Here is a 113,046-nt window from a genome sequence, read left to right on the forward strand (position 1 = left end):
TCACGCCACCCTCAATGTGCTGCTACTGCTCCCACACATCCCACTTCCCAGGTCCTACCTTCCTCCCACCATAAGCAGAGGCAACAGTCTCCTCCCTCCCACCTCACTGGCTTTAGTAGTAGCTGTCCACCCTTCCCTCCCCTCCCCCGCCCTTCTTCAGTCTTCCTGGGGCTGGTAAAAGTGGTCACTCCCCTCAAAGCCAGTGCCAAAGGCTGCCAGGATCTTCTGGAGCATTCAAACGTCCCTCCCACCAACCGCTCCCCTCAGGGCCAGCTCCTCTGGATCCCAGCCTGGGTAACATCTCAGCACACAAGTAGATCATGGGTCCCCTCATTACATGGTCAGTAGGGTACGAGCCAACTGAGCTGGGGATGGAGGGTAGAGTAAGTCCATTTCCCTGTTGCACTGGGAGACGAGGTCCCTCTTGACTGAGGATGGGGAGCAAGGGAAGCAGATAATCAGTTCCTAGAGTCAGTGCTGACAGGAGCCCATTTCTGCTTCCCCCCCAAGAAGACTCCTGTGGTAAGGAGAACTTGGAGGCTTCTTATGCTTGTGGTCCCTAACTTCTGTCACTAAGCCCCCAGCTTCTCCTTACCATAGGATGGCAGAATATGGGAATATTAATAATAACCTAATACAAATCCCTCCTAACACCCTCTTTTCAGTTTAGTTACAGAAAGAAAAAACACATTCTCAAATAATAACCTGTTTTGCTGGCTTACCTATGGCTGTAGCCCCAAGTAGTAGTACCACCTCAGCAATACCTGCCACTGCAAACAGGAAACGGCTTTAAAAGCAAGAGGTTCGAAAAGCCAAACTATCTGCATAAATGGAGGCGGGTTTTCTTGGTCATGTTGTGAAACTAAAGACATTACTCTAATAACTGTGTTGATGCAAGTAGAACAACAAACTTGATTTTAAAATTTTGCAGGATTTTAGAATCACTGAAAATAGTTTTGGGTACAGCATGGTCAAAGTCCAGTCACACAAGCCTAATCAATGAAAACTGCCACTGCTTTCAGTGTTTAAACTTAATGGTGAACCCCAATTCTCGAATCAATCACATCATATACAGAAAGCAAGGAATTATTGCTGGTTGCTGTATCACTGTGGCTAAATCCATGTCTAATATCCCAAGTTCTTCCTTCAAACCACCAGTATAAGTTACATCTGAATATGCTCTGCACTAGTCTGACAAGACAGGTACGTTTCACCAAAGCCACGGTGCCACTTACAGGCCGTCTATGGCTAATGCAGTTTTGATAGCTCCACTCCTCAGATAGCATTCCAGATCTTATTAATTCACAGTTGTTACAACTGGCTTAAATGCCACAAGGTTTGTTTAAGGTATTTTTATTTCCAAAACTCTGGAAAAGACTAAAACAATGTTAGGAACCCTAAAAGCCATATCGCATTCATAAATATAAATGGATGAGAATATAGTGTAAAGTATTAGGTCCTCGCTGCAGAAAAAACAAACAATGGGAGTTGCACCATCATATTAATTAATTAGCTCATAATAGCACCTATAATGTGGAAATTGATGTCAAAACAACATCTCTGGGAAGTCTGCATGAAATTCTGGTGGACTTTAGGGTGTGTCCCATAATCAAAACTCTGTGCAGCACTTGGGAAAGGACAGGAGGAAGAAGAGAGTTTAGGGTTTTCAACTTTCGATATAATCAGGAGAACCTTGTGAGGGAGAGGTGCTGAAAGTCACGCAAGTCATTGCAGGGAAAAATGGGTGGTGGTGGGGAGCACCAAGAACGTTATACAGGTCTTTATTATATCCTGTGAAGTTGGGAGGAGGCAGAGGAAAGTTGTGCAAGTAGACCTATGAAAAGTTGGTGGGAGAGGCAAGGGCAAACCAAGTCCTGGGTAGCCCAACTGCCCCCCTTGTCCCACAGCAAGGCTCCCTCTAAACTGTATGGCTACACAGCTGCATAATAAGCCCTGCACAGGGGCTCAGTGCTGTTGGGCACAGAACTATTGTGGCCGGGAACAGACCTCTTTCAACCCCACTCTTCTATGAACTTTTGGGACTTTGCTATTTAGCCACACCGGTTTCCTTCTAAACCAGGGGTGTCTGGCCCAGGGAGACTTTTTATCCAGCAGCGATGCCTTTTTGAAAAGGCAGCTGGGTAGCACGGAGCCACATGTGGCTCTTTAAGGAACCATTTGCAGCTCCCACCTCTGCCACCCAACTGTACAGCGCGGCAGGTGCAGAGAGAAGTGGAAATGGGTATGCAAACGGGACCCACAGGGGGCTCTTTGAGCAATACAATGCTCAGAGCTGCAGGAGCGCTGTGCGCTGCTCTGTGCACGTGTCTCTCCCCCAGCACTTGGAGGGAGAAGCACGTGGCAGTGTCAACAGTGGTGGTGGCAGCTCTGGTGACTAGCCAACATAGGGGGAGAAGGGGATTGGGTTAAAGTGGGAGCTGGGGTGCCTGGAGGACAGGGGAGATTGGGAATTGTGTGTCTGAAAATTGTGGGTACTAGGGGGTATTTACATGTTTTCGAAAAAAGGGTACTTTTTTATAAAGTTTGAGAAACACTGAAATAGAACTCAGTTTAATCGGTTTGACAGCCAGCAGGAGGGATCCAGCTGTTAAACCAATTAAATTGAGTCCTATTTTTTTCAGCACGGCAGGATGCTGGGAGCTGCCCCTGCTGCAATGTTCGGGGGCGGCGGGGGGGGAAGAAGGGAGGAAAGCTGTGCCCTGCAATAAGATGGCCCCATAAAGGAGCAGCTCAAGGCGGCAGCATGTGGAGCTCCTTGGTAAATTAATCCTGGCTTTGGTGAGGTCGGTTTGGGGCTGCAAGGGGGGTTAAGCCTGGGGGCAGGTAGGGGGTCGGTTTGGGGCTGCAAGGTATTTAAGCCTGGGGGTGAAGGGGTTGTTTGGGGCTATTTTGTGTTCAGCCACCAGAACATGTAAAAATTTGCTGTGTGGCCCCCGATGAAAAACGGTTGGGCATCCCTGGTCTAGACCGTTTGCTTCCCTTTTAGGGCAGGGGCATTCATGCCTTCAGAAACTATTTTTGTTTTGCAAAGAGACCTCAATGTGTCAGTAACAAAACTGAGACCATCTCCTAGGTTTCCTGACTCCCAGCCCCTGATATAAGCCTGAGCTACGCTAGTCATTCTTGATCTTTCCATATTACGGCCCTATATTACAACAGAAAAAGTTTCAGAACCTGCCTCCCATCCAGCTACAAACAAAAGAAAGGTCACTGTGACTGCCTGACACTTGCTGGAAAACCTCCAAGGGTCACAATCCCACGCGCAGATCTTACCTAGGGGTTCAAAAATAAAAATTTCTACATCCACCTTCAGAAAGCCATGTCTCAGGTGTGCACCACTGGATCACTAATCCCTCCCCCGTCCTCTCCAGGCTGGCCCTGCGTCCAAGTACCCTTCTTAGCTCTTCTCCCAGGTCCCACGCAGTCCTCTTGCTCTCACATTTCCTGCTTGCTGCCCCTCCTGCAGACCCAGCTAGAACATTTTCCCTACCTCTAGAAAGCCCAGAGGAGGTGGCTGAAGCCAGTAAGTGGAGCTCTCTCTATTGCTCAGACACCACTCCGATGCTGTTTGGGTTGCAGATTCACAGGTTGGTCTTGACGTTGTAGCTTTTTGATGATTTGTCATTATTTAAGCTGGTGATGGCACTTTGTGCTGGTGTTTTCTTTTGTCTGTCCCCATTGGCTTGCACATTAATGCTAAGGCATGCACACTGACTCTTCCTGTATTCTTTTGCTTTCTGAGTTAGCGTTACCGTATTTGAACTTTCAAAGAAGAGGACACCCCTGAGAGGGAATGTATCTCCACCAGCATCTACCAACTCATGTTGTATTAGTATGTTACATATTCTGATATTATGTGTAAATTATCAGTTCTTGGGGCATTCTTTGGGTTTCTTATTTACCCTGTCTTCCTTTTTTTCTTTTTCTTTTTTTTTTTGCAATGTTGGGCAGTCTTTTAGTCTTTGCTTGCATGTCAGTCCAGCTGTCACTTAAGAGATCTCATGCATCTGACAAAATGGGTCTTTGCCCGTGAAAGCTTATGCTTCAAAATATCTTAGTTTGTACAGTGCCACAGGACTTGTTGTTTTTAAAAGATCAATGTTGTTAACAACAACAACAAATACCCCAATATATGCTCATCTATTGTTGTCAAGCCACGCAGTACCTGTGTTACGTCCATCAGCATGGTCTAATTCTGCTCCTCTGAAGTCAGTGGAGTTTTATCATTTACTCCAGTGGAGCAGGATTGGATCCCAGGTCCTCAAATCCATCTCGAAACATCATGAGCCAAGTCCTCAGTTGGTGAGCATGAATCCTTGCCAGTTCATATCAGTGAAGATCTGGCCCTGAGAAAGAAAGACAAATATGTTGATAGACAAACAGTTAATATTTCCATCCAGTTGCAGAGACTCATTGGTGCTTCCTTGGTACATGCGCTCAAAGAGGCAAAGTTTTCAGTAATAGTGTATCAAAATTGCTATATAGCATCTGTAATACATAATGATCAATGGGAGTTTGTGCATTGTGAGCTAGGAAGACCAGGGTACCAAAGAAGTCAGGAAACCCCAGCGATGGGGATTCCAAAGTTACTGAGGCTCCTCCTCTCTCAGGCATTAGGGCACCTGCAGCGATATCACGAAGGGGTGGGGGTTTAGAGGCACAAGACTGAAGCCCTGGTGAGGAACAGGCATTGAATTTCTCTTGCAGCAGCAGCAGCAGCAGCTGGGATCCTTTGAATGAAACACCACATAGGGCTTCTGTTGATTCCCACACATCACATGACATCTCCTAGAGGTGGGGTTTGTTTCCTAGGCTACAGAGTCAGCCAAAGGCTGGGGTTGAAGTGGGGGCGGGGGTAGGTGGCTTTCAACGGTTCCTGGAGTCTGAGTGCCGGACCAGTTTTTAATAGTTATTGGTGCCGTGTGCAAACAAAACAGCGGAGTGAGAACTAACCTCACAAGCAGCAAAAAAAAGTCACAACACGCGCTCAGGGCATGGAGGTTCCCAGGGACAGCAGCCTCACTGCAGGAGACAAAGACGTCGCTCAGGTCAATAGTTCTTTATAGCATGTTGAGCTAAAGAGTAGGAGACAGGGCTCACAGGCGCCTGTCAGAGGTAGGTACAACCTGTCCATGAAGAGACTTCATGCTGTGCCAGGATGGGTACCACCTAGGCCATTAGCATCCAGGCCTGATGCAGCAACAAACTGTAAAAAGAGGTTGATGTTTCTCTCCTTTGTCCCAGGGTTACACAAAATTTTTCCTCATTGCTTTGTGATGAAGAGCCTTTATTATTCCTGATATTATGAAGTAATACCTTCACACTCCCTCATGTCTCAGCCTTTGGAGTAGTACGTGTCTAGACGGATAAACATGTGTGTTTGTTTTCTTCCTTTGGGGGGGTTCTGACCTCTACCACCACAACGTGGCGCATTAAGCAACGTGGCGCTGGTGTTGTGGAGGTCTGTTTTCAGCCAGAGATTTCCCTTACTTTCTCCCTTCATTGATGGCATCTTACATTTTAATTTCATTCCGGTTATAGGGATGTGTGCTTAGCTGAGGACTCCACAGAAGTCATCTGCGCAATGCGGATGTTACCAGCTGCTGGATTGTAGAATGCCTTTACAAACATTTTCCCCATTTTTGTGACAGCAGTTCTCTAATATTTCAGGTCTTCTCAATACACGTATTTCTTGGGTACTCTGCAGAGGTGCTGTGTTGCTGTTCTGTGGTTGGTTTCATTTGCTTTGGTATGAGCTGATATTGTGGTTTGGCTATCAGTATTTTGTGGCAGAATAATTGATCACCGTATTTCCCACTGCTGAAACAAAAGGACATTGCAACTGCCTTCCAAAGAAGACTACATAATTCCAGACATTTTATTAATGCTGCAAACTTCAGGCATTTAAAAAATATAACTGACACTTCTAAAAGCATGGGATTGGCACGACAATCATGAGCTGTATTTTGGAAAAAAAAATCACTAGTTCAGTAGTTTCAGGATGCTTTTTGATGCTGAAGGGGAAGCCACTGACCCCCAATTTGTGTGCAATCTTAAATACAGACAAAAGCACAACCTTTCTCCCTGGCCACTCCCTGGGACATCCCAGTGCCCTCTCCTGAACTCTGGGTGGGGGGACAGCTGCAATATTTGCCTTTTCTATCTCCCTCCCCCATCACTGTCCTGCCTCTTTCCCTGTTCTCCTAGCCAACCATTTCTCCCCTGCATCCCTCCCCCATTCACACCTGTTCTCAAAGCAGCAAGTAACAACCACCAAGGTGTTAGGAGAGTTGGGGGTTGCGAGAGAGAGGTTTCCAGAGGCTGTGGAGCTGGGGACCAGGAAGCGGGCCTAACAGTACAGGTGTCATGGCCCCTGCAGTGACAGTGGCAAGGGGGTTGTATTTATTATCAGTGCCAGACTCACTTTTAGCTTTGGGCCAGAAGTTCCCTGTGCTTGTCCCCCTGCCCTCCGGCCTCCTCCCAGGGTCGGCCGTGTTCCTGGCCGTCAGGCAGGCAGGGGTGCAGGTGCTGCAGGATTTCCCAGCCTTGCCTCTGTGCCGTGGTTGAGGGAGGGGGCTGAGAACCGGGCGGGGCTGAGGCAGCGCTGGGGTCCCCGGGAGCGAGGGGAGGCCAGAGCCTGAGCCAGGCAGCTTGGAGATGGGGGCAGCAGCGAGCAGGGGGCTGACAACACTGGGGGAAGCATGAACAGTCAGCTCAGGCCTCCCCTCCCCTCCAGGCCTCCCCACCGCACAGCAGGGAATGCTGCAGTACCTCCTCCCTGCCACCAGGGGCGCTGCCCCAGGGCTGCCGCGCTGCCTCCCCTGGGGGTCCCTGCCAGATAGACAGCGCAGGGAGCCACAGCAGTGGGACCAGCTGCTGGGTGAGATGGGAGAGCGCCCCCACCCCCACCCCCAGCCCGGCACCCCCTAGCCCAGCCCACCTCCCCCTGGCCCAGCACCCCTCCCCCCAGCCCAGCCCGGCACCCCCTGGCCCAGCCCCCCAAACCCCCCAACCAGGCATACTGCAGCCCAGCTCCCCTCCCCTCACTGCCCCCAAGCAGGCAGCCCCTGGCCTGGCCCCTCCACCAGGCACCCCCAGCCCAGCCCCGCCCCACTCCTCCCCACGATCCCTAACCAGGCACCCCACAGCCCAGCCACCCCGCTACTCACTTCCAGCTGCCCCCCTGCCATCCCCAACCAGGCACCGCCTGGCCTAGCCACTCTCCCCCACTGCTGTCCCCGGCCAGGCACCCCCCCAACCCCTTCCACCCAGTCCTCCCTGTCCCTAGGCAGGCACCCCCCCCCCAGCCATCTTCCACCCAGTCAGGCACCCTGTGCCCCCAGCCACCTCCTCCCAGCCCCACAGCCAGGCACCCTCCCCTGACCCATCAGCCTTTTCACACCAGCCCAGCCAGGCACCCTCCCCCTACCTGGCCCCTCCACGTAGTACCAGGACAACCTGTCACCCACCTGGTTTCCCACTCCCCACCTGGTATCTCCACACACACGCCAACCCCCTACCCCCAGTAGCAGTCACCAGGCCAGTGCCCAGCATCAGGCACTGAGCCATCCACCCCCAACCAGAACCCCATCCCACAGCACCAGACACCCACCTGCTCTCCCATAGTATCAGGTACCAAGCCAGACATTTGCCCAGCCCCTAGCACTGCGTCAGGCACCAGTTGACACTGACACCCCCAATCAGCATCCACCTGGCCTGATTCCCCCTCTGGCGCCCATTCACTCGGACAGCCATGCAGCTGCCCACACAATACTAGGCAACCACCTGCACCCTCCCAACAGGCACCCACTTAGCCTGACGTGCATCTAGCAGCCCCAGCTCACTGTCAGGCCCCACCTGCCCTCCCCCACACCACCAAGCACCTATCCAACCCTGACAACCACACCCAGCCACATACCCAGGCAATGACCCATCTCGCCCCCTGCCAGATACCAGCCCTTTGTCCAACACCTACCAGCTCTCACGAGGCACCTAGCCAGTAAGCTGCACACTGCCAGGCGCACACACACAGCATGACACTAGCCAACTGCCTCAGCTCTCCACCACGCTCTGACCCAACACCTCACTCGGCCACCCACAGCCACTACCAAATGGATGAGGGGTGCATTAAGAGCTCCTTCCAGCTCTGGTCCTAGAGGGACAGGTCCTGCCTCCCACCCAGGTCTGCTCTGACAGCCCCTGCATCAGTGACTTGGCATGCAATGGGGAATTGCCACCCACATACACACCTAAAGAGAAAGGCAACAGGGAGGGAGATACACAGAGACAGGGAAGATGAGAGACTGCCCTCCCATGAATGGGAATTGCTTTCTCTAAAGTTGCCAGCACAGGGGGGAAAGGGCAGAAAAAAAAATCAGCCCCTGCTGAGGAGAAAATTAAAGAGACTGTTTTCTAACAGGCGATGACCATGTATGCAAGTCAGTGTACTTACATACAAGTCTGAACTCAGGTTTTTCGAGGGCCTAGTGTAAGCAGGTTAGATTCCTTTTTACTTCCTGTAGAGCCAGCAGGCTCCAAGTGCCTCTGGACTCTTCCATTGACTGGACACTAAGCTTTTTCTAGAAATTCAGCTATCTGTATCTGGGTAGTCTTGCGCCCCATGTGCCTTCTGGGTGTACATGCCCGGCTCTGCACTTCTGTATTTGGAAAACCCAAAGGAGGAGCAATTCTCTCCTGCACAGTTAAGCAACTGTGGGGTAAAGGTGTGAGTCAGCCCTGTATACGCTGGCTCAGTTTGCAGGGAAGAAAATTCCAAGGGAGGTGCAGGTAATCATCTCTAAAAATAAGACCCCTTGTAATTTTGTATTTAGGCACCAAAATCAAAGCTTTTTGACCCACTTGCACAAACATCTGGCATAGTGAGCTAGGATCTATTGTGACACAATTTTGAAAATGTCAGCCTTCTCTTGTTAGGGCAGGGTTCTGGGAGCTAGGACTCCTAGATTCTATTTCTGACCTTCCTGTTGCTTTGCTATGCACCTTGGACAAGTGACTTAAGTTTTCTGTCTCAGTGAAATTGGGACAGGACTACTTACCCACTTGTCTAGAAAGCACTTGGATAGTTTGGTTGAAAATATTATATAATTTCAAATTCTTCCTTATATTCTTTGGAACAAGCTCTGAACTAAATGCAGCTCTGGTGCAGCTGAATTATTCAAGAGCTGATCTGGATCTCTTGTCTTTCTGATATTAATCCAGCTTTGCAGGAGAGAGTCTTGAAAATTTACCAGACCAGGTACATAAATTACTCACCCTCCATACTGAGGGCACATTACACACCTGTCAAAAAGAATTAATTTACACAGGTGAGCAGATTAGTAGAATTTTGTGAAGTTGAATAAAGCTCAGATTTATTAGGGACCCTGTTTTCAAAACTGGCTGTATAATTTATGCAGAAGAAAAATCTGTGCATAAACCCCTCAATCTGAGCTATCCACAGAGGCCTTTTGGGTACAAAATAGGCCCATGTGTGCATACATACCTCTCTGTGCAGTTTATATGTGCAAGCATTCCCAGGACTTTTGTGTGCTCAAAATCAGTGTTAGTTTTGCAGTTGTAATCTAGGCAGAGTTTTGACAATTTGACCTTTTGGGTTAATGCAGAGCACAATATTTAATATCTGGAATAATTTGTGTGAAAGGTATGCAAAAAACTTACCATGTTTTTGATTGGAAGAAGCATTTCAGAGGAGATGCCAGGGCTATATAAAATGGTGTCATTCCAGATGAGGCCTGCCAGTAGCACAGTGTAGTTCTGAGAAACCCTGCTTTCACCCTATAGTGATTCAGGTAAACAAATGTCTTCCATCGGGTATCTTTAAATAATAAATAATCGTCTTCTCTGGGGGGAATAATTTATTTAGTTTAATCAGCTTCCCCACAGCAGAGCTCCTTCTCAGTCCCTTCTCTCTCCTTCTCAGTCCCTTCTCTCTCCTTAGCAATAGAGACCCACAGTCCTGCTTCTTGGACTGTGTTTGTTGTTTCAGACCAGCTTCTCCCCAGCTGGCTGCCCTTTCTTGACTGCATTTCTCCCTTGGTTGAGAGAGCTCAGCAAGCAGCAGTATTCCACAGCTGGTGTCTCTATAACCAGCTCTCCCTAATCCAGAAGGCCTTTCTCAAGCTACCTCATTGCTCTTTATTCTGTGGCTTTCTGGAGACTTCACTTTTAACACCACACCAACTACCAATCATGGGGCTACACTAATTTTTGCACAGAGGGGTGAGAGGTTGAATGAATCACAAGGTGGGCAGGACCAATTACCTCTTAAAGGGGCCATACAGAGGTGTTTATGCAACAAAGCCCACCTCACAGTTTAAGTGACAAACAAAGCAAAACTTTTCAAAGCAAGTATACATAATTAATTATATAATATGTGTGAACTTATTTCTACACTATTACGCTGCACCAGTTAAAAATTCATTTGATTCAGAGAGACTGTTAATATTTAAAATGTGAAAAAAATAAAGGTCGCTATCATTCTTTGCAGACACTGTTACAATGAGCAAGAATATCCAGGAATTAAGGTACTGTCTGTCTCTTTTGTTTGGTTATTAATTAAATTGTGTTTAAAATACCCTACTGTTTTCCCTTACAGTGTTCACCTTGATTATTGAACTATGACGTGGCCCAAATAGTAAAAGATAATCTTCTTATCAATAAGATGACAGCAAAGATAAGGAAGAAATGTGTTGCAAAGTGCACTGCTGTCCTATGGAAAGGGATGAATTACATTGTTTAGGTCGAGGTAATAGTTAGGGCAAGGTACTTCCTCAATCTACACTGAGATTCTCACTGATGGCTCTTGGGACTTTTGCATTAAGATTAAGGGTAAATGTGGCCTGGGGCTAATAATTAAACTGTTAGGGCCTGTTTCTCATTGACTTACATACTCAGACTGTTGCACCATGCATCAATCCAGGGGGTAAAATTGATGTGAGGCCCTTTTAGGAATCTTTCTGCCTTTTGTTTATTTTCCCTTTGTTGTTTGTGGTTATCTAATTTCCACACAAAATTAGGGCAATCAGATGTGTAGTTGGGCTTGTAGTTACACATCAAATCATTGAAAACCTTGCCTGAAAAGTGTCATCACTGGGCTTCAGCTTTAACAACTGATTGAGACTCATGGGAAATGTTTTAACACTCTTCAGGTTGCATTTACCTGCTCTGTGCCTATTTGGTGATGCAAAGCATATTGTATATCAGTGACTGTAGCCCTAAGTTTACAAACTCCTTCTACTTCAAGTAGTGAGCTTCATCTGGGCACTCCATGTATCAGACTATCAAAGTGTGAGGTGAAGCTGAGGTGTAGTGTAGCAATATGCGTACAATGAACGAAGCAACCTTTAATTACAATAGAGGTTCCGTATCAAAGAGGTAGCTGTGTTAGTCTGTAGCTTCGAGAACAACAAGAAGTCTTGTCAAGTATCGGAGGGGTAGCCGTGTTAGTCTGGATCTGTAACAGCAACAAAGGGTCCTGTGGCACCTTATAGACTAACAGAAAAGTTTTGAGCATGAGCTTTCGTGAGCACAGATTCACTTCATCAGATGCATCTGATGAAGTGAGTCTGTGCTCACGAAAGCTCATGCTCAAGAAGTCTTGTGGCACCTTATAGACTAACAGATATTTTGGAGCATAAGCTTTCGTGGGCAAAGACCTGCTTCATCACATGCATGAGTGGGGGGTGGTTTCAGAGGGGTATTTAAAGAGTGGGGTCCCAGTACAAGGGAGGGCCAGAGCTGACAAGGTCTATTCAGCAAGGTGGAAATGGCCCAGTATCAACAGTACTTATCAAAGGAGGAAAAAAAAGGAAAAAAAACAAGTCAGATCAGGCAGGGGGATGTGAGCTTCTGTCTGATCTGACTTGTTTTTTCCTGTTTTGATAAGTACTGTTGATACTGGGCCATTTCCACCTCGCTGAATAGACCTTGTCAGCTCTGGCCCTCCCTTTCACTGGTACCCCACTCTTTAAATACCCCTCTGAAACTACCCCCCCACCACCACTCATGCATCTGACAAAGCAGGTCTTTGCCCACAAAAGCTTATGCTCCAAAATATCTGTTAGTCTATAAGGTCCCACAAGACTTCTTGTTGTTCTCAATAGAGATTCAATCAGCTCAGATCCAGTTAAAATTGTCCTGTGCAGCAGCCATCCAGTTCCACAAGGTTATGCAGAAGGGTTAGGGATACAGCCTTGCCTCCCCTTATCCTAACTTCTCCCTTTGGGGCAACATGTGCCCTTGAGGCCTCTTGAACTCAGAGACTTGACTGAAACAGAGCCTTGCTTGAAACTCTCATAGGAAGAGGCTTCTTAGTTATTCCATCCTGTGCACACCCGCACCAGTGCCAGTAACAATCTAGCCATTGCTGCATGGGGCTTTGGTCACACCCAGCACACTTAACTGCATATGCACCCACCAGAAAGCAAAGCTTGATGTCAGGTTTTCCCTCTTGATGCCTTTAAAGCATTTTAAAAATCTAGTGTATTGTCCATTTTCATGAGTTGTGTTAACTTCAGAAATAGGATAGAGAGCCACATTTAGAAATGTGGCTGTTCTTTTCTCATTTTCTCCATACTGCCCTCCTCTTTCTTGCTTCTAAATACTAGGTATGTGCTTCAAAAAATGCTGGGCTGCATAAATGCATAACCTTCACACACAGAAGGTTTTGAAACTCTTCATTATAAGGGTCATGTTGTGCTGTGAGCTAGGAGAGTCTTTGTTTCTGTGCAGGAGACCAGTTTATTTAATTGACCAGATGTTTTCTGTTATTGTAGAGCAGCATTTCTCAACATGTGGTATATGCACCACTGGTGGTACGCAAAAGGATTTCAAGGGGTACACGGCAGAATATAAATTACTAAAAATCAGGAGATAAGTACTGGGATGGTACTGGGAAAGAGGGTACACTGCTAAGGCCGAAGTCCCGAAAGGGGTACATAAATGTTTTAAGTTTGAGACATGTTATTGTAGAGGGTTCCCTCTCTTTACAACCCTGAAGGGTCTCCATGTATCACCTGAAAAATACAGTCTCCCATAGCACTTGTCAGAATTGTGTATTAAATTTCTCCTCAACCCATTGATCGATTGATAAAAGCACTGACAACTCAATCAGCTAAGCAAACTTTACGCAGTGAAACAATGTCTACGGTGCTGTCTCAGTAGATGGTATTTTTACAGTCAATGGGGAGAAAAAGTAAGTGAGGGGAAAAAAGAAGCCTTGTTTTAATATGATGCACACTGTTGTTTTGATTTGTTTGATGGAGTGTTTTGATTTCTTTTGTTGTATTTTGCATTCAGCTCCTTCAGGACAAATCTTGGCTGGTTTACATCAACGCAGCTCACTTGATTTCAGTGGAGCTATATAAATATACATGAGTTGAAGATCTGGCACGTTCTTGTTAAATATGAACACAGACTCTGTGCATGTATAATGTCACCAAATGGAGCCTGTGAAATTATATATTTTCTTTATTCATTTTAGATGCTATTTGTGGTGACACAATGCAGTTGGATGTCCTTTGCTATCCACGCATTGTGCTCTCAACAAATATTCACACAAATGATTTTGCAGGGAAGCACTGGAAAGACAAACAAAAGAGACTCTGAAACTTCAAGAGGAAGCAACCAAATTTACGATGGAATCAATCACACATTCTCTGAGTCATGAAGAAGCTTTATCAAGTGGAAACATGCCCAGTGGGGGTAAGTACTAAATATTGAGGAGTCATTTAACATCATGTTATTTCAGTCGTGCAAACCATCCCACTCAGGCATTATTGTTAAAAAGGGTGCATAAGGATTGACATTTTATACTTAATGTTGAAACATCTTTTAGGCTAAGTCTATACAAGGCATAGAAGTCAACTGCCAATATGCAATTTTAGCCAACTGCATAGCTAAAATTGAATTATCTGCAGTTGACTTCCATGTCTGTCCACACGGAGGAAGGTCAATGGGAGTGTTTTTCCCATCAACCTTCCTTATTCCTTGCCTCTCGCGCAGAGTACAGGGGGTCAACATTGACCCCTGAGACTGTTATTTCTTGCATGTGCAAAATGAAGCCCTGAAAGATCGAGCCTCAGAGGATCAATCTTCTGCTGTAGTGTGGCTCTAACCTTAGCAAATATTCTCCTGCTGTTTCAAAACTGATGTCTTGAATTCTGAACAGTGTACAAAAATAACTACAAAAGAATGGCTATTTTGGGTCAGGCCAATGGTCCATTTAGGCCAGTATCTTGTCTTCCAACAGTGGCCAGAGCCAGATGTTTAAGAGGGAAAGAACAGAACTGGTCAATTATTGAGTAGTTCATCACCTGTCATCCAGTTATGGCCTCTATTCAGTCAGAGGTCAGGGATCTCCAGAGCAAGGGTTGCATCCCTGCTCATCTCAGCTAATAGCCAGAGATAGACCTATCTTCCGTCAACTTATGTAATTCTTTTTTGAACCCAGTTTTAATTTTGGTCTTCTCAAGATCCCTTACAATGAATTCCATAGGTTGACTGTGCATTATTGCTTTCTAAGTCCTTATGTTTGTTTTAAGCCTACTTATTAATTTAACTGGGTGACCCCTGGTTCCTGTGTTACATGAAGAGGTAAATAAAACTTCCTTGTTCACTTTCTCCACATCATTCATGATTTTGCAGACCTCTCTTTACACTCCCCTCCTCCCCCGCCTCAGCCCTGCCCTGCCCTTAGTTGTCTCTTGTCTAAGATGAACAATTCCCAGTCGTTTTAATCTCTCCTCATATGGAAGCTGTTCCATACCACTAATCATTTTGTCACCCATCCATGTACTTTCTCCTATTCTAATCGATCGTTTTGGAGATGGGGTGACCAGAACCATCTGTGGTATTCGTGGTATGGGCATATTAGGGAGTTATATAATGGCATTATAACATTTTCTGTTTCTTCTCTCTCCCTTTTCTAATCTTATTTTAATGTATTTCCTGTGAATTAACAAAGGGGTTCAGATGTGTTATGGTAATGGATGGGGGTTGGACATCTGTGCAAAGCTGGTTTTAATCTGGTTTTGTACTCTCCTCATCCCTAGACTGCTGAACACTGGGGCCCCACAGTGTAAATCAGTGCACCTACCAGACTACTGATGGTCCCAACATGCTGATAAACTACCCAAGGGTCGCTGGGATGTGAGGATGCCCTGGCCATTTCCATTCTCTGACTAAAAGGGTGGATGCATAGGTGCTACCATGAGCTGTATTCCATAAATGTATTCCTCTCCGTGGGGGTGATCATCCTGTCATCCAAGGACAGAGACCACAGGGCCTGAATTCCCCTGTATATTGTGGCTTCATTTTCATCAGAGCAAAGTGAGAGCGTAGTGGGTTTGAAATGCTACCATTCTGATCTTGCAGTGTCTCACACTCACTCTGCACTCACTCTGCACTGGTGTACATGACAAGAAACACTGCAGGAATGGAGGGGGCCTGTATAATTCTTAGGAAAATCTGGCTTCTAAATGGCATGGGCTTGTCTCTTCACTGTTTTGAAGTGAGTGGGCAGAAAGCTCATTTGGCTCTCAGTTTGCACATAAGCAAATCATTATTTTTACATAAGGATTCCATTTTAAATATATGTTTGCTACTCTCAGGTTCCGTTAGCCCAACTTTCGGCAATCAGAATGTATTAGCATCTTCCATTCGCAGCACAGTGATGGAAACCTCTACCTCTGCTAGTGCTGGCAATAGTCCGCCCAAAACTGTCTTGTATTCTAAATATGAAGTGGACGTTGAAACCCAGAGGAGAAGTACTGGTTATCCTGGAAAGGAGCACATTGAAAGCATCTTGGAAGAGTACTCACAGCAAGTCAGAGATCTGCAGAAGAGGCTAAATGATGTGAGTTGAAGACTTTGAGACAGATTCATGGGTGTATCTGGCATTGCTTTCATACATACTGGATTCCTGGATAAGCCAGATGACAGTTGGCACCAGCATGTGTAGAGCAGCCTCTTGTCTATTCTCAGCTGCGAAAGTTCCTAGGGTACCTGACAACGGCCGTTCTCTTGCCATGTGTCCTCAAGTAATGCCCCCAAACACCTATATCACAGCATGAAGCAACTAGCTGGGTACCCAAAAACACTTTAAAAATGTATCTTCTTATGAATCTCCACATTGATCTTAACCACAGTTATTTTTGGTCAAGTACTCAAAAATTTGATTATTTTGCTTTTCCAGAACACTGAACTGCATGAACAACAGAAATTCAATTTAAGGCAGACAATCATTGATTTGCAGACTAAACTCCAGGAGGTGCAAATGGAGAGAGATGCTCTTGTGGATATCAGGTATGCATGCTTACGTCAAAGATTAGTCCAATGTCGTGTACATGCATACATAGCTACTACATGGGCTTGTGAAGCAGAAAAGGACCCTAGGTGCATGTTGGGTTATCCTGGAAGGATCCTTGGGCAGCAGTGATCATAGCAGAGTGCAAGGTCTGGCCTGTAGTTTCAGAAAATATACCCAATTCCGTTATTGGCAGAAACAGTGATTACAGAAAATCCCACATCAGACAGAATAACATTGTACTTATGTCACTTTCAATATTTCTTGGATGTCTTCCTTTCTGAAATATAGACGAAGAGAATCCCAGAGCCAGGAGGACACCAAAATACAGTTACAGGCTACAGTTCATGAATTGGAAACAGCCAATCACCTTCAGGAGGAGATGCTGAGGGAGGCCAATAGCCAAACTGAGCATCTGAAGAAGATGGTACATGGCCATGAAGAAGTGCTCCATGAGCTTCGGGGCATCCTAATGGACTACGAAGACAGCACAGGAAAGAGGGTGTATGAGCATGAGAACGTCAGTGGTCTCCATATTTGCAACCTAGGCACAGCTTTTCGCAAAGTCCTGCGAGATCTCGACTCAGAGGTGTCATACCTCAAAGGGAGGATTTTCCCGGTGAGTGGGGAGAACACTACTTTTCCCACCAGTTGTGGTGTAAGCTTCCACGTGACTGAGCTGTGCACTGTGCAGATGAGCAGGGTAGGCTGAAGAATCCTTGCCCCTGCATCAAAACAGCTATGGACCCAATTCACAAAAGCTGCTTCAGAGTGCAGCATGATCCCCAAGCACACCGCTCCCGCCTCCTGCAGCCAAGAACTCCAGAGAATCCATGTAGTGGTGGCCCAGTTCTCTCCACCCGCTTGGGAGCTCTCAGGAAGCTATTTTAGCTCAATATATCGGTTTGTCTTCATACAAAGGTACAAGGGCTTGTGATTTCAGCAGTTCCTGGCTCCTAAGATGAATCGATTTTTAGTATCTTCTAAACAGGTTTGAAAGCTAAAATTTACAACCATTACATTGGTGTATGGTAGCTTCAGCATTAGAAGTTTATGATGATAAGATTTTTATCCTGGAAGACAGTGTTTATATTTACCATTTGTCCCAGATCTAGGCCAAGGCGTTGGGTGCATTAAGCACTCTTTATTCAGATTAAACGAAGGAGCAGCCGAAGCTCTTTGTGTAGCAGTAGCTAAAATAATAGCTGCCACTACCCAAAGCTCTAGCCAGTATGGCAAGGCCTGAGCAGAAACAAAGCCATGTGGGCAGAAGAAATCCCATGGGCACTGACTGCAAATCCAGGTGCTGACTGGGTGGTGGGGTGGGCGTCTGTGGCCCTCAGAGGGAGAAAGGCATAAAAAGCCAGTAAAAAGCCACTGAGAAAAGGAGTCATGAGGATGGCCCTGAAAGGGAGCAGAGACAGCTCCTTGGGGCAAAGGGCTTGCTCGAAACTAGGCTTGGAAACTGTGAACAAGGAAAGTGGCTGCTGTTGTTTGCTCCTCCTATGTTCAGGGAAACAGGTATTTGTATACATTCTTTGTTAATGGTATCAAAAAACACCTGGTTCCATCATCAATTTCCCCTCCTAATGGAAACAGCGCAGTGACACCTCAAATATTGGCCAAACAGCAACAATATTAATTAATAGAAATCAATATAATGGCCAGATTCTGTCCAGTGCTGAGCTCCTGTGGTCTGTCCAGGGCCCTCATCTTCCATAGGTAGTGGGTGAACGGCTGGTTTGGAGAAGCAAGCCCCCGCCTTGCTCCTTCCATGCCCACCAGAGCCCAGCCTCCCTTGTGGCCACTGCTCCCTGCCCTGCATCACAGCTGCCCATTGCCACCCCTATTATGGCTGCTGACTCCTACCAAAGGGTTGCACCTCTCCCCAGCTGTGCTGGGCAGCTGTGCAGCCGTAGCTTCTCCAGAACATGTAGTTGGCTTAGGGTCAGACTGTGCCTTGGTTGGTGGACAAGCAAGTCCTGGCTCTGGCTCTGGCTCTGGCTCTGGCTCTGGCTCTGGCTCTGGCTCTGGCTCTGGCTCTGGCTCCATTAGGACAAAAGAGGTGTGTTCTAAAATGATCAGCTAAGTCAAGGTGAAGCCCTAGTGAAGATGATGAGAAATTGTGTACATTTCACACAAGTAAGCAGGGACCATCTTTAGTCTATCTGTAGAGCACCCAGCACAGTGGCCATGGTCCCTGACTGGGACTGCTAGACACCAGTGTGTATTCCATTGCTCACAAAAGAGGAGAGGATGATAACTATGGTAGACACTTTGGTAATACAAATAATAATGTTAGCACTCAAGGTGAACCCCAAGGTTCCTCATAATTTTAACTCCACACGTTAGCTTGGGTAAACAGTACAAATGCTTTTATTTCAGGTAAAATTCTAGTCAGGACAGTTCACTAAGAAAAATGGGCGTTCTTACCTTGTGTTACAACACAGACAGCAACGATAAAAAGAGCTTCATGCCCCCAGTATGTCCATTCAGTGGCCACGTACAACGGGAGTTTTGAGCTCAGGCAGTGCAAAGACTTCAGAACTAACACTGCTGTGTACGCTAGCCCCTGAAAAAGGGGAAGGCAGGAATCCAACTGTGACCATAATGCCCACTGGCACTGGGCCAGGCACAAAGGAAGAAAGGCAATAACATCATGAAGGAGGAAAACGTTGGCTGAGCTGACACGGGGGTCGTGTGTCTCTGTACTGTTCTCAACTCAGCTCTATAGCTTACTGCCAGATTTAACCTTGCTTGTGTAAATTTTCACTGTGCAATCTGTTCTAGAAGTTAGACTTGGTTTCTCAAACTACTAATAATTGATTAGGCTGTGTTTTTCACTTACTAGTGGGTAAGAGTGATTACTCACTATAAACAACACTGTAATTTACTTACAACAGCTGGAGGAACAACTTGAATCGCTGAAAAAAGAATCACAGGTCAAAACAGAACTTCTGCTTCAACAACATCAAGATAGGTAACTTTTCTTTAGTTAGTCACTAATATAGTTCAGGCAGCGACACATAATCACATGGCCAGGATGAATTAATTTTTTTACCAGACGCTGATACTGTAATAGATGTAACCATCACTATTATTGGGGGTTTATGTTTTAATTCTAGCCTTGTGTTTTTAATGCCCATAACTTCCTGACATTTAACAATTTCCAGACATGATCTCTGCTGAGAGGTCAATGTTTTGAAAGCATCTGAGCAAAACCATTTCCATTGGATTATAGTTGTAGGATTTTCTGACTTCTGAGTTCTTTCCCATGTCATGTTAATATTTTCCTAATATAGCCATGTTTGTTAATGAGTAGAACTAAAACTATATAAATCATTGTTATGTGGAGAGTAGCACGATTGTTAAAGTTGGTTAGGATAAAATCAGTAGCTTTTGAAAGTACAATGGAAAATAGAAATGACCAGAGATATTTTTAAGTAACCCTGGAAAAAAAATCCTTACAGTGCTTTTTGCTTTTTTTCTCTAATCAAGGCTGTTCCTCGCTCTCTTAATAAAACAAGCAAATGAACTTGCTGTTTATGTCGCCAGTGCAGATTGTATTACAGCTTGTCTGGTACATGGGTGACTTGACTTTTATTTGTCATCTTTTGTTTTCCTGGTTTTCCCCCACATCTCTTCCTTAGATTTTTTGTTCAGAGTTTGGCCTTCTTTGCTTCAATAAACTGTAATGTCTCACGCCTTCTAATTGAATTACTAGTTATAGCAGTTCAGCATCATCAAAATAAACTGCGGATTAGTTTTATACAATTAATTACATTAGTGATGTGTTCCTGAAATCTTTAAACTTGTGACTACTGAGAAATATTCTTCTCTGTATTGTTCATGCAGTGAGAAAATTACTTACCTTGTCTAGAATTGTAACCAGTATTCATTCTTTTTTTGAAAGGATTGAGCAACTAATAAATGATCATGAACAGGAGGTGGCAGCACTGACTGATAAAACAAACAGCGCACGCAGCCATGCAAGTAGTATCCAAAGCCAAATGGAGATCATTCAGTATGTTTCTCAGTTATAGTGTAGAACACATTAAAATTAACCTTGATTCTAGAGAGATCTCTCTCCGCTAGCATGCTAAGATTTCTCAGGGTATGTCTACATTACCAGGAAGATCTTCCGGAGCTCAATTTTGCGCACCTGGTAGAGACGTGCAAAATCAAACTATCTGGGATTGGGAGTCGACCTCTGTGCTCCTAAATATCACAAGGAGTAAGGGAGGTTGATGGGAGAAACTCCCTCTGTGTAGACAGCCAGGCAAGTTGATTGCAGACAGGTTGATTCCAGCTACGCAATTGGTACAAATTGTGTATCTGAAATTGACTTCACTCCCTAGTATAGACCAAGCCTTAGTAACTTTACTTCAGAGTTCATCAACGACTTCAGAAATAATGGGAGGAGAAATCTAGAAACAGGACTAAGTGGCTGGAAGGGAACATAGCCTTGTGCTTAAGGCAAAACTCTGAGAGTTAAGACAGAGGAAGACATGGGAACTGACTCTCAGGCAGAAGCAAAGTTGGATGAAGTCATTGGCGGTACTCTGGTGGAGGTGAGAGGAGAGTCAGCCCTGGGCTCTTTTCACACTTGAAATACATTTCTTTTTTGTGACTTTGAGCAAATCTCTGAGTCCTAAGTTAAGAGGAACCCTTGCGACAGTGCACAGTATTGCACTGAAGGAGTGAACAATTCTGGGGGCAAGAAGCCTGAGGGATGCTCACAATAGCATTCCCTGCACTCTCTTGGTACCACAGAGACTGCTTCTTTCCCGCTCATCTTGGGAAGCAGGACTCCAAAAAGTGGTTAGGAAGATGTGGGCCCATGGCCCTGCTCCCCCTCTGTACCACTCACAGAGCAGGAAAACACTTTGCACCAGCCGTATTTAAATTAAACAGAAATGGGTCTGTTCAGAATTGAAAAGCTATGTCTGGATTCCTTACCCATCAAGAGTTGGGATGACTCTGTTCCAAAATTCATTCCCAATGATACACATGTTGTCACCTGGTTCATAAACAAAAATTGGTGAATTCTGGTGATGTTTCCTGGCAGAAATAAATGAATCTTACAAAAGATCATGTGGAAAAGTCACGTATGTGGCCAATTTTGGCATTGCTGATAACTGAGTGACAGAAAAATAGTATGATGGCTCCCTGTTCATGGTCTCACGATGATTTGCAGGTCAGATGTGCTCAGTTTATACCTCAGAATATGTATCAGAGGGGTAGCTGTGTTAGTCTGTATCCGCAAAAACAATGTGAAGTCCCGTGGCACCTTATAGACTAACAGATATTTTGGAGCATAAGCTTTCATGGGCAAAGACCAGCTTCATCAGGTGCCATCTGAAAGCTTATGCTCCAAAATATCCATTAGCCTATAAGGTGCCCCAGGACTTTGCATTGTTTTTGCCATTACCTTAACATATGAGTTTTCTATCTGCCAGTCCTGCAAACTCAAGCTGGGGGCTGGAAGCCAAACTGTGTTGTGTGTGACTTGAAAATAATCACTCATGATGGAAGTTCTGTGAGCTGAATTCTGCCCAGAGTTCCACTCGTGTAGGTGCAACTAAAGAAAAAATCTGGCTCCCCAATTAAAACTTAGTTAACGTGTTGATGATACTTTAGCCAAAACTGTAAACAGAAATAAAAATGGCAGCACCTTATTTTTGCCCATAAATGAATCAACTTTGAATACACAGGGAGCAGATCTGTGGAGTATGAAGGTACCAGTTTTATATTGTCGCATTTCAGACTATAACTAAACTTAATACCGTGAAGTCTAGGGATTGTATCTTTAGCACAGCTGTTTATGTACCATTGCTTTGGCAGCACTCACAATTTTTTTTTCCTTTCAAAATTTTCCTCAGAGAACAAACACGAAACCAGAATTCAATGTACATGCGTCAGGTCAGTCAACTGGAATCCACTGTTTCTCAGCTGCGTTCGGAATTGCGGGAAGCTAGAAGGATGTATGAAGACAAGGTGTGTGTGGCCTTCAGTGTTACTAGCTCTAGCTGAAACACACTGTATAGTTCAGAAAAAATATAATCACACTCATTTGAATCATAGAATCATAGAATACTAGGACTGGAAGGGACCTCGAGAGGCCATCGAATCCAGCCCCCTGCTCCAATGGCAGGACCAAGTACTATCTAAACCTTCCCTGATAGATATCTATCTAACCTATTCTTAAATATCTCCAGTGAAAAAGTGTCGTTTTAGAGAAACGGCTGATGAGATAGAGCATTAGTCTTGTATCCAGGTACTGTTTTTCTTACTAAACTACTGCATTGTCTACACCATATTTAAGCATACGTGCCACCAAACCCCTCTGCTTGAACTGGTTTCCATTATTTATATACAGGGTTTGCAGTTTGGTTCAATGGCACAGAGTTCCCCCAGGAGTAAAAAGTGGTGAACAGATTTCAAGAACCATCCAAGGTGAAAACAACGAGAAGTCCTGTGACACCTTACAGACTAACAAATCTGTTACTCTATAAGGTGCCACTGGACTTCTAGTAGATTTTGCAGATACGGACTAACACGGCTACCTCTCTGATTCAAGATGAAGTGGCCAGTTTTCAGTGATGGGGCAGGGAGGTGACAGGTGACAGAGGGGAAATGGAATGGAAAAGAGCTTGGGATGGAGATTGTTATACTAAACCATAAATCCAGAGTCGCTATTCAGTCCTTCATTTTTAGCATTTAGCAAAGTTATGAATTTAAACTCCAAGGCTCATCTTTTGAAGGTGTTGTGCAGGTTTCCTTTGAGGACAAGAAATGACAGGTCAGGTGTAGAGCGTTTGCTTTATGAAAAGTGTTCACCCGTAAGTGACGTAGACAGTATTTTTGTTGGTTATGATTTTATGCATGAGTTCATTTGAGAGCAAAATGATTGCCTTGCTTCTCCCACAAAATCATTATTGGGGCATTTATTGTACTGGTTCAGGTACACCCACAAATGTAGGACCCCCGAGTCTTGACAAGTGTGCCACTTTGAGTCTGTGAGTCCTGGTCTGTGGGGAGCTTGCTTCTGATGACGAGCTTGGTACCCCTCTGGAATCTCCACTACATTGTGTCTGACAAAGCAGGTCTTTGCCCACGAAAGCTTGTGCTCCAAAATATCTGTTAATCTATAAATTGCCGCAGGACTCCTCGTTGTTTTTGCGGATACAGACTAACATGGCTACCCCTCTGATACTTGTGGGGAGAGGTTGTTTGAAAGCCAGAAATGGGTAGATTTCTTTCAGGGTTGTAATTTTTTTGATGATGCTCCATCAGGTGACAAGTAGGGTAGTATAGTCATATTTCCTATCCACCCCCCAGGACTGGAGAGAGATATTAATGAGCTATTTCCCCTGGAATCACCCCTTGAAATATCTGTTAACAACTTATGTTAAACAATCTGTTCCACCCTGTGACACTCTGTACATTTCCCAGACCTGAAAAGAGCACTGTGTAAGCTCGAAACTTGTCTCCCTCACCAGTAGAATTTGGTCCAATAAGAGATATTACCTCTTCCACTTTGTCTTGCTAATCGCCTGGCACCAACACTAGATCATCCCTGACAGATGTTTGTCTAGAAGATGCCACTCATATGTCTATGACCACAGGGAACAGTTTTGGACACTTTTCCCTTTCAGAGTTATTAACAAAAGATTCAGAAATAGACACCCAACATTTTATGTGCAATATTCTGAAAGTTACTAACTCCAGGAAACCTCACTTTTGGATACCTCCAGAATGAACTGTTCTTTGGTCTACAAACATACAGGATGACTTCCAAACTGGAAGTACAATATACTGTATAAACAATAGTCTTCAATGAGAGACAAGTTAAAAATTGGAGAGCATCTGATCTCACTGGGGTCTCGGCTGTAGAGTTAGTGCCATGCATGAGTAGGGGTTTATAATGTCTGGTATCTAAATAAGGCTTCTATAACTTCATGGCTATGTCTACACTCGCAGTCCTCTCTCAAAAGAGGAATACAAATGAGGGAAATCAAAAATGCAAATGATGCACTGATTTACATATCTCATGCTTCATTTGCATAATCTCTTTTCAGAAGGGATTCTTTCTAAAGAAAAAAAGCAGTGTAGATGGGCTTTTTCAAAAGAAAATAGGAAGAAGGGTTCTTTCGAAGACGGGGTTTATTTCAGAAAGAGCCACGTCTACACTGCTTTTTTTCTTTTGAAAGAATCTCTTCCGAAAAGAGATTATGCAAATGAAGCATGAGATATGTAAATCAGTGCATCATTTGCATTTTTGACTTCCCTCATTTGCATTCCTCTTTCGCAAGAGGAATGCAAGTGTAGACACAGCCCGTGTGTTCAGGCAGTGCTCTCAAGCCTCTCCACTAGGAAAAAACCTTAGTAAACTGAAAAGTACCTGAAATTTTCAAATTTGAGGGTCTGATAAGCGTCTGGTTCCCCCCACCCCAAGTGAAGTTACTGTGAGTTATAACTTTAGAGTACCTTCAGCCCTTCTGAAAAATCAGGCCACTTCTTTAAATTCTTTAATATTAATTTAAGTATGTAAGGATATGCACCCACCTATATTTTAAATGTCTGTTTATCAGCATGTGTGAGCTGATCCCCAACATTGTTTAAATTTTTTTTCTATAGGTCTCCTACACTGTCACCAGCTGTATCACATTAGAGAACAGTGATCACCTCCAGATAGAGCTAGACCCTTCATTTGCACATAGATTTGACAATATATTCCTGGTGAAGGAATACAGCTCCCTGCTGTTTGTAGGTATTAGTGACTTCATCAGCTGTTGCTACAGACACGCAGAGCCTTTCTCTCAGGCCAGGGCTTGTCTGAGGGATCCCTCTTTACCTTGAAGAATAAAGTGAATATGACCAAGGTAGACAGGCACTTTTAGAGGACTCTGGGTAGTAGAGCCATTTCTCCCACCCTGTGTTTGGGAAGGAACTCTCCAGACTCTGCCAAATCCTGGCTCAGATTGTCCTACGGAGATCTGTTCGTGAAGGGCTTTCTCCATTAACAGATCTGCCCCACAAGGACATAAGGGGGCTAGGGACCAGCCATTTTAATTCTACCTTCCCTCATCTCTGAGGCTTACACAGGCCTCTTCAATGGCTTGGATTCTCACAGAGGAGAGAGAGAGGTCAGATCAGGGACTGGGTGACGTCCTCCTTACGTATTGATTAGCACCTGGTGCTCCTCCACATGGGAAGGAAACAGCAAACAAAAGGCCTAGGAGTGGTTCTATAATGTTGCACTTTTAGAAAGCAGAGGTGTTATCAGGGGCCCCACCCTAGCTCTAACCTTCTTCCTAATCAGAGAGCACTGGAGGTCTTAAAATCAGAATTGCAGCTCAGTAACAAGGAGAGCAAATCTTGCCTCTCCCACACTCTGGAATAAGAGTGGTCAAGGAGATCACTGCAGTGTGCTCTCCAGTTGGATAGTGGTAGCATCATTGGTATGATGGTCCCAGTTTCCACTGGTCTGAAGAACAGGGAACCTGAATAACCCAGCTGTGCAGATATAGTACTACTCTATATTACTAACTAGAGCATGTGCTATTATTATCACACAGTGGCTGCGTCTACACGTGCACGCTACTTCGAAGTAGCGGCACCAACTTCGAAATAGCGCCCGTCGCGTCTACATGCGTCGGGCGCTATTTCGAAGTTAACTTCGACGTTAGGCGGCGAGACGTCGAAGTCGCTAACCTCATGAGGAGATAGGAATAGCGCCCTACTTCGACGTTCAACGTCGAAGTAGGGACCGTGTAGACGATCCGCGTCCCGCAACGTCGAAATTGCCGGGTCCTCCATGGCGGCCATCAGCTGGGGGGTTGAGAGATGCTCTCTCTCCAGCCCCTGCGGGGCTCTATGGTCATCGTGGGCAGCAGCCCTTAGCCCAGGGCTTCTGGCTGCTTCTGCGGCAGCTGGGGATCTATGCTGCAGGCACAGGGTCTGCAACCAGTTGTCAGCTCTGTGTATCTTGTGTTGTTTAGTGCAACTGTGTCTGGGAGGGGCCCTTTAAGGGAGCGGCTTGCTGTTGAGTCCGCCCTGTGACCCTGTCTGCAGCTGTGCCTGGCATCCCTATTTCGATGTGTGCTACTTTGACGTGTAGACGTTCCCTCGCTGCACCTATTTCGATGTTGGGCTGAGCAACGTCGAAGTTGAACATCGACGTTGCCGGCCCTGGAGGACGTGTAGACGTTATTCATCGAAATAGACTATTTCGATGTTGGCTGCACGTGTAGACGTAGCCAGTGACTCTTTATCAAATGTGCTCAGTTTTCAAGTAAAATGCTTAGTTAACCTAACTGCCAACCCTGCATTCTCAACGGGAATCTTCAAGTGAAGGTAATTGTGTTCTCTAGCTCATACATCACCAGCATTTAGACTATAGCTAACAATTCCCTTGATTAGATTTGAGTGGGAATACTAGAATCCAATATAATCCACAGCTCCTCTAGCTGTTTTGGCACTCCAGGACTAATAAGAAAAAAAATAGTGAAGCTTCATTTTAATTAAGAAAGCAACCAGCTATATCTCTGCATACCTGAGATCTGCTGAGTAAGAGAGCACCTTTTATACATAGTCACTTCTCAGAGTAAAGCTGTCCCATAAGATAATGCGCAGCAGATATAATGTGTTTTTGATTTGTGTGCATACTTTAGATAGAAGATCTGGAAAAGCAGTTGCACCTGGCTCAGTCTGAGATAGCAGAGGCTCAAACTGAACGGGATCAGTACAGTCAAGAATCTGGAAACCTGGATGATCAGCTTCAGCAACTGATGGTAGGAATTTAAGATACTGATAAACCACTGAAGAACAATTTATAGGGGGTTCTATTTCAGTAATCAGTTTGTTTAGCAATTGCATGCGTGGAATAAACCATCTTTAAAGAGCTTTTGTTACTGTTGTTTGCACCTTGTTTATTGTAGAAATCTGGCCACCTCTTTATAACTGAGATTGAGTCTTATTATAAGGTGAATGATATTGCCTCAGAAATCCTCAGAAAGGTCTGGCAAAGATCACACTCAATGCAGGCATACCCGTTGCAGCTGGACGTGACAGAGCAGATTCCTCTTCTCTCCTGGCAGCACCAGCTCCTGTCAGGAAGTGGTCTGCCTCTTCTGACAACTCAGCCCACCCGTCAGGGCGCATTTAGTGCTACTCCTTCTAGGATAACAAGAAGTCTCACAAGTAATAGGCCCAGTCCTTACTTTGGGCCCCAGCTCTGGTCCCCGTGATCCCTACAAGCCTTCATCCAGGGCTTTCAGTCAGCCATAACTCCGTGCCACGGGTTTCACGCTATCTTCCCCAGTGAGAGGCAGGGGAACCCAGAACTTACCATTACACTGGGCCCTTACAGCCAGTAACCAACACTTGCCCCTTCAGACACCATGCTGTTGCTTTCCTGGACATCCGCCTTCCATGGCCTTTTTCAGGCCTTCAGCTTCTCTAGTATCACCCTTTTTTCAGGGGCCAGGACTCACAAAGCTCTTCCCTGGATTTCCCCACAAACCCCAAACTAGAAGAGCAAACTTAAACTTCTGCCCTCCTCAAGGTCTTATTTCACATCTCAGGTTTCCCCTGCTGTAGACCTCATTTGCGCATCTCTCCAGGATCTCTCTCCAGAAGTTCCAATTCTTCCCTTTTATCAGCTTACTCCACCTCAGTAGCTGCTTCTTGCCGCTCATTGACCTCCGCTCAGGAGACGATCCCAGGGATAGCTCTGTATGTTGGCTTTCTCCATGACCCTGCCAGTCTTTTCTTTTACTGGGATTCATCTTTGATTGGGTCAGGCATACCATCCAGGTGCAATCAGGTGCCCTAATTGAACTCTCCACGACAGTTAATTCTTTCACTGGTTACCTGGGGTACATTCCTCATCACCAGTTCTTTTCCAACCGAAACTGAGGAAATTCAGAGCTAAGGTTAACATTAAAATAAACACAAACATTTGAAATTATGAAGATTGCAGTCAAGGGTCCCAAACGTAAGAATGACCACACTAGGTCAGATCAAAGGTCCATCTAGCCCATCCACTCTTCCAACAGTGACCAGTGCCTGGAACCCCAGAGGGAGTAAACAGAACAGGTTGTCATCAGATGATCCTTCGCCTGTTGCCTATTCCCATGCTTAACTCAAACCCTAGAGCTAAGCAAGGCTAGCATCCCACCTTCCCCTCTTTTCAACCTTCACACCTACTTCGCAAGAATTTTTGTTTAAACCCAGGACTTTCCTTAACTGCTCTAAATAGTCCCTAGCCCTAGAGTGAAGAAATCTTAAACTGAAAACAAACAGTGCTCCTAGTGTCAGAGGGGTAACCGGGTTAGGCTGTAGCTTCACAAATAACAAGCAGTCCTGCAGCACCTTACAGACTAGCCCATTTATTAGGTCATGAGCTTTCGTGGGTAAAACCCGCTTCCTCAGATGAATGGCGCCTTGCACAGATAATAGTAAAATGAGTGTACATCACAGATCATTGGTTTCGTACGTACACCCTTTTCCTAATGTGGAGCATAATACTTCATTATCTTGCTGCTCTTTAGCGCTGTGTATGAGTTACATAATTTCATGATTGGGATTTGGGAGGCTAGTATGCCAACTCTCCCTCTAGTGTCACTTGTATAATCAGTCACATAAGGAACCTGAAGAACTGTTGTACATGATTGTATTCTGTATGATGTTTATCTAATCAGGAGTGTGTAAATTATATTCTTTCCTGTGAATTCTTTATAGAGTAGAGACAGTTAAAGTCAGGACAGTCACTATACAAGTAGGAGGAAACTATTCTAGTTTTATGATCACTGATAAATGAAGCTGTAGTAGGACAATAAGCCTGTCTGAGTTTCTAATGTTCTTCAAGCCATTGGGAGAACAGTTAAGTTTGTTTCAATGAATTGCTGTGCATGTTCACTCTGTCACTCTCCGAGCCTCCCATTGCATTCTCCTTTTCTTTGGCTTTCTGCCGTATTCTGCTTCCAATTCCAGAATTTTGGCCTCTGGATTTTCTGCTAACCCCCTTTTTAAAATTAAAGTTTTCTAAATTGTAGGGTGACCATCCATCCCGTAGTGAGCGGGACAGCCCTGTATTTCAGGCACCAGCAAGGTTTCCTGACTTATTTCAACAAAGGGGCTAATTGCCCCATATTTGGGCCCCTAGTGGCACGCAAGTGCAGCTGCTGGCTGGAGAGCACATACTCACGTGCTCTGCGGCCACATCAGAGGAAGCCAGCAGGGCTGGAAAGGAAGAGTTATGTGGGAGTGTAGGTGGGGGGTGGGGTGGCTGCCTCCTCCTTTTTGGCTCCCAGAGGTGCGGGGAAGCCGGAAGTCCAGCTGTGCAGCTCTGGCAAGAGAGGCAGAGGGTTCCGGGCACTGCACAGCACCAGCCCGCGGGGCCAGGGAGCCGTGGTTGCTTTCTGTGGCTCTGAGCTGCCTGGCAGCCCTGCGAGCTGCTTGGGGACACCAGTGCCCAGCCTGCCTTGGAGCCAGGGCCACACGCTTACCTGGGGTCCCAGGGTAGCCTTCAGGATGTGCAGCTGGGCCCAGGTCTCCCGGGGCCCTGCACGTGCACCCTGCCAGGCCGGGGCCTTTGCCACAGGGGCAGCTGCTGGGTGTGACATGCCCAGCCCAGCCCGCATAGGCAGCCCCCAGCCCCACCCTGGGAGCAGCGCCTTGCCAATCTGCCAGGCTCCCAGGGGACAGGGGGGCACCCGGACCCCAAAGCCCACGGGCTGGGCGGTGAGACAGCACAGGCAGAAGTAGTGGAGCTCTGGACTGGGCTGTTGGGGCAGGACCCGGGGGTGCTCTGTGCCTGTGCACTGCACTCAGTGGCATCCAGGTTCTGCGAAGGTTCCAGTGCCCACCCCAACCTCTGCCGCAGGACTGCTCCTCCTGGGCACGGCAGCACTGCCGTCAGCTTCCTGGGAGCAATGGTGTTCCCCCACCCCGCCCGTGTGGTCCAAGCACCCCGCAGGGTCCAGCCCCTGGAGCGTGCAGCGAGCGACCCTCACCTGGCTGGGGTCCCTTGGCTTCTCCCAGCCCCCAGGGAGCAGCTGCCCACAGCCCGCTCCCTGCTGCGCTCTGGCCATGCTGCGTGGCAGCCCCCTGCCCACATCCCCCACATCTGTGGCTCAGGCTGGTCAGACGGAGGGGACCGTGGGGTGGGGGAGCAACCAGGGCAGCCCAGCTCGGGGCAGATTGGCAGGGGTGGTGCTGAGTGCCACTGAACCAGCCTGTAACCCTGGGCAGGATGGGGCCTGCCTCAAGCCCCCAGCACCCCTAGGTTCAGCACCCTGTGGGGGCGGGGGCACTCAGCTGCTCAAGCCCTAACCTGACCCAGGAGGCAGCAGTTGGTAATTCCCAGTTTGGTTCCTGGCCCCTCACTCTGCAGGTTTGCTCCTCTGCAGGTCAGGCCCAATCTGGGACCCAAGCCTGAGTTCCCAGCCCCCACCAGTGCCCTGGGGAGCCGGGACCCTCACCGCACTGTCCTGCAGCTGGGGTGGGACACCGGTACCGCTGCCACTTCCTTCCTGGCCCCCTGAGGCATGGGGCAGCTGGGGAGGTCCACTGGGGCGGCAGTCTTTGGCGGCCGTAGTTGGGGAGCCACCCCCACAACCCCCATATCTTCCTGTCCCGTATTTGGGACAGGGAGATATGGTCACCCTACTAAATTGCCTCATATTTTTGGATTGTGGCATCAGTTTTTGAACCTTTATACTCATTTCTCAGCGAAAATGACTGAAAAAAAGTAAAACAAACTCTTGTCTGCAAATAGAGTAAATAAAACCAATTAATTACAGTTACTACTGTTAAAGGTAGATGATTTCCTTCCTGGGTATAGACTGTACTATTTGTATTCTGTTAACTTTTAATGTTGATACAGTGCTGCTTTCTTCATTTTCCTGGCTATTAGGAGTTTTTGGAATAAGGTATGTTGGGGTAGAAATAGCAGGAAAGGTTTCAAGCCTTGAAATGTTAAATGCTGTAAGACAGAGAAAGTAGTAGTACTGAGAAGAGTGTTTGTTTAAAGTTATTGCTGTGTTGAAGGAAACAAACTCAAAAGCATCAGCCTAGCTGCTCACCAGAAATCCTGGCTTTTACTAGGAGTAAAGTTATGGTAATGAAGTTTTAACTATGTAACTGATTGTTGCTAATATTAAAGAAAATAAATGACAGAATGGCTTAATGATTTAAAGAAGGACATGGCTGCTGTAATTTCTTGCAGGCTGATATACATAAAAAAGAAATGGAACTGAGTCTGGAGAAGGAGCAGAACAAGCGACTTTGGGATCGGGACACTGGCAACAGCATCACCATTGACCACTTACGGAGAGAACTGGACAACAAGAACATGGAGTTGCAGCGCATGGAGAACATAGTGAAGACAATGAAGACTGAGTGCCAGGGACAAATGGAACGTCAGGTGAGGAAGCAACTGCTGAGTGGTAGAACTACCATTGAGGGGTTTCCCATTCTCATACACTAGAGGTATACTATAAATAGTACAATTTTTGTTATCTTAGCCAGAAGATGGGCAGCAGCTATACTTAAAGTACCAGAGTCTCTATTCTACAGCCCTCATTTTAATCATGAATAGCTTCCTGGAACTTTCCCAATCTGAAATTTGGCATGTTAGTATATTTCATGGAGAAGTGATTTGGAATGTTCTAGTGAAACTTGGTTTGGCTGTGGCCAAGTAATAAGCCTTCAGCAATCACATTTTGTTCATGTGCAGTAAATGTAATGTGCACAGCACTAATGGAAGCAGCCTGTGAGCCTCTCGTGGACTGTTCTCTATTCATGTCTCTTTCAAAACAGTATTTATGTTGGCAGTCACTTCTGCAGAAAGAGTTTGTGAACAAAAGACCCTCACAATAGATCCATTCTATACAGTATTTCGTCAGGACATGGCAGTGTTTATGTCCAAGACTTAATTGTTGGGCTGAGTGTAGCCCTCTGTTTGAAAAAACTGTTCTATTTATTGCTTTCAACAGAGTAGACTCCTGGGCATCCACTAATGAGTCAGCTCCTTCCTCCAAACTGCTGCATCCTCTCAAAAATGTTCCATCTCCAAAAAAGTAACACAGTCCCAATCCTGCCAGCTGCTGTTCTCTACTTTAGATCAAATTAATCTATACATTGTCTATATATTGATTCTTTTATTTGCCACCAACCAGCCTGGCTTATGCTACAGCACCCACCTTCCTGCAACCGCACACCCCTTGAAATTCTACCATCCATTCCTAGTATTCCTAGGTCCATTCTTGTCTTCTGCATCCGTATTGTACTATTAGTGGTTCTAGAGCCATGACACTTTCTGGTGGAGGTTATCCCATGAAAGCCTACTAACATTGCTGTCTACAGAAATAACATTAGTTACATATTATTGCTGCAGCCATACTTCTTCCACCTGGCTTTAATATAACAGGCAGCACTGTGGCACCTTAGAGACTAACACATTTATTAGGTCATGAACCTTTGTGGGTAAAACCCATCTGATGACCTAATACGTCTGTAGTTTCTGAAGTTACTGGGTTTAATATGTTGAATGATTTAGATAGACCCTGTCTCCTCTAAATAGTGCAGAGACATTTCATTTGCTTATTCTACTTTTCACATCTGTCAGACATTTTTGTCTATATTTCACACTATGGCTACGTCTACACGTGCACGCTACATCGAAATAGCTTATTTCGATGTAGCGACATCGAAATAGTCTATTTCGATGAATAACGTCTACACGTCCTCCAGGGCTGGCAACGTCGACGTTCAACTTCGACGTTGGACAGCACCACATCGAAATAGGCACTGCGAGGGAACGTCTACACGCCAAAGTAGCACACATCGAAATAAGGGTGCCAGGAACAGCTGCAGACAGGGTCACAGGGTGGACTCAACAGCAAGCCGCTCCCTTAAAGGGCCCCTCCCAGACACAGTTGCACTAAACAACACAAGATCCACAGAGCCGACAACTGGTTGCAGACCTTGTGCATGCAGCATGGATCCCCAGCTGCCGCAGCAGCAGCCAGAAGCCCTGGGCTAAGGGCTGCTGCACACGGTGAGCATAGAGCCCCACAGGGGCTGGAGAGAGAGTGTCTCTCAACCCCTCAGCTGATGGCCGCCATGGAGGACCCCACTATTTCGATGCTGCGGGACGCGGATCGTCTACACGTGCCCTACTTCGACATTCAACTTTGAAGTAGGGCGCTATTCCCATCCCCTCATGGGGTTAGCGACTTCGACGTCTTGCCACCTAACATCGATTTCAACTTAGAAATAGCGCCCAACACGTGTAGCCGTGACGGGCGCTATTTCGAAGTCGGAGCCACTACTTCGAAGTAGCGTGCACGTGTAGACGCAGCCTGTATTTCCTTGACTGTTACCAAGGAAGGAAGAAAAGCAGACGAATCATGAAATCCACTAGAGTCCTTGTCATGCCAAACTAATTTGCTGATGAAGCTCTTAGATAATATAATGATGCATGCAAAAGAAACCCCATTGATTGGTAGCTAGAAAACCCCTAAGTAAAAAGTTATATAAAATAAGTTTGTCAAAGCTGACCAGTTTATTGTTACCATTCAGATGGCTGCAATTAAGGAAAAGAATGAAAGCATTGAAAGAGTCTCCTCCTTGACTGCCCAGCTAGAATCAACCAAAGAGATGCTCCGTAAAGCAGTTGAAGATCTAACTGCAAAGAATATAAATCTGGAGGCTTCTGAGCGAATAGTGTCTGACTTGACAGCCTGCCTGCAAGAGAAGGAGAGAGCCATTGAAATTACCAATGAGGAAATCAAGAAGCTCCGATCACGGGTAGATAGTAAGTTGCAGGAGCTCCAGCACTTGAAAAATGAAGGGAACTACTTACAAAATGTGCAATCAGAGTGTGAGACACTGAAATTGCAAGTGTTGGAAAAACAGAGAGTTATTGAGATCTTCCAAAAGCAAATTGATAACATGACCCAGATTGTGGGCCAACATGGTCGAACTGCTGGTGCAATGGAGGTGGAGAAATCTCAGCTTCTGAAAGAAATCAGTGACAGGAAACTGGAAGTACAGGAACTTAAGGTCTGTACATTTTACCATGTTTACGTCTCTGGAAGACAGTGTGTTCCTTCTATTTTAACCATGTAAAACATCAATATGGTATACTATCTGTGTTTTCAAGCAGGTCAGAAAACAGGCCTAGATCTCTATAAGCATTTGGAAGACATAGCATGGTTGAGAACATTATCATTGTGTTATCAGCATAATTTTGGTTGGTTTGTATGAAAAATATTTCTAAATCTGAAGTTAAAATGTTATGCTTATAGGAAGCATACAGGATCTTTCTCGGGGAAAAGGCAATATGCCACTTTTTTTTGAAGAATACAATAGAAAAACGGAGAGCATATGCTTAGAAAGACACACACAGACACGTCCTGCCAGTTGATGTTTATAGTTACCAGTCTGGTGCTTGCATTAGCTTGGCAGACAAGCAGGTTAAGTTCAAGGGGGGCAGGATTCAATCTTGGTGCTGACTGAGGATCCATTCTTCTGGGGCAGGACGCTACCCAACCCTTATGGGAAAGCAGTCCTCCTTTTTAATGGTTTCTTTTCATCGGGGTCAGTGCATGCTGTTTTCCTTGCAGATGTTTGTTATTTCAGGTTGTCCTTGTTCCTTATCTTTTCATTTTGCCACAGTAAACTGGTTCCCATCTTGTCTTCCCTCAGTGTCCTGGATTGTCAGTCTGCCCTCTTTTGACATGCAGCAATCCCTGGAGCCTTCTCTTCAACTGTTGGGCCCTCCCTCTAGCATCTGGCCCAGTGATGGTCTTCATACTTATCACTCACACATTCCTCATGCTCACGCACATAACAAGGGTAGATAAATCATTCCATTTATTCCTATCCTATATTACAATATCTGCTTCAGGACTAAGAACAGAATATTGATCATAAGGATTTAAGTCTATTTCTACCACAAAATGGTTTGGCAGAATACACATCATAATACTTAGAATGTTACATATGTGTGTGTGTATCTCATTTGCAATAGGAAATAGGAGCCTTTCTAATACAGACAGATTATGAGGTAAATCCTAGCCCCACTTAAGTCAATGGGAGATTTGCATTCTATGGCCATGAGTCACAGTAGCAAATAAACTGGAAGAAGGGTTGCACATGTAAAATTACATATACCAAAAGTATAATTACATGCACAAATGCAAATTTAGCAACGTGTGCAGTTAGCCAATTATGCACAACCAAATGGTTCTACGTGTGGGTAACTTAGCTTCTTATTTTTATAACATACAGGCCAATTGATTTGCTGCATTCTCTTATGAAAGAACAAACAAGGAGGAGAAAAAGAATGTTCTTCATCACAAAATTACCACTATAGTTCTCCACAGTTAAGAGTTGTAATTTCACCTTTTGCGTCTCCCACTCGGAGGCACTTGACCAACAGGTGGTAGTGTGAACTCACTGATCTGCAGCTCTGAACACTTTGAATTGTGTTGTAAAAGGCCAGCCTGCCTACAACCATCTTCAGCTTCTTTTCTGCTGGTGACTGAGAACAATGAAACCATGGGTCCATGACTTCCATTATACAGTGAATTCATTTTAGAATAACAAAAGTTTAGGAAGCAATGTTGTCCATTTGGCACTTGGTCTGTAAGGCCTACCAGACATCAGATCCGAATGTGTCAGCCCACACCTTCAACAAAACAGAGAAAGGCCTATTGTTACCAAGCAGTGGTAATTATGAATGTTTAATTAGAGAAGTAACGAAGGGTCCTGTGGCACCTTATAGACAAACAGAAAAGTTTTGAGCATGAGCTTTCGTGAGCACAGACTCACTTCATCAGATGCTGGTCTTGGAAATCTGCAGGGCCAGGTATAAATAAGCCAGAGCAAGGATGGGGATAACAAGGTTAGCTCAGTCAGCAAAGGTGAGGCTTACTACCAGCAGTTGATCTGGAGGTGTGAACACCAAGGGAGGGGAAGCTGCTTTTGTATTTAGCCAGCCATTCACAGTCTTTGTTTAAGCCTGAGCTGAGGGTGTCGAATTTGCAGATGAATTGCCACAGGACCCTTCGTTGCTGTTACAGATCCAGACTAACACTGCTACCCCTCTGATACTTAATTAGAGTAGTAGTAGGCATCCTTCAGTCTGCATAGACTATGGATCGCGCCCTTTAGAGTTTCAATTGAGGACTTCATTTACATCGTCTACTGTGACTACGAAGACCCACACGAGAGTGACAGTCCTTGCTGCATCTCTTGCAGATGTGGTGGGTGTCTGGCAAGTCCTTACTGTGCTTTCTGTGCGCTCGCTTCTCCTCTGCTAGCTGTCTGATCTTCAACTCGCCCTTCTGAAGGCCCTTGTGTAACCCCTGCCTCCATCTGCTGTGGTCGTCTGCTAGTTCTTCCCAGTTGTCCGGCTCAATGTCTACCAAAATTCTCAAACTTTGTGGCACTCTTCAAAGAGCCTGATTAAACGTTCCTCATCTAGCACACAGCCTAGGGACCTAACACCTTTAAAGTAACTTTCTAAGCTAGCCATGCCCAGCTGCTAGCAAGGGTCCTTAGACAAGGAAGGGTTGATTCTTGGTGCTTTCTCAGCTCCAAGGGCTGAAATCTGTTGGTTGACATAGAAATCATTTGAGTAGCTCAACACTGAAGGAGCATTTGAGCCATTCGTGAGCAACCTGCCCTATGTGTGGCCCATGAGACATTTTAGTTACTGTTACCCACATGCTGGATTACCAGACTCTGCTGGTTTCTATCCAAGTAGTTTTCCTCCTATTGGTATTACGAAAGTGACACACTTGCAAAGCAAGGGCACGTGAAGTGCGGTGTGTGCTGATTGCACAACATTGACGGTGAGAGCTGTGTGCTCCCCCTGCATCCAATCCCAGCCCTGCTGTGGTTCAGTCGACACACCCTGCAAATTCTAAATACCCAGGTGCAGTTAGAAGAATTACTCCATCCCAGAAGACGGTCTCACCTATGGCCAGTAGTGTGGCCCATGGAGATGAGGTATAATTCTAAGTCTCTTTGACTGGACCCAGGTCAGAGATTTTGCAAATGCTGCATCTACACTTGGCTTGAAGTTCTCCCTCCAGCCATCAAAGTCAAAGGCAGGGGTGACATGTGAGGGTACACAGGGGGTCACATATACCATCCCCAGCGTTGGGCCCCGCCCTGCACTCACCATCAATGCTGTGCCACTTCCGGTGAGTGCGGGGGCAGTCCCACCTCTCCCCCAGAGCAGTACAGCCCAAGAGCAATGTGAGCTTGCAAACACTCACCAGAAGTGGCAGGCAGTGGCAAAGCAAAGGGAGGAGCAGAGCATGGGTGGGGAGAGGGCAGGGAATGGGCAGAGCAGGGGCAGGAAGTGGGGGAGCATGGGCAGAGCATGGGTGGAGAAAGGGGGAGCATGGGCGGGGGCAGGGGCAAGGCAGGGGCAGGTGGCCACTGTGCCCCTCCCTCCCAGCCCAAATCCCCCTCCAGTTGCCTGTGGTCTAAGGACCTTATTACTGAGATATTCTGACCCACCTCTTCATTGGCTCTGTCAGCTGTCAATTCTGGAACTCCTGTGTTTAATATGAACCTACCCTTCTCTCCCTGTACTTTTGCTGTTTTATGGTGTGTATGGGATGTCAGAGCTGGACTATGGCCCCTACAGCCTTTGGAGCACCTCACTTTTCTGGTTTCCAGTGCCACTTTACCCTGCATCTCCTCATGGTCACCTCATATAGATGTGTAGTGAACACTACCCCAAAGGCTCAAACTCAGTTTCAAATCCCAACTCACTCACAGGTTAAATGGTGTAAATTGGTCTTTTTAAAAATCTCATGAGTGACTATAGGAGCCAAACACAAAACATCCCTGAGTCAGGGATCTTACAAGCTGATTTAGCCACTAGCTGAACTCTGATAGTGATTAAAACCAAACCACATCTTGTTTAAGACAGTAAAAAATTGCACTGGCAGAGGTAGTGATATAGCCTGTGTTGAAATGAGCTGTTGATATATTTATCCCCTGCCCATTTTTAAGTATATGCGTCTTTTCCACTCTAGTTCTCATCTTTGCACCAGTTTACACCGCAATAAAAAAAAGGAGATTTCAAATCATTCTGGTGTGTGTATCCCAATTGTTAATGAATATTTATTATAATTTATTTCCACAAGTAGATTGCGATGGACAAGAAAGAGGACAGAATCCGTGACTTGGAGGCCAGACTGAGTGAGGTGGAGCTGGAAAAAGTTAAACTGGTAAACACCTGCACTGAGAGGCACCGTGCAGTAAAGGACATGAAACTGGAAAGAGACCAACTAATGAATGATCTGAAAGCCAGTCGTACTGAGCTAGCTGGGCTCGCAGGTAGGGAGCCTCGGATCACATATCTGCTGAATCAAGCTGAAGTTAAAAATAGAAGCATGGCCTTTCTCATTCCAAATACAGCTGCTAGTAAAGTCAAGTAAAAAGGTTCCCGGACAGATTGCACTCAGACTGCTTGTGAGAGCTAATTCGTTATTTGGATTTCTGGTATGGAATGACGATGGTGTAATCTAGATACAGAACTCCCAGTGCCTTGTGCAAAACTACTTAGCACAGCCTGCCTGTCTGTAGTTCCCAGAATAATAATCACACTAGGTCACAGAATATATGCTATATACATGAAAGGAGATCAACATGCCAGACGAATGTTGTATGTGGTATTGGCAGAAGGTGTCACTGCTGATAATAGCCTGCTCAAAAACTCATAAGGAGGAGGTCTGATTCCAAATGTGTATTCCCTTTCACCACTGTCACCAGAACTTAAGGGAATCACCCATTCAAACAGCATTAACGACCAGTAACAGAGAGGCAGCCGTGTTAATCTGTAGTCTAACAAAATAGACCAGCAGTCATGTAGCACTTTGAAGATTAACCAAATAATCTATTAGGTGAAGAAATGGGTCTGCCCCACAAAAGCTCATCACCTAATAAATTATTTTGTTAGTCTTTAAAGTGCTACAGGACTGCTGGTTTGTTTCATTAATGACCAGACCAACCACAATTCACACACTGTCCTATCTAGACATTATAACAGCCCCATGCATTCACAGAGTCCTCCATGTTCAGCAAAGACACCCCCACAGCACACATGCCCAGCTCTCCACAGTCATGATTTCATGCATAACTTTAACACTGACCTCAGCAAGATGGTTACCATCTACCCCCTTTGACTTGGAAAAATCTGGCTTGAGATTTTGTGAATGGTAATAACAGAGTTAAAGTCGCCTGAGAGTGTGGGGAGGGGGGGATCAAATGGGGTGTTAAAAGCAGTGTTCCCTGTAAGCTGAGTACTTGGGCAGCTTCCCAGGAGACATTCAGGTGCTGCCCAACTGATTAGTAGAACATCTGCATCTATCCATAGCCAGCAGCCCGTGTTTCTATTGTGGTGCACATCTGCACATGTCTTAATGCACATAAAATTTATTCTGCCCATGGACGGAAGAAATTAGAGGGAGTACTGGTCTAGACCTGGGGAGGGCACACTGTGTGGGAGCCAGGCCTGTTCCAGTTGTGGGAGGGAGTCGTATGGGGGACGTAGCGTTATGGAGGACGATGTGGGAGTGGAAATTGAGGCAACCAGAGCTGTTCAAGGGATGCATTTGATTCGGAGCTGTGCCAAAGCAATTTTGAAGGGCTGGAGTGTAATAGGAGATGTTTTATAGCTATGACAGAACATGGAGCAGGCTGGAATTGTGAAAAAGAGCCTTGAGAGAATGGGCATGGGTCAGATAATTCGTCTCACTCATAGCTTTGCCGACACCAGCTAGCACCGGGCAGCCTGATCCATGAGCAGCACGCTGTCAAAAAGTGTAGTTTTGCCATCCTATTGTAGAATAGTAACTTTAGAGAACAGCTAAGAAATGCATCTGATTTTGTTCCTGTGAAACACAGCCTCCTGACAACATCGTAGCAATGCAATGGAATATAACCTGTGTCAATTCGTTAGCATTTTTTTCTAGGTTAGTTACATAAATATTCCTTGTAAGGGATTAAACAGAACATCCGTGTAACCTTTGAGTAACAGGCAGTTGATTTGGGGGTTACTTTACACTATCATTTAACTCAGTGCACTTACACTGAACAGAGGAATATGAAAATTTAAAGAAGAATTATCGGGAGAAAAGCGAAGAGATGGAAGGTATCACAAGCAAACTCAGAATGCAGTTGAAATCTGCCCAAGCTGAACTGGAACAAACCAGAGCCACTTTAAAGACTATGGAAGGATCTGATGGCCATGGTAACTTTGGAAGTGTTTTTAAATTTATATTTATTTGTCATTTTAACAAGAGGAATTTGGACATATATTTATTCTTTCAATAGATGTTATTAATGGTATTTCAAATATTTTTCATAAAAGCAATGTATGCAGATACCTGGTTGTTTTATGGTTTACTAGGGATCAAATTAAGCCAGGAAATTTGGATCTGAATTTCATCAGAGTATGTGGTGGCCTATATTAAATTTTCCAGTTTCGGTTCTTCTGTTTAAATTGGTAGCAGAGTCATCATCTAGTCAAATCTCCTGTTGACCCTACTGAGAAGTTTGCTCACATAAGGGCTGCAGGATCCCAACCCACAGTCTGTTTTTAGTGTGTTAATGACAATCAATTTCTAAATAAGAATACAGAAAATATTGTGCCTGATCTATTTTATTCAGAAAGGACTAATCAGCTGGGAACCTTGTCTTTTACAGCTATGAAGGTTGCAATGGGAATGCAGAAGCAAATCACAGCCAAGAGAGGACAGATAGATGCATTGCAGAGCAAGATAAAATTCTTGGAGGAGGCAATGACAAATGCAACTAAGGTCACAAGAGCTCCAAGTAAAAGTATTTAACTATATTTAGATAAATAGTTCCAAGCAGATTCAGGGCCAAATTCAGGGCTAGTCCATGAGAGAGCAAAGGGAGTATTAGTTAGTGAAACTTACACCTTCATCTGGTATCCTCCAGTTCTATGTTACCTCAATTAATCTGTCTCCAGACTTAGATTCCTTCAGGGCCTAATTCTGGGATGCACTAAGTCCTCTAGTGATGTAAAGAAGCCCTAAGCTGGGTAGAAAGAGAATTTGCTGCCAGAGCAGACAAAAATAGCCTTAGTGTAAATGAGAATCAGGCCCTTAACTACTTATAAACTCAGTAAGACTCAAGCCCTATTACCAAGAGACTCCATTTCTCACACGTCCCTCTGAATCTGGCCTTCCGTGCTAAGTTTCTGGTTTACCTCTTCATTTTGTTTGCTGACGGATTTGAGGTACTTGTTACTAGCTGAAAATTCCATCCAGAACTATTTTTGGTTCATTCCATTCAATAGCAGGTAATTATTAATTTTTTTAGCTAGCTCATCTTGATTGACAAAAAACTGCCAAGCAGCTATACTAACTTTTCATAGTTTCTGTAAACATTATTGTTCATACGATAATGCCACACTGGGGGCTTGCTTTGGATAACAGTTTAGCAGAATTTGTCCTAAATCAGATTCTCAGTGTTTCAAATGTTGGTGGGTATTACTTGTCAGTTTTTTAACAGTGAAGGTCTGGTTAGCAGATTCCAAGACAGATAAGAGGTTTAGTTACCAGTAGAGTTGTCTAGATGATCATCTAGATGTGTTCACAGCAATTTATCCTTCTCTGCTAGCTTTAGATCTAGTCACTTATGTGGAATTTGATGTGTCTTTCTTTGGTATTGGGCATTGGAAGAGCTTATAAAAGTAAACTGTGGAGCCTGAGTATGCTCATGTGCTCTCAGAGCTTCAAGTTTCTGATTTGAAATGGTTCAGGGCCATGTGAGGGGACAGACTAATAAAGGGATGTCCTACCTTTTTTCATCAGGAGCCACTCAACAATTTTTTATGTGTTCTGGGGGCTGAACACAAAATAGCCCCAAAGCACCACCCCTTTTCCCCCAGGCATAAAAACCCTTACAGCTCCAAACCGCCCCACCTCCACCCCCAGACTTAAAACCCTTGCAGCCCCAGACTGCCCCCCCTCAAACCCAGGATTAACTTACCCAGGAGCTCGGCGTGCTGCTGCCCCCCGCTGCTCCTTCACCAGGCCGTCTTCTCTTCACCATGGCTGTGCGGCTGTCCCCAGCCCTCCTACTCCCCCCATGAACATCGCAACAGGGGCAGCTGCCAGCGCCCTGCTGTGCTGAAAGAATAGGATTCAATTTAATTGGTTTAATGGCTGGATACCTCCTTCTGGCTGCCAAACCAATTCGACTGAGTTCTCCTCCAGTGCTTCTCAACCTTTTTCATAAAGAACCCCTTTAAAAAAAAAGGAAGTACCACCAGTACGCACAATTTTCAGACATGCAAAATCCTCCTTTCCTCCACAGCCAGGCACCCCCAGCTCTCCGCTTTAACCCAATGCCCCCGCCAGAGCCAGGTGCCCCCAGTCCCTCTGCTCTAATCCAATCCCCGCTCCCCTCTTCCATACCTAGACCCTGCCCCCACTATAATCCAATCCAATGCTGGCAACTCATCAGAGCCACCGCTGGCGCCGCCACCATCACCACTGCCACACTCTTCTCTCTCCAGGCGCTGAGGAGGGACATGTGCACAGAGTGGTGCAAGTCTTCTTGCAGCTCTGAGCATTTTATTGCTCAAAAACCCACAGGTAGCTCCCATGCATTTACCCCCTGCCACTTCTCTCTGCCCCACTGCACTATATGGGAGCTGGAGGAGGAGTCAGGTGTCAGAAGGTGGAGCCATAAATGGCTCCTCAAAGAGCCACATGCAGCTTAGAACTGCCCAGCTGCCTTTTAAAAATGGTGCTGCTGCTGGCTTCACGAGCTGGATAAAAAGGCTCTGCAGGCTGGATTCTGGCCTGCAGGCTGTGTGTTGGACACCACGGGCCTAACTCTAGGAGAGGTCATCTTTCTGTTGTGGAAAGTCCCGTTTCTGTTAAGTACAATATTTGAGCTTCTGGAATTTATTGGAAAAATTTTAAAAGACCAAAAACTACTTCAAACAATAAATCTCATAGAAAGCAGATGTCCAGAATGCTAGCAATCTCATAGTCACGTTGGCCTGTATCTCTACAAATTCAGGAGAAACATTATTTGAAAGAAGAGAAAAATAAACTAAGCCAAGAACTGAGTTGCATTGCAACAGAAAACAACAAGATGGCTGGAGAGCTGGAGATCCTCCGGGCACAAGATCGACGTTTGAAGGAGAAGATTGCCAACATGGAGGCAGCTCTTGATAAGGTAGCTTTTGGTTCCATCGGACCTTTCTGTACTATTTCCTGTGAAACCAGGGGCTTGGTGTTGTTCTCCACGCCGCGGTAACAGATCTCCTACTGACATGTAATGTGTTTGCCTTAGAGATGACATCTGTTAAAACCCTGATCTGAAATTCACATTAATATGCTTCTGGTTTCTTTAACAGAAGCCTTATGTTAGCTCCCACTGGGCATGGTCACCCTGGCTAGTATTGTCCATTTATAGAAGCTACAGGCATCCTAGTGCAGGAAGGATTGTAAGCACCTTGGACTGTTGCAGTTCCTAGCTGGCTGAACTTATCACTGCAGACCCTGATCCTCTAGGTTTAGGTAGCATTCCAAGTGGGGACCCAAACAGCCACATAAAACTAACCATTACTGGAACTGGAGCTGGCAGTGACACTTATAGTTAAAATTGCCTACCACTTCCCATTATACCACTATTTTCTGTTGCTTGTAACTTAGCCATGCTTTAACCATGTGGGGTTCTGCCTTAGACCGAAAACTTTGGGAGAGTTTTAGTGAGAACAGTTAATTCCTTTCTGAAAAAGATATTACAGAAAAAAAGAAACACGCTTTGCTCATTTGTTAAAAAAAAGTCTCAAATCCTCATGTTATGCAGAAGCTCAAGCACCTCCATGCTGTGTGAAAAAACACAAATTTCATCCCGCTATAAACCTTGGAAAACAAATCTCCAGCCAGGTTTACACTAGTTGGTAAAATTGATTTTAGATATGCAAATCCAGCTACGAGAATGGCATAGCTGGAGCTGACTTATCTAAAATCAATTTTTGCCACCGTCCGTACAGCAGCCAGTTGACAGGAGAAACACTCATGCCAACTTCCCTTATTCCCCATGACTGTCAGGAGTACTGGGGTCAATGGTGGTGCCATGAGCACCCCATGAGGCTTGCTAAATCAAACTCCAGAAGACTGACCACCAGCGCGGTCGTACCCTCAGTTTGCATATCTTCAGAATAGACTTGTTGGAGTTTGGCGGCTAAATTCCATTTGCACTGGCGAGTACGTCAACACGCCACACTTCCTATGTGCCAACCGGACTGTGCATGTGCCATTCCCACAGATCAAACTCCATGTCAGGACCTATGGGCCACCAGGGACCTATTATGGCACTGGGAACAGGAACTGGGAGCAAGAGGATTCTTGATTGTGTGCCATATTCCCCGGTGTCCAGGCATACAGCCATCCTATGAAAGAAACAAGCTTAACTCACAGACAGAAGGAGAAAGAGATAGTCCTGCTGGGGTGTGGAGAAGGAGTAGACTGAAATAAGGAGCCTGGGGGTGACTGAGACTGGTTGGGCAAGGAGACAGAGACAAGGAGGCTATCAGGGTGACTCAGGTGAGGAGCCTAGGGAAGGAGGGAGAGCAAGGCTGTGTCTGCACCATACAGCTTTAGCGATCAGGCTGTGTTGGCACAGCCCTGTTGTTAAAAGTTGGCACACGTGAATGTTGTTTGTCAGCACTTATGCTGACAAAATACTTCTAGCTCTCCCAAATGGCTTTTGCTTTGTCATCAGGAGAGCACTTCTAAACACTTGCAAAACTTCCATTGTTCAGGGCAAGGGAGGGCTTACACATTTGTGAACAAAAGAAGTTTGGTTGCTAATTGCAAGTGTAGATAAAGCCAAACAGAGCCAGGGAGACGTATCAGATTCAGAGCTCACACTACAGGTGTTGTTAATATTTTAGCACAGCTTTGTTGCATAGAACAGACCATACATTAATAATACAGCCAACTAACAAAGGCACAGGCACAGGGCAGGCTGGTACTGCCAGAAAGTGAGTGGGGAAAAACAAACTTTAAACATAGAGTTGGAGCCCATTTAAAGCAATGGGTAAAGACCACACAAATGGTTGGACAAGATAAATAAGCACTATCTTACCTGCCCTGGAACACCTCCACTGTGTAGACATCATTAAGTGTAACTGATCAGTCTGCTGCTTGTAAATTATTTCTGAGCTGAAGGTTGAAATAGAAACTCCCATGCAACGAGAGGCAGCTATTTATGGGTATGAACACTGCATTCACTATACTTCAATGAACATAGAGAATCAACTGCCTTTTTGTCACGTGCCAATGGTAAAGAACAACAGACAGAAACTCAGTTTCTTCTAACACTGAACAAAGAACTTTATTAGAATAAAGAAAACACCATCCCTAAAGTGCTGCCGAATGTTTTTGCTTCACTGCAGAGCCTGGGCTCAGAAACTTCACCAGCCTCTGTTGCTTATTTTCCTGCTACAGATTTTTAAGAACAGGATATGTATTATCATATATACCCACGTTTCCACCATAAACAATTTATTTAACAAGGTGTATTATTTAAGACTATAGATTGGGACCAGCTTCATCCCCTCATACATCTTTAAGCCTGGGAGATGGCTTTGCCTAGTTAATATATTTAGATTGCCAAATCCCAGAGGTGTTCAGGATTCTTTCCAATAGGAATATCTCCTTTCATTAAGGTTGTTGTGTGGGTATCATTGCTACTAGGGTGTTGTGGCAATTCATTTGCCTTTGGGAGCTCTGCAGGGCTAGCATTTGGTCTTTGATTTCTAAAAGCACCTAACCTACTGGTGGAACTATACAAATAAAAGGTCTCTTGGTATGGCCCCTTAGTCTTAATTGGAAAGAAAAAATTAAAACATTTAATAGAAAACAAAGAAAAGATAAATTAAATCTCATTTTCTCTTGCAGGCATCTATGCAATTTGCAGAATGTCAGTGTATAATCCAACGTCAGGAGCAAGAAGCTGCACGCTTCAGGTTACAACACACTTTGGATGTAAAAGTAAGTTCTTTATAGCTAATATGTGGACTGAAAAGTGCAGGCATTTATAGTTTTAATACTTTCCTTTTACGTCATAATATGCCCAAGAGTTCTAATTTGATGCCTTAAGATTTAGTATCATTCCTTCACAAGGGGGCCTTAGGTATCACTTGTGAAAAGCTATTTCACATGAGTAAGGCTATCAGGATCCACCCTGAAATGCATTAGAGTTGCAATGGGAATGACTGGATGCCATGCTTCTGTAACAAGTATTAAAATTCTGGGATACTCCTGAAATAGTTTGGCAGCTTCATTTACATTAGGATTGGAGAGTTTTATTGAATGACAAATGAAAATTACACCCAGAATAGTAATGTTATTTAACACAACATTAAATCTGGGGGCTTTTTTTATTTGTGGGTCCTGTAGCAAGATGCCCTTGTACTGATTACCCTGTCTTGGCCATGGGTCACTTCACAGGCACACTTCTCCCATTAGTCTCCATTTCCAGGGCTTGTGAGAACTGCACACAACTTTCACACAGATGTAACCTCCATCTGTTTGAGGCTGGCTTAACAACAGGATGATTCCTTTCTAGGTTCACATCACCCCCACCCCTAAGGCCGACTTAGTAGCAGAAACAATTCTTTTCTGCGTTATCCCTGCCTATCACCACTTTGATAATAGAAGTAATTTGTAACTATCCCACGGTCCCAAAGTAAAGCCCTGCACTACATAAGAGTTTGTACTATGGTTTGGTGTCTTCTCTCATAGTCAGAGCTCTTGTTCTGTCCCAGTTTGTTCTCACAGCCCCTCGTCCCAGCTCTTCCTAGCTGGAGTTGAGCCTTCCAGCACTGGCCTGTGGCTGTAGGCCCAAACTGCATCCAGGTTTCTCTGCAGAAGCTGCCTAGTCCCTGGGCTTCTGTCACAGCTCCCTTTATCTCAGGGTCTTCCCTACAGGAGACCTTTACATACTCTGCTGTGCTCCCCATACTGCAGCCTGCTGCTGCTCTTTACAGGGCAATCACCCTCTTCTGTCTCAGGTGTGTCTCTTTCTATAATCAGGCCTGACTCATCCCCAGCCTTTAGAGGATGAGCCGGCCTGTGGCAGCTTCAAAGAATTATTACCCCCAAGTGGTTCCCAAATAGAGGGCAGCAGAACCACCACAACAATACATGTAATTGTGAGCACAAAGCAAACTGCTGGAATTGTGTACAGTTTGACTAATGGGGTTAAAGTAGATACTAGGACTACACTGAGGACCCTGTTCTACAGCCTCAAACTACTTGGTGTCATTCAGAGCTCCTGGGAGTCAATACAATCCTGTTATTTTGCATAGGAAACCCCATCATGGACCCACCAAAATGTTCAAAAGTGACTTGATTTTGGGCGCCTCCGTTTTTGTGTTTCCAGCCTAAGGTACCTCAAAGGGTCCGATTTTTCAGAAGGGGCATCCAAAAATTGAGGCATTGAGAGTCACTAGTCACCTCCGAGAATCTTGTACAAGAGCCCCATAGTGGTACACAATGTAAAAGACTTATAACAAAGACAATCCCTGTCCCAAAGCCTTTTGTCTGTCACAATATTTTCTGCTTACACACAACTGCTGTTCTTCTGCAGGAGCTGCAAGGCCCAGGCTATACATCAGGTTCTACTTCTGGAAGGCCACGCCATATATCATTGCCACTTACTCATCCCCACTCTTCCGTGACATCTTCCCAAGGCTTTGCGGGCTTCATTCCTCATGTGAGTGTTTGCTACAGAGTGAAGTCAGCATGATGGAGAGCTGTTCTGACGGTCAAAAACACGTGTCATTTCCACTTGGGGTTTTTCAAAAGGGGGCTCTTCCTTACCAGAATCAACTAATTTACTGTAACTTCTCTTATATAATGGACTTACTCATTTTCTATTTATTTAGCAAAGACCATCTTAAAAGCAGTTGGACAATAACAACCTTTTAAAACAAATTTCCTTACTTCTTTCACTAACACCACTTTAAAATATTGAAAGAAAGAATGAATTGAAATACATGTAATTTTCACCATTTATGGTGTGTGTTTTTTGTAACTCACTCAGCACAGATAGTGAAAAAAAACTAGTCAGATTTTCAGTTTCTGGCTAATTTCTTTTTCTGGTTCTCATACACCAGAACAATCCTGAAATGTCTTGGATTGCAAATTCTGCAGGAGAATGTTTAAAAAGTTCCTCTCGATACTGACTTTCTATGATTTTTTTTCCTTTTTTCTGTGAGAGCTCTTGTATTAATATTAGATTTTGTAACCTTCCTCCCTCCTTTTTAAGTACATTGATTGGGGCTGATCTTGCTTGAGGCCAGGGGCTGGACTCAATGGCCTCTTGAAGTCCCTTCCAGCTCTGTGATTCTATGATTCTATGAACCTGATTCTTGCGCAGAAAATAATTTTCCGTTATTTTATGTGTAATTTTTATACGCTCCTCCATTTAGGACGTGACCCATCTCCAAAATAAATGGGATTCTCCATTACCTTTGATAGTAATTGGATCAAGCCCATGCATATTAACCCACAGCAGAGTGTGGGTTAATCAGTTGCTATGCACACACCTTATTTTCTATCAGTAAATACGTGCTGTAGGACCAATTCTGCCCTCACACAGTTCCATTGACCTCAGTAGGAATTACACCTAAGTAAGGCCCCGATCAGCCTGCTGCATGTTCTCATGAAATGTTCCTCTCCATGCCCTACTTCTTTCACAGCTAGGGAGGGCCAAAAGTCACAGACTGTCCCCAGAAATAGAAAGCTCACAGCAATTTTTTTCTGTTTTGCTCTTGTTTTGGAAATGCCCATTTCCTATGGGGACAGCTGTGGCTCAGGGGAATCCCAAATAGTACAGCTCCTGCAGGAGATATACTGGCTGTAGATTTATGGGAGTGGGTAGCAGGCAGCCAGGATGAGGAAAGGGCCATGTGCACAGCCTTTCCCTTCCCTTACGTGAGAGTAACCTCCTCAGAGGGTGGGGCCTGGTGAGGACAGAATTGGACCCAGTACATTCACAGTTTGTTCTGCTTTATCTTCGCTGACATTTATCTTGAGAACACCCATGCACCACGTTAGTAACTCAAGTGCAAAAGGTTCAACAAGGAGAAGTGTGGAATCCTGCACTTGGGGTGGAAGAATACCAAGCATTGTTATAGGCTGGGGACTGACTGGCTAAGCAGCAGTACTACGGAAAGGGACGTAGGGGTTATGGTGGATGAAGGGCTGGATATGAGTAAACAGTGCGCCCTTGTAGCCAAGAAGGCTAACGGCATATTAGGGTGCATTTGGAGGAGCATTATGAGCAGATCTAGAGAAGTGGTTATTCCCCTCTATTTGGCACTCGTGAGGCCACAACTGGAGTATTGTGTTCAGTTTTTGCCCCCCACCCCAGTACAAAAAGGATGTGAATGTGCTGGAGCAGGTTCAGCAGAAGGCAACAAAAATCATTAAGGGGCCTGGAACACAAGACCTATGAGGAGAGGCTGAGGGATTTGGGCTTATTTAGTTTACAGAAGAGAAGACTGAGGGGTGATTTAATAGCAGCCTTCAACTTCCTGAAGGGGAGCTCTAAAGAGGATGGACAGAAACTGTTCTTCGTGGTGTCAGATAGCAGAAAAAGGAGCAATGGCCTGAAGTTACAGAGGGAGAGGAGTAGGTTGGATATGAGGAGAAACTACTTCACCAGGAGGGTGGTGTAGCACAGGAATGTGTTACCTAGAGAGGTGGTGGATTCTCCATCCCAGGAGGTTTTTAAGTCCCAGCATGACAAAGTCCAGGCTGGGATGACTTAGTTGGGGGTTGATCCTGCTTGAAGCAGGGGGCTGGACTAGATGACCTCCTGAGTTCTCTTCCAACCATAGGGTTCTATGATTTTGACTTCTTTTCTAAGAAAATAAATGGCTTGGTCTTTGCTCGGCTCTCTTTCACACAGCTGAGAAAAAATGTCACTAAAGGATTATAATTTTGTGGCTACAGCGTGTTTGTGTACTTTAGCCTACAAATTTTCTGCTTGCTTTGGCCATTGAATGTTTGCACAAACTGTTACCTACCTCCCAGTGTTCTGAGAACAGATAGCAGATGGGAATTTGCAAACTCTGACCTACTGTCACTTGGAGACATTCACTAAGAGTTTCAGTTACCGATTAACTTCTCTTTCTAACATACCCCTTCTTCTGCATATGCAGCATGTCAACAAAGTTTATCAGTTGGCTCCAGTGAAATCAATAGAGTCACAGAAAGGATGCATTTGGCCTTTCTGAATATGTCTGCACTGCAGGCTAATGCCAGTTGATTCTGGCTAAGGAGCTGTTTAACTGAAGCACAGATATCCGGACTTAAGGTGGAGCCCAAAATCTGGTGTTTTGCCTCACCCCCATGGGCAGCAGGGTAAGTCCCAGCTGGGGAAGACAAGCCCCAGCCTCATCCCTTCTGCCTGAGGCTCTGCCCAGGGAGCTAAGCGCCTGGCCACCTGGAGGGCTGGTGCTGCTGGGTCATGGGCCAACCCCTCCCGGGCAGCTGGGAAACCAGGCTGCCTCACCACAGCCTTGCTGGTGGGCAGGCGGGCAGAATGTAGACAATTTTGGGAAGGCAAGACCTTCCTTTGCCTACATTACCTGCCACCCAATCCTGCCCTCCTCCAGCTCCCTGCAGGATCCCAGAACTCAGGCTCCAGCCCAAGCCCAAATGTCTGCACTGCAATTAAACAGACTCATGTGCCCTAGCCAGCTGACACAGGCCAGTTGTGGAAGTCTATCTGAAAGGTACTCATACCCATTGTGAAGCAGGGCTGGTAGCACCACCTATTAAGATCCAATTATTAGATGCTTATGACTTTACCAAACTTTAACCATTTGGACTGAAATTTTTTTATACTGAGTGTCTGTTTCAAGATGACTTTAGGGAAAACAAATCCTTTTTTAGCCAGAACCGTTCAGCCAGTAGGGTTAAAGAAAAATGAACAGTTCTGCCATATGAAAACAAATTCTGGCAACCTTTTCTTTGGGAAGCTCAAGCCCATCAATAGCATGTTCCTCATTTTCTTGGTGTCTGTCTCAGCCCAGAGGGACTTTGTTTGAAGAATTGCTCAGTGTTCACAGCTGCAGCTGAAGTCAAGGGGGGTTGCATTTCCAATATATAAAGTACTATAAAATGCTAAATAATCTGAAAAATCATATCCTAAGGATCACAGACCGGGCACTCAGAATTAGTGTTCTGACTGTAAAAATTTGTTTGGCCTTAAAATCCCTTTACCTCTGTTCCCTATGTGTAAAACTAAAGTGATACCAACCCCTTGTCTCCCAGGAGTGTTGTGATAGTAAATTCATTCATGCAGGTGAACACTCAGACACTGTAGGGAGGAACACCTTAGAAAAGCTGATGAGGAAATCAATAATCCTGTCTTCTGAGAAGGGCTTGAATGGTGTTTGCTCAATGAGCATTAGGGCCGCCCATTAAATAACCAGGAGAAAACAAAATATTGAATTTAATAAAATTTACTAGATATTGAATTTAACTTTCTTTTCGTTCAGTGAGGACAATGCATCATTTGCCTGGAATGATAGGTCCTAAGGAAAGCATACTATGTGATTACATACTTAAAGACTACTTTAAAATGCATATGCACGAGGCGGCTGGATTCAAATTATGTTAACTTACGTTAACTCTAACTTTGGAGTGCATGACTTGCAACTTTTTATGTTTTTTGTAACATAGTATTTTTGCATATATACAAAAATTGACATCTATATACTGTGTATATAATCATTCTGTTTTTCTTTACTTACAATATTTTAAAAAAGGCACATGTTAGTTCAGGTTCAACCTCTCTCATCTGGCACCCTCAGGATATGACTGGTGCTGGATGAGAGAATTCGCCAGACAACGGGAGCTCAATATTCCTAGCAGCATTTCCAACACTTTCACTGCTTACTGGGCTCTTAGAAGACATTTGTGGGTAAGTTACAGCTAAATAACATCACAGAACACTGAGGGCAGGACTGGTGGCTGTAAACAAACTTTATGGGACCACAGGAAACTTGGCCACACCCATCATATGTGGTCGTCCAGCTAACTAAAATCATGCTGGATTACAGGGTTTGCCGGCGGAGAGAGTTCCAGATGAGAGAGGTTCAGCCTGGATACATTATAGTCATATGTATAAAGTATTTTGATAATTTATCAATTCATCATGGTAAAACCTCCATATGCCTCCCATTTAAAAAAAATAGTTCAAAAAAACTAACTGCTGTAGTAACTAAGGGAAAAAGAGAAATGTCTGGCATTAACATTTAGGCTCTGAAAGTAAAATGCTATTTTAAAAGTGTATTTTATAAATGAATATTTAATTCAGATGCCACCCAAGCGAGGCACTGCAAAGGAGGACCCGCTGCGAGATTTAAAACGTCTTCTCCAAGAACTGAGAAGTACAATAGATGAGATCCCCTCCATGGTTCTCAGTAAGGATGACAGCGATGGCAGGAGAGAGTTACCTTTAGCCACCTTGAGGAACACAATGTAAGAAGAATGTAAATTACTCTGGATGTTTGTAGCCTTCTGAAATTAAAATCTGGCCACTTAAATGCATGGGAAGCCTGGGTTTAGGAGTAAATGGAAGGGATCTAGAGAGATTGGCCATATTGCTTATGCAACCGTTCTAACTCATAAACTGCCTTCTGGGAGAAGAGCAAGAATGTTCATAGGAGTGCAGAAGGAGAATGGTGGCCCACATTAAAGAGATAAGCAAGGTATTGGCTCCATTGGTTAATGCCACAGTGTCCATTACATTTGCCACTCGCCACACGTGGCAAACAGGACACCATGTTGTGGCGAATACCACTCTCGAGCTTCATGCAGCTCTTGGAGCCTTTAAATGCGGTTCCTCCTGACAGCCACATGCAGGGAGTGCCAGCTGCCTGCTCTGTCACATGCCTCACCACTTGATGGGAGAAGTGTATAGTAGCAGCCCCCGTGGCAGCCACTCTGGAGAGTCACCAGCATTAAATTAGAACAGTGGGGCTGGGAGAGCCTGGCTCAGTGGAAGGGCATTCAGTTAGAGCAGGGGAGGACTCGGGGAGCCTGGCTCTGGGGAAGGCATTTATTTACAGGGGGACTGGGAGTGCCTGGTTCAGGGGGAGGTGCAAGGCATTTATTTAGCAGGGGGAGGTGAGTGTGGCAAATATGGAAAGATAATAACCACAAGTGTAGCAATCTTTGAATTCCTAATGGACACCATTGGGCTAACGAATCCCTATCACAAGCTGCTGGTGAGGACATACGGCTGTGATGGTAATAAAACTAGAAAATTACCTCAAAGGTGCCTCATTTATTCACTCTTCATATAAGCTTTTCAGGTCGTGTTATAATTTCTGAACCCCGTCTCCTGCATTATGGATGTATCCTCTCATTTGGGAGACTGGTGAATAATTAACAAAACAACAACAACAAGAAGTCCTATGGTACCTTATAGACTACTAGATTTTTTGGAGCATAAGCTTTCGTGGGCAAAGACCCACTTCATCAGATGCATTGGAATGGCAGTTCCAGAGCAGGTCTAATTATCCTTATCATTCTGGTTCAATAAAAAATAAGTACGCTGCCAATTATCATTAGACCTGCCCTGGGACTTCCATTCCAATGTTTCTGATGAAGCGGGTCTTTACCCACAAAAGCTTATGCTCCAAAAAATCTGTTAGTCTACAAGGTGCCACAAGACTTCTCGTTGTTTTTGTGGATACAGACTAACATGGCTACCTCTCTGATACATGTCAACGTTTTTTAACACACTCGTACATCATATTAAAAACATAAATAAATAAACACCACAGCATCTCTAGTGAAAGCCTCATGCTCTGGCCAGAAATAGAGCCAGTGTGTAAAGGAGAACATCGTTCACAACTTTGCATGAGAATATATTCTTTAGTTCAAAAATTATTTTTCTCCCATATGTAAAATTGGGGCTTTGTTAGACCAGGCTTATATCCCACATGTGCCATTCTCATGCTTTCTTGGCCAAGTACCTATTTTTTATTGAACTAGAACTCAATGTTGTCACCAATTCAGCATCAAAACCTTTTGAGAGTCTTAACAATCATGACAAGAAGAATGTTTCAGAACACAGGGGACTCATCAATGTTGATTTTCTAGTGCCCAGATTATAAGGATTGTCTGTGTTTTATCTTCATAGTGTAAGTTAGATAAACCACTGTTTATTTGTTGCTAATTGAGCCATGACTTAAAGAAGTGGTTTTCAAAATCTCTGGCATTTTGTAAGGAACGATTTAATGGGAAGGATTTGTCCATTCTTCAGTCTCCTATGTGTTACTTTGTTCCCCCATAAAAGCTGATGTGAGGACTAGAGATTCCTTTCTAAAACCAATTAAGCCTCAGAAAATTAAGATAGTTGCCAACCCTAACAGTAGTGCTTTTCTTGATATTGTTAATTGTGCATTGTTACTATACAGAGATGCTGCAAGTAGAGAATCTGCTGGTACATGTAGCCTGCGACAGGATATTTACAGCAGGTAAAAAACAGTGTCATTTGCCTAAGAATGTCCCAGACTTTTACAAATAATCCAGGAATTGGTCTATTATCGTCTCTGGAGGATATTCAATAGAGGCAACTTAAGCTAAACATTTTTAATCAGCAGGTCCAGGTAACTTGCTTCCAAGAGGTATAAAAGAGCTGCCTTAGGAGAGCAATGAACCATTTTCAATGTCTTGGAACAATGGGGATGCTCCAGCATACTAAAGAAAAACTAACATTGTGTCAATTTTTAAAAAGTATAAAGGGGATGGTTCAAGTAATTATAGACCTGTTAGTCTGACATCAATTCCAGGCAAGATAAAAGAGTGGCTGACATTGGGTTCAATTAACCAAGGGTAACGTAATTAATGCTAATCTAACAAAAAGTTGTATAGGTAATAGATCCTGATGCTATTAATCTCATAGACTTCCTTAAGATGTTTGACTTACTACGATATGATATTATGAGTAAAAAACTAGAAACATGTAAGATTAACATGGCGTATATTAAATGGATCAAACTAGATAACTCATAGGTCTCAAAATGTAATTGTAATTGGGGAATTATCATCAAGCAGGTTTGCTTCCAGTGGGGTCTCAGAGGGATTAGTGCTTGACCCTGCAACAGTTAACCTTTTTATCAGTGACCCAAAAAATAAAACATAAAATCATCACTGGAGCTTGAACAAAGAGAAAGTTAAGGAGTGGTTTGATTCAGAAATAAATACGGGGAACAAATATTTAATAACGAGCTTCTCGATCTAAAAGAAAAAGCTAGAATGTGATTCAAAGGCTGGAAGCTGAAACTAGACAAATTCAGAGTGGAATGAAAGTGTATGTTTTAATTGTGAATGTAATTAATCCTTGTTAAATTGTTAAATAAACAATTTACCCAGGGTTATAGTGTATTTTAGTGGGTTGGAACAATTTACCAAGGGTTGTAGTGGACAATTTTAACATCAATATTGGATATTTTTCTAAAAGATACATTCTAGAAGTTATTTTGGGAAAGTCTATAACCGGTGTTATCCCTAGCAAAAACAGTGTGCCATCCTGGCCTTAGAATCAATGACTGCAGTTAACCTAGAGAGGCTATCTTTTGGGAAACAAGGGGTAGTAGGGTTGATTAGCATGAAAAGTGTTCAGCTGGTAAAGAAAATTCCTAGTATTCCTACATTTTGTGGAATTCTGGGAAATTTCTCAGTCCTGATGGTAATGCTTCATGGGATTCTAACTGATGTATGTCTTTCCATACAGAGATACTGCCGTGAGAGACTCTGCTCCTGAAGGCAGCCGGGGGCAGGATACTTTCAGCAGGTGAGAAGTGAACCCTTAACTGAGTTCCCTACGCATAACCTTGAAAGTGTCAGGGAGAGACTGGATGATCAGCACATGCGGGGTGATCCCACTATTTTATTTTCTAGGATGCAAAGGGTTTGTTAAATTTGAGTTATTCCTGTGCTTCTCTGTGTTGTTTTACATATGAAGCACTTTCAAGATGCTCCTTAGGCTATGTCTACACTAGACATAGCAGGTCGATCGCAGATATGCGATTTTAGCCGTGCCAATTACGTAGCTAAAATCAGTGTATCTGCGCCCGGCTAACTTGTCTGTCTTTACAGGGGAAGGTCGATGGGAGAGTTTCTCCCTTCGACTTCTCTTACTCTTCATGTCTTGCAAATATTACAGAGGTTGACCATGACCCCTGAGAGCTCAATTTCACAGTCCAAACTTCACATACAACCGTGGAAGATAGACCCTGAGCAGGTGGATAAGCCCGTAGAAACAGCACACTAAACGTGATCCGGCCAACTCAGTGCTGATTTACAGCTGATTTTTAACCCCTTTTAAAGTCAGTGGCACTATATTCAGAATAATATAGCTCCATTAAAGCCTGTGTGGAATTATGAAGCTGCTGCAGTGGTTATTAAATGATTGTTGTTCGTGTGGATGAAAGGCTCCTCATGGTGATTCTGCTTCAGAAATAGGCCCCCACAGTGCTTTTTATAGACTTAAAATGGCAGACCATAATGAAGGAATTTCGGAGGGGCTACAAATCCTATTTAAGTTACCAGGTTCTCTGCCTCTCTGAAAATCTGACCATTGGTACACTGGCACCAAGACACAGAAATCCACACCTGAGGGAATCCAGAAAACAATTTCTGATTTCCTGATATCTATTTAGGGCCAGATTCCAATACCCTTTCTCACATTAAATGACACTTGACTCAAAAAGTTGTCTTAAAATGGGACAGTCTGGGTGGCGAGGTACTATTCAGCATGATTTTGGATATTGGAACCTAGCCCTAAATCATAGCTGAGAGAGAAAACAAACTTTCTTTTCAAATTAAACACTTGGATAATAACATTCACCACACAATGCCATGAATTAAAAATCTCAGGGGTGGTTCATAGGCTATACTTTTATCTTGGTAAATCCTTCTGGAGCAAGCAATCAGCCTATTTTTTGTAACAAAGCAGTAACTTTTTCCTCAAAATTTCCTTATTTTCCTGTCATAAAATAACTTGTATTTGTCAACAGATGAAGGAGAAAATAACTGACAGTAGTTTATTATTTGATAAAATTATCAGTAGATATAAATATGTGAGTACAGAAACCAGACACATTCTTGTCTTTTTAATGTGTGCTGCAACTGAATTGCTACGTATCTATACTTCACGTAGCCCCAACAAGAGAATGGGTATTGATCTCACAGAATACTACCTGCCTCATTACAAGTGAGATAATGCTCCTCAAGCAAGGAAGCATCAAAAGCAGGAAAGCATAGCTAGATGTAAACCTGAGCAATTCTACATGAAATATACTTTGTCACAGACAGCTTGGAGTAAATCCAGGGCTGTTACAACAGGAATGCATGTATCCCACTACATGGAGTAATTTATCTTAAACAGAGCGCTGGTCACTACTGCTTACGAGAACATTTTGACAGAAGTATAACACCACTGGTGGTTGCTCCAGAGTGCCTTTCTGAAATATATGCCCGAATTAAAACTCAGCTATTGCATATGCTGTTTATACACTAGCACTGCTAAATGGAAACAATTATCATTCAAATGCTGCCAGGGTTCAAAGCACTGAAGGAGCTGGTGCATAAATGTTGAAATAAGCTTTTCATGTGACTATTTTGTTGTGCTAACATCATCACTTATTTATGTCACTCTGCTGGCTTTGTATACCTTGACTACAGCTACACCAGAGCATTTTGTCAACAAAACCTGTGGAGCGTCTACACTAAAAATGCATTCTGGTGACATGCTTTTGCCTACACTCTTCCATCTCTCCCCCATTAGGCAGAAAACTCTTCTTGACAGAATCTGTTGACAAAAAAGCTGTGTGGATGCTCCCTGGGGTCCTCTGTCGACAGACAGGGCTGCTTTGCTTTGGGTTGGCCATTCTGCTGAGAGCACAGGTGGGCGGTCTAGCCGCTCTCTGCTCACAGAGCGATCCGCTTTCATGTGTGGCTGCAATCTGTCAACAGAAGTTTTGTCAGAAGAGCTCTTCCAACGGTAACTTCTGTCAACAGATCGCTGTAGCGTCTATGTACCCCTTTAGTCTTCACGCAATCCACCCCACTTACAGTATGAACTTTACAGCAAGATCACTGCACAGCTCTGGCAATTGTATTTCTGGCTGGGTTTAACCTTAAAGTCTGTACAAAGACTTTGCTACTGCAATTTGTTCTGTGTGGGAAGACTAAGAAAAGCCGCATCCTTTCCAAGGAAGCTCCATTGGAAACTGATGCCGGTCATTGCCAGGCACAACACTAACTTCACAGAAGTCAACCCACATGGAACACATTGCAGGATCAGCACCTTAGTCTCTACTCCATCCCTACGTACACAAAACTCTCCCTGGGAACTAAGAATGGAGTAAAACCTAAACAAGGAATCTGTGCCCATTACTTACTCTCCAGGTAGTGCTTGTGGGGTGTGTTTTCCTTACTAGTCTGTCTGATTTGTTTCAGCTCTGGGGCCTGACTGCAATTATATGTGTTACCCCATTTATATAACATACTACACCCAGTACTCTAAATATGGGCCTATATGATAGTCAGAAATTCCCAAATTGTCCAAGAGCCTGATCCAACAACCACAGAGATCAGCAGAAAACCTTGAATTGAGCTCAGCTGGCATTGGCTGAGAGGCCCAGTACTCAAACTGTGGCACTAACATAGATGGAGGCATGCAGCTTTAAGCTGCAGTGAAATCTTCAGTAGGGACTCTCGGACACTATGTTTATGGTGGACATGTAAGTACTTAAGGGCAGCTCTCTGAACATGGTAAATTTTCACATCTTCCAGCAGCACATGCATCCCTTTCTCTCCAGCCAGCATCACCTGCTCCTTACCTCCATTTTCTCAATCCCCCAATGTCCTCTGTGGTGAGATAGGTGGCCATTGTACCTATGCAGCTTTTCCCAAGCAATGGACTGACTTAGCCTCATGGCTGGGGGTAAACCACTAGCTTTTATGTAATGCTAAAAATTGCATGAGTATTAAATGCCTGAGCATACTAAGGCTACACTGATTCTTTCACCCCAAGTAAGCCCATTTGAACCCCATAAAAACAATGTATCTTTCCTGTATGTGTCAGACTTAAATGCACGTTAACCCTTTGCTTCTCGTCAAGGGACAAAACCTCAGCATGGCACTTTCTGAATGCTAATCTTGCCCTTATTTTGCTTGCAGGGAGCCTTTAAGTTTACATGTTTCAGATCTTGAGGATCAAGCTGCTACCCTCTCTTTCACACCCACTGGTAAGTTTTTGCTAGCTACTCATAAGAATACATGTTTTGCATGGGTATGGCTTGGGAGAAAGTGGAATTAGAGAGACAGGAAACAAGAGTTTTTCCATAGGTAAATTTTACAGTTGTCTTTTAGCAGGAGACATTTATAAAATCTAAAGGACTTAGAGTGCTTTACCCCATGCATTTTATTGTTAGTAGTTCAGTGCTGAGCATGATATCAGAACCTGTACTAAGAACAGATAAGAGAGCAGTAGCCTTAGCTGTTTTCTCAGGTCTACAGAGATTTCGGCAAGTTACTTTGTTTATTCTGGTTTTCCCACAAATATCTTCCACCTGACAGAATAAATTGTTGTAAAAGGTATTTGTTAGCAGCAGTGATCTTGGGGAGTAACAAGGCCCATGTTTTCAAGGATGAGGTGTCTATGTTTAGGCATCTAATTCCATATTTTATTTAGGCAACTAAATAAAGGACCTGATTTTCTGAATAATGACAGCTCCCCTTGACTTCATGGGGAGTAAGGGTTGCTCGGCCCCTCTTAAAATCAGCTCACTCCTACCTGGGCCAAAATTTTCTGGGCCGAGCATCTAAGCTCTCTTGTAAGGAGCTAGATAGAAGGTAAAGCAACATCTGGGTTGGTGAGCACTTTTGAAATCTTGTCTGAGTTGCTGAAAATCTGATGCTTCTGTAAGGATGATGGACACACGTAGCCAACAGATATCCAGTTGGCAATTCAAGCAGCAATAGCATATGAAACTTGCAAAGAAGCTGTACCCTCTTTTCTCTTGGAGTCAGGGTAAGGTAGGTACTGCACTGTTGGCTGCTGATGGAACATGGCAATATAAAGTGCCCGACAAGAACACAATTATGAAACAATTGCATCACAGATCTGAGGTTAAGAGTGCAAGATAAGCATTTATTCAAATTGCATTGTCTGTTTTCTAGCAAGTCCATCTGTCTTCACTGCTACTCCTCATTATACCTCTTCCCCAAAGAAGTTCTCCCAGGAGGAGAGATACAAAGCAAGGTCTCCGGTTCACATGCTGTTAACTGCTCCACTAGATGACCTGAAAGCTGGCCCTAGTACCTCAGTAGACCACAGACCATCATTGCAGAAGGGTAGTACATCAGAAGGTACAACTGCAGCTGCCCCAAAAAGTAAGTACAGTATGTCCTCTTCTTCCCGTCAAAAGGACTGATGGGATGAATTTAGTCTAATATTTGTAATTCACTACTGTAGTGATTAGGGGAGGGGAAAACCCAACTATAATTCTCACAACTAGAGGAATTACAGCACAGCCCTTGTCTGTGGTGCTGTGTAGTCCATGAGATGACTTTTTTTTTGAAATTCAAACATTTTCATTTTAGCCTTTTTAATATTTGACCATTTAAATCCTCCCTTTTTGCTCACTAAAAGCAGTGGTAATTCTCAAAATAACACTTTTTTCTTTAAACAGGTGTCTCTTTCACTCCCCATTCTTGTAAGTATAAATTCCATTATGCACATTTTTTCCAAAGTAGTAACAGAGAGAAAGCTGTGCTAGTCTATATACTATCAACACACAAAAGCAGTCAAGTAGCACTTTAAAGACTGACAAAGTAATTTATTAGGTGATGAGCTTTCATGGGACAGACCCATTTCAGACCATAGCCGTACCAGAACAGACTCAATATTTAAGGCACAGAGAACCAAAAATAGTAATCAGGTTGACAAATCAGAAAAACATCATCAAAGTGAGCAAATCAGAGAGTAGAGGGGCAGAAAGGGTGGTAGGGTCAAGAATTAGATTAAGCCAAGTATGCAAGAGCCCCTACAATGACCTAAAAAATTCCCATCCTGGTTCAAACCACATGTTAATGTGTCGAATTTGAATACAAAAGAGTTCACCAGCCTCTTTCCAAAGTGTTGTGAAAAGTCCTCTTCAGTAAGACGCAAACTTTCAGGTCATTAACAGAATGGCCCAATCTATTAAAGTGGTGACTGACCTGTTTGTGGATCAGGAGCATTTTTATGTCTGTTTTATGCCCATTAATTCTTTGTCTAATATACAGAGCATCTGGGCATTGTTGGCACAGGATGGCATATATGAGGTTAGTTGAGGAACATGAGAATGTGCTCGTGATTCTGTGAATAGCTCGGTTAGGTCCAGTGATGGTATCTCCAGAATGGATACGTGGACAAAGTCGGCATCAACAATCAGGCATCCATGCAAGATGCCACAGAACGAGGCTTTACTTGTACTAGACAAGAAATTTATAAACACTTCCTCTTCCTACAAGAAACAAAAAGAATAAATTTTCTAAATTACTTCGTAACTCAGGATACTACAACAACAGCTCAACTAACAATATTGTTAACCTTTCCAGCTACCAACTCAGCTCAGCAGAAGAGTCTTATCCTGGGGTCTTTCCTTCTGCCCCACTTCCTCTACAAACTCTGTGGTGACCTTGAAGCCTTTTCGCCGCCTCCATCTAAAGGAATTCTTCCAACACACCTATGAACAACAGTCTGACCCTCTCAACCCCTCTGCCCCCCACCACCAAAAGAACTACTCTAAGTGGACTCCCCCTGACAGTCGTAGTGAGAGTCTGGATTTCTACGCACAATGCTTCCGCAACCGCACTCAGACTGACAATCTCAACTGTGCTGAACTCTGTGCTGTCCAGAGTCTCAAAAATAACCCAGCCATTATAATCAAACCAACTGAAAAAGGGGGTGCTGTTGTCATCGTGAGTAAGTCAGACTGAACAGGAGGCAGCCAGACACCACCACATTTTACAGACCTCTCTCCGCTGATCCCACTTTGGAATTGCAAAAGAAATAACTACTTAAGGAACTCCCTGCTGCTACTCGGGACCTTATTCACTCAGACACACCATCTGAGCCACAACCTGGATTATTCTATTTACTTCCCAAAATCCAGAAACCTGGAAACCCTAGACACCCTATCATTTCAGGTATTGGCACCCTTACCACCAGACTATCCAGTTACGTGGACTCCCTCCTCAAACCCTATGCCACCAACACTCCCAGCTATCTCTGAGATACCACCGACTTCCTGAGGATGTTATAAAACATCGGAAAAGTTCCTGACAACACCATCCTTGCCACAGTGGATGTAGAGGCTCTGTACACTAATATTCCACATGAAGACTGATTACAAGCGATCAGGAATACCATCCCAGATGTCACCACAGCCAGACTTTGTTCTCACCCACAATTATTTCCAATTTGGGGACAAATTTATACCTCCAGATTAGCGGAACTGCTATGGGCACCCACATGGCCCCACAATATATTTATGGCTGACTTGGCACAATGATTCCTCAGCTCTTGTCCCCTATTACCCCACCTCTACTTATTACGACATCATTATGATTTGGACCCATGGTAGAGAGACTCTAGAACAATTCCACAGAGTCTTCAACAATCTGCACCCCACCATCAACTTGTATCTCTCATGGGGAGTAGTTGAGACATATTTCCTGGACACTACAGTACAAATCCAGGATGGCCTAATCAGTACCACACTATCGGAAACCCACTTACTTACCTACGCACTTCTAGCTTCCATCCTGCACACACAACTAGATCCACTGTTTACAATCACATTTGCTCTGATCCTACTGACAGAAACCAAAAACTACAAGATCTTTAGCAAATATTCACAAACCTGAATTACCCAACAGGAGAAAAAAAATTGACAGGGCCAGACGAATACCCAGAGACCAGCTACTCCAAGATAGGCCCAAAAAAGCCAACAGAACAGAACACCACTGGTCATTACCAACAGCCCCTAACTCAAACCACTGCAATGCATTAAAGACCTACAACCTATCCTTAATCAGGATGCCACACTCCAGAAGGCCCTAGGTGACAGGCCTGTTCTCTCCTACAGACAACCTCCCAATCTTATGAGGATTCTTACCTACAACCACAGTCTATACTGCAGGAACACCAGTCCTGGAACTTTTCCTTGCAACGAAGCCCATTGCCAACTTTATCCACATACCTATTCTGGAGATACCATCACTGGACCTAACCAGGTTATTCACAAGATCCTGGGCACATTCTCGTGTTCCTCAACTAACCTCATATATGCCATCATGTACCAACAATGTCTAGATGCTTTGTATATTGGACAGACTTCAAACTCCCAGACAATGAACTAACGGGCACAAAACAGACATAAAAACACTCCTGATCCACAAACTGGTCAGTTGCCACTTTAATGGAGTGGGCCATTCTGTTAATGACCTGAAAATTTGTGTCTTACTGAAGAGGAATTTTCACAACACTTTGGAAAAAGAGGCTGCTGAACTCTTTTATATTCAAATTCAACACAACACATGGTTTGAACTGGGATGGGAATTTTTTAGGTCCTTACTGGAGGCTCTTTTGCATACTTGGCTTAATCTAATTCTTGACTCCCACCCCCCCACTGCCCCCTACTCTGATTTGCTCACCTCGATAGTGTTTTTCCAATTTATCAACCTTGATTACTATTTTTGGTTCTCTGTGCCTTAAATATTGAGTCTGTTCTGGTACAGCTATGGTCTGAAGAAGCAGGTCTGTCCCACAAAAGCTCATCACCTAATAAATTATTTTGTTAGTCTTTAAAGTGCTACTGGACTGCTTTTTCCAAAGCAGTTGATGCTCCTTTTTAAAGCTGTAGTCTAGAGTATGCAAACCTACTTGCCTTACTAAAGTCCATCTCCAGTTATTAGTGATTTTCTCACTTCACCCTGCATTCATTTAATAGACAAGATTATTCCATGTATAGGAAGTACCATATTGTTGCAGCTTATATTGAAAGACATTTCTGCTCATATTATGTATAAACAATGCAGTGTATCACAGCAGCTGTTTAACAGTCAATATGTTAACTGTATATGGGGGCTTAAGGTAGAAAGTAAAGAAAAGTAGTATATCCCAGTAAAGCTGTATGGAAAATAAACAGAACATTAGGAAAACAGTTAGGGTGACATTTTTCGAGAGTGTTAACTGTTGGCCTGACCTTGGTCCCATTAATGTCAGCTCATATTGAATTCAGTGGCAGTAGTTAGGTCAGCATTGAGTGCTCGTAAAAATGCCACTGACTGTACGTAAAGAACATTAAACAGTAAAGTGCTCCAAAACCAAATTAGTACTTGACAATGCAGAATATACAGAATTGAAGAGAAAGGGAGATTGATGTAATGAACTCCAGCATTACAAGCTCTGGAAGGCTCAAGCTTGCCTTATTAAATCAGAATATACAATTTACCAAGAGCTGAGATCTGAAGCCATTATCCCATTAAAACTCTATACAAGAGGTTTGCTGCCTCATTCCTGAGAAGAAAAAAGAGTTAATCACTTGAAGAGGAAAAAATTGCCAAATAGGTCATTCAAACAGGATCCTTCTTTCCATCTAGCAGGAAAGAGTTTTCGCAAATTCTTGTGGCAAGTACAGATAGTCCTGTTCCTTCCTCAGTAGGAGCTGAGAAAACAGCTCTTCCTTTCAGGGAGATGCAACAGAAGGGGTCTCCTTTGTAAGTGTGTTGTCATCAGGAATTTGAGGTTCGGGGGGCAGCATGCATTATTTTTGAAAGCAGCCTTCATTCTTCTGTTCAGCAACAAAATAAAAGTAAATGATTCTTTCACAAGGAGAATCACACCCACCCACACCCTCTGCAAGACAACCAGTTCCAAGTCATGATTAGATTTTTAAGGCCACAAGACACCATGAGTTCATCTAATCTGACCTCAGGTCACCAACACCATCCTGCCACCCTCACCTTTCGCTTTGCTGCAAGTCCTTTCTAATCTATGGAGAAAATGCAGCATCGTCTAATAAGCCCAAAACATCTCCAAATTTTTTTTATCATCAAGGCAAACCCTTCAGGGACAGTCTCCTTACAGATCAAGCATCTCCATGTCTGATGTATAGCTAGGTCCTTGAAACACATTTTTATGGCCATGTTTTAATGGCCAGAACTGGAGGACCCTTTCTGCTACACTATAGTTGTGTCTACACTTGCATTCCTCTTTTGAAAGAGGGATGCAAATGAGGGAAATCAAAATTGCAAGTGAGGCACCAATTTACATATCACATGCAGTGAAGGGACTTAGTTCCTCTGCTGTCCAGCAATCTGGGTACATATATCCCTTCACAATTCCATTGATGGACATGGGAATTTTGCCTAACTAGAAACTGAGCAAAAAAGGCTTTCAGGATTTGGCCAAGCAAACAGCCTGTAGAACAGAGCTACAGCTCTTACCCAGGAATGACCCAAATAGAGCGAGTTCAAACATGGAGCCCCCTACTACAGTTAAACCAAAAACTTGACACTGGCCTTATCTAATTAAATAAAAAAAATGCAGTTACCAAATCTCTGTATTTGCAAGTCAGGGTATTTCCTATGGTACCTACAGAGACATAACAAGGACTAGTAAAAAGAGTGACATATCTAAGATATATAAAGGAAATTGAGTTAAGAGAAACTTTCCCATCCCACCACTAAACTGGTGGGAATTTTAAACCCAGTATACAGTGGCTCAGTTTGCTTGGACAACTTTATTAATCTAGTATCCAAAAGTTCCTACATAAATAGGGCCATCCATGAAAAACAGATTGAGCCTACCCTTTGGCATCATTACATTTTCTTCTTAGCTTGTAATTACCTCTAGGAGCCTGACAATATCATTGCCCTCTTGGTTATTTTTATCTTTTACATTTGGCGAACCTCAGCGTCTTCCCCTCTGTTTTCTAAGGAGCCTTAGCAAAAATTGCTGGGCTGGGCTCATATCCTTGTGCCAAACCTTCACATTGCTGTGCACCTACTGGCAAACTAGCTGGCAGCATGGCAACACCACAGGCAGTAGTGGGCAAACCCTGCAAGACTTTGCATGCTTGAGTTACTTGACTTGACTTAAACCCTTGTTCTCCGAGTGGCACATAGGCCATCTACAAATCTCCTCCACTTCACTCTGAGACAGACTTCTAGCTGACTCCAGGATCTCCCTAGTTGTCCTTCAGTCTTGGTAGAGGTTCTCCATGTTGTCTGAGATCTTCCTCTTCTGCGTTTTCTTTGTGGGTTCCAGGTGAGAGTTTGACAGGCTATGCTGGATGATGGTTTTCTTAGAATGTGGCCTATCCATCCCCACTTTCTTCTCTTGATTTGAATGTCAAGTGGCTCTTGTCCTGCTCTGTTCCAAAGCTCCTCATTTGTGACAAAGTCTTGCCATTTGATGTGAAGGATGTACCTCAGACATCTGTTTATGAATAGCTGTAGCTTGGGATTTGAAGACTTTAGTGCGCTAGGTCTCGCTTCCATACAAGACTGTTTAAAAACCAGGAGAAGATTGCACATGAGCAGAGAGCTATTCACTGAATGAGATTCACATGACACTTCCAAATCTACAGCCAGAGGACAGTCAGGCAACTGCAATTCCATTTATCCACAGAACGCCACAAGTCTCTGCCACCCATGCCTTAATCCTGAAAGGCATTAGCTCAGGAAGTAGTTAGTTGCAAGCATAATGAAAACTTTTGTGAGGGTGGACATTTTGCCTTTGCAATTATACATAACCCACTCATTGATTTCACACGGATCACTCAAAAGCCAGATGACACTGATGACTTTCAGACCCTGCCAACCCTGGCTCATTTCAAACCCGTAACCTACCAATGAAAAGTTCCACTTTCCATACTCTCTCTATGCCTATATTCTCCCCCTCCACCCCCCAGCTTTTTTTTTTTTTTTTTTTTTTTTTTATGATCAGCGGCAGATAAGAATGGTGCAGACCAGAAGTGGTTTACCACTGGTGCCACCTGCAGAGTGAAACGCACTAGGATTGTGCCACTGTAAAATCATTGATTTGCAGGAGTAAAATCACTCCCTCCATGGGCCATTACACCTGCTGAACTGAACTAGTCTAAAGTCCACCTCCCGCTGAAACAGTCCCAGAATAGCCAGCTACTAATTTGTTTACAGCTCTTGCATCTTAACATTTCAAACCTATTTCTGAACATGGGCATTCAGGCAGAGGCACTGGAGAATGGAGCACTAAACTGGAATTGAGAAGACCTGGCTTCTGTCCCCATGTCTGCTACTGGCCTGTTAAGGATCTCCAGCAAGTGACTTCACTTCTGCACAGTAGTTTCCCCACCCAGAAAATAAGGATAAAGAGCTGATATCTCCCTAGCTCACTCATTTTCTTTTGATATTGAAAGTTGTTGTATTTGTTGGAAATTGTTTTAACACCAAATTTTAAGCTGGTAATATGGAGATTTGTAAATACGATAACCAGTTATACAAGAGAACAACAAGAAGTCCTGTGACACCTGATAGACTAACGGATATTTTGGAGCATAAGCTTTCGTGGGAAAAGACCTGCTTCATGAGAAGCATGAGTCAGATGAAGCAGGTCTTTGCCCACAACACTTTATGCTCCAAAATATCTGTTAGTCTATCAGGTGCCACAGGACTTCTTGCTGTTCTCAAAGATACAGACTAATACAGCTACCTCTCTGACAGTTATACAAGGTATTTTTTGTACCTCAAAGGACAGGGATTAATCACTTTCTCAATAGCATCTGAGCCTGTTGAAGCCAGTGGGAGCACATGCAGGAAACTACAGAACAAGATGGAAAACCTGCAAAACTTGGTGGAAACATTACAGATAAAAAACCAAGGTGCTGGAATTTATTTTTTTAAAATGTACTGACCCCTCGCAGTCTGTGGTAGAGAACGTAGTTCTGGCTATGCTTATCCATTCCATTTAGAGGTGTCTGATTTACTAATAGACAATTCCACCTTATCCAGCTCCTAGGAGAATAAACAGATTAACACCACAATGTATACATAGGCCCTTCACTCTAATGAGCTCTGAAATCCTGACTTTCAAGTACGGCAGTTGTTCAGGGATACAGGCACATGCTGCTGTGACCAAAAAAAATGGTCTATTTAAAAGGAGCTGTTGACATTTTGTGGAACTGGAAAGATTGTTTACAGTAGTTTCCATTTAAAAAAATCAGTTTACCAACAGCGACCACATGGCCATAGATTGCTGATTTTAGAAAACAGGGAAACACTGTAGACTCAGCCAGCCCACAGATTGCAACTGACCTATAAGGGCCTGCTTCTGCTCCCACTCACATAGAAACCACCAGCTAAATTCCTACCAACTTCAGGGACCGCAGAGTGCTGCAGTGTGGAATTCTTTGTCATCAGCATTTTCTCTTACTCCATATTTGAATTCTCTTCCCTTTCCCTTTCATTTCTGTGCTGATGGACCCAGAAAATGCCTGCTTCCACACATCTAATTCTTACCAAAGTTGTGAATGATGGGAACGTATTCAATAAAACTAATTAAATTAGTGTAAAATAAGCCAAACAGGACAAAGTTGGGCCGACTGGTGAATATTGTCTCTATTGCCTTCAATAACCCTTCGCTATTTGCTCTCATTTATCTCCCACTTTATACAGCAGCATTTTCTGTGCTGATACCACTTCAGTAATGTATTGCACTGCAGCTGTATAAAAGATGCAAAACAAAAATATAATCCCTTGCATGCACATTAGAACTCCACTTTCCAAACACTGGCACAGAATCACTTACAATACAACCCCTAGAAGTAACTTTGAAATTAATGGAGTTGTGCCCATTACGTTCTTCCAGTTGGGAATTTGGGCTATTGGATCCATATGAAACCTCTATATACACCTCAGGTGAGAGATAGCCACTTACTATGAGGCCTCCTCTGTATTAAGTCAGCCTACTGAAGTGAAAGCTTTGTTTCCTTCCTTAAGGGTTTAGTGTGCCCAATGCGCTGCCTGTGTAACATGCTGGTTGAGGGCATAAAACTGCAGGTGTCAAAACCTGAGGCTTCAGTTGTTTTCTACTCAGTGTGATCTAGCAGTACACAGCAGTCAAGTAAACTTTTCTCCATGCTATTTCCAGCAATGTCTTCAATGATCAGATATCAGGAAAAGAAGATTGAGAAAGTGAAGGAAAAGGAGAAAAAGCTAACAAAATGAAGAAACGCTGTATGGTTGTGACCATTTTAATTTTGCCCCAGTAAATGTGATGTTTAAAATATAGGACACTGTTAAACATTCCTAATAAAGGTTCTCATAGTTTTGTAATCTTTGTCTTGGACTAGAATACTGCCACAATCTGCGATTCTAAAAGAGCACAACATACAGGCTACAGCTACACTGTAACAGTAACTTGAAATAACTTACACAATTTGTGCAACACAAATTGCGTAAATTTCAAGTTAACTTATTTCAAACTTGGTGCCATCCAAACAGCACTGAGGTTTGAAATAAGCAGCTGTTTCAAAAGTTTCCACTACCCCCTCTCATGATGATGAGCACTGCCACTTTGAGTGTGGTGTTTAGCAACCATAGTGTAGCTATAGCCATGGAGAAGTAACTCCAAGATGTGGAAATAGAGGTATTGTATCTTTGATTGGCATACTTTGGGAACAGCCACATACATCAAGGGACAGAGACAGTTTGCTGGTCATCCCAAATAAGATTCACCAGAGCCCTTCCATCCCCTGGATCTGCCACATTTGAAGTCACTTTAAAAATTGTTAGGCTTCAAAAATTTCAAATGAGATTCTCTGAAAACAACCCGGAGAAACTTTTGCTATACATAATATTTTACAAAGTTCTGTTATGTTGTGAAAGTCCATATTTCAGAGCTAAAAACAAATGGCGCATCCCACCCCATAAGCAAACTGGTAACTTCCCTTTCTCACTTGTATAAGTTAGCCATTTTAGTCCCATACCCCAACCCCTGACAATTCTTGGATCCTACACCTGACACTGAAGCAGGACTAAAGGCATCTCATCCTGCACCTCATTCCAGTGTGACTGGGGGAAGAGGCAGGGACAGGCCCCAGGGAGGAGGTTCTGTCTCAGCAGGTAAATCATATCAGCTATAAAACTTTCTATTTTTAATATAGGAGGTATCTGAAGCCACCATGCATTGGGACAACAGAAGTAGCCCCAGTCTCAGTTAGGGAGCAGAGTGAAAATGGGGAAAATGCGAAGACAAAAAACGTGATTTGAAATCACCATTGGCCTCACTTCTGAGTATTAAGCCATCAGTTCAAATAAATAACCATGGACTTAGATGCCTAACTTTAGGATTCTGCCCCCCCCCTTTTTTTTTTTTTGGGAAAGGATAGATAATGATTTTTAAATATTGCTTCTAACTCCACCCCCAGAATGCTGTTTAACTCGTCTCCCTGAAACAGCCAACACTGTGTTAATTACCGTACCACAGCAGAGCATACGTGAAGAACACCCCAGACCTGACCATGAGCAATAAGCACGGACGAACATGAGGCATGTCTGTCAGACTCCGCAGTTTATTTTTAAACTCTCTTTTGGCAGTTGAGAATCGTTGCCTGAGCAAATAGGCAGATGACAGAACAGGTAAACATGCCCATTTAAAGCTTAAAAATAAGCAGAGTGTTGCAGCAGCAGTGGAAAAAGCAGCGCGAACAGTAGTGACACCCCTGACCAGACCATTGGGTATAGGCCCATACAAGGTGATAAGACCACAAGGGGAAGGTAGACTTAAGAGGCACTTGAAACTTTAAAGCAAAACAAAGCAGCCTGGAGGGGACATTTTCAAAAGCTGCCTAAGCCATTTAGGTGCCCAAACCTCCAACAGTGACTTGCAGAGGCTAGGGTAGCGTAACACCTCCAGCAGAGAGGTAGCATATGCAATGGACAGAATTTTTCTGCTGGCACAGTACAACCTCCCCCTCCTTTCTGTGAGCGTAGCTGTACCTACTGTGGGAGATGCTTTGGAGTAGTTAAGGCAGTAGGACTGGGGGGGGGGCGGGGGGGAAGGGAAGGTTACAGCTCCAGTAACCCTAGTTAAGTGTAGACCAGGTCTAACATTTATTGAAATCAATGAAAGACTCCCAAGTTCCTAAGCCCCTTAGGAAAGGGGGGACAGGGACTTGATCTACAGTTAAGTTGCACTGGCTTAGTTAAATCAGTGATGGTGGAAATAACTGCCCCCGCCCCCATAGCTCTGCCAACCTAACCCTCAGCACACACACAGCTGTAGGGAAAGAAGAGGCCTTTCCTGGATGTGGCTCACCTCATTCAGAGAGGTGGTATTTCTCCACCTATATAAAAAACTCCTTCTGTTGGTATAGTCACACCCCGTACCACAGGGCTACACCAGTAAATTGCCTGGATATACCCTTCTGCTCTTCAGCACATTCTACCATGGGTCACCTGAGACAGTCCAGTAACGGGAGGAAGGAAATAAGGAATCAACCTAGTTCCCGCTTGAGAATGATGTTTTAAAAAGCTGTATTGTTTGACGGAGCGTCACTGCTAAGGTAGCTCCGTAACCACAGAACGCCCAACTCCAAAAATATGGCTAGTCTCAAACTAGCAAGAGTCAATGCTCAGGGCAGAGCCATCAGCCAGACTTGTTCTGTCCATTCTCGATTTCATTGGCTGGGGTTTGCAGGTTCCTTTATGCCTTTCAAAGGCCGGCTGCAGCTATCGTCCACAATAACTTCACACAAACTCTCCCCTCGTCTCAGTTCAGTAGCTCACCAGTTTATCAACTTGTGTCTCGGTAATACCTTGTACCTGTTTCACAGGCCTTGGTCAATCTAGATTCACTCCATCCCAATCAAGCAACCCTGAGGTTATGGTAACCATAACATCAAGATTTAAGCAATACCGTAACGACAAGGTAGGTGCCATTTCAATCTGTTCTTGTTCAGTGTTTCATTTAATTCAAGAATTTTCTCAAGAAAAGGTTTTAGAAAAACCTATGAAACTGCAGATTAACACTTCCATTCCAGAAGAGCTGGAATGATCTAGGCCAGTGGTGCCCATGAGAAATTAAAGGAGCCCCACAGTCCCTCTTCCCCAGCCCTGCTCGAAATAAATGCCTCTCACTCAAACTGCTGGAGCCCCCAGGCCCCATGGCTAGAGCCGTGCCAGGGCCACAGGAGCTCTGCAGCTCCAGCCCAGAGCGGCGGGAGGAGCCACTGCTGCCACCACACGCTTGTTCCACCAAGGAGTGGGCTGCACACCCAGAGCAGGGGGAGGGTGTGCCACACGTGTGGCTCTAAGGAGCTGCATTTCACTGCTCTGCAGTGGGTGAACAATCGTATTGGACACGGCAGATCTAGGCCAAGCCCTTATGCACAGGAGGAAGTAAATTTTCATAGATGAATTTCCCTTTTAAATGGGTTATCTGCAGAACAGACGCAGACCAGGAAGGCGCAGCGCACACATCTCTCGACTACTCTACCAACCCGCCTCTCAGCCGGTGGACAGGGAAGCAGAGTATGAACCAAGAGATTGCCAAACAGGGGTGCCAATTACAGCACTGGTGGGCCAGCCACCTGACTCATGAACAAGGCTAAGTTAATTCATACAGGCCACCCAAAATGGTCAGAAACAACAGCTTCCAGACATCGTTAACCTCGGCTGGATTTGAACCCCAGACCTAGAAGACAAAGGCCCTTTAGCCCATTTTGCTGAGCTCAACGTAGCAGCTTTAGTTCTCTTAAGAAAGTTCTGAACAGCTCCACGCTCGACTCTGTGCCTTCAGACCAAAGCTGCAGTACATCATGCCAATACAGCTGAAATGGCACCATCTCCAAAGCAAGGCTGCAGTTCCATGGGGACAAAGGTGCTTGTATCAACCCATCTTATTAGGGTGACCATCCCAGATTGGGCAGGACAGCCCTGTATTTCATGCACGAGAAAGGTGTCCTGACATTTTTTAAAAGGGGCCCTGTATTTGGCCCCATAAATTGCCCCATATTTGGCCCCTCACCGGCTGACATTTTCCCTCAGCAGTGTGCGCAGCCACAGCTGCTGGCTGGAGAGCACATGGAGAGGTTACATGCTCAACCAGCCACCAGAAGAGGGAGCCAGCAGGGGGCCTCCAAAGATAGGGTAGCTCGGTGCTCTGCTTCCCGGCTCTGTCTTTGGTGCCCCTCTGGGTTCCCAGCAGCTGCTGCCCCTTTCTGGCTCCCTGAGGCTCGGGGAAGCTCCTGCCTTCCCAGCTCCCCAATGCTCAGTGGAGCCAGGCAGAACCACCACATCTCCCTGTCCCGTATTTGGGACAGAGATACGGGTGTCCTACATCTTATTCTCATAAAGGAAAATGAATAAGCTAAACCAGTACAGTGGACCATTATACTAGTCTAACCGAGCAGAGGTTAAACCAGCATAATCCTGTCAAGAAAAGAATTGCAGAGCCAACCAATAATGGACACAAGTTGTGCCTCTACCAGGCATTCAGTAACGCAACCTAATGTAATTCACTTCATCATACAGTTGTTGCTTGTTTACTTAGCGCAGGGCCGTTAGTTAAAGAGTAACATCCATTTAGGTGTCTTCCTTCTGACTACACAGCAAGTCTGATCTCAAAACCCTCATGGGTACATCGCATATTGTTGCTGAATTCTTGCTTTATTATTAACTATGCACGTTGGCTTCTGAATACTGCTCTCGTCATTTTAAGGGGATTTTACTCTTCACAAGATCTATTGTCTACTTGAAAGACGTTCCTCGTCACATTAATTGTTCTATTCTAGTGGTAGTTAAGTGGCTTTCTGGTGAACATCTTACTCTAATGCTTTTTAGATTAGTTTAATCCTCTCAGACAGGCATCCACTGTATCTACAAATCCATTCACAAACGGAAGTCTCTATTAGACATGCTTTGTATAAGTCACTGTATATCACCATTTTACAAGTTATGGACAATACCTTAAAAATGGTTTAGCAACTTGACAATATGCACTGACCTTCGTATGCTGGGTTAATGATTCCTATATATGCCTTTCTCCTTCAGTGGTGTTCGCTGGGAACATCGGTCACTTACATTTCTTGATTTTTTTTTTAAAAAAAAGAGCTAAAACAGAGTCTATTAATCAGTTACAATTGTTCCACAAAGTTTGTTCTACCTCATGAACGTGCACGACTATTAGAAATACATCCTGCCGGCTGTGGGTGTTTTGCTAGTCAGCTGGGCAGCATCTAAATCTCTCCTAGGTAGCCAGCCAAGTGCTCAGCTTAAGGAACACTGCTCAGCAGGGATGCAGAGAGCATTGTTATTCACAGCATAGCTTGGTGTCAGACGTCCTCTGGACTAATACAAGGTCTCCTTTGCACAGATGACCCACCCACCACTCACACTCAGCTATTTTACAGTACTAGGCAAAGTGTCATTCTCTGTCCAAGATCACACAGTGGACAGGATCCTGCATGCACGGAGGTGACTGGCTGACTCAGAGGCTGACAAGTGAGCCCCAATTCAGCAACCTGTGCACTATAACTCTTTGGGCATCCTGCAATACTCACTGGCAACAAAAGAGATTTCCAAAATTCTTCAGCTTGAACAGATAGCCTCAGGCCTTTCGCAGCAGGTGAAATAACCCTCAGGTCCTTCCGGAGACCAAGGCAAAGAGCAGATATTCTACTTGTGCTCCAGCCTATGCCTCTCAGTCCTGCAACTAGCCTTGGAAGAAGCTGTATCCCTCCCAAAACACTAGAGAAACCCCACTCTAAGGATTCTGTTTTGTGCCCAGGCCACAGGTTTTACCTGTATAAGTAGTTAGCACTCCACTCAAACCAGAAAAACATTTCCCAACTATATCATGGAGAAAGTACAGTTACCAATGGCAAACCAAAGTTTGTATGTGGGGACTTTTTCCAGGACAGCCTTGGATCAAGCTCCTACAGCTATTAAAGATCCCTGACAACCTAACCCTTGTGCCCCAAGACTCAACAGCAGCAAAAAGCCAGGTGCCATGTCTCAACCAGTCATTCCAGTGAGAGCCTGACCTTGTTCTGCAGACAGTTCTGCTACAGCTACAGCCTCATTGTTCTGGCTCCTTAAAGAAGGGACAATCAGCAGGTGTGACTTCAGCCAGAAAGCCTAAGTAGCTGCTCTGACCTCCTAAGTACCTCATCACATGGGTCAAACTACATGGCAGTGGCACCTGTTGTAATAATAAAGCCTACAAGTTTATTCTCATGGTGAACTCAACTATGGGAAAGTGGATAAAGTATGATTTGTTCCAACCACCTATAAATGTTGTTAGGAAAAGGTGCTAAGATGGAGATTGATTAGCCCAAACTCGAGAAGCGTGTTAAGATCACGCCTAGTAAACAAAAGCAGCATACTATTGGAAATCAAGGAACCAGAATTGGTTTGGGACATTAGGCCTAATTAGTGGCTAAAATAATGAGGTTGAGCTATTTTACCCATCACCTTCTTTTCAGGGTTCTTAAAAAGGAAGCCTAGTTTGGGGGAGAATGGAATGAAGGGGAGGAATTCTAGCAAGGAGATTGGCCAACAGGGCTGCCACATCCAACATCTGAAACTGTGGAATCTACCCTGAGAACTGGGCCTCAGGATTAGGGTGATGACGATGTCCTGATTGTGTTGAACCAGGAAAGGTTCCCAGAGGACATTACCACAACCATTGACTTCAGCTGAAGTCCAACCACCATGGGCAGAGTGACTCTTGCCCCTTTTGTGTATCTTTTTTCCCCTTCCCTGCCTTACTTCTACTGTTTCCCATCTTCCTGACAAGCCTTGTCTGTCTTAGCCAGACAATCTTGAACACTGCTCTAACCCTTTGACCAGAAAAGCAGCTAAAAAGCAGTTTCCTACACAGCCCAAACTCAGTACCAGTGTGCCAGGTCTTGGAGTAGCTGTTGAGATTACATGCAAGACCTGTGTCTTTCCAGCAGTGAAGTTGCAATGTAGGGACCACACCAGGGACTGAAGCTACATTTTCCATCTCTGCTGTTCTCTCTTTCCCTGCTTGTGGGCATGTGTCTTGTTTTATCTTTTAGGAAACAGGATGGGACTTTTAACAGCCCATTTCAACTAGTTTCCCTCCCTCCCCACTTCCAAAAGGACAGTTACCACATCAACACCGTTGACTCTTTGGGCCCATAAATTCCATCTAAGTTAAGACAACATACCTTTGAGCCATCAGAGCATAGGAATTTCTGAGTTTGTATAAGACAAGTTCAGTCCAACCTTCATGAGAACCAGAAAATTCCCTTCCTCTTTCTGCTGTGATCTTACTTCTCCTCCCAGGGGGGTCCTTTGCCATACCCTGGATGTAGGTAGGCAATGTTGTTCTGTGTGCCCAGGACCTATTCTGAAATAGTGCTTTACAAAGCAACTGGGAAGAGTGAAAAAAATACCACTCAAACCAGCTAACTGGAGCACATCTCTCCCTTTAAGGGAGAAGCCCATGAGTCAAGAAACTCTGCTGTGGTAGCTGAGACCTGCACACCCTAGATCTTGCCACTTAAGACTCGCCTAAGCATATTATGAAGTGTTGGTGGTTTGCCTTTAGCTACAGAAGAGTATACACTAAGCCACAATCATCTCTACGGTACAGGTAATTCTAGGCACTAGATGGAAACATTTGTGTCTTTCATAAAAATGTGAAATGGTAGGTTGGAGCTGTCAGACTGGACGCCCACCCTGGCTTTGTTCTAGCTGGGGCTTTTATGCCACTTGATCAATCGACTGATGTCCAGGGGCCAAATGCAGCAGAACAGACACCAGAGCATCTCATGAGCAATCCAGATGGTTCTTCCACACAGAAGGCTTTTAGAAAATAAAGTCATTTCAACCCAAGTATAACTGAGCAGCTTTAGCACTGAGAATGCAGACCCTGCTTTGCTTAGCTTCTAGGTCAGCAGACCTCTGTTTTAAGCACAAACACTGCAGATTGATTTTCCCTTTCCATTACCCAAGGCAACAGTTACAAAGTTCATATGGAAATCCCTACCTATTCCCAGTGAGGGGAAAGTACCTTATTTAACATGTCAGGTGGTCACTTCTGAACTTTGGCCTTCTAGAGGTCTCCCTGCTAACCTAACCAACTATTACTTCTTCCAGAAGAGTGAAGCTGAGAAAGAAGGGGGAGGCTTTGTGACTTGATGTCCTCTGGCAGGTGCTCTGAGAGGTGGGTACCTGGCACCTCACAGGAAGCCGGTCCAGTTACTCAGAATTACACCTTTAAGACAACTCAGGTTAAAACCAAGGTCAAACATGAACACCAATGTGAAAATATAGTATGTTTATTGCTCAATTAAACAGTACAATAAATTAAAAACATTTGACAGCAAGCCACAAATGCAGGATTGTTAGCTACGCCTGCTCTGGCATTCTCACCCCGTACGCCAGTCATACCAAAATTCATCCTGCTGCCCCACTTGTACAAAGTCAAACTTAGGCTCAAGCTTTAACATCACACAAGCTGTCTGAAGTGCTGCTCTTGCCTTCCTATACGCCTGGATCTCAGACAGATTTTGGTTGGACTTCAGCTAATAGCGTTCTCACATGGAACATCCCTTCCTAGAGCCATACCTATTCCAGCAGAGGAGAGGTCAGTGAATCAGACCGTTCTAGCGGGAAATGGTAGATGATGCACATTAAGTCTACAACACAGAAGAAGTTCTGCTGAACACAGGAATAAAATTAGAGGGTTCGCAAAGTCAGTAGCTTCCAAGGAAATCCCGTTCAATGATATCCCCACCACTGATGGGCCATTCTGTCTTCATGTTCAGTCATTAGGATTCTGTTGTTACATTCTTCCCAACGCGTGACCTTCCCATTCTCCACCAAAATAAACTTCCACTCTATCCTGGTGTCTGCTGGCAAGATAACAGTGTCAGACCAGAACCCGTCCTTGTCACACTGGAGTGGCACATAGTTGTGCCACTCACCAAGACACTCGTGGTCGCCCGTGACAGCAATCAGCTGAGCATCAGTATGAGTGATGTAGTGCACACGGAAGTTCACGTGGATGTTCTGAGGCATTGGGGGCACAGCTGCAACCCTCTTTGCTTTTGAATCCAACTCCAGGGAGTCTACCTGTTCCAAGCCCTTGTTGCCATGGTCCACGCTAGCGTCGGAGTCATCTGCACTGCTGTTTTTACCAGCATCTCCCCAGGGTGAGTGTTCAGGAACAACCTCCCATTCGTCATGACCAGCCAAGTCCTGATACTCGGGCATCTGAGCTGGCTGTTCTTCATTTTTGTCCTCGTCCCTAGAAGGAGAAGCTGCTGCCAAAGTGGCCCCACACTGTGCCTCGCTCTCTTGTCCCTTGACTAGTTCTGGTTCTGTGTTTGGGAAGCTGAAGGATTCACTGAGTAGGTATTCGCAGTAATTCATTAGCGGGGTGGCAGGATCTTTGACCAGTGACTCTGTTTCAGGAGATTCTCCAGGAACGCCATCATCTCGGGATGGGATATGGTCTTCTTTTGGTGTACCGGCCAGACTCTCTACTGGCTCCTGCGGGCTTGACAGGACGCTGGTTTCCAGCAGGGCATGCTCCCTGTTTTCCAGGGGAGGCTCTAATTAAACACAATATTAAAATACTTAGTTAACCAGAAACAGCCTCTTGGTTTCAGCATCAGACAACTGAACGAGTTCACAACTCACCAATGATAAATTGCTTTTAGGATTAACTAGACTTTTTTCCCTACTACTTGAAGCACATTATACATCCCTGTACTGCAGTAACATCAGGCAACAGTTCTTACAATTTCAACCTTTGTTCTTGTGCTTCCCAGCTGGATTAAAGACCAGAACTTCGTGGCAAGACCCCACAAATCCTCTCTCTGCAAAGCAGTCCATTTCTCAGGCAGCTGAAACCTCAAAACACCCAAATCACCCACTATACTTGCTGTCCCTTCCTTCAGGGCTTTCACGGCTGGTGCATTCACAACCAGTCAGACAAGTCAACTCTTCTCGGACTTTCACCTCCGGAAGTCCTGGATATTTATAGTCACTATACAAAACCCTGGAACATTTTCTGACTTAGTTTATGGCCCTCCTGTGCTTTGAGTTTTCCAGACATCAGAGGTGAAGGCAAGGGGTGGGGGGGGGGCACAACTGCAGCAACAGCTGGGGCAAAAGCCAGTGGGGAACTATTTCAAGAGCTGACAGGGCCCCCGTTTGCAATAGGGCAGGGCCTGGATGAAATTTTAAGCTACTTTCACCCTTGCCAGCGATATATATATATACGGTAACTGAAAAAGCCTCTAGTCCTGAGCGCCAGCCAAGCCCCCACCCCGCCTCCCACCCACGTTTTCAGGGGCTTGTGCGCCTTGGCTGCCCAGCCCCGCGGAGTGCAGGCGATTTGGAGACGCTCCCTTGAGCTGGCAGCGGCATTTCCCACACCCCCCGCCAACTGGGGCGCCTGTATTCGGCGGAGAGAAGCGACTGTTGTCTCCAGCCCCAGACTAGGCAGGGAGCGGGGGGGAGAGGCGGCCCCCGCGCCGCACTGCAGCAGCCAGGCAGCCCCCGGGCAGGGCGCCCCGCGGGAGAAGCCCCCGCGCCGGCAAGGAGCGGGCAGCAGGGCCCTGGCCCGAGAGGCGGGGCCCTGGCGCGTGCGGGGGCACCCTGCAGGCCCGGCCCGCGTGGCGCAGCGCCCCTGCAAGGGGAGCCCCGGGTACCTGTTGCTCCGGGCGCGGCTCCGCAATGATCCGGGCTGGGGGCCTTGCTGCTGCCGCCGCCGCGGGGCTCGGGCGGCTCCTCCCCGCCCCGGCCGTACCAGAGCCAGGCGAGGATCGCGCACACCAGCCCCACCAGCAGCGCCGGCCACACCCCCACCAGCGGCTCGCCCGCGGCCAGGGGCGGGGAAGGCGGCCGAGAGTCGCCCTGGGCCATGGCCGGGGTGCGGAAGCCCGGCGGCTCCTGCGCGCCGCCTTATATCGGCGCCCGGGGCTCGGCTTCTCCCTGCCCCGCCCGGGCCGCGGGGAGGAGCCTGCGCTTCCCGGCCGCTCCTCGCAGCGCCTCTCCCAGCCCGCCCCACGTGGGCAGCAGCCCCAGGGAGCCTTGTTCTGTCCCCGCAGCCCGCTGGGACTGTTCCCCGCCCGGGATTGGCCGCTGCTCCTCGTTTTCGCTTCTTCCTAATCCAAACAACAGAGCAGCCGAGTGGCACTTAAGGGCTAACAAAATAACCTACGCGGTGATGAGCTTTCGTGGGACGGACCCGCTTGCTCTGCCCGTAGCCGGACCGGAGCAGGCTCAAGATTGAAGGCACAGGGAACCACGAGTAGCAATCAAGTGGTAGTATATAGACTAGCAGGGCTTTCTCGCTGTCACGTCCGAAGCCAGGTGCGGGAAAGCAAATTCTTCCCCGTCCAGCGGGGCCTCGGGAGAAGGCTGCCCATGCACCCGGGTGGGAACTGGAGGGAGGGCCTGGTCCCAGGCTGGTTGCAGCAGAGCTGGGGGCCCTGGAAAGCCAGTGAGGGGCTCGGAGTAGGACAACCTCCCAAGCCAGGCCAGGCCAGGCCAGGCCAGCTGGAGGGGACGAGCCCAGGGGAGGAAACAGTCAATGGCCAAGCTTTTCAGAACTGGCTGCCCTAAGTCAGACCCAGGCTCCTATCTCTGAGGCCAGGGCTACCCTAGGAGGTAAAATCCATTGTAGATGCGCAAATCCAGAAAGAACTCGTAGCTGGAGTCGACTTAGCTACAATCCATTTTATTTTGACCATGGTGCGCACAGCAGGAGAGGTCCTGTCAACTTCCCTTACTCCTTAGGACTCCCAGGTCCAGGGCAGTGCTTTGACAGTTCAGTTTAGCGCATCCCCAGCTAAATCGAACTCCAGAAGATCAGTTGCCAGCCTGTTGATCTTCCCATAAACATAGATCTACCCTATGGCTTCAGTAGCTGTTGGAGATCAGCAGTCTGGAAATCGGACTGCTGAATTAGATGCCTCAATGTGAGGAACCTAAGGCTAGATCCTTCTTTTGTAAAATCATGGCTTACATACCTAGCTCATGGGGCAGGGGTAGCTTAGTGGTTTGCGCATTGGCCTGCTAAACACCAGGTTTTGAGCTCAATCTTTGAGGAACCATTTAGAGAAAATAGATTTAAATAAAGGGAGGACTGGACTTGATGACCTCCCTCCAGCTCTATGAGATGTGTATCTCCATATATCATATTGGCTTGGGGGAATAATGGATGGCCTTTCCTGTTACACTGTGAGGGGAGGGACTGATGGGAACCTGGATGTTCTCAACAGCCAGGTCTGCGTGGTAAAAATGGAGACATCTTGATTTTCACCTGTGTTCGGTCCCTGAGTACAAAGCAGTTGCTATGAACTGCAGGTTACCCCCTACTTAAAGTATTATCTGTTAGTATCACAGAGAGTAACATTTTCAGATTCTGAACTTCTGAAGAACACTGGTTAGTTTTGTTTTCTTTTTTCTTCTTTTAGCAGTCAGATAAATTTATGACTTTTATTTGTAACTTCCGCATTGGATACAGATAAATTTCTTACTCTTTTTATGACTTCCTCATTGGATACTAATGCTTACAATTGGATTTCTTAACTTGCCCTTCCTTCTTTTGTGTTCTGCTCTGTAGTTTTTTTGTTTTTTTGGCTTGGTAGGGATTTCAGATCCCATTAGCACAGATTAGATTTGACAATTATTTTGATTTAATTTGCTTTTATTACTCAGTTTTGGGCCTCTTGAAGTGGTGAGGATAGATTTTAATGCAGAATTAAAGGATTATACTGATAAAGATTAAACTAGCAACTCGGGTAACTCAGTCTAACAGTTGTAGCTTTATGTTGTAGATCCTTGCTCCTAGTTTGGTAGTCATTAAAAACTGGTAGTAACACTATATCTTAGACTATTGATTAGCACCAGAATTTCAAGAAATACCTCCATTCAGTCTTGGGAACTAATTTTTGAAATCAATTCTTTTTATCGTTATCTAATTCTTGTGATTTGAATGTTAAAGCCCATTAATGGGATCTTATTATCAGCTATCTTGTTAGAAAAGAGAATGACTAATTGGATGTCTGAGTGAATCTATTTCCAGTATGCAGTGTTCTTAATCTTTCAGTGTCATTGCGAGCAACACTGAGTGGACTTAAAAGGACATAACACGTCATTTAAATTTATAGAGGAACAAGTGCACAGTCTTCACAATGGCTGAAGTGTCCTGGATACCTGCATAAACAAAGTGAATTCGTATTCTAGAACAGGTTTTCCCTGCTGTGCACATGATCTGTTGGACAACATCACCATGCTTAATTTTAAGCATGCGCGCAAGCCTTCTGCTGCAGGCTTTGCTGAATGGGGTGAACTGAAGCACATGCTTAAAGTTAAACATATGCTGAATTAGGCCCTGCATGAGAAGACCAGCAAGTCGGGCCCTCTCCATGACTTTTGTTTTGTACATTGTCTTTGTTATCACTAAATGCTGAGAAGAGAGAATCCGCTTGGGATTGTCCCCCAGTTTGTTGTTCATGCCACTGATGCTTGCCTTCCTACCGTCTCGGGCTCCCTACCAACGCATCCTCCTGTGCCAGAAGCTCTGGCCTCCCCCAACAAAGGCACAGAGTAGGAGTTACCACACACACACCCTCCCCTGCCCGCCCCCCCCGCAGACCAACACGGATGCTGAACCAGTTCAGCTCTGGGAAGGCTCAGCTCTCCGGGCTCAGCACCCAGGAAACCAACCCCAAGTGGAACCAAAACCTCAGATAAACCTGTCTTACTCCATGTCAAAGTTTTATGCACAGAAAACTCATAAAGTTCATCCCCTTTATCAATAAAAGAAAGATACAGACAATGATTGTGCCTCTCCGCATCCTTCTCAGGTAACAATTATTTACATTGGGCTTGATAATGAACAAAAGTGTTTTTATTAAGTACAAAAAATGAGATTTAAGTGGTTGCAAGTGAAAGCAGATCAAAGTAAATTATTAAATTAAAATAAACAAAAATGCCAGCTAGCTCTAACCCACTAAAAAACATGTTATATGCAAATCCTTACCTTTCAAAGATGTTCTTTACTCTAGTAAAACACTCCAAGTCAGAACTGATCTTTACTCTGGTCTGGGTCTACAGCTTCTTCTGAGTTATTTTGATCCTCTGAACGTGGGCTAGACAGTTTCAAAGGCCAGCTGAAGACAAAGGACTGATGGTTTCCCATTGGTTAGATAGACTTTCCCCCAGAGCAGGAACCCTTTGTTTGGTATCCACCATCCTCATGAAAAAATATCAGGTTTGAGATGGATTCCAGTACCAGGTGGCATGGTCATGTGTCTTTCTAGGACCAATCACAGTTTGGGCTTCTAGGACAAACTCGAGCATTCACAGGTTGTTGGTTTGAGTCACTAAGATCCAGCGCATCAGTAATGATCCTCATTAGCACATTTTCTACTATAAACAGATCCACACTTCATATCTCTAACTTCACATACAAGAATGATTCATGCACAAAAATAGGGTATACATATTCAGCAAATTGTAACACTAAAATTAACGTTACATGGGCTATTTTGTCTGAAGCATCTTCAAGTTATGCATGTTCAGATCCATAAGCCAATTTTCATAAAGCCTGGGATAGGGGCCGGGTCAGTGTGTCTGCAGCTTTGCCTTGTTATTTAAAATACGTTCCTCCAAATTACAATAGGATGAGCTCTGTGAACTTGTTATGGCCCCATAGGCATAGTACATGCAATTAATCTCTTCCTGCAATAGGTTGTCACTAGTGTTCTCTTTAATTTTTCCTTCCATGGACAGAATAAATTTTGTTATGTGCACCAAGGCATGAGCAAATGTGCACCACCAGTAGGAATACATGCTGCCAGCTGTGAGTGCTCTGCTAATCACCTGGGCAGTACCTGAATCTCTCCTGGGTGGGAACCCAAGCACATAGTTTGCAGGGAATGCTGGTTGCCCCTTCCCTTTTATACTGCTTTTAATATTTCTATTATCTCTCTAGTTTTTCGGTAACTATGTTATTTGAATCTGGAGGGTTTAAGTACTTTTATTAAAATAAAGGAAGTGAATTAAAGGGGAGCCATATTCTGGTGTAGCCTATCGTGGATAATTATGGAAACATTGTGTAATCATGGGCCTTTCACTTCCGAAGAATGTATTGCTGCATATTTCATACTTTGTGGGTTGGGAGAAAAGAACAAGAAGGAGAAAGAATACGCCTCTACTACTGGTGAATTTGACCCATTAGTTTTTTTCCCTAAGTGTACTGTTGTTATTGAGGGAGAATATGAATCAGTTTTTGGTTGATATTACTACAGAAACCTTTGGTTTAAAGCAGCTGATTAGTTTGCACGTACCAGTCTTCAGATTCATATGTGCCCTGTGTTTGCATTAGAATATACTCCATAACCATTCATTTTGTTCTTAATCAGGAGTTTAAATGGCATAACCACAGGTTTGTTACCACCAGGATGAGTCTCCTGCTAGCTCCTGAAATCACAGGTTGCTCCAGGTGGGGTCCAGCGTTCCCAGTAAGCTGAGCACTTGGGCAGGTGCTCGAGAGAGATTCAGCGCAGCCCAGCTGATTAACAGAGTACTTGCAGCCACCCACATGGGCAGCGTGAGTTTCTATTGGTGCTGCACATCAGCACATGCCCTAGGGCACGTGTCAGAATTTATTTCACTCAGGGATAAAAGATATTAGAGGGAACGCTGGTGAGATCCTGCAGATAATGTTTCCAGATGGCTTCAGGAACTGCTCCAGAATGAAGCCTCAGAATTTTGGGAATTCAGCTTATTTTCTTCTGCTACCTCTGACCTGTGCTAGTTCTGGGCCTGAAGCCAAGCGGCTGTTCTACCCCTGCATTTCATTTTAAGCCAGGGTAATTCCACTGATTTCACTGATGGGAATCTGACCCCTGCTACAGCTTCTGTAAAAGCCTTGCAGCCAGCCAACAGAGTTCTCCCAGTACATGCGCTGCACAGCACTGTCACAGATGGTCCCAGGCAGCTTTCCTTGAAAACCCTAGCCCCAGGTGGGGAGGGTACCCCATTGTCTACATGTTACAGGGATCCTTGATTGCTGTGGAGCAGCCTGTAGACATCCTGGGGGTATAAGTTTAAACCAAAGCAGCTTCTCCTGGTTGCTCTAATTTACACAAGAGGCCCCAGAAAACCCACCTTAAAGGCACCTCTTCCGCTTGGCTGCAGCTTCTGTGCTGCCCCTCCTGGAAAACAGCAGAGTCCCAGCCAAGGTGCCTCAGCATCATTCATGAAGGTATTGAGTGAGGATAGGTCAGAGCAAACCTGCCACAGAAGGCTAATGAAGTCAGCAGTCCCTATACAGAGTCAGGCTCCCATATATGTGAGAAGGGAATAGTAATACTTCCCTCATCTAGGTGACTGTGAGCTCCTTGGGGCAGAGAATGTCTCTTATTCTACATTTGTACAGCACCTAGCACAACAGGACTGGACTTTACTGGAGCCCTGAGGCAGTGCTTTCATACATGTAGTAAATGACTGGGGCATGCTGGTTAAAGCTCCAAGCCAACACAGTAGAGCAGAGACGAGCTGGAATCTTTAGAATGGAATGATATTGCCCCGCCAGCTCCTTGTATGGCTAAGCAGCCAAGGCCAGCTGCCTTCATCTGGGATCCACTGCACCAAGCATTTCTGTTTCAAATACATTTGATGAGCAATTGCTGAGGAACGCAGGGGAAAAGAAACCAAATCGACACAGCTCAGAAACCACCATTACTGGAGCCTACAGAATGGTTTATTTGGAGGAAACTAATGTGAGTTAACAAAGTCGGAGCTCTGCATTAACTAGCGAGCCTTCTGCCCCGAGCCGTTGGAGTCTTTTTAAAGCCCTTTGAGGTTGCCTCTTTCACTCCTTTACCATCATTTGCAGCCAGCATCTGCAGAAGAAACTAAAAGAAAACCGATGTAAAGAACGGAGACAAGTATGTAAACCGTCAGTGGCTGAGCATGAAACAATAAAAGAACACGTCACAGAGGTTCAAGGTGTCAATGTGCTTTGTGCTTTCATACAGAAGTTTTAATGACATGAGTGTAAAGCTGTCGCAAGCTGCCTGGGTACAGAGTCTGCATAGATACCACAATGGGCAACAGCCATGCAAGCTTCCCAGGCAGTCACGTGCCGATCCCATCCTGACCTACCCAGAGCATTTTGATAGGTGAGAGGGCAGCTCAGCTCCCACAGCTCATCCCCACTTTGGTCCCTCCATTGAAACTCCCACCCCCATGGAAAAGTTATTTAAAGCTGGCTGTGGGGGTGATTTCAGCAATGTGGAAAGGAGTTCCCTGGGAACTGGACTGAGAGCATTCAGCTCCAATGAGCTTTGACCCAGATGCAGCCTTAATTCCTGATGCTGTTGGGGAATTGGAGACTCAGGCCTGGAAAATTAACCAGAGCTGCCTGGGCTTGTCTATGCTGGTTTTTTTTTTTTGGGGGGGGGTTGTTTGTTTTTTGTTTGTTTTTTTACAGAAAAACCTCTCTCCCCACCAAGGCGTTCACAAAGCCAAGCAGGATCATTGGAGAGAAGAGGGCTTTGCCCTTGAAATAATTACTCTAGCTCTGTGAACGACATTGCCGCTCCCTTGCCCACCTTCCAGGTCGCAAAGGAATGCGTGTGAACAAAGCACAGCCATGCTGTGACTGTGAATTGTGGCTGTAAATGAGAATGCTCCGTTTCGCATCGCTGTGGCTGTGTGAATGCGATTTCCTGCCATTACTTATTTAACCATGAGAGCATTGAAATAAGTAATGGAAAAAAAGCCTGCAGTGTAGACATAGCCTCTAGCCATGACTGTGTCCGAGCGAAACACACATAAGCTATGGCGACATTGCAGGTTTTTTCCCACATTATTTACTATGCCTGTCAAAAAATTGTGTTCACCCAGCCATAGCATTTTGAAATGGAGCATTCACACTGAAAAAGCCCCATTTTGAAAAAAAAAAGCGGTGCATTTTGGGCATGTATCCCACCATGCCTGGCATGTTATTCCCTCTCCAGGCATTGTGGGAAGTCAACAGGAAGTGAAAGGTTTCCTGGGAAAGAGGAAATTGTCCCTTCAGCCCTCCTCTTCCTAGATTGCCCCTGTACAGTTTCCGGTTCCTTTGTACAACATTTGAAACTGCCAGACCTAGCCCAGCTCACCAGCATCAGCAGGTAGCAGTCACGGATCCTGCATTTCCAGGTTTTCCTGTCAGAGCAGTCATGGATCTGGGATACTGTGCAGCAGGCAGGTGGTCAACACGCAATGCAGCAGCCTTAATATTGAGCTTTCTGGCCAAGTGGACAAAGTCAGAAGAGGAGGCAGAGGAGAGCTGCTATCACCTCATCTCCTACGGGGTCAGGTGGCAGCAGTTGCTTCCTGCTCTGTCACAGGACCTGTGCGCTGCGGACTGTCGCTCCTGGAACAGGGAGACCTGCATGGAGTAGAGGGACCGCATTGTCCTGCATACGTGGGATGGTGAACAGTTGTCTACTCTGGTGTGCTCTCCTGCTGCGCTTCAAGGCTTGGCTGCGTGGCTTTCATCTCGACTGCTGAAGAGTTCCTGACTGCTCCCTGTGGGGCTGGGAGCCCGGACTCCATTCTTGGCTGCAGGGATCCTGGACTGTGCTGTGACTCCCCAGTACAGGGATCCACAAGGGTCTTTGGTTCTGTCGTAGGCTACGCCCCCAGGATTGAGCCCAGCTGCTCAAAATAGCGACATGTCTAGGGGGCAGCCCTGGAGCACTTGTTTGCTTCCCAAGCCCTGTGGTATGACTGGCAATGTTCCTTTACCTTAGATCTACACTGGGTTGTATCTCTGTTATAACCCTTCTCTCACAGGAAACATAGAATCATAGAACACTAGGACCAGAAGGGCCCTCGAGAGGCCATCTAGTCCAGCCCCCTGCCCCAATGGCAGGACCAAGTACTGTCTAAACCATCCCTGACAAACATCTATCTACCCTGTTCTTAAATATCTCCAGCGATGGAGATTCCACAATCTCCCTTGGCAATTTATTCCACTGTTTGACCTCCCTGACAGTTAGGAACGTTTTCCTAATGTCCAACCTAAACCTCCCTTGCTGCAGTTTAAGCTGGTTGCCTCTTGTTCTATCCTCAGAGGCCAGGAAGAACAAGTTTTCTCCTTCTTCCTTATGCCTCCCTTTTAGATACCTGAAGACCGCTATCATGACGTCAGTTCTTAGGTGTTCCTGTTCCTCCATTTCTCACGCAGCTGGGAAAAAACTGACTCCTCACCCCACATACTCAGGAGGTCAGGCAGCTTGGCCACCCTTGGAAGACTGATCTGCAGAAGCCATGAGGGCAGAGGAAGCTGGCAGATGTAGTGCAAAGATGCCATGTGGATGAGGAGGAGGTGGGAAATGGCATTTAAAATTTGTGTGTGTGCACGTATGTGTGTGTGTGTGCGTGGTGACTACCTATCTGGGCATGGTGGGAAGCCACATGGCAGGCCAATATCGTTGACAATATCCGTGCTTGCTTCACAAACGGTCATTTCCAACCTTGAAAGGGGTAGGGCAGACAGAAGTCATTAACGTTATTATTTTGAGGGAAAAGCCCTCTTGTCTCAACTTACCCTGCTTGGCTGCGTGAACACTTTGGGGTTATTTTTTCTTCTTCCGAAAAAAGGATTTTTCCTGAAGAAAAACTGTGTTTTCAAACCCACAGACTGAGAATTTCCTCAGAGGTCATTTTCTCTGGGGAGAGGTAGGAGCTGAGGGATGAGGAGAGAGTAGGACTTAACTTCTAAAATGCTGCCCTACTCACCACGGCACAAAGCCAGTGGCTGCTGTGTCCAAGGCATGCAAAGGACGGGGGTGCCATTTGCGGGGGGGGGGGGGGGCGGGACTAGGTGAGCTGTAGTTCCCCCCAAAAAAGTTTGAACCCCTGAATTTCATATTTGAGGTCTGTCCTGAGACCCAGCTCTTCTTTGCAACAGAGGTTGTGGTGCTCCCAGCTTTGCGGTTGGGGCAAGGAGTTTCTCTATAAACAGAAGGGGGTGGGGTGATTAGTATAACAAAAGCTTGCCAGTCAAATAATGGAAAGATGATCATCACTACCAGGTGCTCCACTTAATAGATAAGGAAAAAAGGGTCCGATTAAACTGTGGTGTTCTCCAGGGGTCTGTGTTGGATCCAGTGGCGTTCAACTCACTTCTGCATGATCTTGAAGAAGGGGTGAATACTGAGAGGGCAAAATTTGCAGATACAGAATTACTCAAAATAGTTGAGTCCAAAGTTGACTGCAAAAAGTTACAGCAGGGATCTCACAAAACTGGGTGACTGGGCAACACAGGGGCAGCTGGAATTAAGTGTTCATAAATGCAAAGTAACAACTACGGAAAAATATAATCCCAACCATATGCACAAAAATTATGGGGTCTAAATTAGATGTTACCACTCAGGAATGAAATCTTGGAATCATTGTGGATAGTTCTCTGAAAATGTCTGATTAATGTGCAGAGGCAGTCTAAAAAAATAACAATATTGGGAATTGTTAGCAAAGGAATAAATAAGACGACAGAAACTATCATCCTGAATATTGCAAGCAGACCTGGTCACCCCTTCTAAAAAAGTATTGGATTTGGAGAATGTACAGAGAAAGGCAACAGAAATAATTAGGGGTAGGTAAGGAACAGCTTCTGTATGGCGAATGATTAGAAAGACTGGGATTTCCAGCTTGGAAAAGAAATTACTAAAGGGTTGGGGAATATGTTAGAGGTCTAGAAAATCATGAATGCTGTGGAAAAACTGATTAAGGAAATGTTCTTTACTCCTTCGCTATCATAACACAAGAAGGTCACCCAATGAAATGTATAGGCAGCAGATTTAAAACAAACAAACGACATTATTTCTTCATGGTCAAGCTGTGGAACGTTTTGCCAGGGAATGATGGAAAGGCCCAAACTATAGCAGGGTTCCACTAAGAATGAAGTAAGTTCAAGGAGGATAGGCCCATCAATAGCTACTAGCCAGGATGGGCAGGGATGTTGTCTCTAGTCTCTCTTGGCCGCTAGCTGGGAAAGGGAGACGGGGTGGACGTTTGACAATTGCCTCTTCCGTTCATTCCTTCTGAAGCACCTGGCATTGAACACCGTTGGAAGACAGGACAGTAGGCTAGATGGGCCACTGGTCTGACCCAGTGTGGCCAGTCTGATGTTCTCATACAGAACCCAGATGTACCTGATACTGCTGGAACCCACTAGACACCACTCCCCGCCGAGAGCTGAGATAGAGACCAAGAGTCCTGACGTTCTCTCTCTCTCTCTCTCCGCAGAGTTAGAAGCAGCAAAAATATGCATTAAAAATTTAGGGCTGACCAGTGTCCCTTAAATGACTTGCCACTAGATGTCAGACTAGGTCAGTATTAGAGCTGAGTTGATATAATATTTATTTATTTTCTTTCTTTTAGATAGGAATTAGATATGGAGTTCCTGAAAAAAAAAAAAAACTAGAGTTTAGTAGCCTCTGGAAAGAAGTGAGGCATGGGGGTAAGAAAAAGGGGGTCAGTGTCTTCCCCCCCACACACACACTCATTGTGCTTAGTAACAGAGAGATAGCCGTGCTAGTCTATATACTAGCAAAGCAAAAAAGCAGTAAAGTAGCACTTTAAAGACTAACAAAATAATTTATAAGGAGATGAGTTTTCGTGGGACAGACTCACTTCTTCAGACCCTAGCCAGACCAGAACAGACTCAATATTAATTTGCTGCTTGGTTTGCACTGAGCATGCTCAGTGACATTGCTGAAGCCACTGTTATCCCTCTGTTTCCCCATCCCCTCACTCGCCCCCCCCCCCCAATAACAGCATCCCCCCTTCCCCAGCTGGAACTGGTGCTGCTGCGCATGACACCATGTTGTTTGCCCTGTTTGACTGAAGGAGGCACAGAGCAGGAGGTGACTGGGGGAAGGGAGCTGCCACCCAGTCACAGTCCAGTTCCCCAGGAGTCACACCTTTTTTTCCCTCTGGTTCCATTTCACCCCCAGCTTTTCTCCTTTCATGCCTGTGTGGACCACCATAGTCCAGCTCTGCTCCTTCTGGGCCCACCGAGCAGTGAAAGGGCAACCATGCCTGATGTGCTGAGTCTATTGAGAGCCCACCAGCCCCCTTACTGTCCCAGCTCCAACCCACTTTCTCATGCCACCTTGTGCTGTCTTCCCCCTGCCTAGCTACTCACCTGGCCCCCTTTCTTTCTCACACCTCAGACACAGCTCATAGAGCTGGAAGGGACCTTCAGAAGTCTTCAAGTCCAGTCTCCTGCCCTATTGGCAAGACCAAGCACCATCCCTGACATTTTTTTAGAATATTTGCACTGGATCCCTAAGCAGCCCTCTCAAGGAGCGAGCTCACAACCCTGGGCTAAGCAGGTGAATGCTCAAACCACTAAGTTATCCCTCCCCCTTCTCCACACAGCAGGCTGCCAGCATCACAAAGCTTCCCAAGGCATCACTGCAGGCTTCACTTCCCCAATACACCAGCAACAAAATGCACAACAGCCAGTCGCAGCTGGCTGAGTGCAGGCTCACCACCAGGGACAGCAGCATCTTGGTCTGTGCTACTGATCATGTCAGCAAGCCTGTTACCCTCTCACTGACTTACCTCAGGCTTCCTGTAACCCTTCTTTTCAAGGAACTCCTTAAAAGCATAGATTCCATGGAGCTGCGTGACCTCTGCCTCCTAGGGGAATCCCCAAACCAAATAAAGGGAATAATCAAGAATAAATCTCAGAGATATATATGTGTTTTTCAAGACCTTGTTCAGACAATAAGCCAACAAAGCAAGAAAGGAACAAGGAAGCTTACTACTGTGAAAGTCCAACCAATACGGCAAACTCCATTTCTAATGAATCTCAAGCATTGTAGTTTGTTCAAGAGAGAATTTCAGATTTGCTATTTTCATGACAATGCGGGTGTTTCATAAGCACTGAAGTGCAATGGGACAGTGGATTATTTTCCAGTCAGTTTTGTAGCAAGACATTAATGACAAGGGATTATTTTGTAAAGCTGTTGTAACCAGCTGGAGTTCCCACCAGCAGTCCTGTAGCACTTTAAAGACTAACAATATAATTTATTAGGTGATGAACTTTCGCGGGACAGACCGACTTCTTCAGATCTGGCCACTCCAAAATGAGCTAAGAGAGAGCATCCACAGAAAATCTCTGCATCATTATGCAAGGTTCTAGAACCCGCCACCATTTTATATTTTAAAGCAAAAAAAAAAGGGGAGGCTCTTATTTTTTATTACAATTCTGCAAATCAAAATAATACAACCACCCTCAATTTTATGTATATTTTAACCCTGTTTATTCTGTCTATTGAAATGTTAAGCTTTTCCATTTAATTCTGAAAGCGCTGCCCTGTGGCTGGGTGAGGGAGTGTCTCAATTTTAAATTCTTTAATCTCAGGGCTTTTGAGTTTGTCTTCCACTCCTATACCTATTGGCTAGAACAAAAGGAGAACACTTAACAAACAAACAAACGAAAGGAAAAGGAAATGATTACAAAATTGAGAAGTCTCTGTTTCTCAATGGGATAATAATAATTAATATATACAATTATTATAAATATTTCTGAATAGCTACATGTATCTTGCATCCATTTAATCTTTTTTTAACCTCACCTTATGCCTATTGCTCTGTGGCTGCTAAGATACGTGGAAACTACTTCACCCATGATTGACATGCTTCCTTAAATTCTGGATGGGATGAACAGCCACCTCTGGGAAGGAGAACACTAACTATTTAATGTTGCACAACAATGCTGCACCTCAGATTGGTCTGGGAAGTGAAGAGAAATACCATCTCTCTTTCAAAATGCAGAAGGAATTTAGGAAGTGAAGATGGAATTTCATCAGATAGCAGGTTAACATGCAAGGTCTTCCTGGGAAAGTGAACACTACAAGTGGATGAGTCTTTTGGCCAGATCTTAATGTTTGATAAATGTGCAGACACATGATTTGCTGGTGTCAACAAGGCCATAGAGTTGGGCCTGCTAACGACAGTGATGAGCCCACATTTGCAAGGGTTGAAAACATGAACAACAACAATTCCTTTGTGGCTGAGAACATGCATGCTTAGTCTCAGACTGGGAGTGAATTTTTACCGCCTATTCTGAGAGGCGTTGAAGCAGATTTTCAGATACGCAGAAGCAAAGAAAAATGTCTTTCACCAATGTTAAATGAACATGAAAATAGAACCCTTTAAAGTAAGCCTCATGACTGTTTCTAGGTTCTTCTTTCAAACTCAGCCAATATCCAACTGGGGTGCTCTTTAAAAGATTATGGGCATTAGAACATTTGTCCCACAATTGGCATTTTCTGTGTTTCTACAGCGCTGACCCAGGAGACCTTGATCCGTGATCGGGGCCTCCAGCTGTCACAGACAGCAAATAATCGATACTAATAATTATAGTCAGTAGGGCAGGTAGTACAAACCACCCATCCCACTGTGACTTTGTCACATTGCATATGGGGTGCTGGCATGTTCTGATAACAACACGTGCTCTGTAGCCTTGAACTAGGATGAGAATTTCTCCACAGAGGTGCTTACAATACCTTGTCACTAAACTGCCTCCTTAAATTCTGCATGGCGTCAACTGTTGCTCTGGGGTCTTCTAACGGCTCATTTACTTTTAGTTTTCTCCATGTTTTTGGGTCAAGGTACCAGGCTCCGTATCTTATCTTCTCCCATTTGGGCTGGTAGAGACCCTGTAAAATAAAATCCTCCTAATTCAGAATATCCTCTAATCATGTAGGTCTGACTTGCCTCCCACAAGGTCTAACCACTGCCTCCCATGAGATGGAAAGCCAGACCTGATCAATCAATGTGATCAGGTGCTTAGGTACCATAATAGTGAGTGCAAGATGGAGGATATTGTGTCTCTTTCCAGAGCCTGTAGCAGATGTAAGTCTTAGTTGTGTCATATAAGTGTGAGGTGTTTCACTAGCTATCCCTAACAACAGCACCACCACTGACTCCAGCTGTTCATTACAGCAGGGGTTTTCAACCCGTGTGCTGCAGTGGTGTGCTGCGGGACCTGTCCAAGTGTGCCGTGCAATTTCATCAACTTCCTCTCATTGTGGCTCTTTTCAGTCTTGCCTGAATCCCAGCTGGCGCGAGGGTCATCTGTTCTCCCGCCTCTCCCGCAATGGCTCTTTCAAGAGCCACTGTGAGGAGAAATACCAATCCCCAGGACCCTGTTCATGCCAGGAGGCAGCTGAAATGCTGATTCCTGGCCCCAGTGAACTGGTGGGGAGCCTATCCTCACTCCCTGCTGTGGCACAGGTGGGCAGGAGGAAGGGAGCCCGTTGGAGCTGGTACGTCGTTTAGATGCTGAATCCTAGCTCCAGTGGGCTGGTGGGGAAGTGAGCCTGCTTTCAGTGGTTAGTTGTGTGCTCATCATCACAAGCATGGCATAGACCAGATTTTGAAATGCTTCTGTGTTCACTGTAGAAGATGTTAAGGAGGGATACAGTGGTTTGAGCCCTAGTCTCTTAAACCCAGGTTTATGTGGTCAAACATTAAGGAAGCCATTTGCAAGTTCAGGCAAAGAGGTTTTTTTAAAAAAAAAGTGCTGTTAGGGATTGTGTTTGGTCCTGCTAAGAGGACAGGGGACTGGATTCACTGACCTCTACATATGTAGCAAGGACTGTCACTCTCGTGTGGGCCTCCACAGTCACAGTCAATAGTGCAAATGACGATCTAAAATGGAGTTACGAAGGGAGCGATCCATAGTCTACGCAGACTGAAGGATGCCTACTACTGCAGTGTATTCTGTGGTGGATTTAAAACATGAATGCATTTGACCCTTGTGTAGCTTGTTGCAGGCACTACTATGTTGGAAACCTGTCTAGCAAGACTTTACCCATAGTAAATGTCAATAAATGTGACATTTATGAGCAACTGTTTCAGCTGAAAAAAGCGGGGTGTGCCGCGGAATGTATTTGTCTCTTTGAAGTGTGCCATGATGCTGAAAAGGTTGGGACCCACTGTGTTATACTCCTGATAGTGAAATCATTCTCTCCCCATTTTCTCGCCTACATATCTGTACTGGTGAGTTGTTTTTTCTCATAGACAAAGAGATAGACAGGAATTTGGGTTTAATTAGAAGCTCCCAGTTTTCCTTGGAAGTATTGCTTAATAATGAACTAGACAGCGCCACAGAACAGGAGAATCTGTGGGGGAATTGTGGTGGGAAGGAAGAACATAGAGTTGTGGGAGAGGTTTCATTTGAAAGGAATTAAGAAGAAATGTATCCTTTTGTATGCGCTCTCTTGTACTCATCTACACTAGCGGAAGGGTTGCCCAAAGGTGCAGACAAAAATAGAGTAACTCCTGATATTCCCAACACCCAACAAGAGCCTGTAAAACTCTTCGTCTCGAATGCTGCTTATCCAAACATAGTCAGCCTGTGCAAAAAGTTGCACTCAAATCCTGACAGAGCCACTGGGAATGAATGATGTCTACGCTCCAGGGTCCTGAGATCCTGAGTGGTGCTGATGTAACCACCGACAGGCCCAGCACAAGACTTTCTCAAGACAAAAGACCAGAATCATTGCACTGAGCACCTTAAACGCCAACTGAAGTTGATAAAAGCTGCAGGAGCAGCTTGTTTACTTCCCTTGGCTTGCTTACCTTAGGAAGGCTCTTTACAGCTTTCAGGGAGGAGGAAGCCCCCAGACACCATCTCAGCTCTGGTGGCAAATCGTTTATCTCCACAACTTCAACCGGCATAGCCAGCGTGGGCTTGGTTTCATAACCAGCATCAAACAGCCTCATGATGGTTTCTTCGTCACTTTTACCGTTTTCTCCTCCCTTCAATAATAAGCCAAGTTACCATTTAGGAGGCAGCAGAAGGCAGTTTCTCATGTTTTCAAACATACCACGCTTGCGGGGGAGGGTGCGGGGAGAACGCATTGACAAGGCAAGAGAGCTAGATGTTCAGCACACTGGGCACAGGCACAGGGCCACTGATGGGGTGACAAAGGTAGCAGTTGCCCAGGGCCTGGAACTCTGGGCCCTTTAAATCAACTCCATAGTCCTATGCAGCCCAGTCCAGGCAGCATGAGGGCTGACTGGTGGAGGAGTAGCGTGATCCAGGAAATGCTGAGGGCTGGGTGTCTTTAACACTGCACCTTCTGCACCAGGCTCCACCCTTCTGAGGAGGTCTGGAGCCAAGCCCCTTCCTATTGCCCAGGGCCCAGTGAAGGCTGTCACCAGCCCTGGACAGGCACCGTTTCCCAGCACCAGTTCCAGCCCAGCCCTGGCCAGTGGTTACCAACAGCTGTTATTTGTTTATGCATATCATTCCAAATCTCCCATCTGCCTTGCTCAGAAACACTGAATCCTGTTACATGCTGTGAGCTGGGCTTTTAAACAAAGGCTCTCACCCTTCCCAGCCTAGTGTACCCCTGATTTGGAGCCTGATTTGTCTTGGGTATGTCCATGCTTCACTTCACTTGAGAACGACTTGCTTACAAAAACCGACAAAAACCCAAAAGTGTCACAGCACATCACCACTGAAAACATGGCTGGCTTTCTCAATTTCACCACGTAATTGTAAAATAAATCACGTGGAATAGAAATACTGTGCTTACGTTTCAGACTATAGTACCTAGCATAGTATCTTGTTTAGTTTACAGAGGAGAAGACTGAGGAGTGATTTAGTAGCAGCCTTCAACTTCCTGAAGGGGAGCTCTAAAGAGGATGGTGAGAAACTGTTCTCAGTGGTGTCAGATGGCAGAACAAGGAGCAATGGTCTGACGGAGAGGGAGAGGTGTAGGTTGGATATTAGGGAGAACTACTTCACCAGGAGGGTGGTGAAACTCCAGAATGCATTGCCTAGAGAGGTGGTGGATTCTCCATCCCTTGAGGTTTTTAAGTCCCGGCTTGACAAAGTCTGGCTGTGACGACTTAAATGGGGTTGATCCTGCTTGAATCAGGGGGCTGGACTAGATGACCTCCTAAGGTCCCTTCCAGCCCTAGGATTCTATGATTCTAGAACAGTATAAACAAGTTATTGCTTATATAGGGTGACCATATTTCCCTGTCCCAAATATGGGACAGGGAGATATAGGGGGGCAGCTCCTCCCAGCTCCACCAACCCCCAGGAAGCCGGGAAGGAAACAGCAGCCCCTGGTGCCCCCTGGGAGGCCAGGGAAGCAGCAGCCCCCACCGCGCCCCCAGAGCCTCGGGGAAGTGGCAGGGACGTGGCAACCACCCACACTCCCCCTGCTTCCCCAAGGCTCGGGGAAGTGACCTGGCCTGTGCAGCTGCTGGCAGAAAAGGTCAGCAGGGAGAGGGCCCAAATATAGGACAATGAGTCCCTTTTAAAAAATAAGTTGAGATGCCTTTTTGGCGTACCAAATACAGGACCATCCCACACAATATGGAATGGATGGTTGCCCTAAGTTTATATGAAATTTGACTTTGTACTGACCTCGCTAGTGCTTTCTGTGGAGACTGTTGTAAAACTAGGCAAATATCTAGATGAGTTGATACACCCCCGGAAGACCTCTGTGGATCCCCACTTGTGTGTGTGCCCCGATGAAGAACCACTGGTTTAATTAAGGGAATCTGAAGTCAGCCTCAGCTACGTGTAATTTATCTCAGAGCAGGTGAGTCAGGTGACTAAGAATCTGCTGAGATGTCCCCAGTGTAACTCCCACCATAGCCATGGGAACTAGGATGCCAAGGGGGATGCTGCAACACCCTGAGGTTTTGTGTGGGTCCCACATGCTGCTATATGTCCAGGGTTACACTCTGGGCCTTGAACCTGTAGGACCTGGGCCGGGGTTTTGTTCACAGCCCTGTACCTAGAGTTCACATGTGGGGTCCCAGCTATCACCAGCCCCCATGCCAGGAGCTTTGCTCTCAGCCTCACACACAGGGTCCCAGCCTTGGCCTCCTTAACCCTGTCCATGTTTCCCATCCACCTATCTAGAGCCACAGCTCCTCTCCTGGCCCCAGGGTGGAGGGGGACAGAGAGGAGTAAGGAGTGAGGACTACTGGCTTTCAGCACTCTCACTGGGAAAAATGTTCCATCACCACTCACTCCCCACTGACTTTCCCCATGATTTGCAAAACTCCCTTGTGTGCCTGTGAAAATCACAGCTTAGATTTCTATACAGCTAGAAAACAGACAGAAAGAGAATTTCCTGCCCACCAGGAACAAATATTGTTTCCTAGAGACAGATCTACATTAGACTAGAAGAACAGAGGGTTCCAGAGATGGAAGCCAAGTCTGGTACCACGCACCTGGGGACATAACTTCTTGCTGATCCTACGTCACCAAGCCCCTCTTTGAAACTTTTTCTTAGCTCTTCTTTGATTTCCTAGGATGGGGAATTTAAGAAGTAGGTCGAAGTTCCCTTTACCATGTGCTGCTCTGATCAAAAAAAGCATAAAGCTCTTTCCCACCCAGTCAGATTGGCTCTAAAGTAAAACGACATGAGACACATGAATCAGCACATGATGTAGTGCAACTCACGGGTCAGAGATTCTGTAACTTCTGCTCTGGTTTTTATTTTTAAACAGGTCACTGTAGGCCATTTATACTCCGAACAGGAGGCTGTACTAGGGAACACAGCTGAATGCAATGCTAGGCATAGGGTCCCCTGAGATCGACAGATGGAGCACCTGCCATGGTGTTCTCTTAAAATCTGGGGACGGGGCATCGTGGGTGAGGCAGAGAAAGGCGAGCATCTGAGCTCTCCTTGCTCAGGTGAGGACAGAGTAAGAACAGCCAATGCAGCCCACATTTCTAGCATAGCATTCCTAATCTTGCTCCCTAAAGCTATCCTGTCCATTTCAGTTCCCGTTTCATAGCAACAGCACTTGGCCACAAAGAACACAAAAAACATCGGGTCACGTGAGAGTCTCTGTCACAAGAAACAATGGCTTAGTATGCTAGGACAGTGACTGCATTGCTTCATTACACTCTTATTTTGCTTCTTAGAGAGGACGGAGTAAAGAGCCACTACAGATAGCTGCAAATAAGCAGCCACACAGTTACAGGGATGTCGGACGTCTGTCCCTCTGGACAGCTATTGGGACCTCTGTTTTCCATACTGGGCAAAATTCTGGAAAGCGATGAGTTGAAATCACTGGCAGTTCCATTGAAAGAGTTGTGGATATAGTTTTTAAGGATGGAAAATGTGTCTATGATCTCATGGAGGTGTGGGGGCTTCCAAAATCATAGAGGCATTGCGTGGAAATCCTAATTGCCTCTCAGGTATGGCAGCAATGGAGTGCCTAGCAAGACCATGACTGAGTTGGGCTCCACAGGACAGAGGAATGAAGTTGCACTCAGCAGATCCCAAGACCCACAGGTGTCCAGGCCATGTACATCCAACTGACTTGAGATCTCAGGATCTCCTATGCTCCCAAGACCTCCCCTGGACACCAGTGCCTCCATGAAGTTCCCCAGCAAAGAGGAGCACGGTGTCAACAGTAATACAGCATGGAGCTGCATTACCTCTTTCTAGTTATAGGCACTGTTATGATCACAAAGCAAGTTCCCTAGCCTCACTCCCAGCCCAAACTCCCAGATTCACCTTGTTGAGGGTCAGTTCATAACCCTGAGAGAGCCTTCCTAGGATCCCATAAGAACGGTGGGGACAGTGCTGAAGAGATGGCTTACCCCACTCCTCTGCGCCCTTTCACGCAGGGCGGGAGTCTGCATACAGACAGCCTTCCATGCAAACATCTCAGGAGCACGTTCTGCTCCAGGCTCTGGGCCTGGTCCTGCTCCCTTTGAAGCCAATGACAAAACACTCATGACTTCATTTTCGGAGGCATTGAGCAGTCACAGCTCCTGCTGAAATCTGTGTTTACACAGCACCAACGGGGCCCAGTCCAAGACTGGAGCTCCACAGTGCGACAATAATACAAAAAATAATAATAGCAGGACCTGTGAGAGCTCAGTACCTCGGTGCTTTCAGTGAGGCAGGACTGTGCTCTCACCAACCTTCCCCAGAAAAATGGCTTCTCGGGAGCCAATTCAAACTGGCCCGCACTAGAATAACTCTTTGGCTGATCTGTTTTTGAGCCAGAGGCTTGAGAGAGCTTTGAGCCACCTTTCCCTTCCCTACTCAGCTGTTCTGAGTCAGCTTAGTGCGGTCAAGAATTGATGGGGGTATTTTAGCATTTGTACACATTAAAGCTACTAGCATGAATCCAGAAAAATAAGAACAGCTACAGTGGGTCAGACCATAGGTCCATCAAGCCCAGTGTCCTGTCCTCCGACAGTGGCCAATGCCAGGTGCCCCAAAGGGAATGAACAGAACAGGTAATCATCAAGTGATCAGTTCCCTGTCGCCCATTTCCAGCCTCTTGCAAACAGAGGCTAAGGACACCCTCTACGCCCATCCTGGCTAATAGCCATTGATGGACCTATCCCCCATGAATTTATCTAGCTCTTTTTTAGACTTTACTAGAGTCTTGGCCTTCACGACATTCTCCGGCAAGGAGTTCCACAGGTTAACTGCGCATGGTGTGAAAAAATATTTCCTATTGTTTGTTTTAAACCTGCTGCCTGTTAATTTCATTTGGTGACCCCTAGTCCTTGCAACAACTGGCACTGTGTGTAGAAGAACAACTGCATTTCTAGTGAGCTATTTGAATGGCTGAGCATCCTAAATAAGGCTAGCAAATGATTAAAGCCTTCAATTCCATGGTATACATCAGACTCAAAGGAAACAGTCTGGTCTTTGACCGAGTCAAGAGTCAAAGCAGACACTGGACTGGAGACTAAAATCTCACTCAGCTCCACCATGAGAAAATGCTGTGAAATCTCTGGTTATCCAAGGCCTGTCTGTACCAACTGGCACATTACAAGAGTATAGTAACAGAGAGTAAGCGGTGCTAGTCTATACACTATCAAAACAAAAAGCTGTCAAGTAGCACTTTAAAGACTAGCAAAATAGTTTATTAGGTGATGAGCTTTCGTGGGACAGACCCACTTCTTCAGACCATAGCCAGACCAGAACAGACTCAATATTTAAGGCACAGAGAACCAAAAACAGTAAGCACGGAGGACAAATCAGAAAAAGATAATCAAGGTGAGCAAATCAGAGAGTAGAGGGATGGGGGGGAAGGTCAAGAATTAGATTGAGCCAAGTATGCAGACGAGCCACTATAGGATCTTCCCCCCCACCCCTCCACTCTCTGATTTGCTCACTTTGATGATCTTTTTCTGATTTGTCCTCCTTGCTTACTGTTTTTGGTTCTCTGTGCCTTAAATATTGAGTCTGTTCTGGTCTGGCTATGGTCTGAAGAAGTGGGTCTGTCCCACGAAAGCTCATCACCTAATAAACTATTTTGCTAGTCTTTAAAGTGCTACTTGACTGCTTTTTGTTTTGATATTACAAGAGTATGTAAGTGATAAGTGATATGTTCAGGCTTCAGGGGATTATTCTTGCTCCTGTTGTCATCCATTGGAATTTGGCTGCTAACTTCAGTCTGAGAGCACCTGGGATGGGGTTTTCAAAAGCAGTCACTGTTGTCTTAATTCTGTTCCCACAGCAGTCAATGGAAGCTTTACTGTTAACTGTAATGCAAGCAGAGTCAGGCCAATGCAGAGTGCTACATAAAATCCCAGGTGTGGAATGTATGAAACACGTCAGATACATTCTCCATATTCAGCCCAATCTTAAACCCTTCTAATTTCCCTGATTCTCGTGGTGCTGCAGTACCATTCGTGTTAGAATTTGACACCTAGAAAAAGGGAACGTGCCACAATTTATTTGCATTTTTAACCTGTGTTCACTAAAACTAGGACCTAAATTGCTGAGTCAGTATGCGACAGTCAGTATGCCCTGCCCTGATATAGAAAGGGTTAAAAACAGCCTTGGGAGAGGGTCATCCTGAGAGCCAACTGGGACTGGGATTTGTGGTAGCCAATCAAAGACCAGGAGGGCGGTATAAAAGAGATGGCTGGCCAAGTTGAAGACACTCTTGCTCCAGCTCTTGGAGAGAGAAGGACCCAGCTGCTTGCCAGAGTGAGGTACCATGGACAGAGCAGTGCTGGGGAAAGGCAGGGTGAGCCAGGGGAGCTCTGGTCTGAGTAATCCCAGTCTGAGGCCTAGTAACAGGGGCCTAAGGGTTACTAGAGAGGCAGCCAGGACAGGTGAAGGCAGAAGGTCCATACCCCCTTGCCTATGATAACTGATCATTTCAGGCTGCCGTTCGCCCACAGGTCAGGGGCGATATGACTGGCAGCAGGGTCACTGAGGCAAGGTAGGCAGAGCGGGGTGGAGATGTATTCTGTGAGTATGGACCCTGCAGCAGAGCGCTACGCTGAGGGAAAGGCTCTGCAGGCTGAGAGGGATGTCTCACCTGATAGCAGCTGGTGAAGGAGCCATTAACGGACAAGCAAGTAAAAGGGGGCTGGGATTCCTGCCAGAGGAGGGCACTTTGGAGGCAGGATTGAGCTAACTCCTGAGTAACCAGCAGGAAGCACTGCAGTGGGGATCACACGCAGCTCCAGTGTCAAGCCAGGAAAAAAAAAGGCCCTGACTCCAAAATGAGGCTGTTATATCTAAGCAGTAAATCTCCCTCCGCACCGCTCTGAGGCAAATGCTGCCATGAGCAGATGGGCTTGGCGTGATTACAAAATAAACTGATTTGTGGTTTGCTTTCCCTTTGGGATACTTCAATTAGGCAGAAAACGTCTGTGAAAGCAAAATTGTCCGGGTTAATATTGTCAGACTTGGATGTCTCAGGATAGGCCCCCAAAGCCATCTGTAAGCTGGGATTTTCAAAAAAGTGACCTAAGACTTACTGAATTTCCAGTGGCAGCTGGACACTAAGCGGCCTTTTATCTTTCAAGAGGGGCTGATTATTCCCAATTCAGTTTGCAGGTCATGGAAGCTGTGCTCAGGGCACTTTAACTGAGGGACCTCACGTAGGATGCAGATTTGCTTCAGATCCCCAAGTCTGAAAATATTGACCCAACTCATTACTGGGCTGCTGGGATTATAAGGGGTTTGGTTTTCATCTTACCCAAGAAGCAACCCAGTCACAAAACTCCTTAGTCACTCGCTTTACACTGTCATCCAGGGGAGGAACGTAGCTCTGTCTGGCTGCCTTTTCCCTTGCTGCTACCTCTTTCTTGGAAAACTGTAGGTATGGACTCTTGCTTTTAGACTGCTTGAGGCTGAAGAGATGGATATAACAGTTACTCATGGCCTGAAAGTGGTTCTCATCCACATACATGAGTTCCTGAGGTTTCAGATCAGGAAGGGTTGAATAACTGTCTCCGTCCCTGCTTCTCCCAGCTTGCAGCTCATACTCCTTAAAGGAAGATACTGCTGCTTCTGCAGAATCCCTTTGTTATCAAACTGGCTGCCCTCAGCAGGCCTACAGCACAGAGTGATTTATATGCAGATCTTTAAGGCTTGCAGGGAGACCAGCAACTTGGTTCTGAGGCAAAACCCACTGGAGTAGATGGAAATCTTTCCATTGGGGTCAATGGCTTTGAATCAGTCCCCTAAAGACTTGTGCTGAAGCATTATTAAGCCAGCCAGCCCTAGAAAGCCTCCTGGGTATGTCTATTCAGAGAAACCTGGCAGAAGACTGACCTGGCTCTCCCATTTAGCCAGAGCCCAGTTACTGGAAAGGTCAATGTGACCCAAAACTTTCTAAAACTGAGCTGAGGTGGGGTATGGAAAACATCCACCCAGAGAAACCTTCAATTCTTCTGTTCCAATATGTTTCACTTCAGAGGAGAAAGACTGAACTACACCCAGGCCCAGCAGTAGAAGGTGAATTCAGGAAGCTGTAGGTGAAGCTTGCTCAGTCCTGTCCCGTACTTACAGTGCTGATGGCCTGGGGCTTACTTCTTTACTTTGCCCGTCGTCCAGCTGACACAGCACTTGCTGAGGAGCATGGCTTTTCCAGTCATGATCCTTATGTCCAGCTTTACTCTGCAAGCACATCTCTGGGTCCAGGATGGCCACAACCTCTTCAAAAAGCTGGGAGCCAAACAAGAACAGAGCACTTGTCCAAAAATACCTTGCACCAGTGCAGTTCCCCTGGAGACGGCATACGAGACCCCATTACAGATCATGTTCTCCTGTCTGAGCTCCCCCATCAGCATGAAGCATTCTGTGACCCGATCTGGCTATGAACAGAGCCAAGATCCCTTATTTATCTTCAAATTCAAAGGGATCTCAGGGCACAAAGAATTCACTGATCTTCAACTGTCTTACTACTTCCTAACCTTTGGCCAGTATGATCCTTCTCAGCCTTCTGCACTGTACTATCGAGGCTGACTATATTCACCCTAAATTCACCAGCACCCCCAGTATAAGGCCTGCCACATTCTTGCTTCTGGTCGCTCTCTCTCTCTCTCCCCAAAAGACCATAATAACCTTCCCCTATTTCATCTGAGAGTGGAAAGCCTAATGGTTCACTCCCAGTTAGTTTGCACTCAGCTGGATGGGTGTCAATTCCCTGCCCTAAATTAGAAGTGCAGGTATGCGCTGACTAGGCCCTGGGCCCCAGAGCAGAGGAAGGGAGGACTGTGGAGAGAAGATATTTTAGAGTTAGGCCAGAGTCCAGATAAGGTCAGGACCACAGGAGACAAAGCTTTGGCTAAGACTCCAGGGTATCGTTCAATTTTAATACAAGAGAGGGATAATTCATTCATTCTCCCAGAGCACCCAATTTTATCAAGAGGCGTGCCCAGTAATGCAATGATATGAACCAACTGATCACTGTATAATGCACCAGCTATGAAATCATGTGGTAGACTTTAAAGGAGCCCATTTTTTGTACCGTGCCTCATGTTGACCTCTGAGTGGAAGCAGGTTCATTGACTGAACACCAAACAGTGTGACAAACCTCAGATTATTCGCAGGCTGTCTCAGGGGCCTGGAGGTGGCTGCTGTCAGGTCAAAGCTCTCCCTAGCTTTATGGTCACCTTCCCACAACAAGTCAGATTTTGTAGCTGTTCTACTTGTAGGAAGTAACATTGTTCTAAATCACCTGGTGAAAAGCAGTGTTCTGGAATACTTCTGTATTTAAAACATGCTAAAAGGGTGCTCAATCTTGAGGATGAACCTCAGCAGCCATGGGGCCTTTACCTCTGTAGGGATGCTCTCTTCCAGATGGGGGTAGAGGTTCAGAGGGTGCTGGCTCAGGCAGTATTCCGTCTTTGCAATGCGACCCCACCTGGCTTTCTGCAAAGGACTGCACCTGGAGTGTCTTGTAAAAGTTTCCCCTGCTTTTTGCTGGGCCCCACAGGACGCATCAGATGCCTTAGGTAGAACAATTGGTAAAAGCCCCCTTGGGCAATGGATGATGAGGTTGTCAAATGGAGCCGGGACGCCGCTTCTGAAATCATCCAGGCCCCTTTTCAAGAATCTCCAGCGCTGGCTGTTAAGAGAATCGGAGAACCTCGCTTTGTTGCTGTGCTCTGGAAAGCACTTAGAAGGCAATTTCTCCTTGTACCTGAGATCAGACAGGGCTGGTCAGTGCAGTAGTGTCTCTGCCACCTTTCCAACTCAAATATGAACTCACCATTCCGTTCCCTTGCCAGACCAGGACTACAAAATACACAGGGTGGGAAGTGGAATCTCTGCCAGACCAGAGACATGTGCTTGTGTTCAAATAGTCTGTCCTAAAATGCAGACCTGTAACTGTCAATAAAGTGGGCCTGATTTTCAGAGAGGATGAACAGCCAGAGATCCAGAGAGTTGCAGCTGTTCACTGCTCTGACAATCAAGCCCAAATATTCACTGATTAAATAATTTGATTTGAATTAAATTCACCTAAACTTTGAACCAAATTCACCTAGGGTATGCATGGCTGTGGTGCCACTGACACCCCTGGAGCCACGCTTTCTTATTCCAGCTGTGAATATGGTTCATGACGTATTGTTAAAAAACAAGCACAAGTCTTACTGTTTTAGGATGGGTAAAACAAGTTGGGCCAAAGAATGCAGTGATCTAATGTCCTCCCCATATTTTGAGTGGCCTAGGGACAGGAGTTAATGGGTTTTAGATCCAAAAGTCACATCACAACGGATGTTAATTTGTCATCCTTGTGGGCATTTTCATTAGCCAGGCCACCACTGGAGAAGACTTGCCCTGCTACTGCCTGCGTCATTACAACTGGTAGATGGATACAAAGCGCATGCCAATTCTATAGGTCTCTGTCTGCTATGTTTCCTATCCCCAAAGGCACTCGCCACAAGCACCATAAATCAAACTTGGAATGGTGTTGGGTCCTGCCAAGAGGGCAGGGGACTGGACTTGCTGACCTCTGAGGTCCTTTCCAGCTCTATGAGATGTGTGTGTATCAATTCACATAGGTTAATAGCTGGTTAAATGCACTCAACTCCTGCCTTCTTAAGTGGTCACGAAATATTTTTAAGAAAGACGTAAAATGCTTCCCTATATATACACTGAAAAACAGATTTAAATATCAAATCAGCTCCTGCCAGCACAAGTGCAAGGCTCATGCATGGATTGTACAAGGCCCATGCCTACTTGAGGACAGTCTTGCATGTTCCAGGCATGATCCCACCCTGGGCCCCACTGTAATGACTCTTTCACAATTCTGTGCTGAAAACACCTCCTGCCCCATGGACAAGGTCCCTGATCAAGCAAGCAAGATGGAGTGTTGGGAATAGCATGTGTCCCCAAGTTTGCCATGTTGGCACCATTGTTTGCCACCCACTCAAATCAGCATGGATCTCCTAGAGCCTTCAGAGCGAGCTTCTGGAAGCCGCACTCTGCCCGACCAGTGTGAATTTGACAGAAGGATGGGCACAACTAGCCAATGCCATATAGCCGCCCCACAAACCCGGCTCACCATGGGATTGAGCCTATCCCTGCTGGTCGGAGGCAGCTGCAGCTGCTGCTGCTGCAGACCATTGGTAGGACACGGCAGTCGTCTCCCAGACCCAGCAACAAGCCAGAATATTTGGGCTATCTCCGTTCCAAGCACCGACTCCAACTACCTGGGCATCGGTTACAGGCTGAGAACGCTGGTTGCTAGGAGACGATCTCCAGAATATACATGCAAGTCAGGAGAGGCTGTTGGGCAGAGCAACTGTCACATAGGCTTTGGCTGAACCCTCTCCTATTGTATCTGTCCCCTGCACTCCCTGTCTTCCCCACGCCCACCATGTCTATCATGTTGGCTCCAGCATGCCACATATGTTGGCCAGACTTCTCTCAACGGGCTGCTAGGCCTGGCTCTCTCCCAAAAGCAGTGTGCCCACAGGGCCTGCTGCTTCCAGCATCTTCATGGCCTGCCTCCCACACGGGCACAGCAGCCCCACGGCCTTCTCACCTATGGGCAGCGTAGCATTCGCTCCTCCTCACCCCCTGCTTCCGCAAGGCCAGCTTCCTCACTGCCCCGTGAGCACCCACTACACACAGTGGCACTGCTGGAAGCCACACCAGCCCTGATGTCACTGCTGGAGTATCTCGGTCACACAACCGAGAAATGGTCAAGAGCTAAGGCCACGCTGTGTGTGTTCGCCAGGAGGGTGGACACGCCTGGGCAGAAGTAGTTCTCCTAGCCTGCATTCTTACACCGTTGTCATGGGCCGTGGGTGAAACTGCCCTTCGGGGAGGCTACCCCCTGTGCTTCATCCCTTCCACCCCCCTCACCTGTTGGAGCCCCAAACTGCCCCTACCCAATGTGGCTGGAAGAGGTTCATCAAACCACCCCTGCCCTCAGGTAGGCCCGAACACTTCCACAGGCCCTATCACCACCCTGCACTCCAGGCCACTGTCTGGAGGTGATTTCCCCACCAGCTTCCAGGAAGAGCGGGGTGAGGAAGGAGATGGTGATGGGAAGGGGGGTGTCTCACAGAGAGAGTGGTGGAGAAGAGATGGGACTCAGCAGGGAGTGGTGACTGGTGGCCCTTAAGGACAGGGAAGAGGCAAAGAGCAGGCAGAGCCACCGTGGCTTGGGTGTTTGGCAGCGGGGTCTGAAGCAGCTGCACCAGGGGGCTTATTATACCCACCACCCATGACTGTTGCCCTCCCAAGAGTTGAGATTACACCCACAGAGAAATCAGGTTGAGACTGGGACCTGAGGAACAGAGGGTAGCTAGGGTATTGAGCAGCTTCACTGCTTCTTCCCTTGCTGCTTTGTCCGCAGTGGTGGGAATGAGGAGTCTAGCAACGTTCAATTGATTTAAAACAAAAAGCAGTCTAGTAGCACTTTAAAGACTCACAAAATAGTTTATTAGGTGAGCTTTCGTGGGACAGACCCACTTCTTCAGACCATATTCTGTGGCATGGTCAAACCATCTAGGACTTTTGATAATGCACCGTGGCATATTGTAGGTGAAAGTTTGAATCCCTGCGGCATCCTAGTGAAAGTATATTGGACACCTTTCCAGGTGAAAGCAAATCTGTCCTGATCTGCAGGCTGTAGGGGGACCATGAAAAATATCTCCTTTACATCCAGTACAGCTAGCCACTGTTTGTTCCAGGTTTGTATGTTATTTACAATATCTACTATACTGGGGACTGCTGCAGTTAGGGGTCCAGTGTTGCTATTCAGTTTGCGGTAGTCTACAGTGAGCCTCCATTTGCCATTAGGCGTCTTTACTGGCCACACTGGTGAATTGTACGGGGAGTGTGTCCGAATTAATATTCCCCGTTTCTTTAGGTCTTTAATCAATTCTGTTACAGGAGCCACAGCTTCAGCTGGGACATTATACTGCTTTACATTAGTCACAGCTGATGCGGGGAGGGGAGGAGCTTGGGCTAGCAGGTTTACATGACAGAGGGAAGCTTTCCCCTCATCCAGGACTGTTGTGCTGGGTTTGCAGCCAGCTCCGAATGCCCATCTTTCCCCAGCAATGATTCCCTCCTTGCCCCTTAGGATGTCCATGCCTAGTATATTGGCATTCCCAAGTATTAATTCATGGTTCCGGGGTTGCCTGTAGGGGTTCAAAGGGATATCCAGCTTTACTTTGACCAGCGGGTAAAACACAGTAGTGCCGTTCACTCCTGTAACCAAAACCCGCTTTTGGTTGGAAGGTGGAGGTCCGGAAAAGTCCTCTCTTTTAATCATGGATAATTGGGCTCCAGTGTCTACCAGGAAGGAGACAGTAGTTTTATCATTAACTGTTACTATGATCCGGGGGTCATTGCTGTGATTCTCTCTCCCTGCCAGTTTGAGTTTATTTATAGAGAGAGAGATTTGTTCCCCTGCTAGTTAATTTCCCTGGTCAACTTTAACTAGTGCTGCAGCTCTTGTAATTGCTGCCGCAGCTGCGTGTAAGGGGTATCGGAGCTGGGGGGTGCACTAGGAGTAATCGCCTCCCTCCCTTGCTTAGCCCCTTTTAAGGCAGCCAGGAGCTTTAACTTCCCGGTAGGCATTCTGTGCAGCAAATCTCGGGGGTATCCTAGATCTAAACACTCTTTCCACAGTTTAGTTCTTAATTCCTTTTCCTCTGGGGTTATCTCATGCCTAGGCTTAAAGCATTCTTGCTGCCTTTTATCATTTCCCTTTAAATTTCACATCTTAACTTTGACCTGTGGTGCCTTAGTTTCTCTAAACTCTCGGAGGTCTCAGCATAAGTTTAAATAGCTCCTGATAGGAATAGTTGTGCTCCTGAGCATGATTTCTGGTGGCTAGCATTATTGCCCTATGAGGTCCGGGAGCCCCTTTAAGCACTGGTCTCAAATCCCCGGTTATTACCCGTTGTTCCCGTGGGCTTTCCTCCTCATCCCCGTTCTCTGGATTAGCTCGGTTGAGCAGAGCTGTTATGGACACAGTCTGCAGGGCTCCTTTAAGTTCATCCCCATTTGTCCACGGGGTGACAGTGGGTTCACCTCTGTCGGTGCGGTGGATTCCCCTAGCCCATCTACAGGCAAAGGTCCAGATAGACTTTGGACCCTCCTGGGGGTAAGGAATACTCCTGCACCCAGATTTACCCTCCCACATTCCCAGGAGGACAGCTGTGTATGGCCCGCTCCCATATCCCATATTCTGCCTAGCCATTCCATCACTCCTTCCCCAGGCTTTTTGGCAAACTCATCTTGGATCTTTCTCAATTCTGCAGGCTTATAGCTGCGGGTAGTGATTCGGGTGGGTCGTGGCTCTGCCTTTTTGCTAGATTCACCCTCTCCCTGCTCAGTGAGATCTTTTTGGTAGGTGATGATGGGTCTCATGTGGATGGGGGGTTTTCCTAACTCAGGGGAGGAATAGGTGGAATATACCTCATCATCGGAGGAATCCCAGATGTCCCCATCCCAATCCTCCGGATCTAGCAGAGAGCAGCCTCTACTTTAGCTTGGTTAATTGTTCGTGGCTTGCTCTCTAATCTCGCCCTCCGCTCCACTCCTTCCCTCTTTATTAATGGAGCGAGGCGCTGTTCTAATTGGTGCACATCGTAACTTAGCAGGCGCTGCCGGGTGTCTAGGTTCTGGCAACGCTGCTCTAGCTCATCTTTTTTCCTTTTTCACTCTGTCTAATTCTGCTTTCAGATTAGCCTGGCTGTTACATGCTGCTTGTAGGACACTTTTAAATAGCCAGATACAAGCTCCTTTTCCCTTTTTCTGCTTTATTCTACAAGCAGTTCTCCAACTACAGAACTGCGACCACAGTTCCTCGGGATTTTCCCATTCCCTTTCTAACATTTCTTTATCCCATTTTGGGTCAGCCCAACCTTCCTGGGCAAAGCTCTTTTCTACCTTGCCGAAATCAGTGACTGGCTTCATGCTGCTGTATTGGCTGGCTATGGTCTGAAGAAGTGGGTCTGTCCCACAAAAGCTCACCTAATAAACTATTTTGCTAGTCTTTAAAGTGCTACTTGACTGCTTTTTGTTTTGATAGTGTATAGACTAGCACGGCTCCATCTCTGTTACAATTGATTTAAGTTAGTGAAGCTTTTTGCTGAGGAAATTTTCATGACTTTGCTCACCTGTATTTGGGGCCAAACTTGTATGGAAGAGTTTTCGATGCACCGATGCCTTAGTACAGAGACAGTCAGCTTCCCGCAGCACTGCTGGGGAACTTAAGCAGCAGAATCAAGTGAATAGTTCAAGGGCTGATGACTTAGTTCAGAGACACTGAGCTCTTCCCTCTACCACTCCACCTTTCAGTCCCCATGAAAAGCAAAGCCACCCTCCCCCACATTCCTCACACAGACATGAAAATACCCTTTCCCCTAGCTGCCATCCATGCCTGCTAAATCCGTCCTCTTCCTCTTCATTTCTGCTGACTCATCATATCTCATGCTGCCCAACCTACAGCCCACGCTCTCTGGCCTATGTACAGAGGCAACTGGTGAGTCAGGGAAGCGGCAAGTGAAAACAGAAGTAGCTCGTGGATGTGTGCGGGTCTGTTGGCTAATCTTGGAATCACTCAGTTAGAGGTGATGAGTCAGGGAATTAATGCCTCATGTGTAATTATAAAGTTTCTATTATGAACTATGTCCCAGATTTCTTGTGTGTGGCAGGGGAGGCAAACAGGAGAACATTGTTCAGTGTTTCTCCTGCAAAGTTAGGAAAGATTTCACCAAAAAAAGTACAGTAAAAATTCCATTGTTCCTTGGAAAGCTATTGCACCACCTGGGGATGTTAAATTCAGTCATTAAAATATGAAGCAGAGCAATTTTATTCCTGTTCTATATGCATACCCTAACTTACCTTCACTGTGGAGTCACTATCGAAGCCTCCAGTACTTGTAGCTAAAGCAAGAGAGGAACTGTTATTCCACCTCAGAATGCAGCTTCACGTCTGTTCACAAACTTAATGGATGTGAATGTTAATTCTTTCAAGAATCATTTGTTTATTTACTATTCCGTAGGGGCCCCTTATTTTGCAGTGAGTTTCCTATATACCAGCTGCTAATTTGTAGAATGTGTGAATCATGAGAAAAAAAATTAAAGTGAAACTTGTTTCCTAGAAGCTGTTTAACCTTCCAGAAATAGTCCCATGTCTCAGCCCAAGCCATGTAATTATATTGTTCGTTATTTACCTAGTTCCACAAAAATACATGGCCGCTACAAGGCAAAAAAGGCATCTTGTACAATCATTGATACTTGTGCAAAGAGGTTACACAATACCTGAGCAAACAGTTGTGCAAAAACGGTATAAATATCTGTGTTTGCAGGCTCAGATCAATGCTGACCATTTCAACTTATGATCATTTTATATATTCAAGTTTACTTAAGATGTAGAGTACATTGCACACTTATGAAAGGAATAACACACCACAGAGTTGCACCAACACACCTCAACCTTTATCTAGAAATGCCACCTATTGGATTGGGAGGATAGTTCACAGCATTGTATGTTTGTATTCTCTATGGCCCATTCTGTCCTTGGCCACAGAGCTGGGACCTTCAGCAAGGGAGACAATTAGACCACTTTGTGAGTGTGGGTTTGTTAAGTTATTGGAAGATGGACCAGTGAAGGAGGTGAAAGATGCCTGTCGTATTTTATGGCTATTACATGTTCTGTCTTATCCTTCACTTCACTTGTTACCTGCAAAGAGCTCATACAGCTACAATGGAAAGATATGCCA

The 113,046-nt window shown here is 45.3% G+C and overlaps 3 protein-coding genes across 3 annotated transcripts; 1 reads left to right on the plus strand and 2 right to left on the minus strand.

Moving 5' to 3' along the window:
• Positions 1-15,789: 15,789 nt before the first annotated feature.
• On the plus strand, positions 15,790-69,799 carry CCDC158 (coiled-coil domain containing 158). The gene is made up of 23 exons (XM_074992029.1): positions 15,790-15,895; positions 16,235-16,344; positions 16,637-16,964; positions 19,249-19,325; positions 20,259-20,369; positions 22,228-22,342; positions 27,022-27,141; positions 31,581-31,778; positions 33,938-34,420; positions 38,533-38,722; positions 40,485-40,637; positions 41,093-41,205; positions 43,448-43,606; positions 46,342-46,434; positions 48,035-48,160; positions 52,781-52,944; positions 54,891-54,950; positions 56,210-56,269; positions 59,662-59,729; positions 60,664-60,876; positions 61,176-61,199; positions 68,295-68,396; positions 69,665-69,799. The coding sequence occupies exons 2-23, from the start codon at positions 16,316-16,318 to the stop codon at positions 69,739-69,741; spliced, it is 3,063 nt and encodes a 1,020-aa protein (XP_074848130.1). The 5' UTR covers positions 15,790-15,895; positions 16,235-16,315; the 3' UTR covers positions 69,742-69,799.
• Positions 69,800-77,812: 8,013 nt separating this feature from the next.
• STBD1 (starch binding domain 1) lies at positions 77,813-80,523 on the minus strand. Its single transcript, XM_074992030.1, has 2 exons — positions 80,211-80,523; positions 77,813-79,106 (listed from the first exon to the last, which is right to left on the minus strand). The coding sequence occupies exons 1-2, from the start codon at positions 80,422-80,424 to the stop codon at positions 78,271-78,273; spliced, it is 1,050 nt and encodes a 349-aa protein (XP_074848131.1). The 5' UTR covers positions 80,425-80,523; the 3' UTR covers positions 77,813-78,270.
• A 5,801-nt stretch (positions 80,524-86,324) lies between these two features.
• FAM47E (family with sequence similarity 47 member E) lies at positions 86,325-110,243 on the minus strand. The gene is made up of 8 exons (XM_074993975.1): positions 110,215-110,243; positions 105,627-105,993; positions 104,356-104,513; positions 103,543-103,696; positions 96,175-96,354; positions 94,095-94,247; positions 92,143-92,220; positions 86,325-86,432 (listed from the first exon to the last, which is right to left on the minus strand). The coding sequence occupies exons 1-8, from the start codon at positions 110,241-110,243 to the stop codon at positions 86,325-86,327; spliced, it is 1,227 nt and encodes a 408-aa protein (XP_074850076.1).
• Between the last annotated feature and the right edge of the window lie 2,803 nt (positions 110,244-113,046).

The sequence above is a fragment of the Carettochelys insculpta genome, chromosome 4 (genome assembly GCF_033958435.1).
Source record: "Carettochelys insculpta isolate YL-2023 chromosome 4, ASM3395843v1, whole genome shotgun sequence".
Classification (NCBI taxonomy): domain Eukaryota; kingdom Metazoa; phylum Chordata; order Testudines; family Carettochelyidae; genus Carettochelys; species Carettochelys insculpta.

Coding starts and splice junctions, on each gene's coding strand:
- FAM47E (XM_074993975.1), bottom strand. CDS start 110,243: ATGAGGAGGAAAGCCCACGGGAACAACGG. Junction 105,994..110,214: donor AAAGCCCACGGGAACAACGG/GTAATAACCGGG, acceptor GTCTGATCTCAG/GTACAAGGAGAAATTGCCTT. Junction 96,355..103,542: donor GTGACTGGGTTGCTTCTTGG/GTAAGATGAAAA, acceptor TTATTATTGAAG/GGAGGAGAAAACGGTAAAAG.
- STBD1 (XM_074992030.1), bottom strand. CDS start 80,424: ATGGCCCAGGGCGACTCTCGGCCGCCTTCCCCGCCCCTGGCCGCGGGC. Junction 79,107..80,210: donor AGCCGCGCCCGGAGCAACAG/GTACCCGGGGCT, acceptor GTGTTTAATTAG/AGCCTCCCCTGGAAAACAGG.
- CCDC158 (XM_074992029.1), top strand. CDS start 16,316: ATGGAGAGAGATGCTCTTGTGGATATCAG. Junction 46,435..48,034: donor AACACACTTTGGATGTAAAA/GTAAGTTCTTTA, acceptor GTTCTTCTGCAG/GAGCTGCAAGGCCCAGGCTA. Junction 59,730..60,663: donor CCTCTCTTTCACACCCACTG/GTAAGTTTTTGC, acceptor TCTGTTTTCTAG/CAAGTCCATCTGTCTTCACT.